A 120886-nucleotide genomic window follows, 5' to 3' on the forward strand; every position below is an offset into this window, starting at 1 on the left:
TTTCAATGTCCCTTTGGCTCCCGGTGCAGGATGGGAGCCAGTACCCAAAGACTCACCCATACTGCCTGTGCCCTCTGTGCTGGGGCACAGGAGCAGGCAGTGGGGAGGATGTTTGTGCCACTTGTGTCAAGAGCACTGCTCTTAGAGAGACTTCATTTCAAGTACAGCAGCAAAGTCCTTACTGACCCTGCTGCCCAGCCCTGCTTGCTCGGTGCCCGCTGCACCAGGCGGCTCACAGCATGGCATCACCCCTGCTGGCCAGGGCCCTGCTGTCCCGGGCACGGTGCTGATGGCAGCTGGAGGGGACTGCATCACGCTGCAGCTCTGGATCCAAATTTGGATTACAGGAGCTGCAATTTGAGGCTGTTGCTGAATCCCAGAAAACACCAATTTCTGGCTCAGGGCTTTGAGCCTTTCTGCTTTCCAGGATAATTTGATTTGAGAGTCCAGGCGCTGCCAAGCTCCCAGGTTTCAGAACAACTCAGCAGAGGAGATGCCCAGGCTCTGACTGAGTGACCTCTGGGGAAGCCACAATGATCCCTGCCTGCCTGGTGGCGCTGGCTGGAATCAGCTCCAGACCATCCCTGCTGGGTGGTTTGACAAACCACCAGACTCTACCCAGGACATACATGGGCTGAGCTTTCCCTCCAGTTAGGTCTAGTCTTAAACACACCAACATGCTGGGAGCTTTAAAACAGAAAAGGAGCTGGAGAAAGCACCACAGCAGGGACAGCCAGTGAAGGGAATGTGCTCAGCAGAGTGGCTCCAGTGGTATCATAGGAGTCATTTATCATCTGTCTTCCAGCAACACCCCCAGGCTTCAGTCAGGGATCTGCACTGTGTCCAACATCATCCAAATATAGAGCAGGACGGCAGTGGGCACAGCCACAGAGCTTCCCTCACTGGGCAGGCATCCCTCCCTCCCCTGCCCGGGAACAGCACGGGGCAGTCTCTGCCACCAGCGAGGAGCTGCTCCTGCTTTGACCAGGAATGGGATATTTTAAGGAATTTTTAAAGCAGTATGCAGTATGCCACAGATCCACCAGCATTAAAGGCAGGCAGATAATCATCTGCCAGAGCTGCCAGGGTGCAGGTCTGGGGGGGGGGTGTCCAAGCATTTGCTAAGCAGCCCTGGCCCTGGCTGAGTGCAGCGCGAGTTTGCACACTCTGCTGAGCAGAGGTGGACCTAAGGACATACCTGGCTCCAGGCATGTGCTTAACTACTTCATGAAATTAAACTGAAGATAATGAGGTGCTTGTGCTGACCCTGGCCTGCGTGCTCCTCCAGCCCCACTCCTCTCAAGCAAGGAGTCTTTCATCAACATTTCATTTGAAAACGTGCTCACAAAATACCATTAAAAAAAAGCTAAAGGGCCAGGAGCCTCTGGAGAATGGGAATAACCCCCACCCCCCCCCCAAAAAATATCTGAGGAAATAATTAAACTGCACAAACCAGCAATGGGCTTTAAAAACAGAACCTTTGCCTTGTGCTAGTTCAGCATTTGCATACCAATGTAAGAGACTTCAGCCCCAGGGACCTGACCCGGGATGGGTTTTTCCCCCAGCTAATGCTACCAACGCTGCCCCCAGGGTGGACAGGTTCAGCCCCACACGTTTGCCCTTCAGCCCAGCCCCAGAGTGGTGATTGTGCAAACCAGGGGGGGAGTCCTGCCAGCAACCGACGTGCCCCGGGGCAGGCTGTCCCTCGCCGCGGGGTTCCACCGCGGGGTGTCTCCGATCAAATGTTGCTGCCCTCAGCAGCCGGTGCCCTGCCTATAAATAACCCCAGATCCCCTTACTGGTGACCTTCCCTGATCAGCCCTGCCAAACCTACTCTCTGCAAAGCCAGACTCAGCCTATTCACACCTCAGGCCCAGACAAGCAGCCCTGTGGGGTCTGGGCTCCCATCCTGGCATGGGGTGATGGTGATGCCCCCCAGTAGGGACCAATCCCTCCCCTCCCCACCCCGAGCAGCCATGTGGCAGCATCATCTCCAGATGGGGATGGCTCAATCAGCTCCAGTGTCATGGGGGTGGTCTGCTGGGAGATGTGGCACCCCAGAGGGTTTTACCCCTGGAGCAGCTTTGCTCAGCAGGGTTTGTGTGTTCTGGGGGTCTCAGCACACAGCAGTAAAGGTTGGGGAGAGCTTACATGGAATAGAGCCAAATCTGTGAACCTCTGGGCTCTCTGTGAGTCTCCTGAGGGCTAAACTCACAGCAGAGAAAGTCACTGGCACACAGCACAGACAGTGCCCCTCTCCTCTCTCCCCACATTCATCAGGAGACTTCCTGGTCAGACTTTGCCTTTCAGCTCACAGGCCAGCTTGGCAGCACCTCATGTCACCTTGGGACGTTTTGGAGCCTGGATGTACAAACTCAGTGACCCAAACCAAGGGACTGTGGCTGCCTCTGTGTCAGCTCTGAACCTAAAGCTGCTGACCCTGCTGCCAGGTGAGTGTGGGGTGCCTGCGCCTGGGGAGAGAGCATCCCAAAAACCACCTAATGGCCAAACACCTGCTTGAGCACTGCCTGCTTATCACCCCTGGTCCCTGCAGTGCTCTTCAGGAGCTCAAGAGGAAGATACTCTTTCTTTGGCAGAGTTGCATCTCTTGCTGACTCGCATTGCCAGAACAAATTCTGAGTGCCAGTGCAGCTGATCTGGTTTCCTTTGCTTGCCATGAAGTGTCTGCCACCAGGCATTTCCCTCAAAATCTGCGCTGGAAATTGGATCAGGACAGTGATGAACATGAACAGCCTCTCCCTGCTTCCTGAGAAATCTTGGTAAATATTTAAAGGCCTTGAAAAAAAAAATGAAATAGCAGAGTTCCTGCTGGCTGCTGAGCCTCGCTCCTGCCCCATGCTGCAGTGGCAGAGTTCCATCCTTTTTCTATTTAGTTTTGTTTGTTTGCACAGATGCCTGGGGAAAGGCAAACTTGCAGAGGGCAAGTGAAAGGGAGCCCTGTTCTGGCCCTGGCTGGAGTGCTCCCAGGACTCAGTTATTGCTTACTGGCAGCACTGGGCAGCTGTAGGAGCAGCAGAGCAGAACTCTTGGGTACGTCTGCACTTTTGCTGCTGCAGGAAAATCCTGCTTGGAAGCCTCGGGGGGTGGGTGTCTGTCTCACAGGAGGGCTATTGGGATGCAAGAGCCATCTCCCACTGACCCTTTCCATACAGGACATTGGCTTTGACACCAGGCAAACCCTCCTGCTGCCAGCCCCTTACAGCCTCCAGACCCAATCACAACGGCTAGATAACGAACTTCTGAGCGTGTGAAAAAGTGAAATATCCAAAAACAAGATATGAAAAATTCATGGACTTGTGGGTTTGTGCCTTCAGACTCAGGCTGAGGTGGAAATGGCTCCAGATGGGCAGGGTGGGCTCGCAGGAGCTGCTCGGCAGCACTGAAGTTGAAGCCCTCACCCTCAGGACAGGAGTAGGAGCAGAAGGCAGCATCTCCTCCCTGCCAGCAGTTCTTGAAGGCTTAAAAGCTTGGCTTTGGTTTCAAAATGCTTCTTTCAGCACTCTCAATGCCCAGGCACTTTCCCTCCCCGCCCCCCCAATTAAACAAACAACCCAAACCATTCACTTTCAAACCTGGCTTTCAGTAGCTGAAAGCAAAGGGCAGAAGTTTCCTTCTCTGGTTTGAGCTCCCTGCTCCAGCAGCAATTCCTCAAGGAAGGAGCAATATCCACAACATTTTCATTGCTGTTTTCAATCAGGTGCTCTAAGCACACAGTGCAGGAGCTGCTTGTTCCCAGGCAGGGCTCAGGTGGCTCTGGGCTGCTCACCATTTATTTGGGTAAGCCCAAGGATTCCACAGCTCTTCATCCCCATCAGCCTGGCACTGCTGCTGGGCTGGTGTCACCTGTGCCTGCTGCTTGCAGGGCCATCAGCTGGGGCTGGGCAGACCCTGGCTGCATTTTGTGCACAAAGTGTTCTGTGTGGGGCTCTGAGTTTCTGTCACTGCAACCTCCAGTCCTGGCTATCAGCTGCTGCTGGAGCTGGATGGGCCGGAGCTGTGCTCTGGGGTCGCTGTAAATAGCCAGGCTGCTTGTGCTGTTTGGGATCTCAGAGGGAATCCCAGCTCATCCCAAAAATATTCCCATTGCCTGCTTGCCCTGACCACCCCCTGACCCGGGAGGCCTGGCAGGTCCAGCAGGGTTTGGAGCCGGTGCCAGAGCGGAGGGCAGCAGCGGTGCCCGCGCAGAGCTCGGGTGTCACACAGGGCTGCTTAGGGGAACTTTGACACTCAGATAAATAACCAAGGGTCTGCAAAATCAGCAGCCATGACCATGCTCTCCAGCCCAGCTGTCACCTTTCTAAATCAGCACCCTCACGTTGAAAGCCCAAGCCCAGCACCGTTCGGTGGGACCCTTTCTCTGGGAGCATTCACCACCTTATTCAAACCAGCAAAATACTGATTTTCTGATGCCAGCCCCATCAGTGCCTCCTGCTGCAGCTGATCATGGTGCTGTGCTCCCCAGGAGAGGGCTCTCTCCCACGGCTCACCCGGGTTTGTTGGTGGGTGGGCTGGAGCTCACTGCTCTCCCTGCCCCCTACACAGTCTGAACCCCCGCACTGCAAACCCTGCCTCCCAGCCTGGCACCGAGGGTCCAGAGCAGCGAGTTTGGCCTCTCCCACTGCCTTCAGACCTCTGCCTTCTGGCACCACCTGTTCATCCCATGCCTGCTGACATCACCACTGCCCCCCCACAGCCTGAGCTGGGTGCAGGGGACACCCCCCTGGGCTGGTAGGGGTGGGGCTCAGCTTGGGCTGTGGGAGGAAGCTGAGCACCCTCCGCAGAGCTCTCCCTGCAGCAGCCTTGTTGAGCTCTGGATGAAACTGCTCTGCAGTTTGTGTGGACGTGGGTTCTCCTCCTTGCAGCCTCGGGAGAAGCCAGCCCCTTCCCATCAGAGGAGGAAAACATGGAAATGGCAGAGCATGGCAAGTTGGTCAGGATGGAACCAGCCCAGATGGATTCTCCTGTTTCCCTTGCCAGCAGGAGTGACTCAGAGCCAGTGTTTGATGGCAAAGGCTCAGCATTCTGCCACAGCCCCAGTGACAGGACTAGGCCAGCAGGGTGCTGGCAGGGCTAGAAATCAGGCACTTGTCTGTCACAGGAGGCCAAAGAACAGACTGCAAAGCTGAAGGACCAGGGTGGCTTTTGTTGCTCATTACATGTCTGATTTCCCTTGAAATTGGCTCCTTGTTTCCTTAGTAACCCTCCTGGTAGAAGTGACTGCACCTGAGCATAGCTTATCCATGGGAAGTGCCTACCACAGACTGCTGCATCCTTCCCACCCGCTCCTGCTACCTCCATGAGCTTCCATCACAGTCCTGCCCCTACCTGGCTCACAAGCTGATTGCTGGGCTTGGAGCCCAAGAGGTCCCTTCACCAAAGCCCTTGCAGAGAATAAAAATACCCCTGAGCAGTCCCTGCTGCTCCCCAGGGACGGGCAGGATTGCACACTGCCAAGTGTGCCTGAGCCTGCCCACGCCTGTGTGGGATGGGGCTTAATAGAGAGCCCAGAAAGAGCCTGCACGGAGGAGGAGAAAAGAGCAGATGTTAGCAGTGCTTTTTGTTTTCCTGGGTGGCATGGCAGGCAGGGAAGATGGAAAGGAGAGCTCCCCTCCTGCAGGAGCAGAAGCTAACGGCACTGGCTGCAGCAGACAGCTCTGCTTTCCACTTGTCCACGCATGGCATCAGCCTTGCTCCCAGATGCCAGGCTTGGAAATGACTTCTCACTGTGCTAATGGAGCCTGGAGCAAGTCCTCTTTGCCCTTCCCCGGGGACTCTGGAGCTGGAGGCAGTCCCAGGCTGCCAGACCAATGGTTAGCAGCTCCGCTGCTGCATGTGCTGGGGGCTTGCAGCTCCTCTTCACAGTCTGTGGTGGCTTTGCAAAGCAGCATCCCTCTGCCCAGATCCATCCTGGGGGGTGAAGGAGCCTGCAGCTCAAGGGGCAAAGCTTGGAGCAGAAGGGGGCCAGAAGATTCACTGCCTCAGCTTGGCATGTCCTGATCCGGGGCCATCTTCAAAACCTTCAGTTTGTGCCAGGCTGCTCATGACCCACAGGGCACATCCCAGGTGGTTGGCAGCAGCCCATGATCTGCCAGGCACCCAAACCTTGCTCCTCCTGCCAGGCAAGAGGCTCCTCCTCAAGAGAAAGACCTGAAGGTCGGGCACAAAGTAAGTTAGAGCAGCAGTGAGCTGTGTCAGTGCAGAGCAGAGGACCTCAGAGTGGACTGGACTGGCCACAAATGCCCTCTGGTACCAAGGGTGCACTGCAGCAACTGCCAGGAGCCTTGGAGGTACCCCCAGCCTGCAGTGCATAGAAAGCCCTGCTGGGAAGGCAGGGTTGGGTTTGACTTGGAGGCAAAACTCCCAAGTGTTTCAGTTTGCTTCACTGTAGCTCAGAGAAGGGAACAAATCCTGCAGGAGTGCCTGAGCTCTGCACACAGAGGACACCTGGGTGCCAGCCTCCCTGCCCCAGCCATGGTTTCATGTGGGTACATTCAGCTGGCATGGGCTGGGCAGGCTGCTGGCCCCATCCTGCAGCGCTGTGGCTTTGCAGGGCACAGATACAGAGGCCCTTTAAAACTGCCATGAAAGAGGCTCTCACAAGTCTCATGGTGGAGGAGCTGGCTGCGTGCTTTGGTCATAAAATAAATTAAACCTGAATACAGCAGCCAGTGCCCTGCACTCCCCTGCACAGCCTCCTGCCAGCAGCCCCCAGGGCCTGCTGTACCTGCAGCTGCCTGACCCACAGAGAGAGAGAGAGAAGCAAACCCAAAGCAACACTCAGGCAAACACATTGCAAACAGCCCCTTGGAAGCCTGAAAGGCCACCAAAAGCCACCTGAGAAGCACACAGATTGCAGGGGGCTGGGCAAAGCTTTAAAGGGAGAGGAAAGCTCATTGCTTTCTTGCTCTATTGCAAGAGCAGAGCAAGCCCTGTAATGCACAGCAAATCCTCTGGCAGGGGTGTTGTGGTCATGGGGAGGGACAAGCTGCAGAGTCCCCCGAGGGTGGCAAGGAGGAAATGTGATTGTATGAGCCTGGGAAGCAGAACAAGACCCAAGCCTCAGCAGTGAAGTGTTTTTCCACCAGGAGTAACTCACAACAGTTCAGGGGTTCAGATTCTGTCTTGGCTAAAGACAAAGACCCACTCACTCCACCAGGATTATTGTTTGATGCCAGAATTTTAAAGAGTAACAGCTAAGCTTCTCATCCAGCTCCAAAGCAGACCTCAGGGGTAGCTGCTATTATCACCTGCCCCAGAGACCCAGAAAACACACTGCAGGGCTCTGTGGGTGTTCTACATTGCAGAATCTTCAGTAACAGGCACCAAAAAATTCAACCAAAACATCCCTCCTGCACCTCCCACGCTCTGTTTGCTGCCCAGCAGGGCTCACCCCCAGCGCCTGTGTGTGAGAACAGCACAAAGGCAGGTAGGGGACAGCAAAAGCACAGTGTAAATCCAGCTTGAAGCCTGTGCCAGCTTAGCTTGCTTCTGCCTCATTTCCCCCCTCTGTGACCAGTCAGTCTTTGACCAGCTCAAGCCCCTCAGTGCCCGAGCATCCCAGAAGCCACCCGAGCTGTGACCTGCATGGCTTTATGTGGTGCTTTGTGCAGACTTGCTGCACGCTGCCTTCCCCCCAGACAATGGATATTTTCTTTAGTAATAACAACAGCAACCTCCCCTCAGCTCCTCACCAGCACCCCCCAGAAGCACAGGGCAGCACCATGCCCCCACTGCTGCTAGAGTCCTGCAGTTCCCAGCGCCTCAGCGGAGGCTGGCACCGCAGCCAGGGAGTGCTGCTAAAAGAGCATCCAGTGCCTTCCTCATTGCCATTAACTGAGTGAAGAGAAAACAGATTCCACTGCTGTCACACCACGTCAAAATAATTAGCTGGACTATAAATAGCTCAGCTTACTCACTTTTTGCTTCTCCTCTTTTTTAAGGTCAAGACTGCAGGCAGAAGGAGCAGCAGCTGGTCCCAGGAGAGCATCCTTCCCCTGCCTGGATCCAGGCAAACCAGCGAACCAGGAAGTGCCTCTGTAATCAATGATCCCAAAGCCACACAAGCACATCCTAATTAGAGAAATAATTAGTCCCATTTAGGTAGGAAGAGGGAGAAAAGAGAGTTAGCAAGCCCACATCTATGCAAATTTCCATTAGCTTAATTAACAAGCATTTTCAAACCAATTTCAGCTGAACTGCCTTTGTTTTCCTTAGATGATGCTTCTGCATCAAGTCAGCTCATTCTTTAATCACCTCAGCATTAACTACAGCTCCAACATGAGTGAAATCAGTAGAAGCTGTGACCCCAAGCCATTTTCTTCACCTTAATTAGGGGGTTTCAGGTGGTGGGATCTCTGCCCTTGCGTTTGCTGCAGCTGCTCCTCATCCTCTGTCACTCACTGGAGCTGATCCCTGTGCATCACACCACATCCAGATCCCACTTCTACTCTCCTGCCTCATTTTTGAGTACAGGACTCAAAGTGCCTTTCCAAACACAGCTCCAGGCAGACCTATGTGATGCATGACTGCCTTGAAGGTTATGGGTAAGACCTCAAACCTGGAAGTGGTTACTCTTAATGTCAAGAAAGGGAATGTCTGAAGCTATCCATGAAAGGTCGATAAGGAATAATGGAGAATTGTTCTTTAAATTACAAAGAACAGCTCAGTCCCAGCAGGACTCGTGACAGATACATCAGGGCAGCTATCAGATGAGAGCCTGCATGCTAAATCTTGTTAATATTGAAGAGAAATGTAGCAATCTCCTGTCCAGGCTAAGCCCGGGCTAAGTGCATCCTGCTTCTGCTGCTCCACACCCCCCCTGCCTGCCTCTGTCTTTCAAACGCGTGCCACCACCCTGCAAGAGTTACTTCTGTCCTAGGAAGTCAGAGCAGTCCCTGGTGAAGGGAGCCCTGTGGATGCATGGAATATTTGGAGAGTAAACTCAAACCCTAGCAGTGAGCTGCTTCTGCTGGCTGTGATCCAGGTACCAACACCCCCATCCTCTCCTGTGGGCCCAGGGTGTGCAGCTTATCAGGGCAGTGCCTAGGGGAAAGAAAAACATCCGTGCAGAAGCACAGCACACTCCAAAGCTCCAATAGGAGCTAGTTCTGACCAGCTGGAAACCAGTATCTGACCTTCCTCATTGAAAGGCTGCTTTCTAGAGGGGCCCCTTGGAGCCCCCCCAGCTGAATTGCAGCAGAAGTAACCAGGGAGCTGTTTTCAGACCTCTTTAGGACCTATCCGAAGAGCCTTTGCCCTGCAGCAGGTTTGCAGTCGTCACTTCAGCAAACAAACTCGGCACAGAAGGGTGATTTGCATAGTGCCTGGTGGCTAAAATTAGCCTTGCTCGGCTCCGGAGGAAGTCTGCCTGCCGCTGCCGTCTCGGGTTCTTGGCTCTCAGAGGCATTCATAGCCCAGGAACACAGACGTGGCTACTGTGCAGTCCTGCTCCTCCTGGCTGCACTCTTCTCCAGAGCTACAGCTCAAAGCTGTCCTGCAGCAAAGGCCTCATTCTCCCTAGCATGGGGAAGCAGAGCCCAGTGAAAGCTGGGAGAGCCCTGGGTTTGGTCTGGAGATGTTCAGGAGATGGTTTATTAAGGTCACAAGGTGGTCAGTCCTGGGTATAGGAAGGATAAAGCTTCTCTGAGAGTTAACCTCCATGTGAGGCAGAGGTTTCCTGAAGCAGAGGTGTGCTGAAGGATGCTCTGCAGAAGACACAGGCAGTGTAAAGCTGGTTTAGGGTGGGTTACCCTTCATTAGCTATTAGGGTAACCAGAGATGCCCCAGCCTGGTTCTCAGTCCTTGCCCCACACCATCCTTGCATACCAGCTAGGGTTCCTGCAAGAGTCAGAGCTGTGCTGTGGCTCTCTGCTTCGTTTAGCCCTGCAGATGAATGGGAGGCCATGGGAGGCCACACAAGGCCACCATGGATGTCTCTGATGAATCTGAATTATTCACCAAGTCAGTCAGCAGCTAAGTGCTAAGCTGTTGGGTTTGCTTATTTCAGCTTGAGCTGTGGCTACAGCTTCTCTGCCTGAGAGGTATAAATAATTCACCTGGTTATGAAGCAGGATCTCAGGACCCATGCTGCAGAGCACTGCTTGTGCAGATCCCATCTCACCTGCAGCACCGACTCAAGTCAGCTCAGCCCTGTCCTCCACAGCTGACCTTTGGGGTCAGCCTGGGCCCTTGGACCATATTTCTCAGGGTGTTGGCTCCTTGATCCCTGTGAGGCTCCAGACAGCTTTGAGATCCCAGCTACCAGAGGTTCTCAGCTGAATGCCTGCGAGAAGAGCCTGTCTGCAGCCCCAGCCCTGTGAGCTGCTGGGGCTTGGGTTTCACATCAGCTTCAGCCAACTCCTGAGTCCCTTCGCTGCTGGGCGCCCATCACTCGCTCTCAAAAGCCTGTTCTGAACGAGAGTTACAGCTCTGGCTACAGCACAGAGCTCGTGGAAGGGGCCCAGAGCAACGGCCCATGGTGCGCAGAGGCTGCTCGCAGTTTGGAACAGGACAGCCTCCCAACATGAAACCTGATGATCCCTTGAACTTCTGACCTGCAGGAGAAACCCGATCCTCACAACCCAGATCCTTCTTCATTTCAGCTCTGCTCAGGAAAACAAAAGTCTTCATTCAACATTGGGTTTTCTCCACCCTTCACCACTGGAATTTTTATATGATCTGAATTAAATGTGCCAGACTCTGAAAGCAGAAGCTTCCAGTGCGACGCACGCTGGCTTTCTGCTTCTTTGGCTGGTGTCGTCAAGCCTTGTAGGCCAGCAGCCCTCAGAGCCTGCTGGGTGGGGGTTGCAGTCACTTCTCATGCCAAGGTTCACAAATTAATTAAGAAAATCTCGTTGCTTGGAAACCTCTCTTCACAGTCACATCAAATCACTCCAGCAGTAACTTACATGGAAAAATAACATTAGGGGTGTTTTTATTTTTAGCTGTCTTAATGAAACCTAGCAGATGAAAATGGAGAGGAGAAACCCATCCCGTGTGAGTAGCCATCTGGCTGCAGACCAGCAACAAGTACCTCATGGATCACAGCTAGGAAATTACTGGGTAATTAACGTCAGTCTCCCAGCTACTTTCTCCCAGTGCTTTCCCTCAGCCTTCTGCTCTAGAGAGTGGCTTCCAAATGCCACTCACAACTCACCTGGCCACCCAAGACATGCCCATAGCACCACCCTTGGCTGTAGAGTGATGAGCACCGTGGGTTCCTGCAATCCTTCCCTCCCGGAGCTGCAAAGGTGGCAGTGCTCACACAGCCATCCACTGTGTGATGGAGCTAAAGGACTCCTCCCAGCACCCTGAGGACTGTGGCAGCTAACCTGAATTTGCCTTTGAAGGCCTTCACATCCCACCCTTGGTTCTGTAGCACACCAAGCACTGGGACCAAGGGGGCTGGCACAGGACCATGCCCTGCACCGGGTATGTCATGGCAGTGAGCTCACACGCTGGAAGGTGAAGAGCTCTTAGCCCAACTAACTCTGTGCACTGGGTCCCTTACCCACGTGTGGCCTTTCCAAGTTCATTATCTACCCAGCCTGGAATTTCCCTCTTCAAACTGCTCCCAGTCCTTCCACATTCTGCTCAGCTGGGGGAAGCCTGTCTTGTTTCATGACATCCTAACCAGACACAGGGTCCTGCACTGTAAAGGTCACCAGCTCCAGCTTTGGGCATAAGATAGTTGCTCGGTGTTGTCACCCTCCCCCCTCAGTGCTCAGGCTGTGCCCCGGCTGCCTTTGCTCTGCCTTGCCTTTTTGGGGCAGGCAGAAGCCTTTCCCCAGCAGAGCTCTGGAGCCCCAGCAGCACAGGCCACAGCTTGTCCTCCTCCAGGAGCAGGATATTGCTATTGAGCTGCTTTAATTTTGTTTACTGCCTCCATTCTGCCAGCTCCTGCAATCCACTTGACGCTGCTTTGGTTATTTTTATGCTTTGACTTAAGAACAGGGAGCTCCAAGGCTGCCCTTCAAGAAATACCTCGAGGAACAGAGCCAGGGGAGCCATCACCTTATTGACTGGACTTTTCTGAGCCCTGTGTGATGCCTTAGGAAATAAACTCTCCTGGAAACCTGCAGCTGGCTGTAAGCTCTGCTGTACAGCAGAAGCAGAAATTCATCTTCAGCAAACCCCAGGCACACAACACAGAGCTGGACGTGGCAGGGGTGGGAATTGTGCTGTTCCTCAGGCAAGGAAAGTGCTTGAATCTGGGGAACTTGATTTCTAGACCTACAAAGTTCTTGGCTATGTCTTTTGTGGCTCTTTCCCTTCCTCCTGCACAGGTCAGCAGCCTCCCTTTGCTGACAAATGCCCAATGTCTGCAGGCAGTTTCAGCCCATCCCTTACCAGCTTGCAGCTGTGTTTGCAATCATGGCAACACCTCCTGATTCTGTGGTGATGACTTCACCCTCTCATCCCTCTTCTCTTCAGCCCATCTTAGGTCATCTGAAGGTGCTGTGCAGGGCAGAGGGCATCGTGACTGGGGCAGAGTTGGGATGCCTGGCAGAGGAAGGCCTCAGCCAGGAGCTGAGGGGGTGGCTGCCCAACCCAGCTGCACCATGGCTGATGGCTGGGCCAGAGATGGTTTGGGGCACACTCTTGGTCCCTGCAGTGTGCACATCCCCAACTTGCCCCCCAGGAACCATGGGGAGCCTTTGCCAGGTTCTTCTTTTACCTTCATTTTCCCCCCTCCCAGCCTGCTGTTGACTGCTGGTAGCAGCAGCCAGGCAGCTCCCAGCTCCTTGCCAAATCCACCTCTGCGGTGGCCAGATGAACCTCCCAGCTCTCCAGGAACCAGTAGCCAAACCTCCTGGCTTCCCGGGCTGATGGGCTGTTAATGACACACCGTAATGATCCTCTCCACTCTGCCATCCCACACACAAACCCAGGCCTCTTCCTGGTGTGTTTACCCTGCAGCTCTGCTCCCTGTAGAGACAGGGCTGGGATTTTTCAAATGAGGCCACTGGGAATTTGTTGCTCGATTCCAGCTGTTTCAGGGGATTTGGTGAAGCACTCATAACCTCCTTTAAAAGCTTCAAGAATGGCAATGGAGATAATTTGGTGAAGCACTCATAACCTCCTTTAAAAGCTCCAAGAATGGCAATGGAGATAATTTGGTGAAGCACTCATAACCTCCTTTAAAAGCTCCAAGAATGGCAATGGAGATAATTTGCAGGCTGTCCAGAGGCAGAGTGCTGGGGGTTCATTCCAAGAGCAGTTAAATGCTGTTTCTCTGTCATTGTCTCATGCTGGTTACTCACTTCCCTAGAGAAGCCAAGGAGCTGGACATAAGAGCTGGACAGGGTTCTCCTCTCAGCTGCCATTCCCTGGTCAGAAATCATACCTAGAAATATCTCTGCAGAGTCTTCAGCCAGCAGCCAAGACAAACAACTGCTTCTTGCAGGAGCTGGGATCTGGAGTTCACCACCATTCATGGGGAGCTGGATCCAAGGTTTTGGTTTGGCTGAGCAGAGCGGAGGGAGCCCAGCCCCCAGCTCCTCCCAGTGTCAGCAGCCAGGGCTGGGCTGCTTCCAGCTTATCTTCATGGGAGCCCCTGGCTGAGCTGCAGTCATCTGAGGCAGCAGAATTGCTGGGGACCAACACCCTGCTGCTACTGTGAGCAAAGGTGAGACCTGCTCTGCTAAAGCAACCTGCACCTGAGCTGCACCCCAGGACCTGCACCCCGCCTGGGCTGGGCAGCTGCCATGCCAGGGAGGCAGCTAGGACCTGTCCCAGGCTTCTCTGAATGCAGCAAGTGTTTCCCAGGGGGTTTGGTCCCTCCCTTAGGTGACACATGGCAGCTGCTGTGGCACTGGAGGCAGGAGCATGGCAGTAAGTGCCAGCAGGCATCGGTCTGCTGCTGCTGGGCAGGAGAGGGGCAGGGCAGGGCAAGGAACTGGGCAAGGCAGGAGATCACCCAGTACAGGGCTGCATGCTGCTCCAGGGGCACAGCAGCCTCGCAGGCCACGTTCCCTGCCTGCCCCCTCAGGTCACTGCCCAGACACAAGCAGGAGTTGGCCTTTGCAGCTGAAGGAAAGGGGCAGCTGGGGCTCCCTTCTCCACCAGCCCTGTCCTGACCATTCAGATGCTGAGTTGGACACCTCTGGCATTTCTGAAGCTGGAAAGCTGCTGAGGCACAGCCTGTTCCCTGCCACTGACCTTTGCATGGCAAGCCCAAGGACTGCTGGCATTACAGTGAGGGTAAGAAACCATAAAAGAGAAGAAGGCCTAAGCCCAGATGGGCAGAGCCAGAGGTGCCTGCAAGCCTTCACACAGGGCTAGATACACTGCAGAGCCCCAAGCCTGCTCTGCAGCGCTCAGATGCTCTTTCCGGGCAGAAGGAGGGGAGCTGGGGTGTTTCCCAAAGGAACACAAGTTCCTGAGCCCTGCTTTGGGATGCCATTCCAATGGGCACCTGCCTGGATGCTCTGCTGAAGTCCTGTCTGCCTGGGCACCTCTCAGCAGAACAGCTGCTAGCTGCTGGAGCTGCTGGCCCCTGAGGGTCCTTGTGGGACACCTCCTTCATAGCCCACTTCAAAATCTAAGTACAAGCAGGCCAGTTCCTGCTGGTGTTGGGTTTACCTGCCCTTGCTGAAACATCCTCAGTTCCCACACCCTCATTTCTGTGCCCTCAGCTGTGTTTGGAAACAGCTGAGAGGGACCCTCCAGGGTCCCTGTGTCCAGCAGGAGCAGCTGGCCCCATCCCTGTCCCATGGTGGCTGCTGTGCCAGGGCAACTGGAGGGGCTCTGAGGCCAAGGCTCAGGTTTGGGACTCAGCTGCTACATGTTTGAGAGTCAGCTGCTGGCTGAGCAGTGCCTGTCCCCTGTCCCCTCAGAGCCTCTGCTTGTGCCACATGCAGGGAAAAACACTTCAGCTGCTGCCCACCTGGTGCCTGAGACGAGCTCAGGAAACAGCAACAAGGAACTGAAAATAAAAGGCCAGAGGGAGAGAGACCAAACGACTGTGTGTCCAGCCCAACCCATCCCATGACTGTATGGCCTTAGACAACAGCACATCTCAGCTCCCTTGGGTACCCAGCCAGGTGCCACGGGGGCTGAGAGTTAGGAGAGTTCAGATTTCCTGGCACAGCCAGCACAGTCCTGGCCAGCATGAGCGCAGCACTGGGACTGGGGAGAGGGATGCTGGCTGCATGACTATGGCTACAGCTGCATCCCCCTGGAGGCATCCCCCGGGTGCCCAGGAGACCTGCTGGGGCTGCAGAGCCAGACTGGCTGCAGTCAGAAGAGCTTGAAAGCCATCGTTTTATTTTCTCTCATTCTCTCTATTTTTGGCTTTAGATTCTTGGATGTCTCCTGCCTACTCCCTGAATCTGTGACAGGGAGTAGGTTTGAGATAGTAACAATATTAAAATGAGTCAAAGCACAGCATGAGCTGAAAGTTAGCACAGCTGCAGAGCAACACCTCTCAGCAAAAATAACAGCCAAGGAGCAGTCAGGTGGGCAGAGAGCCTCAGGAGAGGAGCAGGGAGCGAGGGAAGATGGCAGGGTCAGTGGGGTCCCCTGTGCTGCACGGTTCAGGGAACCTCATGGGGACTGCCAGACATTGGATGTCTCTGAGTTCAGTTCAGGCTGAGCAATCGAGGAGGCGAAGCCCAGAGAGAGATGTAAATAGTCAGAAAGCAGGGGCTGGGAGGAGAGAGAAAGACATTTGTAGGCTGTGGGAGGAGACCAAGGGAGCTCTGGTGCTAGTCTCCAGAAGCTGCTGCACACCAAGAAGAGAACAACAAAGCTGCCACCCACACTGCCTGTGCGAGGAGGAGGATGGTGCTGACCTCCTGAACAGCCCCAGCTGCAGGGGTGCCCTGTCTGTGCCATCTCAGTCTGCTCCCAGGTCAGTGGTGAGAAAAGAGTCACCACCTCAGGCATGGCATGGATTCCTCCACAGCCTCTCTGGCTCCATCTTCCCGGCCAGCTCTCCTGCAGCAGACACCAAGGCCCTTCAGCTGCTGCTGCTTGTGTCCTGTCTTCTGCTGAAGCGACCCAAGCCCAGCCCAGCACCAGTGCCCAGGCAGAGCGAGCCAGGACCTGACTGCTGGGGAAAGCAACCAAATAAAGGAACCAACAAGCTGAGGAATGCTCATTTGCTTCGTGCTGGTCCCTCAGCAGGGATGGGGCTGGGCAGCAGGTGAACCATTTGCAGCTCCCAGATTGAAGTGCTAGCAGGCAGAGCCTGTCATGGTCTGCTGCAGGGCAGCTGTAGAGGATGAATGCTGAGCAACCTGTTAGAGGCTCTGTTCTTGAGCTGCCATGCTGCTGCTGGGGGCTGAGCTGCTCCCCAACCACCAGGTAACCAGCAGCAGAAAAATGGCTTTGAGGCCTTATGGACCCCCCTGGTGCTCCTGGAGGGGTGCCATGCTGAGGTATGGCTGGGCATGAGGAGCCAGCCGCAGCATCCTTCATCCTTGCCCAGAGGGAGGAGCTGCAGCCACACAGAGCTGGCTGCAAGGGACTCCACAGCAGCCACACAACTCTCCCTTCTGATCCTGGGGACTTTCATTACCTTTTGGCCAACTTTGACAAGAACTCAATTTTCTCTTCCCCCACCCCCACTCTGCTGCTCTCCTTGAACACATCAGTTAACAACCAAAATAGTCCTGTGCTGGATTCAGCCTCCTGCAGCAGCCCTTAGCACCATTCCCACCCTCTGGGGGGGGGAGCTGCTCTTTGACCGCTGTCACAACAGTTTCCCCTCGGAGAGCTGCCAGAGGAAAGGTGAACATGGAAAGGCGAACATGGAAAGGCGAACATGGAAAGGCAGGGAGAAGGCTCCAGTGCCTTCCCTCCAGGCCTCCACATGGTCTCTGAATTCCAAGAGCACCATCTTGTGTTCAACCACACCTTGGAGCCTGCCTGCTCCTGGTGCCCACCCTGCTCACCACCACAAGCAGACAACCACCAACCCACGGCACTTCTCAGCAGCTCCTGCCCACCACTACCTGTCAGAGTGCTTTGAGAGGCAGGGAAATGATTGGCATCCCTGTGAGGAGACTCCAGAAATGAACAAAAAGCTTTGGGTTTTGGTTTTTTTCCTGTTTAAGCATGAAGATGAGCACATTTCAGGCTGCTACAACCCTGGCAGCAGGACACTGTGGTTCCTCTGGCTGCAAGTGCAAACAGGGACAGCTGGCGTCTCAGAGGGGGCACAGCAACAGCTTCAGCTGGGCCCTTCACTGCAGCCTGGGAGGGAGGGCACAACACCATGGCCCCAGCAGGCAAGGGGTGCTCTCTAACAGCAGAGGTCACCCCAGCAGTTTCAGGGTCACAGCCACTCCCCACAGTCTGCTCAGGATAAATTGCTGGGACAAAAGTGGCAAGGAAGTGGCAGGGGAGTCAGGAAAGAACAAAGAGCCGGCTCCAGCCAAGGGTTCTGCTTCTGCAGGGGCAAAGAACTCATCCCCAAGTGCTCACCCTCTGCACTCTTAAGTGCCCCTCTACCTTTGCTGGGTAGCAGGGAGTAGTTCCAGGGCTCTTTGGGAAGGTGCTAAGCCTGACACTAAACTGGAGGGGCAGCCTCTGCTGAGCTAAGCAGCAGTTGTGAGATGTCCTCTGGACTCTTGGTGGGGTTTGTGGCCATGGGGGGGAGGGAGGAGGGCACGTGGGCATCAGGTAGGTAGAAGTTTGGCTTCAGGGCTTTTGTTCAGGCCCAGGCTGAGGCAGCAGGCACACTGTGAGCACCCCCAGACCCTTTGGAGCAGAGGCGAGAGCAGACAGACGACAGCAGGCAGGGCGTGTTTCATATACATATTTATATAGATTTCATGTACAAAGTTACATTCTGAACCCCATGGATTCAATAATAGAAATAAATACTGAGATAACTACACTGCTATCTGAGCTTTCTGCTCACAGAAAAGAAGCCTCAAGTTGTAACAGCAAGTCCAAGGCCGTGGGAATCCTTCTCGGATTACAGAGGCAAGTAAAACGCAGCGTAAAGTGTCCAACAGACAAACCTGTCCAGATACAGACATAAAATGTTTAAAATATGCTTAAAAGGTTGAGAAATGTGCAGCAACGAAATCAAGAAAGGAAACTTAACCTTGTTAGAGGGCAGGAGAGACATTTAGTGTACAGAGAAGTGCTCTGAGGTGCAGGACGGGCTGCGGCTGAACCCTGCTCAAGGAACCTTCCCTCTGCCCCCAGAACCATCTGGAGCTCACCCTGTGGCATCTGGCAGGGCAGGGCCTCCCCAGACCCTCTCACAGGAGTGCTCAGCCAGGCTGACTCCTTTGGTAATTTGTGTAATATTCAGCTGGAAAAATACTGAGCCAGGCAGCACCCCCAGGCACACTTCCCTCAGAGCAGCTCAGGCTCACAGCTGCCCATGGCCAAGGCAGCTGTGAGGGAAGTGTCTGTGCCCTGCCAGCACAGCAGGACCTGGACAAGAGAGAGAGATGCAGCAGCTCACAAGTGTCGCCTGGACCACGCAAAGGTCCTTACCCAGGCACAAGAGGTGCTGCAGTTTGTGCTCAGAACGTTCCTCAACCATGGACAAGCTGTGGATATCAAGAGAGCAGCTCCTGTGCAGATGCTTTAATCACACAAGTGGATGTGCAAGCATTCTTCAGAGGGGGCTGCAGGAGTGCTGGCATCTCAGTGCTGGGGGCAGGAGCCTCATTCAGCACCCAAAGGCAGCCTAAGCAGAGCTGGTGAGTCCCAGAGAACTGAGATGACACATTTACTGTGCTGCACCCTAGGACAGGGGAAACTTCTCACTGAGGGGGAAAGTGCCTCTGATCCGCACCCGTGGTGCGCAGCTGACTGCTGGCGTCTGCAAACCCTTCCACTCTGGGACTGAAACACTCTCTGAAGCCTCTGCAGGAGCTGGCCCCCTGAGGGCACTAAGATGGCACGGTGGGCCAGATCCATTTGGCAAAGAACAGGTACACAGGTGCCAGCTGGGGCTGCCGGGAGAGCAGAGCCCAGGCAGGGCGAGGACGGGACGGGGATTGTGCGCTTCTCTCTTGAGAGCATGAGAGGGGACAGCCAGCCAGGGGGAAGAGCTTTGCAGACTGCCTTTCCAAAACAAAACCAACAGAAAATGGCAGGAGAAGCAATGAAACTGCCCCACTCACAGTGAAGGTTCTGCACAGCAGCAGCAGGTTAGACAGCACCGTTCTGAGAGGGCCAAGGGGGTTGCTAGCCCAGCCGTGCCTCAGGCCTGGCTCAGCCCTGGGCAGGGCTCTCCAGCAGTGCTCACCCAGCTCCTTCCAAAGCTCCCAGACCTCGCAGCTAAGCCAAAACGCTTGGGGAGTGCCATTACAGATGGATTTGGAAAGCAAATGCTGAGGACCATGCTCCCATCGCTCCTGGCATCTGAAGAGAACAATACTCCCAAGGTGTCAGACATCTTTAATAAGGATTTTTACTACAGAAGGTCATGTCCTAGATACATATTTACCAGAGGAACAGCTGTGTACAAAATACGTCGCTTAAAAAGTCTTTATACATAGAAATCTAACTAATAGACCTGACTGGAGCTCTTCTGGTTTATCAGCTATGATATGCATCTGAGAAAGCTGCCTAAAGAGGTATTTACACAACAGACCTCAGCTCAATGTGTTCAGTTAAAAAAAAAAATTAAGAAAATATAGAACCAGCTGTTTGCCTGATAGACCAGAACTGCTCCTATTGCATAAAAATGGTTAGGCAGGTTTAAAAGTCTCTCTCTCCCCTCACTGCTCTCCAACTGCTCCCCTTCCTCCTGCCCCTCTCTGCTCTGAGCAGAGCAGTCTCACCCTTTGGGGGTCAAGTGCCAGCTGTTCCTGACAGCACCCCGAAGCTTCCGTCTTCCAGAGAGAAATGAGTGAGCAGATCTGGGGTTTAAAACCTCCTGAAGCACAGAAAGCAAGAAGTGCTTAGCGCTGTGTGATGCTGATGTAAACCCAAAAGGAAGACAGCCTCCAGCTCACACTCGTGGGTACAAAAATAGCTGGTGAGTAGAGATGGGCAGCCTGAGAGCAGAGCCTCCCCAGCTGCACCAAGGGACTCTGCTACCTGCTCACACTGCTGAAAAATGGTTTGTGTTTTTTCTTTTTACACTCAGTGGGGTATGGGGCTACAAAAAAATACATTTTGTACTTCATTCCCTGGCACTCAAGCTCCTCACAACCTCACTGGGGCAGAATGTGTTTCTCCTGTACACTCTCAGTCTTTTCTCATGCTCTAATCGAGGTCTCCAACCTTCACACGTGTAGTGCCTCATGAGTTTGACCAGCTAGGCAGAGAAGATCATTCTGGTGCTCAGGACAAAGGGAGTTCAGACAAGAACAGAACAAAAGGTATCCCCGATCAAGAATCTGACAGTTGGCTTCCATTTAAACCGTCCAAGAATAACCCTTGGGAACCAAGTTGCTCTGTGTCAGGGACATGTAAACCCACTGCTCAACATTGCTCAGTGCTGAGGGCAGCAGCTCCCAGGCTGCAAAGGTCCACAGTGAAAAATCTCTGGTTTTGTTTAAACATTGCCAGTCCTGTACAACTCCCTCTGCCCCCCAGCTGCTGCTGCTGGAACCAATTAGCCTGCAGACATTGGGCAAGCTGCAGCTCACAGCTCGCCTCGGCCCTCACCCAGCATCTGGATGAGCCTTAACAGTCCATCTCAGAACGTGCCCATTTCCTACTGCTCTGGGAACAACTTTGCTGTTTTACTCTAAGCACTGTCCAGTGGAATGCAGCTGCAACAAAGCTGGACTCAAGTGCACTCCACTGGCTGCTGTGGCACAGCACACCACAGGTCTCAGCTGCTCACCAAGGCGTGGGCCAGGTCTGACCTCCTGACACCGTCCATGGAACACAGGTGCAGTAAAACAGCACAAAGCTAATTCCTGCAGTTAAGGGTATGACAGGTTTGCAATAGAGAGTTAAACAGCAAAGAAAGGCTCCAACATCATGGAGTGAAACAGGGTTCACAAATTAAAAACATGCAGAAGCTTTTTTGTCTTTTCTAAGGTCTCCAGCTGCATCCTACAGGCTCACTCACTGCCACACAGGACTTGCCACACTATCAAGTGACTTCTCTCAGCTTTGGCTACAGAAGGTTCAATTTGTAGAGCTTCTCCAAGGAGTTCAGATTCTCCACCTTCATCACCTGCAAAACAATCAGGCAGACAATAAACCCCAGAAGGAACACCCAGCAGAGCCAGGCAGTGACACAGCCAGGCTGGGAAGCAGAGCTCTCTAAAGCTTGGTTGGTGACCTGGCAGCCTGAGAAGGTTACATCTGATTTCAAACGCCATTTCTTACCCATTCTGAAGTCGATGTACCCTTCTCCACCACTGATCACCAACATTGATTTTAAGGGACTCTGGTTGAAGGACTCTTGGGCTGGTTTATCAGCTGTCAGCTCTGTTCCACCACTACTTTGTGGGCAAACAACTTGACCTGGATTAGAAACAGAATACAGATTTATGCCACATCTCACAATGGTGTCCCCTGCTTCTGGCCACTGGATGACAGACAATGCCCAGGGATACAGCTAGCTGTGGATTCCAGCATCTCTTCAGCAAGGGGCAGAGCTGGCTTGGCTTGGATCTGCTCTCAAAACATCTGGTCAGGGCAGTTCAGTGAAATCAGGAGAATTCAGTGCCCCTTGGTGGATTCCCCAGTACAGACATGCAGACTGAGAATAACACTGGAACAGCCTTCAGGGTGATTCAGTGCACATCAGCCCTCAAGCACAGCCCTGCCTTTCACTTCCTGCATCTGAGCTGCATAGGAGCCCTTGGAGGGTGGCTCCAGCCAGCACAGCAGCTGGACTTGATGATCTTTTGAGGTTTTTTCCCAACCTTATTGATTCTATGATTCCAGGAAACTCAGCTTTCCCAACAGGGTCTTCGCTGTGGGGGCTTCTCCCTTTGTGCCTCACCCTTCCCGCAGGATATCTGACTCCCAGACTGGCCCTTCTGAACAAGTACTCACTGACTCCAGGAGGCTTTCCCATGGGGAAGCAAAGCACTTTGCGACATCCCTTTCCCTCACACTGACCAGCAGTGCCCTCAGAGCGGCCCTGGCAGTGGCACTGATCCCTCCTGCCTGTACCACTTGGTGCTTGCTCTGGCTGCCCAAAAGCTGCATCAGGCTGAGCGGAGGAAGGCGCAAGAGAAGCCTCCTGTGGGGAGCGGCAGGGGAGGCTCACCAGGCACTGCCACGAAGAACTTGACGGCGTCACGGTGCCCATGGAAGCAGAGCTGGGCATGTGCCATGGAGCAGTAGGGGATGAAGGTGCCAGGGGTGACCTTGTCACTGTTCTCGTCGCCGTAGACGCGGATGACGCTGCCGGGCCGCCCGCCGGCCGCCACCTTGTTGGCTGTGGGAGAGGGACAGGATGACGCTGCCTGCACACACAGCCACAGGCCTGGCCAGCTGTTAGGGAGCCTTATGGTACCATCTACAAGCTAAAGCCAACTTAGAGAACAATGAGACAGGAGGGCAGCAATGCCAGTTCAAGACAGAGCTGGAAAGGAAGAAGGTCGCATGCGTCGTTATTTGAAGTACGTCGGAAAATGGAGCAGGGCTCTTACCAGTCTAGCATCAACACCAGCTCCTCATCACCCTGCTCTGGCAGAACACAAGTTGTGCCAGGACTGCATCTTTCGCTGCAGAGGAGCACCTCTGATGCCCTTCAGCATCGGCAGATCATTGTACTTTGACCCAGAATTAAGGACACCTTCATTCCAACTCATCACAGGGTATGCCCTTGCCAGCCACCCGTGGGCACAAAGGAGCTACCCTCCTGTAACTCTGCAGCTGGGCTTTAGAGAGAGGTTTCAAAACCCACTAAAGCAGAGGAGTACTCATGCTAGACAGACAAGCCATCTCCATTCCAGAGACTACCAAGGAGTGACAGAAATGGTGATTGGTGACGAGACAGCAAATGGTGTGGATTAATGACACAGTTATAAGGGATGGGATCACACTGGCTGCAAGAAAAACAAAGTCTGGATGAAAATTCAGCTGCAACACAGGATGAAATACTAACTGCTGAGCAGATTGGTGGCCATTTAGCAAACATAAAACTGCTGCAATGCAGTAACTGCAAGTGGAAAAACATTTAGGAACATACAGAGGGTAAATCTATAAGGAGTGGGAAACAGCCTCAGAGTGGCTATTAGAAGCCTGGAAATAGATTTTGGTTCAGGATCTGCACTTACCCCTCAGCCCCAGTAAACGTCCCTGGTGGAGGATTACAGCTAAAGTGAGAAAGGAGGAAAGGGGAAATGGATAGGTGTGACAGCAGAGGAGAAGGATCAATGAGAACCCACCACTCGCCTAGGCTGGATTGAGAGCTCAACAGTGTGGCTCATAAGAACTGCAAACATCACAGGAGATCACAGGTCCCAAACCAGCATCTTGTTACCAAAGTTTCAGCACCAAATGGACATGGGAAGCACTGCCACGTCCCTGTGCTCTGTGGCTACCAGGTGGATTATTGATTAGCAACATTTCCCCTTTCTCTCTCTGCTTGGCAGGAAGCTCCCCAGAGCAGCTCCTGCCTCAGGTACCCCTCGAGCCATCACCTGCAGACCTGAGGCTGCCCTGCTGCTGAGACCCAGGGCACTGAGATGGGCAGCTGCTAATGCAAGGATGGCACTGGGTTTGAGAACTATGAATTTCTGCAACAAGGGTTCTCAAACCCACTGCCAGGCTACCCACAGAGCTCTTCTGGCTCATCAGCAGCTAGTAAAACTGAAATGGAAGCAAGCAGCTTTCAGAGGGATTTTTGCCTGTTCACTACTCTTTGAAACCAAACTCCTCTGGAAACATTAAGTTAAGCATTATGCAAATTAAGAGCTCTAATTTTTGAAAGCATGATTTACACCACCTCAAATTCATGACAGGAAGTCTGTCCTTCCTTAGGACACTCATGCAATGCAAAAAAAGACACTCACTGGATGGATGGAGAATGCAATGGAACAGCATGGGAACAGTGCACTGTGAGCTGCCCAACAAAGCAGGGACAACAGGAGGGCTTCACTCTGCAGTCATCCTAAGCCTTCACCTCTGGCACTGTGCTTTCCACACAGCACTGCAATGGGGACTGCCCAAGTGCTGCACTTCACACTCAGACTAACGCTCAAAGCCAAGGGCAGGAGTCTCAGGCACAAGTGTTGGGGTTTTTCTGTTGGTCCCAGTGCAGTCAATTTCCACACAGGTAAGATTTATTTTGCCCTTAACTGGGCTCTTCCCTTCTCCCTGGGTGCAAGTGCCCACGTCTGAATGCTTTCTCTGCCACCCCCAAGCAGCTCAGCCTAAGAGCCTGGGGTCTGTCACTAAGCAGAGCTGGATCACTGGAGCTGCCCCTAGCAGGCAGAGCCCTGTCTGCAGAGTGTTTACAGCTCCTGTAACTGTGAACATGCCCTTTAAAGCTGTCCCAGTCCTTTCTGCCAGCCTGGTGATGAATTCTCAAGAACTCAAGCCAGTCAAATGGTGTTAGCAGCAATACCAACCTGCTCAAATCAAACACAAACACATTTTGGTGATCATGTGGCAATCATAAAAAGAACATTAATTGGGAAACTGAAGTAATCTCCTGCAGCAACACTTCTGTGAATGCTGCCAGAGCTCTGGACACCTCTCAGGCTTCAGAGAGTCCTCTCCACTCCAGTCACAGCGACCCTGCTCAAACTGGAATGCAGAAGATTCTGAAGCTGTGGGGTCTGGCTGTAGCCATGTTCACAGATCAGGTGCTAAACACCACCCAAGGCCAATCTGTCACAACCCTGAACGACTCAGACCTAGGGGTGAAGCTTTCTACCCATCAGCAAGCACCTGCCCAGCGGGGGGGCAGCCTATGTGTGTTGACAGCATAGAGCACAGAGCTATTAATTGATATTTTACTTACTTTCTGTTAATGGAATGGAGATGATGACACCATTTCCTGTTCCTACCCATAAACGATTACAAGACACCATAAGAGCTGTGATTCTCACAAAAGAGAATCCCAGTTTACCAGTACCTAAAAACAAGAGATGCTTTTCATCAAAAATTATGAGCAAGGATCGTTTTCAGTTCCATTACAGAGAATCTTAACTCCAGCTCCCCAACCATGCAGACAAAACTCCCTCCCACTTCAAACAGAAACAAGGTAGAGGAGCACACTGAAGTTGTAAAGGTAACCCAAAAGGCTCTTAGGTACAAGTTGTGGACCTAAACAGGAGACTAAAATTGGCTGTGAGAAAGCACAGAAGCTATAATGGCTCCATTCTGAGGCTTGCAGCACCAGGGCAGCTTTTCAAACTAGAAGGTGATTTACAGGGGTAAGGCAATGGCTTCTCATCCATTTACATCAACTTCCCATCCATCAGCACTGTTGGGGGGAGTGAAGGCGGCTGCCAGCCAAGCAACAGCACAACAGCTGCCTAGGAAGGATTTCCCATGGCCCAGTGACCTCTGTGTTCTGTAGGTGGTCAGACTGCTCTCACATAAACATTAATGCATCATCAGAATGCTTGTTTAACCTCAAACCCAACCAGCATTTCCCATTCTGCATCTGCATTTGTTAGGAGGCATTTTTCCAGGCAAGCAAAGGATTCTTTTCACTCAGCTTTAAAGAAAGGCATCAGTGCAGCAAAAAAAGAGAGATTTTAGTGTCTCTTGCTGCCAGCCCAGCCCAACCATCCTTTTCCTCAGTTCTAAGCTTTCAGGGACACCTTAGGCATCAGGCAGGATCAGACTACAAGAAGGGCTGCCCTGCTCATCCTGTGTTAGATGGCCTTAGGCTGCTGCTAACAGACCTGATGCGAATGGCCTTCCACCCACCCTGTCCCTATCTGCAGGGAGAGTTCCTGATCCAGAACAGAAGAAGCAAGCTCTGGACAGCAAGAGGTGCAAGGACACAGCAGCTTTTCTCACCCTCTTACCTAGCATTTTGCTGACATAAGGCTCAATGTCCACGTCCTGCAGGTGCTGGTAGGTGTGTGCGTGATAGAGGCGCAGGGTGGAGTCCAGGCGAATGGACACCCACACCCCATCCCCCACCCAGGCCAGCTGCCTCACTTGGCTCTCTCTCCTTGGGTGTGCATCAAAGGACTTCTGTGGAAGAAGGGATTTGAAATTAGATAAGACAAAAGGAAGAGTAAGAAAGGCTTCTCTGTTCCTCTTGCACTGACAGGATTGGCAATTGTTCCCAGCCCTGTGCCTTGCAGCCCAGCAGCAGCCAGGGCTGTGCTTGGCTACAGCTGCCACAGGGAGCTGGTGAAGTACCAGTCCCAATGCTTACTGCCTCTCTGGGCTGGGATCTCAGCCACATTGTCATGCCCAGTCTCCATCTGCATACCACACCCCAGCCTGCTCTGCCTTCCACCTCCATTTACGCTCTCTGCTCCCAGCTCCTCCTGTCCCAGCACCAGGGGTTTGTACAAAGAGGTTTTCCTCCTGGCTGTGCCACCTCGCTCCTGCCTGCAAGCCCACAGTAGCTACCAGCAAAGCTGCACTGGTGGATGAGATCCTTCCTTTCAGAGCTCATATAGAGAGTCTCCTGCACAAGCCCAGGTGATTAGCTGCCTGCTTGGTATTTTCAGCAGGGCTGAGCTGTCACCCTCACCAGGTCTGCCCACGTCTCAGGCCAATTAGCAGAAGCTGAAGCATTAATGCTGCTAATGGCTTTCAGAAGCCCTGGCCACCCTCTGTGCTTGCCATGTCACGTAGACAATGCTTCAGAAACACCAGCTCACACCTTCTATAAACAAACTCTTCTGTAACTGCAGGAGGGCACCTTCAAGATTAACACTTACAAGCCTCTGAAGCATGCAGAGACAGATCAGAGAGGAGGTTACAGGTGGGAGGAGAACATAATGAGGTGTTCCCAGAGAGAATAAGCTGGGAGCCAGCCCTACAGGCTCTGCAGAAGGAGGCTTTCCAGTTCTTGGCCAGCTAGATGGGAACTAAAGCATTGTAACTTGCCTCTATCTTCATGGCCTTTGGTTGAACAACATAGATTTTGTTCCTGTAGCCACACCAGACCTTGTCGTGCACCACGGTCATGCAGCGTATGGAGTGATGTGGCCGGCCCAGGTCCAGCAGGTGGTAGTTGGTCAGATCCCACTGACCATCTTGGAAAGCAGAAGAAAGAGACACAAAGCAGGATGTGAGTTCCTCTGGGGTTAGAAACCATCCCAAAAGGCAGGTGAATACCTCAGCAGTGTAACTGCACTGTGGTAACCTGGGTAACTCAGTACAAATGCACGGCTGGGCTCCTTTCCCAAGGAAGCAGCCACTGGCTCTGAACTGCCAACAGCCTCAGTGCTGCTCTCCTGCTAACAGAGTCAGGCTGCAGTGACTCATGTTCAAAATACAGCAAAAGACTTTGAAGACAGAAGTTACTCAGTGCTCAAAGCTCTGCTTGGGGAGGCACCAGGCTACCTTACAAACAGCAGCTACCCCCAGAGCAGCAGGCGCTGGCTGCTTGACTGGGCAGATGCTGGCCAGCAGCAAGGCTGCTTTAAAATAGTGTGAGACCTTACCTGGGCACCTGAAACCTGCCCAAAGCAGCCTCAAGATCAAGTAAAATTTTTCTGTAGACTGAGCTAGGCCACAGATCATCACTGACATTCACCTGAGATTCTTAAGCCACTAGAATCCAGGTTTCAGAGCACCCAAAACCTCACCAAAGCCATAATGACTTCACCCCAGACGCATCTTCCCAGTATCTGCATTAGTGCCATGCTACCTCTTTAATGCTTCTAACTGCTGAGCAGAGGGGGTTAAATTCCACAAGAACAAATGAATAGGGAGTCTGTGGAAACAAGCCAGCAGTGAACTTCCAGGAGCTCACTGCAAAACCATCCCCTCCAAGGCTTTATCCTGGAGACTGAAGAATCAAGCTTGGCAACGAGTGGTTTGGGCAGGAATTCTAAAGGGAATGCTTACAAATTCTCCTTGAAAGGCTTGACCATGGACTAACAGCAGTAACAGAAGGCATGTCTACTAAGCATGATGAAATAGTAAGAGATGATGATCAAAGCAGACTTTATCACTGGCTTTTGACTGTTTAGCTCAGATATATCCCTTTCTCCTTCTCAGGACACAAAGTTCCAGGGATGCACCAGGCAGTGCATAAATGGCACCTGGAGCTGCAGGTGAAATACTAGAAAGATTTCTCAGGACAACCTGTAAAAGGCCCCTGGGGAATCCTTTCCAAACACCCTTCCCAACTAGCCATGTGCTCCCCAGTGCTGCTGCAGCTCCCCTGGCTCCCAGAGCTGACAGAATGCTTACCGACTCCACGGTGGAATATTGCTAGAGTTCCATCAGCTAGTGCAACTAAAACTATTCCTTTGACATGTCTGGGGAGAGAAGGAGGCACAAGAACACACACTGTTAGGCTGCACCTCTCACAGGGCAAAGCAAGCTATCAACATTCTCTGTTTCAGCACACAGTACTGGCCCTGCTGCTGGGGGTCCTGCGCTACAGCTCAGGAGAAGGGACAGCACCGAGGCATCAAAACCCAGCTCAGAAAGCTTCGACTGTATCTAGCCACAAGCCTGCAGAAAACACTAAGGCTAACAACCTGGGACTGCTTTGAGCACAGCTCAGCATCTGAGCTGATTTCCAACAGTTAGAGGATTCATCTTCCTTACTCCCCAAAGGTTCTCCACTGCCCCTCAGAGAACATGCATGCATTTATGGCAACTGCCATCCCCAGCAGCTGAGGAGGAAAGACCAAACTACTTTGCAAGTACTTTAAGAAAAGTTCATTATGATTTACATGACATTCTTTCAAGACTTACACAATACTGAGAATAGAATCTTTAAGTTTAATGGCATGAACACATTTCCTCCACTGGGCCACTGACGAATGAACATACAGGCTGCAAAGACAAATCAGGAGGGATTAAAAGCACTAGGAAAGGTCTAGCAGACAGGAAAAACACCCAAGCAAATCCCCTGTAACTGAAATCCCCCAAAGGGAGAAGGTAGTTTGCATCTTTCACTGCAAACTGTGTATGGACTGCAAGGAAGAACTCCCTGAGCAGCAGAGTGGTTTTTCAGAGGCCCAAACCAACTCCTTTGCAGATACATCTACAGGAAAAAGGACAATGGATTTTGTATCATAATAGTGAGAGTTATGGAATTATCAGACCAGAACAATTCCTGGGACTACAAAAGAACCCAAACCAACCAAAACCTTTCTGCATTAGGTGCTGCCTGCCAAGAAGAGCTTCCTGATCACCTACATCATGTGCAGTGAGTTCTGCAATGCTTAAGTGTAGCAAAGTGTGCAAGTTTAGGCTCTCCTGAGCTCTTCTTGCACTTAATCTTGACTCCAGTTTTCAGGCCTGCAGACACAAGAAGCAAGTTTAACATCTGCTTTCCAAAGGACCTGACCACGGTGAGCATTTCCTTACCATCCGTTCTGTGCCCCAAGCCACATGGTGGGCAGAAGGCTGCTCATCTTCTGTGCTTCTTCTCTCACCAGATCCTGCTCGTTTGGCAACACTGCAACATCTTTGTACAGCTCTGACTCAGTACTGAAAGCAAGCAAAACAGCAAAGCAGTTAAAACACAGAGAACAAAGTGCCCAGGCTGCTCTAATTAGAACCCAGGGGGTTGCTTCACTGCTGGCAGTTTCTACACTGCATGTTGAAGTACAAAAGGTATCTAAAACCCAGGGACTGTGCAGGAAATGAGAGAGATGAAAACATCTATAACAAAGAATTTCTTCAAGTGGACACTGACTTGTACAGAAACACCTGGGCTCCAGTCAATGGACTGGCAGGGGAGGGTCACATCATCAGGCACACGTTAAGAGAAGTACTTCTAAAAAAAGCTGTGTGACCCTTTTGTGCTTGGTGTGGAGAGCAAAGTGTCCTGAGGGTCTGAAACACTGATGACTTCCAAGCTACTTTCTCTCCAACTGCAGAGTGACTACTCTGAGAAAAGAAACTTCACCTGAGCTCCCAGCTGCCTGGAAGGCATCAGTGCAACCCTTGTTGCTTTGCCATCCAAACAGGGAACTTACACAGCCACCTGGTTTCATGTCTGAGAGAGGACTTGGTGCCAGGCAGGCAGACACTCACTGCTCCATTCTGGAGGTGTCTCTACTCCATGGAGAGAGCTCAGAGAAAAGGCTGCACACAGGTCACCAAAGCGTAGTGCCTTACAGAAAGGCTATATAAACCCCAATATTCTTCATAGGATAAGAGAGGAGTAATCTCACCCCCTGCTATGCTCCTACAAACATTCTGCTTTCACTGTCAGAGGTGTGAGGATGGAGACTCTCTACCTAGGCTGGTAGACTGGAGAGGCCTCAGCTGTGTGCTGTACTCCCAGAGGGTCTGTGAAGACATGCTCTGTGTAGACTCCAGTTTGTGCAATATCAGCTGCATCTTCTCCTGTTCCTGCACTGACCTCTGTTGCTTCTGTTGCCTCCTCTGCTGTTGGAATGTTCTCCTCTACTGCATTATTTTCAGTTGCAATATCTATGGGACAAGAATTGAAATAAGCTTTTAACAGCTGCAAAAGAACTCTCAGTTGTTCAGAGTATCAAGCCAGTGATTTGAGGGCATAGATTGCCCTTCAAGTAATCAGCAGGGAACAAATACACAATCCACAGCTCCAGCAGCAGCCACATTCCCACACAGCTGTGAAGTGACTGTGGCAGGAAGTGCTGAGAAGGCCTAGGAAGCAAACAGCTTCACTTCAACCTCTGGTAAGCCTTCACAAGATTTAAAGCCTGTATCCACATCCCCTCTAGTCATAGTAGCAACAGCTCCATATCAAATACTGAACCACTTCAAAGCTCTCTTCTGTCTGTGCAGAAGACAGAGCTCTCCCAAAGCAGCTGAGAGCAGTAGCTGCCCACAGAACCCCTCCACAACACTCTCACCTACAGGCACCCAGTGCAAGCACTTCAGCCTTCCAGGCATGCCTCACAGAGCACCCTCCCAGCCAGGCTGTCCATGAAGCACTCTCACCACTCACCTCTCAGTCACACCTGATGGGCTCTGCCTGCCCCTGGCAGAATGTCCTACCTGGCTGTTTGTCTGCCACTGGTGAGCCCCCGTCGGCCTCGTGAGCTGCAGGTGCTCCTGTGACACCCTCTGCAGTGCAGCCAACCACTGTGATCCCTCCCAGCAAGCTGTCTGTGTCTGCAGAGCTGTTGCTGGTCATGCTCCCACACAGAGAGGACTTGTCCACTTGACTGGGGTCTGCTTCTTGAGACCCCTCTTCTCCTGCAGGATAGTCTGTTTCCCTTGCCCCTGGAAGAGATCCAGCTGGGGTTTGTTGTGGGGGTAAAGGTGAATCCCTCTCCCATCCCACAACGAGCTGAGCGAACTCTGCATTCCCCCAGGTGGAACACAGATCTCAGCTACAAGCCTGCCTAGACATGGTCAGCAGACACTAAAGATGCTATCACAAAAAGCAACAGCAGCACCCCCACACCCTGCACCTCTGGCTGTCACAAACCATACTGCTACCACCTCCAACCACTCCATTTCCATTTCAGATGAATTCTCCACTAACAGCAGTTCTCTCCACTGCCTGTGTGCAGGGACACCCACCTACACCTTTGTGAAGAACTGAACTGCCACAGAGCCTTTGTTCTTGAAGAGAAGCTGTTGTTCACTTGTACAATGCTCCCAAATACTTTTCAGACTCAGAGTATTACCCTTGGTTTCTGAGAGTGTGGCTTGTATTTGACTCTCTTCTATGCTTGTTTGATTTTAAAAGTTACACAGAGATTCCATGGAGCAAAGGCTCCAGCTTCCCTGGAAAGACATTTCTGAGTGTACCCAAAACTGCTTCACTGGAACTGGTGCTACAGACTCCTGTAAGCCAAGAAAGAAGAATCCCAACAGCACACTTGGCTCCTCTTCAGAGCCATCCTGGCCTCTGCTGGTGTCCCTCAGCTCACTATCCTCAACACAAGGATTCCCTCTACAGGAAGCTCCAAGACCTGCTGCTTATCTTCAAGAGGCTGAAGAGGTCTAAAAACCCAACATATTTTCCTTCTGTGATTTTCAGTTCCACTAAACATTGGCACTGCTGCACATTCATATCCTCAGTGGTGGCTGCCGACATCTCTTGACCTGAGTTAATGTAGGCCTAATGTAGGCCCTAGAACCAAGCACTTCATGACTGTGCTGCAACAACATCTGGGCACACTGATCAACAAAGCCTGGGCTCTCCACTGCAGAAGAAAACCTGCACAGGATGTAGCTGAAAAAGCAGGAGCTAAAGCATGCCAGGTGCCTACCTGGGACACTGGCAATGCAAAGCACGTGAGAGTTGCAGACAATGAAACTGTCCAAGATGTTCCCTGGCTGGTTGGCATCAATGATGATCACTTTTGTGGCAGAATGTGTGCTAGTACAGATCCAAACCAGGCTAGATAACTCCTCCTGATTTTTCAGCTCCTTCTGCTGGTCCTGAGGGAGAATAAAGGCAGAAGAGAAATGAGTAACAACAGGAAGGTGGACGAGCATGGAGCCATCACCTTTGAACCTGGATGTTTTTACACCACTGACTACAGAATCAGAAACAAGTTAAGTACCTTCAGTGCCACTGTAACACTACAGTGACTGTTCTCTAGGCATTTGTGTCCTGGAACCCACTCATTAAACACTGGTGTAGAAAGTGGTGGAAAACAGTGACATTGCCCAGTTAGTCAGACAAATATGAAGCTGCAGAAGAACACTGCTTAGTGCCAGCCACCATGCCCAGTATCACCTGAGAGGAATGGGATATCCCAAAGCACTGTTAAAGCAGGCCCTTGGGTTTATGCCCTTAACACAAATTCCATTCAGTGCTGCTTCATGGAAACACAAAGACCAAGCCACATTTAACCAATGGCACAGACACCTAAACCTCTTCTCTGGAATGGCAGAACATGAACAGCTCTGTGGCAGATGCTCTCCAGAGCAGAGCAGTTTAGTAGGTGGATTCAACAACCCAAAGATCTGGGGTTGGTGACTACCCAGGAAAAGCCTTTGCTAGCAACCAGCCTGGTCACAAAGCATTTGATTAATCTACAGACACGTGGCAGATGCTCAGCTGCAGAAAGCATGCCCCAGAGGGCCCTCACCTTGAGCTCCTGGTCTAGTCTGTCTAAGCTGCTCTGCGATCCTGTTTGCTGCTTGCTCCCCTCCGCGTCAGCTCCAGTCACGTCGTTGTAGAACACACTGGCACCAACCACAGAGCCACCATCTCGTGTCTTCCCTCCTGAGAGATTCACCCCTACAGCACACCACAGCTTGAGAGAAAGAGAAAGAGATTAACTTAAATGTTCAGCTCAGAGAAAGGACAGCCTGACTGTTACGCCTGCTGAGACATCTATCTGTGGTGCCTTGTCAGGAATTCCTGAGCACCGGAGTCATGCACTCTACTGAAGCTTAAGTTCTGATCCCCCTGTGCCTCCAGGACTTCAGTGAAGCTTCATTTAAAAACTCAATTTCATGTGGAAAAGAAAAACCAATTAGAAAAAAATCTGAAATGAAACTACTGAAGCTAGAGGCTGTCCAGCACTGTAGATATCCTACCTTCATAGAAGTATCCTTCTCATCTAAAGGTCTCAGGTAAACAGGTACAGGCAAATTCTTCATCTTATTCTCACCCTGGCCACCATTTGCCACCTAGATAAAAAACAAAATCAAAGAGCAAGGCTTTCCCTGGTCACAGAGGTCTGCAGCTGTGGGGTGAGTGGATCACACTGTGCCAGCCACCACTGAGAGCTTTCCTCAGAACGACTCTTAACTGCCACAGCTCCAGTTAAGAACAGCACTGGAATCACTCAGACAAGCTGTGCTCAAACCCCCCAGAACATCACAGTATCACAGTATCGCTTAGGTTGGAAAGGACCTCGAGGATCATCGAGTCCAACCTATCAACACAGACCCCATGACTAGACCATGGCACCAAGTGCCACGTCCAATCTCCCCTTGAACGCCTCCAGGGTCGATGACTCAACCACCTCCCTGGGCAACCCGTTCCAATGCCGAATGACTCGCTCGGTGAAGAACTTCCTCCTCACCTCGAGTCTAAACCTCCCCTGGTGCAGCTTGAGACTGTGTCCCCTTGTTCTGGTGCTGGTTGCCTGGGAGAAGAGGCCAACCCCTTCCTGGCTACAACCACCCTTCAGGTAGTTGTAGAGGGCAATGAGGTCACCCCTGAGCCTCCTCTTCTCCAGGCTAAACAATCCCAGCTCCCTCAGCCTCTCCTCATAGGGCTTGTGTTCAAGGCCTCTCACCAGCCTTGTTGCCCTTCTCTGGACACGTTCAAGTGTTTCGATGTCCTTCTTAAACTGAGGGGCCCAGAACTGGACACAGTATTCAAGGTGCGGCCTAACCAAAGCAGAGTACAGGGGCACTATGACCTCCCTGCTCCTGCTGGCCACACTATTCCTAATGCAGGCCAGGATGCCACTGGCCCTCTTGGCCACCTGGGCCATGAAGCTGTCAGCACAACATCCGAGCACCCCATACCTGTTTGTACTTCTGAGGTAGACTCCAGCCAAATGCCTGCACCCTGCCATCCTCCTTCTGCACGTGAGCCTTCACCTGGCGGTACTGCTCCCGCTTCTGCTCCCGGCGTGACGCCAGGCTGGCTTCTGTCCTGGGGGAGAGCCAGCAGAGAGAACCCTTAATTGTGCCCCTCAGCAGGCTTGGTGGGGAGAGAGCTGCAACTGACTCAACTGGCATGGTCTCTGTGGAAGCACTGGCTCGCCACAGACATGACTAAATTTTCCACACATCACCTAGAGAGCAGCAGGTTTCTTGGGGGCTACTTCTAAGGCACCCAAGAAAGGCAGGCAAAGCCAGAGAGCGCTTCCAGCTTCCTTAGAGAACACTAACTTGGGCTGTGGACCTCCACTAGAAGCTCTAGAAGGTGTAAACCAAAAGGAGAGATTGCCAGAAAGAAGCACAGGAGGCAAAATAAAGCACAGGTACTTGTTAGCCTGGCTCAGGTTCTTCTGTTTTCCCACTGAATTATCTGCACAGCTCTTGTTAGCTACACCACCTGTGCAGCAGAGCTGCCTCCTTTGCCTGACTGCACTGCTGTGAGAGGCAGAACACTGCTGCCAGGCCCCCAGAGCACTTCTGCACAGCTGCCCTGCTCAGCCTGCACTATGCTGGTCCCTCAGACCCAGGCCAGCTCACCCAGCAGCATGCTGCTGAGCTCAAGGGAGCACTTGTTAGAGCAGACCTAGTGCTGCAAAGCCAAAATGTCTTACTCTTCACTGAGGAATTCAAAGGCTTTAGATTTGTCACTTGGGAGCTGAGATAAGGTGCTGCTTCTTTTCTTGACTGATGGAGTAATGTGTGAGGTTGGAGCATTGTATTTCACGTTGACAGGAGGCTCTGGTTTCTTAGCTGTATTGCTTGAGGAACTGAAGAGTCTGCTAAAACTAGGAGAGAAGGAAAGAAGCCGAGAGTTAAGATTTGTAAGAGATCCAAATGTGACTGCAGGCAAAACTGCACACACTGCTCAGGCCACAGCCAGACTACAACTGTGTAGCAGCAGCCACCACATGCTCAGCAACACTCTCAAGGCACAGAAACTCAGGTCAGAAAAGGGAATCCTAAAGAATTATCCCAGCTGCTTGTAAGATTTATTGTGATCTTCACCTTGAAGGGACATCTAGGGGAAACCCACAAACTTAGGATGTGGAGATCAGACCTGAAGGCAGCTTATGAAGTGTATTAATTCATGCACAGAGCACTTGAACACCACCACTTTCCAGGCTAAAAGATAGTTTTCAACAAACCACATCAAGAGGTTCTCTGACACACATCTTGCTGTGAACAATGCTGGTTTAGATCTAAAGAGCCTGAAGTTAGAAAAGAACATTTGGCCACCAGCAAGTCAGGCTGCAGGGAGGGAAAAGCAGCTGAAATACAGGCAACCCACAGGGGCTGTTCAGGTTTCTATTTCTCATCAGAAAGAAGAGTCTAGAAAAGTGCTCAGAGCAAGAGGCCTGATGCACTGAGCTAGAAACACCTGCAACACTTCAGCATGAAGCTGCCCAAGTGCGCAGCTCTGCACCACCGGCTGCAGCTTGCAAGACACTGGCAGCAGAGCAGCTTCCAGCACAGGCACAGCTGGGTGGGCAGAGGGCAGCAGGTGAGGCCCCATCTGCCAGCAGGTGAGGCCCCATCTGCCAGCAGGTGATCAGCCAACACATAAGGGTGCCAGCTAACTGCTTAGGGCTTGTCTTGATTTCTGCCACTCAGGTGTGTCTCAGTACTTACAACTGCCAGATGCTTGACCTCTTCTTTTCCTGCATGGCTGGGTTCTCTCTAGATGCTCTGCAAGACAGGAGTGCCAACCTTACTGAGTGGGCATTGAAGGGAAGCAATGGAGCTGGGGCTAGCTCACAAGACAGGAGTGCCAACCTTACTGAGTGGGCATTGAAGGGAAGCAATGGAGCTGGGGCTAGCTCACATTCTACCACCCAGGTTAGCATACTGCAGGTATCAAAGCTTGGCTGTTTGCACTGCCACTTCTCACCAGGGCACATGATAGAGCCTCTCACCTTATCATCTCTGTCCATCTGACAGCCTCCTGGAGCTCCATCAGCCTCTCCTTGTACTGGTTCCTCTCCATCAGGACCCTGGCCATCTCCACACGGGTGAAGCGCTTCCGCTGGGCCGTGGGCACATCGCTCTGGCACACAGGAGGGCAAACATGGCAGGAACAGTAGAGCACAGCCTCTGCCTCCACTAACAGCCAGTTTAGGGCACAGTTACAGATACCAAACCATTTGGGACTCTGTAAACCCACCTCAGTTTATCTTCCTCTCCTCCCACCCTTGACACCTAGCATAATCTGAACGCCAGCTCTCCACAGTGTGCCACACAACCATGGGCAGAGGGCACAGAACTAGACATGGGCAGGTTGCCCTCACTCGTGCTCCTTAGATCCTCTGCCCCTTCTGCACAAGGAGGAAGATTACCACTCCCTATCACACAGCACAACTGAGCAGCACACACTAAATGCATGTGGACTTCTAATGTCCCCTGTGAGTGACAGTGGCAGCACACACAGACCCCTGCAGTGACAGCAGCAGAGACACCTACATCATCATCCTCCTTGGCCTTCTGCCTTGCTTCCTCTGCTTCTGCACGAGCCCTGCACACAGAATAAAGCAGAGCTGCATTAGTGACCTCAGTGGGTTTCTGTCTCTCTTTTTAACAGCCAGGAAATTAAACTTACTTCCTCAACTCTTCTTCCAGCTCCTTGTTCTTCTCTTCAAGCTTCTGCTTTGCTTGTTTCACAGCCTCCAGCTCACCCTGCAGCACGTCCTTCTCACAGGTCAACTCATCCACCCTTGCTATCAGGTCATTCTTCACAACATTCAGAGCATTTCTAGACAGACATGGGAAGGACACCATCACAAGGGGCACTGTAGGCTCTGCTTGGCCTCAGCCTGATTTTATTCTTGAAGTCTACAAATTCCTTACACAGAGCTGCTGTGGGGAGATAAAGCTTTCTCAAGCAGGTCTGACCCTCTCTCCCCAAATGCCAGACCTCTGCATACTGATCAGTCAGAAGGGCTGGTTAGAGGCTGAGCTCCCCAGCAGTGCTCCAAGGGCTTGGCTCCTGCAGGCACAGCTGTGTTTCTAACAGGAAAGGCATGGAGCTGATCCTTCCTGGGGACCCAGCACCACACTCTTTGTGGCCTTACAAGGGAAAATGCAGCTTTGGCTCCTTAGTGTCTTAATTTCTAGAACACCACCACCTAAGCTATGTTTATCCAAACACCCCTAGGAATTCCAAACACACCACTGCTGCTCTTGGAAGTGGAAGCACATCTCTGTCATTTCAGATTTCTGTGGATGGAGAGCTAACAAAATATTTTTGACATCAACATCGTCACTTACTTTGTCTCCAGCAGCTGAGTGTTCTCCAAAATCAGGTTCTCAACCTCACGCCCCATTCCTTTCCAAAGCAAACAAACATATCCAGTTAGCAGATGAAATGGATGCTTTCACAACACCCAACTTATGCCATGGTCTAAGAACAGCTGAGTTTAAGGATGACAAACTCTGAGCTAGCTGAAGCTTCAGGACCAGCCTACCTTCTACATTTGGATTTCCCCTCCACCTTCTGCCCACACTGAGTGGAATTAAAGCCTAAAGGCAACCCTGACTAGGTCCTACCTCCACCTGCTCTGGAGAGGTTACAGCACCACTGAGACAGAATCCAAAGGCAGCCTACCAGGGAATGATTATTGCCCAAAGCTGAAACTGCTCCTGCACAGCAGGTTGGGTACAGAGGCACACAAGGCATGCTGTATGAAGAAGCTCAGCCTGCGAGCACCCTGCAGACCTCCCCAGAGCAAATGGTGCCTTACCAAAGAAATTATGGTCTGTAAAGCCCATGCACTCCATGTAGAGCAAAAACAAGAACAAGAACCAGTTCATGTGAGGTGTAATGAGTGAAGAGCATAAAAATATTTAGACTTATGAAGTTAAGAGTGAATTAAAACCAAGCCACCACCACCAGTCTGAAGTGGAATGTGAAGCCCTTAGGAGCAGGACTCCTGTGAAGGTCAGAGGTTTGGGAAGTTCAGTTTGTCACAACCACCTCTATTGGTCAGACCTCCTATGAAAATCACTGCCCTCACCTATCTCATCTGCTGTGGAATGATCCAGAAGAAATGCTTTCAGATGGATGTGCTGCTCTGGACCAAGGTGAAGTTAACTTTTCCTGTCACTGCTTCAACATTGTTTACATTTCTGGAAATCAATTTTGTCACCCTGTTGTTTGCATGCCTACAACAGTCTGATTGGTAGGGGTTGTGAGAGATCAATCTTCCAGGCAGAAAATAATTGCTTTTCATCTTGTACAGCAAGCTAGTTCCACACTGATAACGCCAGACCTGATGCTAATTCAGGGGTAGCACAACCAATTACTGAGATCTTAATGGTGGAGGCCTCTCAGAACAATCAATGAGCACAATCTTCCAAGCAACTTTGTAGCAGAAGACTTAAAAGATATCTGGACAGCAATTAAAAAAAGAGTATCTAAAACCAGACATGCAAGGCAATGCTCCCTGGCTTGGAGTTTCTCTCTGGGAGCTGGGTTAAAAGCAAAGGATGTTTGCTAGTGAGGGAACTCAGAGCAGCTCTTGTTCCACTGTCACTGTCTGGAGAAGCCCCTGCACTGCAGCCAGCAAGGTTTTACCCAAGGGGCTACTGCTTTTGACACCTTTCCAGGATTCACAGATACACTTCCAACAGGTTTCAGGATCCTTTGTAACACAAGAATGAAAAACCAGAAAGCCAAGAGTGCAGAGGCAACAAAAATGAACAAAACAAATGTTACCAAGCAGGGAAAAAATGCAGAGAATGTATTGATGTGAGCAGCAGCCAAGAACACCCAACTGCAGCAGCACCAGCTTTCAAAGCAGCGTTGGTAGAAGAGAAGCATACACACCAGAATACTCCCCTGGGTATGCAGCCCAAGAGAAAACAGATTAGAGAGTCCCAATTAACTGCTTTGCCAGAACTCCAGACTGAAGGTCAATCTTGCTGAGAACTGATCCCAAGGCTTCAAACACCCCAGCCACCCTGAATGCAGATGTAGCTTTCAAGTACCACAGAGCAACCTGGCCTGTGGTTGTGCTCAGTGAGATGATGATTGCCTGGTAAAGCCTCCAGCCCAGTACCTTCTGCACAGCAAAGGCAGTTCAGTTAGAGCAATGTGTTCCTCCTGCACACACCCTGTAGCAGTGAAGTCCCTGATGAGACCCTAAAGACACTGCAAAGTGGAAAACAAAGCAGCTGCTCCCAGGGACTGCTGGCAGTAACTGGATTGCTTTAACCAATGGATTGCACAGCTGAGAGATGGAGCTGTTAGGTATTGACACTTCTCCACTATCTGTTTGCATGCAGAATGTGTCACCAGCTGTCCCCGTGACGACAGCACGAAGGTTTGGGATGCAGTCTGCCCCAGCAGAGACGTGGTGGCCCTCACTGCTCAGGATTCACAGTAGCAAGGTGACAACAAAGAAACCACTTCCCAGACTGGAGCCTGTGAGCCCTGCTGAGGAACACTGGGCAGTGTCACCTGCTGGATATGAAGCAAGTCTCTGGTGGAACACTGACACTGAGCACATCAGAGCTGCAGACTGCACACACAACAGCTCTAACCAATCCTGCTGACAATCTGCACTTTTCCAGGCCAGACAGCAAACTGATGGCTTCTAGACACAAAACATTCCCAAGACATGCAGAGATGCAGCTGAATTTTACACATCCCACAGCACCAGCTTCCAGAACTCTGCTGTGTCCCCAAATGCTTTGTTGCAAACCAAGATATTCCTTGCTGACAGAAAGATCCTTCTTTCAACAACCTTTTTGCTCCTGGTAACTCATGTTCCCAAAGTCTACACTGTGCTCAGTCAGCACACCAAGAGCAAACTGCTCTGGGGAAAATGTGTCTGCCCCTTCCAGTTACTGATTTGATTCTGACATTACAACCACTGCATTCTGCTGCAATCCTCTCCTGCACGGGCAGCTGCACAGGGGTGACACAGCCAGGCTATCACAGACCAGGCACAGCTCAAGATAAAAACCCTTGTGTCAGAGAACATGCAGGGAAAACTGGAACAGGGAAGAGTGAAAGAAGGGCCCCAAATGATGAATGCTGATGTTGAAAGGAAGAGCAAACACTTCCTCCTGGGTTTTGCTTTCCAAGAAGCACCTCAGGATGACACTCAAAACATTTTAATGCAAATGAATCCTCACAGTAAATGCAGCAAGGATAATTAAGCACTCCACTAACAAGGAAAGTTCCTTTTAAAATAACCTTTCTTACCCAGTAAATCTGCACCTTCATCCACATCTCCAATTAGGCCAGAACCAGCAGATGACAGCTCCTCAAAGAGTGACTCTGTGTTACGGTCAAAGGCTTTGTTCTCTATGCCTTTGGTAGGAGTGCTAGGCAAGGAATTAAAACAGGGCATGAGAAAGCAGAAGGAAAACGTTCCCACACTGGAGAAAGTTCTCCATGGCTTTACCAGAGTTCATCTGTTACCAAAAAAAACCCCAGCAGTAAAAATTTCAGAAGCTTTGAGTTGACTTAGAGTCCTCAATTCTACCTTCAAATAATATTTTGGCTTCAAGATCTCAGCCCTGGGGGAGGTGCTGATGCTGACCTGAGCGGGATTTAAAGCAACAACAAAAGCACATCTAACCTTGGTGCTTAGAAACCAGCCCTGTCAGGACTCAGTCAGCCCAAAGGCCTGAAGAACAGAGAGCTCTGGAAGTCATTGAACAGGAGGAGAAGGCAGGAGAACCAACCAGTCAAAGATCCTCACACACCTCTGATGTTCACTATCCAGGGTCATCCTTTCCATCCCATCCCAAGAATGAAACACAAGACACAAATATATTTGAAGGACTTGTGGCTAGACCCTCAGTTGTTCAGGGCTTGTCTAAAAGATCAGGCACTCCTCCTGCTCCCAGAGCAGTTTTCTGTGGGGCTTTGGAGCTTCTGGAAGCAGAGGCCTGCAAGGAAGCAGACTCAGGCAAAAGCATTCTGCTAGCACTGAGATCCCACCAGCAGAGGCCAATAAAGAAATGCTGCAACACTTGCAAGCTCAGTCAGAAGTCCACATTTTAAAGACACAGATGAAAAAGCAAGGGCTGAGCTTGGAAAATGCTAACACCTTGAACCCCACTCTAGGGAGAAAAGGCCTCTGGGTACAGAGACATTTGCTTTAAACACAGGAAGAATATGTAAGCATTCCTGCATCTGCTGTAACAGGAAGTCCCCTGAACACAGAATGAAGACTGCTGCTGCACTCCAAGCCCCCTGAGCAAGCTGGAGGACACAGCAGTAGGAGGATCTATTACATAGTCCAAGAGCTCAGTCTGGTCAAATTCCTGAGCTCAAGCCTGGTACCTTCCAAAACCGCTCTGCCTACTCCAAGTATAACACCCAACTTACCTGGAGCCCTTATACCCACTGAGGTCTTTATCCATATCCAGCTCTGGAGTTGACTCAATGATTGCCTGAACTTCAGATTTTTCTTCATTTTCATTTCCACCTAGGGAAGAGCAGGTGACACATCTGCATAACCAGCACTGTGGGATAGGGCATCACCTACCCACACTTGGCTTAAACCAGCTCCCAGCTGCTCAGGCTGGGCAAGGCAAGGAGGAGACCAAGGAACTCATACTCTAGTGCAAGTCTCTCCTGCCTTTAACTGAAGTAACCCAACAGCAGTGATCCCCACTCCCAGCAGATGGTCCAGCTCCTCCTGTGATCTGTGGCACTTCTGTTCACAAGGAAGTGTCACAAACGCTGATTCCAGACAAGGCCAAGAGGCACTTCCAGACTTGCACCTCCTGGCAGTGCTCTGTACTCCCAAAGATCATCACAAAAGCTAAATGGTGCTTTGCATTTACTGCCCAACAATGAAAGAAACGGAGGTGTGTAGTGAGAAGGGAAAGCAGCTCACCCGTGGATACGTTTCTTGTCTCTTGAGCTACCTGCACCTCGATGTTCTTGCCTGCGTCCGGCCTCTCGTTCAGCACTTCTGTGTTCCTGGCAGGCCCTTCCACGTCCTCCCTGACAGGCGTCTCAGCAGGCAGCACAGGGATGTCTGCAGGGGCTGTGGATGCTGGAGTAGTAGACTTTGAGCCTGCTTGGCTAACGTCAGAGAGCTCATCCTAAGGTTGAACATTCCCATTAAGAACATCAGCAGGAACCGAAGCATCAGAAGAGCTCAGCACACGCCACAGACCCACCCCCAGCTGCTGCAAATGCAAACAGGCAGGACTGGAAATGGCACTCCTGGCCCCTGCCAACTTCAGCTTTAGACTGTGGTTGCTTCACTTCTCTTAAGGAGGTCCCAGCTACCCAAAACATGTCCTTATTTCTAATGCCAATGCCTGATCTCAGCTGATGATGACAGTGACAACCCCAGGGTGCTTTTCTGCATACCCTGGATAGCTCTAGGAGCAAGATACTGAACCTGGCCTAGAGCTCAGAGCAGCTACACAGCCAGCAGCTCCTGCACATCCCAGGGACACTACACCAAGAGCCCAGGGTTGGCTCCTAACAGGGCTGCTGGAGCCAGGGTGATGATCATTACTCAGGGCTGCAGCATGCAGTGTCTCAGAGGGCAGGGACTCTGTGTTTGATGAGGCTGCTACTGGGTAACCCTCCCAGGCTGTCACTGCACATCTGACCCCTCACTCCTGGTCAGTCATGCCAGCACTGACACCTTAACTGTGACTCACAGAGCAGGTAGCAGAGCACAAGAGCTCACTGAAGATCAAAAAAGCAAATGCTGACCCACTCAGACCAATGTTTTCTGGAGCAGAGGGGATACTCCTTAGGAAAAAATCAAGGTGAAACCGAGACCAGGCTGTGCCAAGTGAAGGCAGGAGGAGAAGTTTGGATTACAAGGTGAAAGCAAGGCTCCAGGCCAGCTCTGTGACATTTCAGAACAGGGCTCTGTTAGCTCAGGAAAGCCAAATCTGTCAGGGATGGAGCTGGCTTGGGTCTCATGAAGCACAAATTCATGGTACTGCTTAGCAGCCCCTCTAGAGAAGGGAGTGCAGGTGCCTGGTAAAGGGATTTGTGCAACACAAGAGGCCTGCACAGACATTTCCTCCTCTGTACCCACTTCAGAATTGTAGTTTCTGAATGTTTGGCACTTCCCAGGAAGTTAAGGTTTCCATTTGTGGGGGCAGGGAGGAAAACACACTTCTGTGCATCAGCATAAATATCAGGCTTGCATCCTACACTGACATCCCCACACGGAGTTTGCAAGCCCTGGAAACAAAACTCAGCACATTCAGCAGCTGCCTATCAATTATTTCCAGTTTTCACCCTGTCTTAGTAAATTCCAAAGGAATCAGTTACTAGTAGTTGATATTCTGGCAACATTATTCAGCAACACAGGCAACGAGCAGCCCCATCTCAGAGGAACAAGAGACCCAGCACAGCAGAGTGCTCCGTGGGAGAAGGAAGAACAAGGCCAAAGCAAAGCTGCCCAATTTACTCAACTGCCTTGTGAATCAGGGAGCCTCAGCCACTGGCTAAGGATTCATCCTTCAGTGAGCAGACACAGAAGGGAGGAAATGGCAGCCCTGCACCAGGGGAACCCAGGGGTCACACAAACAAGCAATAAAACCTCAGCAGAGCTGCTGGCCCTCTTCAAACACTTCTACAGCTTTGTATTCCAGCAGCATCCGCTGGCTGGTGCAGCACAGACTGGGCACCAACGTTCACACATGGAGCTCAGAGACACAGCTTGAGGGCAGGAAAGGGAATGGTCCCTGCCTTCAAGGAACTGCAAGCAATCCCATTTCTGACAGGATTATCTCCTGCACTGGCTGTAGGCAGCTCTTGGAGGCTATGCTGATTAAACTCTCAATGTTTGTTCTGGAGCTGCTGGAAATGAAATCAGTTCCATCAAGTGGCAATGAATTAACTGAGATCTCAGAGCTGAGCATTTCAAAGTCTGTGCCATGCTGACTTGGCAAACTGACTTTTTAGCAATGCTGCCAAAAGACTTTTCCTGAAAAAAGGCAAATCAGTCTGAAAATTAAACAACTAAACCTGAAGTAGCTGCTCATCTGCAATGCTTTGCAGAAATGGGAGGCAGAGAAGGAGTGGCAGATAGCTGTGTTGCAATGACACCCAACGTCACTACTGGGCAAGGTACACCATGGCCAGGCTCTCTACTCTGGGTCTCTCCCAGCACTTGCCCCTTGAGACCCTTGGAGAGGAAACACTGCCATCAATGTAATGTTCATGCCTGAAGGGACAGCAGATGCCTGAAAGCATCAGAGTCTTGCTTGTGCCTTGTATCTGATGCTAAAGGTATTTAAATGAACACACAGGGAGCTTAACCACTCCACAGCTCTGCACCCTGGGTCCCTTCTGCTGTCCTGGCAGTGCCCCCAGTCCCAGCTGCCAGAGGCACCACTCCCCCATTTTCCATCTCTGCAGTTTGCTTTCTGCCACCCTCACTGCTGGAGCACAGAACAATGGCAGGAGCTACAGCCAAGGGAAATCAATCCCAGGCTAATCTGGGCAGGCTGGGTCACTCTCAGCTCTGCTGTGTACCTACGCCCAGGAGCAGACAGGGGCTGTGTGCAGAGAACCACTCTCACTCAGTGCTAAACCAGTAGTTCTGCTGCACTCCCCAGTTACATATCCAGTGCATAAAGAACAGGTGACTGACCTTGCAAAGGGTCCTTAGTGAGAAAGGAAACCCCACTCCTGCCCTGGGCAGCACTCATCTGGAAAATGCAACCCAGATTCTGCCTCTGCCAGCCAGCAGCGTTCCTCAAGGCTCACCAGAGTCAGCACCACACTGGGCTCGCAGAGATGATTGAGGACTCTGCCTCCTCTCCTTTGCCTTTCCTCCCCATCGAGGAGGCCTGCTGTGGCCAGGGGAGCCTGCTCTGCACAGGCAGCCAGCTGGGTGCTCACCTTCAGGCTGGTGTGGGAGCGCGGCTGGCTCAGCTCCTGGAACTTCCAGTGCTCCGACCCGGGCGTCTCCCCCGCCTCGCGCTGGGCCTCAGGGGTCAGCAGGACATCTCCTGGAGGCAAGGGGAAGATGCCCAGAGATATGGGGCGCTCCTTTCTGCATGGGAGAGAGACAGGGCCCATCAGCCATGCCAGTTGCCACACTGTTTGTTTCCCTGTAGGCCTCTGAAGTCAGCAAGGAAGTGGCACAGCGGCAGCTCCACACATCTGTAGCTGTGCTCCACCAAACACACTGCAGCACAGAGTCTGGGGTACAGCACCTCATCATTTCCTCCTCTCACATCACTTACTGCAAACAGGCTACTCCATGGCTTTAGACAGCAGTTATTGATTGCCCTGGGGCTAATCTATTGAAAACAAAATGTTTACAGAAATAGAAGACAAACTGAAGGGCAAGATAAAAACATTTCCTCATTTCAGACCAAATCAGAGCCTTCAGCAGCCACTCCGTGAAGAGCATCTTGCGTGGTACAGCACCAAGTAACTCCCACAACAGCCACACCATTAACTGAGGCACTGAAACAACCAGCTTCGATCCAACTCTTCTCATGATGTATGGGATCCTCCCTCTGAAGATCCCAGGAACTACATGGGTTTGGAGAACTGCAAACAGCTGGCTGAAGGAATTACCCACATTAAAAGCAGCCCAGCCAAAACCTGGGAGGTTTAACCAAGAGCAGTTCAATGCTCTGCTTCCTTCACCAAAAAGCTGCACAGAGCTTGTGCCAGTGAGGTAAAATTTCTCCATCCCAGCTCCTCACCATCTCCCCTGTCTTTGGCACTTCCCTAAGGCAAACACAACACTTCAAAATTCCAGAGCTTCCTGTACTGACCCTCAAAAAACATCCAAAAAACCGACCCAACACAAAATCCCCAAGTCAACCTTGCCATCAGCTGTGATCAGGGAACAAAAGAGCAATTCTTCCTGCTAACTAGAGACAAAAAACCTCCTGCAGAATGCAACTCACAGGATGCTACAGCCAGCCCCGAAAAGGAAAAATATCAGCCAGGCATAGAACTGAGATAAAGCAAAGCATTTGTTCAGCCAGAACAATGAGAGGCAGCAAAGGGCCTGCAATCAAGCCCAGCTCGAGGGGTGCTGCAGGCAGGAGGGAAAAGTCTGCACAAGTGATGGCGGAAAGTGAGGCTCGGTGAGAGCAAAGGCTTCCTGCAAGCAGCCCTGCAGGGACAGCCCAGACAGGGCAGGAAGATTGGAGGGATGTCACATTCTGGCTTTACAGAAAGCCCAACCACATCTCCCTCCTTTTGCAAGGCTGTTCACTCAGCAGGAGCCAGGCGGAGTTCCGTGAGAACTGGCACCAGCATCTCAGCCACATGAGAAATGTGTCAGGGGGTGTTGACCAGCAAGAGACCAGCAAAGCACCTGTGTGGGTTTGGGTGGTGCTGGGTTTAGTTTGCTTAGAAGAAAAGGCAGTCAAGGAGGGGCTGTATTTAGCAATGAAGCAGTAAACTCTTTGAGGTAATTTTTACACGGCCAAACCCCAGGGCCTGAGCAGCAAACAGCTTTAGCTGGCAGGAGTCCTCCCAGCACAGGTGACGCAGCTGCTCCATCACAAACCCTCTGCAGCCAACCCACAGCACACAGCCTGGCCAGCCAGAAACCTTACAGGCAGGTCCTTACTTTGGACAGAGTTTTGCACTGCAAGGCAGGCATAGCAAAATCAGTCACAAAACAAAGAGCACCAGATCCTGCCCCAGCATCTGCAGCAAAGCCCTCCTGACAAACAGCCCCGGACTGAATGAGTCCCACAACTGCTGCTATTGTGCTGCCTGCTGCTCTGCTTTGGATTTCCCACCACTGTGTGGGGAACAAAGGGCTCCCCACGTCGGCTCAAACTATGTCAGAAGACAGACTGAACCTGTTTCATTGGTTAAGGAGTCCAGCAACAAAAAAGGCCAGGGAGGCTGCCCTGGGTGAAGGGGCAGTGGTAACAAAGCAGCTTTGTGAGGGGCCCCGCACCCCCGTGGTGCCGACTCACAGATCTGCTGCTTGCAGGAGGTGCCCAGAGCTGCTCTCTCCAGCCTTCAGGAGGGAGAACTTAAACCCAGTACTAAAAGCCGTTCACCTTTGCTTTGGGGATGGACCGTTCTAAAGACATTTTACCCTGAGCACGTTTGGATGTGCTAAACCCAGCTCAGGGCTCTGCGAGCCTGCACAGCCCCAGGTTTGGGCAGGGGCAGCTGGGGTGCCTGGCTGCAGCAGAAGTTATCCAATTAGACTGAAGCAACCTCAACTTGCCCCACTGGCTGTTGAGCAGAGCCCCCTGGGACTGCCCCAGATCCCAGGAAATAGCAGAGCAGAGTGAGCAAGGGGCAGGTGCATGCTCCAGCAGCCTGAACCAACATCCTGAGGTGCTGCAGAAGCATCCACGGCAACCATGAGGATGAGCAGCAGATGCTCTGCTCTAAATCCCAACTAGTGTGAGAAAACACAAACAACTCTCCTCCAATTAGATTGCTCCATCCTGTGTTTTTATCTTTTATAAAGGGATACAAGATTGAAGGACCCAAGCTCCAATTCCTGTAAATCCTAAACCAAATTACTACGGGAGGGAAAAAGCTTCTGACCCCCTCCCTGCAGCATTCTGGAGGGCAGCAAAAGCACATTACAAAAGAGCTGCTCTTCAGCCATCTGACTGCTTAAACAAACACCAAAATCTGTTACAAGTTCCTGAAGATGCTTTTGCTGTTCTGGAGTTGGGGGTTATTTGCCTGGGCTTGGTTCTTCCCCACCCTCTGGAGCAAGTGCAGCCTTACTGCCCAGCTCAGCCTACAGCTACACTTCAGGCTGCTCCTGTGCCTTTGTAACTACTCACATCTGCCATCAGCTCCTGAGAGCTGCTACTCCTTTCATCTGTGGATTGCCTTCTCTGCTCAGAGACCCAAGTTAAAAGCCCTACCAAGTCCTACCCAGAGTCTCCCAGCACCACGCATTAAGGAGATGTTGTCCCACAGCTTTTTCAGGGAACAGTTTTCCAGCCTTTTCCCCTTTTTGAATCCTTCACTATTCCATTTACAACCACAGCCAAACTGTGCCAAGTTTTCAGGTCAGAAAGCTACATTTCAGAACTTTTCCAGCTCTTTTCCACTCGTAATTATGGTACTAAAGTGTGTCAAGATTACTTTTGGTCACAAAATTTTAACGTCTCTGCTGCTGTTCCAGGCAAGTAGGACACACAGAAGGAGGGGGGACAGACAGGGCTGGCAGCTTGCCATACGAGCACAGCAAAAGGAGAGGACAACAGTGTGCTGAACAATGGTGAACAGGCTGGAACAGCTCTAATGCTGAAATCATGGAGGATTGTTTTTCCCCCACCAAACAATAATTGTAGCACCAACGCCGCTACAGCTAATGGCTGTGGCTGGGAGATGATCAATCCACTCATCCCACACAGCTCTACTGATTCAGGAAAGTGAAATCGAGTAGTGCAAGGCCTCAGACTGCACACACTCCTGGCCCCCAAGCTCAGGCAGGTGCCTGGCTATGCCCTGACCACCAGCTTTACCCATCCCGCCATCCCTGCAGCTCCTTTTGCAGCTCAGAATGCAGCAATGCAACAGCTTTCCAGACAAGCCTGGGCACAAGCCACAAGCTGCCTGGCACTTGCTAAACACCACAAACCCATTTTGCCATCTCCCACTCCACAGGCGCCAGGTCTGATGAATTTCTGACGCCCATCCCTAGCTCCCCCTCGCTCTGCCGGGAAGGGCAAGGCCGAGGCAGCGCAGCGGGGCAGGTCCGGGAGGTACCTGAGAATCCTGGGGAGGTTCTGCGTCAGCGCCGGCACCCCGGCGGAGATGGAGAAGTGGACCAGCAGCAGCACCGAGAGCGACACCAGGATGGCCGAGTTCACCACCACGGCGCCGCCCACGAAGCCGAAGACGAAAAGCAGCATGCAGCCGGGGCTCATGGCGCTGCGCGGGCATGGTGGCGCCGGGGCCGCGGCGGCTACGCGGGGGCCCAGCCTGGCGCTGCCGAGGCACTGCCTGGCATCCGGCCGCTGCCACAAACACAATGCCGGCAGCGGCAGCCTGCCGCGCTCCTGCAGCAGCTCCGGAGCAATGACATCACCGCTCTCCTCCCCCTCGCCGGAGCTCCTCGCAGCATCTATGCAGCAAGGCAGGGACTCGGCCAGCCCCGGAGTTATCCTCCCTCCTCCTGCACCGTTCATAGGCTGGGAAGCTTCACGATCTGCATAATTACTCACAGCAGCCTGAGCACAAACGGGGACCAGCCACACACCTTCCACGAGCCCTGCATAAAGCCACTGCAAGGTAGCCCTGCTCTGGGGCCAGCTGCTGGCATATCCCTATCCAGCCCAAAGCCAAGGCTCAGAGAAGCTGAGACCCTGCCAGGATGGAGCTGAGACCCTGCCAGGCTGCCACACCAAGTCTGCCTCAGCACAGCACAGCCTCTCTCTGCTGATTCCCACTCTGCTCCCCACCACATTCCAACCACACAGCAAATGGTTGGGATTCAGCCGAGCCGTTGTTGTGGGATTAAAGCACAAAGTCTTGCACACACAAACCAGTGGATTTGTCCTTTCTTTCCTTTCAGGGTGAGAGGATAATGCACAGCTTACCTAATCCTGCTGTGTGTGGTGGATTCTAGCTGATCACCCCCCGACAGCTGATGAAGTTTGGTTCTTTCCAAGTGCTCCATGTAATTGTGAATCATCTGTTTAGAGGACAGAGAAACAGAAGCAGGATTTAGTAACGTTTGCTTCTACTACAACTGCACCATTCTTATCCAGTACATTACAATTTTTCCCTGGAATGCTAAAAATAGCCAAAGCCTGCAGAAATACTCAAGAAATAGATGAAGAGAGACACAATCACACCATCTGTAAACCCAGCACCCAGGTGAGGAGCCCACACCAAACAGAACTGGAGACCTTGTGCATTCCTGCACTGGGAGCATCCCAAGGGCACACAAGCTGCACCTGATGCTACAGAGGTCTGGCCTCAGGAGCCAGGTTCAAGGCCATTTGGGAGGCTGTCTCAGACCTGCATGTCCAGTAGCTGTTGGAGTTTCTCTTGTATGTCAACCCCTGTCCCTGCAGCCCGGGGGGAAGGGCAGTGAAGGTCAGGCTGTGTGCACTGTGAATGTACAACACAAACCAGATCCTGCTGCAGACAGAGCAAGGCAACATCTCTCTGCTGTGCCTTCGAACACACTCAAGCTTTCTGTATTTTGCAGGAATGGAGCTTGGGTTTTAAGTTACCCAGACTGCCACCTCTGGAAGGCCTGAGTGTCCTGTGGATTCCAGTGCTCAGGAGGAGCTCTGTTGCCCTGTCCTGTGCCTCTGAAGACAGCCAGGCACAGGCCAAGGCACAGACTCCTGCACTCATGACTTATTTAATGCATCCTGACTTCACCTGGCAAGGGATGGTGCTGCTTAGCATATAACTGATTGAGGACAGGCGTGGAAAAAAGGAACAGGGCTCACTGTACTCCAAAAGGTTCCGTTGGCAATGAAACCCAAGAAAGCCTGAGGAGAAGGCTGCAGGACACTGGGTACTGTTAGCACTTCCCCTGTGTGCACAGAGGAGTGGGGTACTGGGAACAAAGCAAGGGAAGGGGAAGAACCACAGGCGTGCTGCAGAAGCATTTAGTGCACTTCGCTCCTCAGACACATTCAGGTCACATCTCAAAGGCTTCCTCTAGGCAAAAGTCCCTGTTCTGTGAAGCTGCCATTGCTGCTGCTGAGTCTCTAGAAAGGGCACAGGCACCTGTGGAGTGCTGCTAACAGGCACTGCAGGGCCTTGTGCTCTGTGGCAGCTGCACACAACAGGACTGGAGTCAGGAATTCTGCACCTGTGTGGCACTGCCAAGCCAGGGCTGTGTGTCCCAGGCTGGTACACTGGGATGCACTGAGTTAGTGCCAGCCTCAGCACAGACACTACCTGCCAGCACCAGCTGGACATCAGTGCATGTCCTTCGCCTGAGCTTCTTCTGCTGGGGCAGCCTGGCTTCAGACCCCCTGCCAGCTGCATCTTCCAGGCACTGCCCACTGCTGTGGGGAGCACTGGTTCTGTACAGACCCTGCTTTTCCCAGCATTCACCTGAGCTAATTAGCAGAATTCAGACCAGAAAGAAACCAAACCAGGCTATTTTTAGAGCAACATTACATAATACCCTTTAACTGCTGCCTAAAGCTTACAAAATCCATCCTCCACCAAGCTGACAAATGCAGAGCTCTACCAGGACCAGGGCATTTGCCTCCTGAAGTTTCTTAATGCTTGCTCATACACAGAAGCAACCAAAGAAATGGAAAGCTCCACCTTCAACCATCCACACTTCTTGGGTGTTGTTTCCACCAAGCAGCCAAGATTCGGTGTCCCAACAGCTCCTGTGCTTCACTTTGCACAGCAAGCTTATTGCAATCAAAATGAAAGCAGAAATCCCAGGAAAAGGACAATTCACAGCTTTGAAATGCACACTGGAACACTCTTTATCCTGTCCATACCCTCATCATGGGAGGGAGACACTGCTGAGCAGAAGCTGAGCTACCTGCAAGCACCCCAGCTTGCAGCACCCCAATCGGCTCCTTAAAGGAAGATTTTGAATACACATATGGAGCTGTTCAGCTGAACAAGCAATACCTTCCCAGGGAGCACCTGACACATGGGATGAAGAGAGCAGGGTTAGGAAAACCCCCACACAACCAGCAGCTCTCACCACTCCTACTCCTACCCTTACAAGAGGAGCACTGCCAAGGGACACAAGCCTGACCCTTTCTCTGTCACACACCAATGGGTATGCAACACGTGTGGGTACTGCTACCCAACCTGTTCCTCAACCAGGCTGGGATCACCTCCCTCACACCTCCTCCCCTTCTCTGCTGCTCCTCCTCCCTGTCTGTGCCCTCCCCAAGCCAGGTGCAGAGCAGGCTCAGCACCACAGCCCTCAGCGCTCATCCCCAGATCCCTTCTGTCTGGCACGAGGGGCTGTTCCCCTTGGGAACATGTGACCAGCTGGGTATATATAGATCCTCCTATGTCCCACATCAGTGAGATTTATTAACCCAAATGACACTTCCTGAATCTCCTTGATTCAGTCCAGAAGTCCCCCCCCCCCCTTCCCTGTAAACACCTTTCACATTTAAGGATTCACTGTGAGCCCTATGGGACAGCAGCATTTTCCCTGCTGGGCTTGATGCCTCCTTGCCCCCATGCAAGGTGCTGTTGCTGCTGGCTCTCTACCCCCATGCAAGGTGCTGTTGCTGCTGGCTCTCTACCCCCATGCAAGGTGCTGTTGCTGCTGGCTCTCTACCCCCATGCAAGGTGCTGTTGCTGGTGGCTCTCTACCCCCATGCAAGGTGCTGTTGCTGCTGGCTCTCTACCCCCATGCAAGGTGCTGTTGCTGGTGGCTCTCTACCCCCATGCAAGGTGCTGTTGCTGGTGGCTCTCTACCCCCATGCAAGGTGCTGTTGCTGCTGGCTCTCTACCCCCATGCAAGGTGCTGTTGCTGGTGGCTCTCTACCCCCATGCAAGGTGCTGTTGCTGGTGGCTCTCTACCCCCATGCAAGGTGCTGTTGCTGCTGGCTCTCTACCCCCATGCAAGGTGCTGTTGCTGCTGGCTCTCTACCCCCATGCAAGGTGCTGTTGCTGCTGGCTCTCTACCCCCATGCAAGGTGCTGTTGCTGCTGGCTCTCTACCCCCATGCAAGGTGCTGTTGCTGCTGGCTCTCTACCCCCATGCAAGGTGCTGTTGCTGGTGGCTCTCTACCCCCATGCAAGGTGCTGTTGCTGGTGGCTCTCTACCTCCATGCAAGGTGCTGTTGCTGCTGGCTCTCTACCCCCATGCAAGGTGCTGTTGCTGCCAGACACAGCAGCAGGTAAGGATTCAACCCAGGCCTCACACACCAAGCTGTCACTGTGTGGCACAAGGCTGTAGAAGAACTCTTGGCTGGAACATTATCTGAAGTCTAACCTCAAAGTCACTGTGCCTGCTGCCCATGCTGGACCAAGACCTCTCCACCAGGACAGCTTCACCCAGGCACTTCCACCTTGCCCTCTGTGGCCCTGTCCCTGCTGGGGCCGTGCTGGGGGTGCCTGTTTCTCTCAAGCGGCCAAAGCACCCTGCCAGTGCCAGAGCTCTGCTGTCACATCCCATCAGTGCACAGTGCTGAGGAGCTGCCAGGGCCCAATTATGTTTCATTAAACTGAGCCCATATTCAGTATGTCAGGGAAAGATCTCCAACACCTTGCCCTGGTGTTTCCCAGAACACAGAATCACTCCCTTGAACAGAAACCAGCGACCTGGGAGGTCTGTGCAGAGCAGATGCTGATGCTCTAGTGCTTGGTAACAAATGCAAAACAGCCTTCACCAGGCCTCTCAAAACCTGTGCCATGGGTATGACTCCTGCATCTGGTCCTTTACAGCCAGAGAAAGGTGGAAACAAGACCTGGCATAGTGAGATTCCAGAAGCTCAGCTTCAGGAACTCCAGCAGAGTCCTTAACTCTGCTCTGGGCATCAGAGGCAGAGCAAGACCAGAAGTGGCTGCAAGTGGAAGAAGACAAGGGTGCAGGGATGAGGACATGGATGTAAGGACACTTTCAGGCTGCACTCACACACTGTTCTACTGAACACTTTATTCTCTTCACTACCTGCTACCAATGTCCAGGCACACTCCACCTCCCAGCCTCCCAGCTCAGCTGCTCAGGTTACCATGCCCTAATCCAGTTAAAATCACACCAGTTAGCTGGAGCACAGCTCCACTGGGGCAGGAAGCTTGAGGGCACACATTCCACTGCAACCAGGAGCTCATCTGCCACCCTGCAGAGAGCAGCACCACAGAATTCCTCAGAAGGGTGAAGCCTGCTCCCAGCACTGCACACAGCCAGGGCAGCCCTGCTGCTGCAGCTGCAGGCACCTCGTTGCTAGGGCAGGCTGGAGCTGCAATGCAGAGCCCTGGCTCCAGCAGGCTGAACTCCAAGGAGACTCCAGGGCTCAGCACAACACACACTGGGTCAGGATTTGGTTCTCTGCTGTAACTATCCAAGACTGAGCAATTTAAATAGGGCTTGCTCCACTCTGGCAGTTTAAATAGGCCTTCATCCTGGCTGCAAATGGTCAGGTGCAATGCCCATGAGCTGCTGGGAAGGGATCTCTGCAGAGGCAGCCAGGGCAGGAAGGGAGGTACTCAGAGGGGACACAGTTACACAGCCTCAGTGAAGTCAAGAGCTAGAAGAGAGACACCAAAGTCTGAAACACAGGCTGTGCATTAAGGAACGAAGGGGGAAGGCTTTTATGTTGTGCAGCTATGTAGCCTAAAGTGAGAGAGGTGAAATGCTCCTAAGGGAGAAAAATAAAACTGCTGAGCCTGGGAAACAAAGAAAGCAAAAGCCTGCTGAAAAGAAAGGGGCCAGAAGAGCTGAGTTGCTGTATGGAGCAAGGACACAGCCACCTCAGCAACAAGCAAGCCCAAGGAAGCACCTCTCCCTACACCAAAGAAAGGGAATTTAGGTGCAAAAAGATGTAATAAATTGGAACCAAACCAGCAGAGGCTGTTGTCCATTTTGGAGCAAAACCTAAGCAAAAAGACATTGAGAACATCAGCAGGGCAGTGGGGAGTGCTGCCCACCACAGAACCACCTGTGGCAGCACCCAGAGCTCCTGACCAGCACTGCCTACAGCTCTGCAAGCACACAGCACTCTGGAGCACTTCAGCAGCGTTAACCTTTGTCACTTCTCACTTTACTACCATTTCCAGTTTGCAACAGTGCAGCATTCTCCAGTTAACTACCGAGTGCCAAACAGGACCTTAAAGACAGGATTTCAGCAAGCACAGCAACATTCCTCTGCAGGAGCTGCAGCAATCTGGTCATGCAGTGCTCCAGAGCTCCATGCTGCTTGTGCTTCCAGGCTGCTTTCAGCTGTGGGCAGTGTCCCCCTCACCTCCAGACAGCTAAGGAAGCACAGCAGGTAACCAAACCCAGCATCTGTATTTGCTCTTCCCTTCCCACATGTGGTCTGTTGAAGAGCAGTCAGCACTGCATCCCCTCTATCAGAGGTGAGCTGCAAGGAGCTGTCTGACCTTTCAAACAAGGGCAGAGCAATCAGAAGAAGGAGGATTGTGCTCAGTGATGGGAGTCGAGGTGAATCAGAGCCAACGATTTCCTCAGCAGCCCAAGCACAGTGCCCAGGAGAGAGCTGCTGCTGAGAAGCCAAAGCCTGGCAAGGCCCTCCAGCCTTCAGAACCAGCTGTACAAGTGGGGCTTTTATTTCCTTTAGCAAAGTCAAACGTGGTTCCTCTTCACCAGCCCATGCTGGTTTCAGTAGCTATCAGTAGGTGTGGCAGGACTTCTTTTAATCATCAGTCTCAGTAATTTGTTCCTTCAGTGGGACAAGTAAAACCAACAGACAACTGCTGGAAAGAGTCTGAGATTGCAATGCCATTTCTGGGGCCTTGAAAGTTTGTTGGTGTGCTCTGAAGAGATGTCTTTGAAAGAACAAAAAGCAAATTCCTCCTCTTTCAGAGCTCACAAAGATCTGGCAAAGCTGTCCTCTTGACAAATGCATCAGCAAACCGAGCTGGGCACAGACCCCAGCCAAAGCCTGGCTGCAGCTAGCATTAGCCATGCAACCCCCAGCCAGCAGTCACCAGCCCAAAATCTCCCAGATTTCCCCAGCTGCTCACAAGACTTTTCCATAGAGCTCCCTCCTGACAGCTTGGCATCAGGACCTACCTCTGTGTGTCTTGAATGAAGTGCATTGTATTCTTTCTTCAGCTCTGCTTCCCTCTCCTCAAGTCTGCTAACTGGAAAAAGAAAAATGTTACAAAAATAATGAAGCTACCACACAAGTGGTACCACACAGCCTGAAGAGCCAAGGCCTGGACAGCAGCAGCACAGTGGTTTGTAAAGCAAGGGACCAGCTCAGCTCCTCGGCACAGCAGACACCTTTGGGCCCAGTGCTCAGGTAAGGAGTGGGGCACTGAGCTGTGCAGGCAATTCAGCTGCCAAGGATGCTCTGCTCATAGCACACAGCTGCATGGCCTCAGCCTTGGCACTCCTGCACTGGTGGAGTATGCACTGTCTCAGCCCCACAAACCCAAAGCTCTGAGAGAGAGCATAAAGAATCTCCTTCAGCCTTGTGCCACTTCTGTTGTGCACAGACAGCCACATGCCAGGAGAGACCCCACCAGGGCCCTGCTCCAGGTGATGCTGCTCTGCAGTGGGCTGGACTGGACAATCTTTGGAGGTCCCCTCCAGCCTCTAACACGCTGTGATCCTGTACAGATTGGCCTCCAAACTACCATGGTCATTTACAGCCAGCTTCTACCCAGTACCCAGCTGAAAATCCTTTGGGCCCAGCATCAACTTCTCACCCTGAGGCTGGCCCTAGCAGTGTGCTACCAAGAGAAGCTCTGATGGAAGGATGCTGGGATGCTTCCTTCAGCCACCTGGCTACTGAGGCAAGGATCCTCCTGAGAAAACCCAGCCCAAACAGTGAAGCTACAGCAGACTGGATTTGGTTTTCAAGGCAGCCACCCAGAGACAACTCAAGACTGTAAGATTCCAAGAGCCATTTCAAGCTATTTTCTCCATCACTGCAACATCCACAGCAAGAGAATTGCTCTAACCACCAACTCCAGCCCCTAAACACCAGCACAACACTGCCTCAGAGAGCTGCAGGAGCACTTAGTGACGTGCTGGTGGATCCCAACCTCCTCTCCACTTCTGCTCAGCTCTATTAAAAGACAAGTTTGAAGCAGGCCAGTGGCTGCTCTCCTTTTCTACTCCATTTTACTGATCCCTGCAGCAGGATCACTCTGCAGAGCTACTGTGCCCTTTGCTCCCTCTAGTGGCACCGAGTCCCACCGCCAGCTGCTCCTGAACTCCACAGCACAGCCAGGAGAAGAACAGAGATGCTCTACCAGACACAAACACTCCCTCTCCAGGGTACACTGATGCTCCTGCTGCCTTTGGAGGAGGGTGCTTTGGATTCAGTGAGAGCCAAGGGCTGCAAACAAAGCAGCAGAGAGGACAAACACCCAGAGAGAGGTGGCAGCAGTGAGCTCCATATCTGCTCAGCAAGAAGTTGGGCTGCACTGTTCCTTTGCTTGACACCAGATTCATGCTGCTGCACTTGCACTCCCACTGAGCATGCCTTGACTTCACTACTTGTGCCAGGGATGCACTGCAAAGCTCCCTGTATCCCTTGGAATGAACAGGACAGTCGAGCCCTGCCCAGGAAAAGCTTCATGAACAGACCAACTGCACACCAGTTTGGTTATTCACATCCTCATGTGCACACAGACAACTTACAAGTCAGATCTCAAACCCATTTGCAGCTTCCCAGCTGAAAGTTCCCACCAGAGGCTCCCTGTTCACCAGCCAGGTCCATGCTGCTGCAGCTCTGCGCAGGTGGCTCTCAGTGCTGGGTGCCTCCAGGGGTTGTCTCCCTGGCTGCACAGGGCAGCAGTGCTGCTGTCTGCAGAGCTGAGGTGACATCAAGGAACATCTGCAGAAGCTTCACAACAGAGCCTGCTCTGGCACCTTCTCTTGAGGCCAGTGACAGCTCTGCTGGCTTCCAGGGAAATCAGACCTGGATGTTTTCAGGTCAGCTGCCAAAGTGTTTGTCTCATACCCCAGATACAACCCAGGGTGCTGCAGATGGCATCTGACAGGGGAAACCCGAGCAGGCCAGCAGCTGTGGCACAGCCTTTGCAGCTCTGGAGACCAGGAGCTGTTTGTTGGTTTGTTTGGGGTTTCTTGGTGGCTGTAGTTCAGGGTGGGAGCTGTTTGGGTTCTTGTCGATTTCCATGTGCAGTCCTCTCTAAACATCATCTGACTGGAGCATAAGTGACGCAGCTGAGGTTTGATAACCCGAGGTGTGGAGCTCCTGTGCCTGGCTGGCCTGCCAGAGTTGGCTGTTACCTTGGCTGCATGCTAGCACCAGGCAGACCCAGAAAAGCAACCAAGCTCTCCAGCTCCCACAGCTGGCCACCTCCACCCGGGAGCACTGCACCCAGACAGGGTTGCTTCGAGACTCTGCTGAAACAGTTACCCTGAGAATGGCTGCTCCAGAGAGCACCCTCCCAAGCTGCTCCACTCCCCTCCTAAGCCAGAACACCCCACAGCTGCCTTTTGCTCCCAAACAACTGAACTAGCAGCCTGTAGTGCACAAAAAGAATGGACACTGCCAAAAAGGGAGAAGGGCAACAAATGGACCCTCCAGAGGGGACATCACTCCAGCACCAGAGGTAACTGCAGAGCAGGCAGTGCCCAGAGCAGCACTGTGCACCCTCCTGCAGCTCTGCTGGACAAGTGAGCTGCAGACTGCTGCTACAGGTTTCACAGCTGCAGGTGTTTGGTGGTCCACATTCGAGGCTGAGATCTGAAACCCTCTCCCTGGTGCTGCAAATCACTGACAAGCAGTGGCTGGGGTCACACCACAGCCAAGCCCTGCAGCAGTGAGATGCATCCCAGCTCTTGTCAGGCATGTCTGCATGTCTGATGGCACCAAAACTGGGGTCTGCCTCAGACATCACTGAAGTAGGAGGGAAGGAGAAGACAAGAACTGAAGTGCCAAATGTGTCTGCTCTGGAGCTGGCATGGCCATGCTTGGTGCATCCAGAGGTGCCCTCTGCTGTCGAGCAAAGCAAGGAACCATCCAGCAAAGCGCAGTCAAGCCAGGAAACCACACAACAACGTTTGCTCACTCACTAAGGGTTTGCTAAGACCCACAGCAAGAGCTTCTGAAACCTCTACCTGTGCCAACATCAGCCCTAAACAGCCCTGCAGGAGCTCTGTGACATTTCCCTTGCCTGGAGCTCCCCAGCCCAGACAGTGTGAGCACAGGCACTGCCAAGCCTCTGATGGGAGGGACAGGCAGTGACAGCAGCAGTACAAAGGGAGATTGGGAGATGCGCCAGGGCCAGAAGAGCCACACCACTGCAGCATGGTCCTGCACCCAGACACAAGTCCTGCACCCCAGGACACAACACTGCCATGTTTGGGGCACGAGCCACCAAGAACCAGGGCTGAGTGCTGGGCATGATGCAGGAATGGAAACTCAGCCTGCATCTGTCCAGCTGCTGAGGATTTCACCATCTCCTGTGGCTCACAACGGCCCCGGAACTGGAGCACTCAACAGCTCACTTGCATAATTCCTTAGGTGTTCAGCAGCTGTGCCTCTGGCCTTTGATGTTGCTCTGCATCAGCAGTGTGTCACTTCTCTCTTAGTCTTTCATGTTGCCCCAGACAAATTCACCCACCCAGATCAGCACAACTCAGTCTCCAACACAGCCTTTTTTCTCCAGTTTCATTTTTGCCATCACAAGAGGTTTTCCTCCAACCAAAAGGTTTTGGAGCTGCTCAGAAGTTGCTGGTCCAACACCACAACTCCTCCGACACCAACCACTGCTTACAGGAGCTCCAGACAACGCTCAGTGGTGCTCCTGCAACAACTGAGTTTCTCATGCAAACACTTCTCATTTTCTATCTACAGACACACAATGGGACTGAAAGTTTACAGCAGTACCTGTGTTGGAAACCTTACTCTCCAGGGCAAAGCCCTGGTCACCCAGGAGCAGAACCACAGGCAGCACCAAGGATGGCATGCCCAGAGGATGTGGTGGGTGCAGCCTCTGTGGAAAAGCTCCAGTGATGCCATCAGGGCTCCTTTGTGGGCTGCTCCTTGGTACTCTGCACTGAACAAGCAATGGCAACTCTGGTGCCATGCCCTTGGTGCCAGCTGTTTGGGCTGTGGGCTCAGAGCAGAGGCACTCTGCAAGCAGTGCCCCTCATGACCAAAGCCGAGCACCCAGCTCTTGCTGCAGTGTTTTCTTTCCCCTCTCCTGCTGTTTTTCAACACATTTCCACTCACAAGAATCAAAGCACTTCTGATGCCAGTCCCTACAATGTGCTCTGTGATTATCCATTACAGCTTGCCCCCATCTATGAAGATGGACTCCTGGGGAGCAGTGAGCCTGGTTCTCACTAGGTGCCTGGTTGGGGAGTTCCTCCATCACTGTGCAGAGCCTGCAACGGGCCCAAGGTAGTCCCTGCCCCCAAGATTTGCCAGCAGCATTCCAAACCTTCATTGTTTCAGCACTGCATGTATTTATGTCCATCTTGCCAGCAGTGCACTGCACTTCTGCCCTGCACTCACCTGTGCCACTAAAAATCACACCTGACAGATTATTACACAGCAAGCTGAAGAAGAGAGCCCTAACTTGTGCTATGGGCAGGAGAAGCAAAGGGAGAAAGAGTGAAAAGGACCTGTCTGACAACTGGCATTCTGCTTTGAGAGCCTGATCTTATCTCAGCCTTATCAGGCTGGGGACAGTCTCACTTTACACAGCTGCATGGCCCAGCAACAAAAACTGTATACTCACTGGCAGAGACAGCAGCCTGTGGCAAAGCAGGGAGCCCAGGAGCTCGGCAAAACATCCACATTCATTCATATTTAGCATCACTTCTGCACTCTGCTAAAAAGGTTCAATGTAAGCAGGAACCACAACCTTCATTCACAGGCAAACCCCCACTGATGCTTCACCAGCAGCAGGGGTCTTCAGCTGAGGACTGCAGGGCAGGGGGGGGTGATTCTGTGGGTTTCAGGATTTTGTTTCCTCTACCCTTTGTTCCACCAGAAGCAGAAACACTGGAGCTGGTGTTCCTCTCCATGAGGACACAGCTGGGGAGGAGAGGCCAGCAGAAGGGCTGTCACTGTCAGCAGTGCAGGAAAACTGAGCCTCCTCCTTTCCCCAGAACTCACCCAAGTGTTCAGGAACTACACACAACATCTCTGGAAGCAGAAGGGCTCTTCCTGAACTCTTCCTGTAAAAACTAAATGCCTCATAAATAATGCAGCAAGAACTACCCAGGAGCTAATGAGCAGCAGCACCAAAGGCATTCCCATCCCAGCAGTGCTCCTAACCCCAGAGGTGACATTTATTTTTAGCACAGACAACAGTTTAATGAGAAGAAAATTCCCTTCTTTTATGACTGCTAACAAGGGAATAAGTCCTAACCACCTCCTGAAGCAGCTGCTGAGCACAAGGACAGCCTGGGCTGAGAGCAGTCCAACCCAGGAAGACACCAGAGGACCCAGGCTCTGAGTCCCAAGCTTGTCTCTAACTTGTCTGCCTGAATTCCAAAGGAAACAAAGCTGCACAGGAGTTCAACCCAGTTGTCTGCCAAAGCACAGCAAGCTGCTGCCAGAGCTGTGCTGGTCCCTGGCAGCATGGCACTCGGGAGGCTCTGGTGTCACCCCAGGGACACGTGGCACTTACTTTGGTCAGCGTAGTTCTTGGCTTTCAGCTCAAGCTGCCGAGTCTGAGATTCCAAAGCTTCCACTCTGGTCTGCAAGTCCTTCTTCTCTTGCTCTTGGGAATCTTCAAACTCGATGAATTTCTGCACAGAAAAGTGAAGTTAGACTCAGCAATGGCTTACAGATCACTCTCTCTGGGCAAGATCCACAGCCACTGCCAGGGCTGCTGCTAAAAGGCTCTCAGCTCAAGCAGCAGGCAGGACACAGCGGTCCCTCACAGCATGGAGAGGTGCAGGCAGTTCCCAAAGCTCAGAGCAGATCCACAGCCCACACTTGGACATGTAGCCTGGTGTCCAGCAGCTCACTGTCCCACCTGGGCTGCTGCAGTGATTCTCCACTGGGTGCCACCTTCAGAGCAACCTGCCTGGGACTGATTGAACTCTCCCTGAGCTTACACACTGCCCTGCCCCATGAGCCATGGGGCTACAGACTCTGCAGCAGTGCTAAGCAGAGCTCCACACTACCTTCTCATTCCCATCCCATCACTGTGATCATCTGGTAGGCCATCAGATGCTCTGGAGTCCTCCTCCAACAACCACCTCCTGCAAGCTGCCCCCTGCACAGACAGCTCACTATGGGCACTCTGACCCTGCTGACCATATCTGCTGCCCTGCTTGACCAGCTCACAGTGCTCTGGGGTTCAGCTCTCAGTGATTCCATTTCATGACAATGAAGTCACCAATTCAGCATCACAGCAGTTCCAAAAGCTTGGGTTTTGCTTTTTGTCTTAACCAAACCCTTCAGAACTGTAGTGTGTGCTGGCAGCAGGAGGGACAGCTCTGACAGCCACAGATGTCTCTGGTCACATAGCTATCTGCTGTGGACAAGGCCACCAGCACAAGCTCCAGAGGGCTCATCCTACAGCCAGGAACCACCAGAAGCCTCTGCAGATCAAACACTAAAAGACAACTCAAGGGCCAGGAAGGGAGCTGCAGCTGGGCACCATGGGGAAGAGGGACAGAGGGTTAGAGATGAAGGAACATGACTGCACCCTAGGTACTGCTGGGCAGCTCAGGGGGAAGCACTGCAGATACTCACACAGCAGCTTCTAGTAAGCTGCTGCCAGCTTTGGTCACTGTTTCAGAGCTCTTCCAAGACCAGCACCTCCTAACCCTACACAAAGAGCTTCAGTTTCACAGGGGCATCAGAAGCAGATTTACTAAAAATCACTTCAGATGTAGAAGCATCAAAATCTATGAAGTGGAACAAGAGCTCCTTTCAGCCAGGCTCTCCATGGCTATCACAGGACTAGGCACGGTGCTCACATGACTGTGCTTGGAGCTACACCACAGAACAACTGGGAAGCAGCTGACACCAGCCCAGGTAGCACTGCTACCCTTTGAAATGAGTTCTGCTGCTCCAGAGGCAGATGTGTGAATCCTCCCCTCAGCCTCTGGGAACCTTCCCTGGGCAGTGTAATGCTGAGAAACTCAAGCTCCAAACTTGTGTCATGTCTCCTCTAGTAAATGATCACAGAGCCTTGCCCCTTGGAAAGACTCAAGTCATGTCCTGCTTGCTCTTGGCAGGCTCCCTTCTCTAGAGGGGCTGCCAAACCAGACACAGATTTGGCACTGGGGCTAAAGACCACCGTGGTTTGTCACATGCAACATGGCAGCACAGGAGGGAGGAATTGCAAGACTGGAACATCTTTGTTTAGTTGCTCCTCTGATGATTTCCCCAAGTCAGAGGTGTCTGACAACTTGCAAGGGGCCAGGGACAATCCTGCTTCTGCACAGACAGCCGTCCAGAGCCATCAATGTCATTGGTACTCATCAGCCTAAAGATAGACATCACCCTCTGCTCCCTCCCAGGTTCTGCCACTGCACAGGCACTGCAGTTGGGCTTGGATTACAAGGCTGTGCTACCTTCACCGATCAGCCCTCACTTTGGTGAGGTCAGAATTGAAGTTTCATCCTTCAGAGCATTTCTGTAATTAGAGCTGGGCCATTGTTTCCCCCTGATGAAAATGACACCTATCAAACCATGGCCTAAGTACTTTGGACTTGGGATCTTCCTGTTTGGGTGCAGCTCTCCTGCTGACGACACAGGCAAAGCTGGAGCAGCTGATGGCCTTGCCCTAACTAAGCCTGCACAGCTCTGGTGGGAGGCCTGGCCAGATCAGCTCCCCCAGCAGCACTCAGACCAAAACACCTTTCAGTTGTCAAACTGACTGGCAACAGCCAAACACTGCACATCCCTGTGTGTTCTAAACCTCAGTGCAGCTGCAAGAGGAGGGATGTGGTGCCCACTGACTGCATGGACAACAGACAGCCTCTGGTTTCAACCTGAGCTGCTGAGGCAGATCACAGGCGAGCCTTCCTCCCCTGAAGTGACAGCCTGCCCGGGCCACAGAGCCCTCACACCCCCCAGCAAGCAGTGAGACTTCTCTGCTTCTTTTCCCAGAGCAAGCTGAAGGACACCAACAGGTCTGTGCCCAAGATCAGAGATGCAATGTCATCTAGACATGGCCAGAGTGGTCCTTAAAAGGCCACCTTGTTTCAAGGCCCTGGTGCTGCTGTCTGGCTGCCAGTGCTGCTGAGGACACAAGGAGCTGTGAGCACAGGATGTGATGCACACCTCCAGCCCGTGCCTCCTGCTGAAACCCAAGCCTGTGATACCTCCACAAACTATGTTTGGCAACTCCCATTTAATCCTTCCACGTTCTCCAGGCAGTATCACCTGTGTCATTTCAACAGCCATCTGTCCAACCTGTTGTTAAAGCCCTTCAATGGGAAGTATGAAAAGGCACCTCACAAGTAACACCCAGAAGCCTTCATGGAACCAGCTCTTCATGGAATCCACCCAAAGCTTACAGCTATCAACCTGATCTCAGCCCAGCCAAGGCAGGAGCAGGGCAGGCAGGTCTGGGCCCTCTCTCACACACAGAACAATCCCAGCCCTTGGCAGCACAGAGCCAGCCAAACATCTTCTCCTATTTATGCCATCCTCTGTTTGCTTGTATCCCAACTTGTTTTCTGTCACACAATCCAGGTGCAACCCTGAGCGTATCTGATGTCAGGGTTCCTCCCACTTGGCAGCCTGTGGCACCCCGTGACAGGCCCTCACTACCTTGATTGCAGTGAGCCAGGTCCTCAGCCAACAGCTGCTGCTTCCTGGGGCAGGCAGAGACAATTAGCAACCAAGCCAGCTCTGCTGGACTGGGGGGCAGAAGAACGCATGGGAGTGAGAACAGCCCAGGACCTGGCACACTACTCCAGCAAGGGTCTCTAGCATGGAGCCTAGTTCTGCTCTCATCAAGCAGGAACACCTGAGCTTGGACTGCAGAGTGTTTGCTCAATGTACAGACCCAAGGGAGAAAGAGAACCCTGAGGGCAGCAGGAGAAGGCAGGCATCAAGCTCATGCTGCTGCTTAAACTAATTCTCATGGTGGCAAAGCCCTTTTCATGGTGGCACAAGTAGCAACCATGCACTGAACAGAGTGCAAGAACAGCTTAATCCCATCAGCAGCAGAAAAGCTGAAAGATTCACCAGACATCTGGACAGGGTTAAAAGGAGCAGACTCTGTCCTCTTTCCAAGTCCCCTCCAGCCCCTTCTGCTAGGCACAGAGCCCAGGTATGGGAACTGTGTACTTCTGTGGGAGTGAAACTCAGCAGTGCACCCCAAACCCCTCCTCCTCTCCCACTTCTCTGTGGCAGGACAGGTTCCCAGCACCATAAGCAGGCAGCTAAGCTATGCAGAACTGCAAGCAGCACAACAGAAGAGCTGGTTCCTGTGTCTGTGCCACAGAACACACCATGTCAGTAGCCACACAAGGGCCTTCACAGTCACCTCAAGGACTGAGGAGGCCCAGAACTTCTGGAAGCAGCTAGCTTATTTTCAAAGTCACCTTAACAGAAGTCCACAGGCAAGACCTTTCCTGAGGTTCCTTCAGTTACACTTTTTAAGCACAGGAAACGACAGAGATGAATGAGCACAACAATGCAGGGAGATTGCCATTCTAATAGCAAACTGTCACATTCATCAGCTTACCACTGCCAACAGCTGCTCCTAAAAGAAGCCTGCTAGTTGTTTGGGACAGCCAGAAGAGGGGACATGGACTACTGAACTTTACAACTCCCCATTCTGCTATCAGCTGACACCAGTTGAACCTCCACAAGGAAAGGGAAGGAACACAGCACACCAATAACTGGTCCAAGGCAGTGCTCTGCTCATGTTCCCTTTCATTTCAACCACACTGCGCTCGTCAGACTCTCTCAGCAGTGGCAAAGTCAGCTGTCTCAGCAGCTCTGAGCACAACGTGTGCCTCTGGTGAAGGTCCCAAGCTGCAGCTCTGAGACACCCTCACCTATGTCCAGCACACCACAACATGCTGCCCTTTGCCCTTCCAAAGCAGACCACAGCCTGAAGTCCCCCTGCCTTCTGGAAAGCACCAGCAGAGCTGCCTGCCAGCATGGGCACTGCTGTTCAGACTGCACAATGCTCAGCCTCTCCAGGGAGCTCAGCATGGCACCAAGGAGATGGCAGTGAAGTACCCTACCCACAGCAGCTCCTGGAGCCACAGCCCTTCCTGTGTCACCACTTGGTTATGGTTTCTGTTCTGCTGCCCAGGGCCTGCTGCTCCCAGCCTGACAAACACTGGCTTCAAGCCTGACTTTCTCATCAGTCAGTTCACCAAACACTAATCACTCCTTTCCTCTCAGTCTCTTAAGGAAAATAAAATCTGCTTTCCAAAGACACCCTCTACATCCAGCTCGTGTCAGGAGTGACTGAGTCCTTCCAGCAGCAGTCCCCTGGCCAAAGTCCACTGTAAAACAAGGACACGTCTGACAGGCAGGATGACTGCTCTGAGAGCTGGGGGACACCTCCCACACCACAGCACTTTGTGACAAACATATCCAGTCCTGGAACACCTTTGAGACAACATTTTGCAGTCATTTATAACCACAGCATACAAATATTTGTAGAGAGCTACTATTTCCCAGCAGGTGTTCCTGGTCAGTGTTGTCCCCACACTCAGGGCTGTCATTCTGGTTTGGGGAAAATTCAGAAGGTAAAGCACCACCCCAAACATAAGCAGAGGACACAAAGTCTGGAAATAGCCCTGTAAGATGGCTTGTCCCATTACAGATAATGCTGGCAATCCAATTTCCTACAGCACTTTGGCCAGCCACAGAGCTGGAGGAAGCTTCCCCACACAGCTGCTCTCTGTTGCCCTGCTTTCTAACCTCGCAGGGAACCAGGCTCCAACCAGATGAGTTGTGCTGAAGCCACTCTTGGATGTTTTTATTGCAATTTTTGTAACAACATCCAAAGCCAGAGCCTGTGTCACAGATGGTCAGCCCCACCTGTTGCTGAGTGCAGCTTTTATGAACCAGTCTGAGGAACCTCAGCCTCACAGCTCCTATTTCCGTGTTTTTCACCAAGCATTCCCGTTTGTAACCGCCCTCTATAACCGAGCCCAGGTGGGCAAGGCCCCTCCCGACACGGCGACACTCCGGAGGGGCAGCAACAGCGCGAAGCCGGCAGTGCCCGGGTCCGGATTTGCAGCGCCGCTTTTCCTCCACGGGGCCGGTGCCTGGGAGACCTGAGCTCTGGGGAGCGACGAGGGAGCTCTCCGGGAAGCGCCGTGCTGAGCAGCGGGCTGGCGGGCACCGGCGCCAGGGCTCTGCCACCACACAGCGCTGCCCAGAGCGGCGCGCACCGGCCCCTCCGAGGCGCTGGAGACCGAGAGCGGAGCCGGCAGGGGGGGAGCGCTCCCCGCCTCCCGGGCACACGTCGCGGCCCGAGCTCGTCACTGGCTGGCTCCCTTCAGATAGGGCCACTCGCCGGAGCCTCTCTGCGTGGGAGCCGGCAGCGAACGCCGCCGGGCACCCCGGGCCCAGGTTCCGCAAGCACCCCGCCCCTGGCGGCTCCGCTGGAGGTGGACCGGCCGCCACCTCGGCCAGGAAGTCCCCCCGCCTCCACGGGAGGAAGCCCGGAGCCGCCGCCCGCCTCGGGAACGGGCCTCCGCCCTTCACCGGCTCCGCCGCAGCCCCAGGGCCCGGCGCCCGGCCTCACCTCCTCGGCCTGCTTGCGCAGCGCCTTCTCCCGCTCGTACTGCGTGAGGAGCTGCTCGTTGTCGTCCCGCAGCAGCTCCAGCTCTACGCTGGTCTCCTGGCTGTGTGCGCACACCGAGTCCAGGTTCTCCAGGACGGCCACCACCAGCGGCATTAGCTCGGCCACCACCTCCTCGTCGTAGCGCCCGATGAGCCGCTCGAACTCGCGGTAGATGGAGCCTGCCAGCCCGGACACCCGCTCCGACATCATGGCGGGGCCGGGGCCGCCCGGGTCCTCCTGGTACACCACGCCGTCCGCCAGCTCCATGGCTGCCGGCGAGCGTCTTCCCTCGGGGGCCCGGCGGGGCGGCAGCGGCTCAGGGCGCTCCCGGCGCCTCCTCCTCGCTCTGCGGCGAGGCCTCGGCTGCGGCGCGGGCAGCGGCAGCGGGGGCGGAGCGCGGCGCTGGCGCACGGCACTGACGTCACCGCCGCGCCGGGGCGGGGCCGCGCGTCACGCGGCAGGGGCGGGGCGGTGGCGCGACGGGCGGGGCCGGGCGGTGGCCGGGTGCCCCCTGCCGGTGTGTCTGGGAAGCGTGGGGCCGCCGCTTCGGGCGGGTCCTAGTGGAGTACCGGGGACGGGCGGCTGCCAGGGGCTCCCTCACGGGGCTGGGCCAAGGCCAGGGCCAGGCAGCGGCCGCGTCGGTACCGGGCAGGGCCGGAGAAGAGCAGGCCCCGGCGCTGAAGCACCCAGAGAGTCGCAGGTCTGAAGGCCGCGGCCAGGGGCCAGCCGAGCGGCCAGGGCGGGAGGCCGAGGCCGCGCTGCGTTACTCTGAGCGGGCGGCGGCAGGAAGGGCGCCGCGAGGGAGCCGCAGGCGGCTCCTGCTCCCGGACCGGCGCAGGCGGAGCAGGGCCGTGCTGGGATGAGTGGCGGAGCCAAAGCTGGAGCCGGGGGCTTGGCGAGTGCGGCGCTGGCTGATCGCCGCCAGCCCAAAGACGATGGGCTTCCCATCCGCTCTCCAGACACACTGACAGCGGCACCGGGGCTGCAGCAGCCTCGGGAAGCAGCCCTCACACGGGCGGGGATCCGGAGCCCCGAGACCCGGAGCAGCGAATCCCTTCTGGATCAGGGGTTTGTCACCGCAATAACTCGAGCTGCTGTGGGGAATCCGAACACAGCTGAGACCGAACAGCTTCCGAGCTGCCACCCTCCGTGGGTCTGACCCATAACCACATCAGGGGAAATCGCTGTCTGTGACAAGGCAGCCAAGGAGCCCCCAGCCTGCGGCAGCGCAGCAACAGACACGAGTGTGCCGAAAGGACGGGAAGGGGCTGCGGGCTCCCCGGGGGACTGCAGTGGTCTCTCCCTGAGAGCAGCACAGGGGTGCACTGCGCTGGTTCCGAGAGCCTCTGCTGGGGTCTGTGTGCGAAGGGATGACAGGAAGAGACTTCAGCCCCGAGCAGTGGATTTGGATTTCGTGTGAGTTCTCTTCAGCTCATCGTCCTAAGTTAATTAGTGTGGCCAGGGCACAGTTAAAGTACAAATTGAATTACAAACACAGCAAGAGGAAATATAAGCTGTTTGCTTTTTAATTATGGCCCAAAAAAAGGACTAAAAACTACTTTGTGAAAGCCCACAACATGTACATTCCTGCTCACAACTCCTCAGGTGGAGCTTTAGTTTAGGTTACTGCAGATGATCCCCATGAAAAGATTATTTTTCCATATTTCTTGTTAGCAGTTGGCCACTGAGCAGAACTGTAGCCCCTGTGTTTGCCTGGTGCTGGCCATGGAGGAGAATCCTCAGGGGATGCAGGTTGCTGAGGGAAGCTGGAAGCTGTCCTCCAGAACTTCTCCCTCCCCTCAGCTCACTCATTGGCCTCAGTTGCTGGCGTGGCAGAGGCCACTGAGAGCCTGTGGGGTGGGAGTGGTGAATTGGGGGGGGGCTCTGAGCCTGAACAGATGCAGTAGGGAGGCTTGGAGCAGCCAGGGGGTGAGATAGCTGCTGCTGCCAGGCCATGGCTGCTTGCAGTGCACTTTTAACCCCCAGCTCAGCAGGTAATCCCTCTGTGACTCTGTGTGTGTGGGCTCAGCTCTGAGGGGCTGCAGATTGTGGGGGTAAACTCAGCCATCCTGAGCTGCAGCAGAGCCCTTCCTCTGCCCAGGGTTTGGTGGTTCTGCCTTTGTGCTGGGCCAGGTGCACAGAGGGAATAGCTCAAGAGGCAGACGTTCTGCAGACAGCAAAAGTGGGTCAAGGTGTCTGCTGACAGCTGCTCAGGGCAGGGGTCTCTGAGGACAGGCTGTTCTTGCCCCATTGCTGTTGGCACAATGGAGAGATGGAGCTTCTGAGCTGGAGCTGGGCCAGCAGTGAGCAGGCAGGCTGGCAGGTACAGGTAGAAGAGGCCATTCGTGCTCCTGCTTTGTGTCTGGTTGCTTTGTCAGGGTTCTGACATTGAAGAATGGAGCATTTAAAAAGGCAAACAACAGAAAAACTACCTGGGAGCCAAGTCTGAGTGGTATAAAAATGCATCTTACTGACAGCCTTTCCACTGTGCTCACATGTGTGCACCTCACAGTCTGCATGAGATGAGAAATTCAGAGGTGGATTAAAAGTAGAACACATTATGGAATTATTTCCTAGTTGCTTGCCAGGGGATTAGGGGACCTTGATAGCTTGTCAATTTAGCAGACCAATCGAGCACATGAAACAGCACCAGGAGCCCTGACACTGTTGTCTGTGTAGCTGGAAAGCAGTGGCTGTCTGTGCTTTTAACTGCTGGAGTAAGATGCACTTCACCCTCCTGGGGAAGGAACTGCCTGAAACAAGAAATCACCAGTCTGGATAATAAGAAAAGCCTAGAAATAGGTTTCTTTGGAAGGAAATCAATTTGCAGTTTACCAGGGAAGAAAGTTAGCCCTGGAATAGGTATGGGGTGAGAAGAGCCTAACTGGGGCTTTAGCCAGAGGAAGAAATCATTGTAAAGGCTTAATTCTGTGGTGCTTGATATCTTGAAGCACAACAGAAATTGAGGCAAAAGCAGAGGAGTGATAGCAGTACCTGGCTAGGTGAGGAACAAAGTAACCAGTAACCGAACCAGTAACAAAACATCTCAGCCTTAGGATCCTGGCTCTAAGGAGCAGGAAGTGCACAGCACAAATGTGAGTCCTGATGAGAACCCCACCAGTTTCTGTGTGGTACAGACACAGGCTGGGGCCAAAGCAGCCCAGCTGGGAGCTGTATTCAAATTCTCCTGAAGGTTGGAGACATTTACTGTCAAGCTTTTGCCTCAGGACTGGGTTTAAACTCTGCTGGGTTTAAGGAATGTGCAGATGGTTTGGGCTCAGTAGTCAGCCTTGGTTCACTCACTGAAGGCTTTGGAGACCTTGACTTCCTCTTCCCGTGATAGCTTGTTTTTAGGGAATTGTTTGTCTGGACTCTGCTTCTGTGCACTTCAGGTAGCTCTGCAATTTTCAGCACAACTTAGTGATTCTGGTAGTTTTCAGCCAGCAGAAAAGGCTCTGATGCAGTAAAAATAAAGAGGAAGCAGGCTGCTGTGGTTTGTCATGGGCTCCATCAGGCACAAGGTGCTCTGCTGGCCGTGGATTAGTGCCCAAAGTGACACAGGTGACCCTTATTTAATAAGGTTAAAAGACTTGGCAAAGATCACAGAGCTGTGGCAAAGCTGCAGACAGGGCTTGCCCACCTTCTGGTGTATCCTAAGCCTAATCATTAAATGCCAGCCTTAGCAGGGCTGTAAATAGCTCTCCTGTGCCTGCTTTTAAGCATTTTCCTAAACATCCTGTTTCTAGAGATGTTTTTGCTATTTTTAAATGTTATTTTGCCTTAGTGGGGATTACAGCATCACAGCATGAAGCCTTCTGTCTTAAATGTGCATTGAAACAGCAGAGTGTAGGGGACTGACCTCATTGGGAGAGAGCTCAGAGATTCCACATCTGTAATAACTTCAAGGGGGGCTCACAGCAGCCTGCAGTGCTCTGTGGTTACTGAGACAGAGCCCCTGGGAAATCACATCACAGTGTGATCCCCCCCTGAACACTAGTGCAGGGGGTGGCTGAAGAGATGCTTGCATCCCATCCAGATTCTCCCCACAGAACATTGGGTGTGATGGATTGTAGTGGAAAAAAGGGATCCCAAGTAAGGAAACCCGTGGCATCAAACAGCTGGATTTGGCCCTGTTACACAGCAGCCAAATCCTGCCCTGAGGAAAGGGAAAGCCACGGTGCTTTGCTTGCAGGAGGAGTCAAGGAGTAGAGCCTTGGGAAATTCATCCTGGTTTGGGAAACAAAAGTGGGACGCTGAGAATGCAGGAGCCTGGGCATGCAGATGTGTTGTTGGACAGATGTGTTAGCTGGGGAGATGTGTTATTATCTGGAGAAATGCGTTATCCTTAGCTCTCTAAAGGAATAAAATGTTCAAGGGCAAACGGATCTACAGCTGTATAGCCAGGAAAAGACAGAAGGAAATTGCCTCCGGTAAGGAGGAGACTGAACCAGTACAGAATGATGATGAGATTCTTGTTAAATACAAAATGAGCTTCAGCAGCTAAGACTGAAACGCTTAGCAAAGGCAAGGCGCCCGAGGCCAGGCCGGGGGGCGGCGGCAGATGGACCGGGCAGACGGAGCCGGGTATCGGGTCCGTACCGGGACCGGCAGCACAGCGCAGCGGCAGAGCGCCCCGCGGGGCCGGGCGCCCCCTGCCGGCCCGGAGGCTCCGCCGTCGCCATGGCAACCCCCGCCCCGAGGGGGCGGCCCAGGCTAAGCCGAGGCTCGGCCGGCCGCCTCTGCCCGGGTCGCAGAGCAGCGGGGGCCGGTAGCAGGTGAGACGGACGGTGAGGAGCGGGCGGCTCGGTGCTCCCCGGGCGGGGCGGCGAGAGTGGGGCTCGGGGCGGGCCAGGGATCCCGAAGCGGGCCTGTGAGGGGCAGCGGGGCGCTGTTGGGCGGGGAATCACCCCAGCTCGGCGGGACACGGGGTGGCGGGAGGGGACCCCGGCCCGGTTAAGCGCTTCTCTGCCACACCGAAACGGCCCCGGGCGGGCTTCCGCTGGCGTCTTCTCGCGGCTGTGCGCTACCTGCAGCCCCCTGTCCCTGTACACCGCCGCGGAGCGCGGCCGGAGCCCGGGCGGCGCTGCCGGCTGCTGACAGCAGCGATCCACAGGGATCTGTTCTGCCTGCTTTGCCCCGAACTGCGGCAGCGGCCACCCGTGCGGCGCCTGGAGCCGCACCCGGGGCAGTGCTCACCTCCTGCTCCTGTTCAGCTTCTCCGATTGAAGCATTCGCCGGGGGCTCAGTTCTGGTTCTGGCACAGTCACTGCTGCAAACTCTGCAGCAGCTGCGGAGCCTGCGATCGAGCAGCGCTCAGGCGGAGCCGCTTCGGTGGCAGCAGCAGCCGGCACGGCAGGTGACACAGGGTGACAGCGCTGTCCGCTCCGCGGTAACGGCTTTGCTCCCCAGCAGACCATGGCCTCGATTGCCGAGCGCACCTTCATCGCCATCAAACCCGACGGCGTGCAGCGGGGGTTGGTGGGGGACATCATCAAGCGCTTTGAGCAGAAGGGCTTCAAGCTGGTGGCCATGAAATTAATTCAGGTGAGCTGTCCTTCCTTGCACTTCTTATATGCTGCAGCCCCAGAGCAGCGTGCTGTGAGCATGGTTGCAGCCTCCAGACAATTAAACCTGAGCTTCTGATAAACCTTGGAGTGTTTCTGGCCATTTCTGGAGAAGTTCCAATTCTGGCTCTGGCTAACTGCTTTAGACATGCTAAGCCTGCTAAGTTTAGTAACCTGATGTCCTTAGTCTGAAGGGAATATTCATTTGGGTGCATCTTATACCTAACGGGTATTTCTAAATACCTGGTAGGAAGCCCAGCTGGCACCAGCTGGCAGCGTGGCAAAAGGCAGCTCTTCAGGTCAGCTCAGGTGAGAGCCAGGGGTTCAAAGTCCCATCCAGCAGAAGTGCTCCGAGGGAGGCCCTGGAAATGCTGAATTTCCAAGCGTGTGCAAGTTCCAGGGTGAACAGCTCTGTGCTCAAGCTGTGCAGTTGCAGCATGCTCTCAAGTTCTCACAGTAAGATTTTTGGGGTTGTTTTTTGTTGCAGGCCTCTGAAGACCTGCTGAGAGAGCACTACATTGACCTCCAGGACCGGCCTTTCTATGAGGGCCTGGTGCAGTACATGCACTCGGGGCCGGTTGTGGCCATGGTGAGTTCTCACCTAAGAATTCATTGTTTTGGCTGCAGCAGGAGTTTCTTCCTCACTGAACTCCAGCTTGCTTTTAAAAGGCCTTAAAGTCCCAGTCTGGAATATTGTCACAGGGAGATGTGCTGGTCACAACCTGGACTTTCAACTTTTCCCATAATCAGGATGCTGAGAGTAATGGGGGAACCAAAGCTGTGATCTGGGGAAGCAGTAGAGCTGCACAACCCCCCACTATGCAGTGCCATTCACTAAGCAAGCTGGAAGGCGGTGCTGGGAATGTGTTTGCTGTGCTTCAAGCTATAGTCACTGCAAACCTCTCTGCCTTCAGTAGAAGGGATTTGCTCTTTCCCCTGGCAGTGCATCTGTACCAAACAGCTGGCTGCAGGTAGAGCTCCTCAGCCAGCAGACAGCTCAGCAGGGCTGGTCACATCCTGTGATGTTGGTATCCCTGGTGAGGAGAGGGGAGAACTCCAGCAGACACTTCCAGGAGCCGGCAGAAACTGGAGCTCAAACCTGCTCTTGCAACTGCTTGGGTGGTGATGGGTGCCAGGATGCACTGTGCCCCCTGGAAGGTGTGGTCAGTGCTCACTCCTTCATCGACCAGTAACAGGTTTTTTGTTTCCAGGTGTGGGAGGGTCTCAACGTGGTGAAGACTGGAAGAGTGATGCTGGGGGAAACAAATCCATTTGACTCCAAGCCTGGCACGATCCGTGGGGACTTCTGTGTTCAAGTGGGAAGGTAGTGATGCCATCTAATGACAGCCAGTGCCCAGAGCTGTGGTACAGTAGATGTCAGGACATGGGAGCTGTGCTCCATCCTTCCCTGCCTTGCGCAGGAAGCTGCCATTTGCTGTGCCCATGCCACCTGCAGATGGAAATCCAGCTGTGGGCTCCCACTGACAGAACCATGAGCAGAGCTGGGGCTGCCTGCTCCATGCCCATCACTGCTGCACAGCTGCTTAGAGCCTCTCTCCATAAGGAGAGCACTCAAAAGGAGCAGCCAGCCTTGCTTTCACTCTGAGGCTTGTATGCCTTCTGTGTCTGCTTTTTCTTTTCCCAGGAACATCATCCATGGAAGTGACTCTGTAGAAAGTGCTGAGACAGAGATCAATTTGTGGTTCACTCCTGAAGAACTGGTGGATTACAGAAGCTGTGCTCATGAATGGATCTATGACTAAAGCTTCCCTGTACCTTCTGGTATCTCCTGCCTGTAGACAGCTGCTAGGCTCTAGCTGTGGCAAAGCCCTCCCTACACACTGGTAGAAACCTGCCCCAGGAAGCTGAGATGGCTCTGGTGTGAATGTTAAATGCAGTCAGCCTCTGCTGCTGCCTTGGGTGAAGAGCTGCCAGGTTAGAGGTGGAATCACACTTCTGGAGGTGAGGGAGAGAAGACTGAACACAGAGCAGAGAATGCAGATAGTTTCCTGAAACACTCTGTAGTCAAAGAGGTTATTTTGGTAACTAGGGAAAAAAAGGTAAGAATATATTTGGTAAACAGCTGCAAGTGGCCCAGTGTCCAAGGCTGATTCTGTCCAAAGGTGAGGGCATGACTGGTGGTTTGTGACCGTGTGCCCAAGTGTGGGGGCCTGAGCCTGCTGCCAGCCCCAGATAGCTGCAGCAGAGCTTCATTGTTCCCCTGTGCACAGCTTCCAGCCCAACCAGCACTTCCTCCAGACTGACACTGTTTCAGCTTGCTTTTTTTCCCCCCCACAGGATTTATTTAGCATTTTAAGGAAGGATTAATAGGGCAGGCTTTCTGAAATGCCCTTTTATGTGAAAAGAAGATTAATGTGAGGATGGATGAGGGAGATCCACCCTCAGCCACTTGGTTGTTGCAGTCCTGACACTGCAGAGAGCAGCAACTCAGCGATGTTTGCTGAGCAACTGGGAATTCAGCTGGGTCCTTGTTTCTGCCCTTCCCTGGACAGCTCCAAAGCAAGCTGCTCTGGGGTAAGGTGGTTCAGAAGTGACTTAAGCTCTGGCTTTTAAATGGATTTAGTGATGTAAGGAAATAAAGAATAATGCTAAGTGTCAGCACCAGCAGAGGTGTCTACTGCTGTCAGAGAAAACTGTACTGGAGGGGGAACAAGAAAGGTGTTGGGGTCTGTTCTGTGCTTGTTTACCTGCAGTGCCGAATCCATTAAAAACAAGAGTTGTGTGAAGTTGGGTGTTCAAACTCCTGGGTTGCTTTCCTGCAGCGAGTTCGTTTCACACAGGAAGCTGTGCAATGAATGCCGAGCTCAGCTTATGGTGCTGCGTGAAGGTATCAGGCTCCTGAAGAGGTGGAACAAACCAGACAGCTCTTGCTGTTGCCTGAATGAAGCAAAACCCCTGCGTTGAGGGCTGCGCGCCGCGGCTGTCCCGGACCGGCCGTGAGAGCCCTCCCGGGCGGCTGTCGAGGGAGCCAGGGCGACAGGTGCCGCTGGGCACGGCCCGGCCGACAGCTGCCCCGGGCCGGCTGCCAGCGCCGAGGGGTCCAGGGACAGCCGGCCCGCGCTTGCCGGGCCCTGAGGAGCGCAGCCGCCGCCGGGCCCAGCAGCAGCAGCGGCGTGGCCCGCCCTGGCCGGTGTGGGTGGGCGGGCGCCGCGGCGAGCCCCCAGCCCCGCGGGGCCCGCCCCCAAGCGCCGCAGGCCGAGCGGCAGCTCCTCCTCTGCGCAGGGCGGATCCGGCGGCCGCCTGCCTGCTCCTCCTTTCTCTTCGGCGGCTGCGGTGCGGGTGGCAGCGGCAACTCCGGCGAGGTGAGGCTAGGCCCGGGCCCGCTGCGCTCCGGTTCGCTCCGTGAGAGGAGGCCGGGGGCCGCGCCAGGTTCTTCGCGGCGGAGGGAACAATGCAGCCCCGGGCGCGGCGGCGGCTGCGGGCTGCGGTGCTCGGCGCGGCGAGCGGCGGCGGGGCGGGAGCGGGGTCCCGCGGGCTGGGCGCGGCCGCGCCGGTGGCGCCGGGCCCGGGGCGGGGGCGCCGAGCGGGAGCCCCGCGCCACGTGTGCCCGCGCGGGCCGCGGCCGCCATGGCGGGGCGGGCTCCGGCTCCCGCCGACCTTGAGGGGGCGGCGGCCGAGCCTGACCCCTGCGCCTGTGTCTGCCCCGCAGCGCGATGGCTGCCAACTGCGAGCGCACCTTCATCGCCATCAAGCCCGACGGCGTGCAGCGCGGGCTGGTGGGGGACATCATCAAGCGCTTCGAGCAGAAGGGCTTCAGACTGGTGGCCATGAAGTTCCTGCATGTAAGTGCCCGCCCGGGCAGCGCCTACTCGCTTCCGCCACCCCCGGGTCCAGAGATCTGCAGACCCCTCCCCATGCGGCGTTCGCGCAGCGTGGGGGCCTCAGGCGCGGAGGTTTCCCGGTGGCTGGCAGCGCGGAGTCGCGCCGCAGGCCTCGCCGGTTCCCTAGGGAGGCGTTGGCTCGGGTGGCTCCGTGCAGCCCGAAGGGTTCTACCCGGTAATGTCGCCCAGCCGAGCTGTGCCCCCGTGCTGCTGGGGATGGCTGCTGCAAGGAAGGAGCTGTGGCAGCTCACTGAGCACCGCACAGCGCTGCTGTGCCCTGCGCGCTGGGAGCTTCCCCCGAAACCCGGAACGCTCCCAGCAGCTGCTGCAGTGCTGTGTCCAGTCGGCCATGCTCCCGCTGCACAGTGACAGCCTTTGGGGTAGGGTGGTTTGAAGGTGCTATCTCTTGTCCCATCCTTTCAAAGGCCTCTGAAGACCTTCTCAAACAACATTACATTGACCTCAAGGACCGACCATTCTACCCTGGGCTGGTTAAATACATGAACTCTGGACCTGTTGTGGCCATGGTAAGTGGCTTGATTTTACCCCAAGACTTTCCTGACTGTTTGTCTTGCTCTGGAAGTTATTTTAAATACTCAGATTAACAGAACCTTTTTTTTTTTTTCCTTCTAACTACCCAGTTGTGAGTGGCAAAATGAAACTCAAATCAAGGGTGCATCTGTGGAGTGCAGATAAAAATGCTTGGCCTGGATTAAGCAGTACTTCTGAGAGCCAAAGAATCTTATGAGCAGAGCTGGGTCAGGGCTGTCCCACAGGAGCCCTTCTCTGTGTCATTCTTGTTTTGCACCCCTCCAAACCACTAACTTGCCTGAGTAGCCTCTCCCCTGTTTCTGCAGCAGCTGGGTGTGCCCCCAGCTGTCACAGCAGACGAGATATGAGGTTAACCTCATTCATCAGTGGACTCCAAGGCCTGGTAAAGCATCTCCTTGACTGGAGTGACCTTAAGGCCCTCTTCCTAACAATTTTCCATTCACATGCCAGTCCCTACACTTTGCTCCAGGCCTAGGAGAATCTGGGCTGCACAAAGCTCTGTGCTGGAGCCCTCTTATTTTCAGAGTCTGTTCCTGGCCAAGCTTAACCCTTAATTTCTAGGCACAGCCTAACAGGATTTGTCTTTTTTTCTTTAAGGTATGGGAAGGACTCAATGTGGTTAAAACTGGGAGAGTCATGCTGGGGGAAACGAACCCTGCAGACTCCAAGCCTGGCACCATTCGCGGTGACTTCTGCATTCAAGTAGGAAGGTTTGTGCTCAGTTTGTGATGAAGTCCCTCAGTGTTGGTGTTTTACTCTAGAGGGTCAGAACTGGTGGTAGAGCCCCAAGCCTGATAGCATTTTGTTTGCAGGTCACAGTCCCCAAGTGCTGCTTAAGCAAATGGTTTGGTCCAGAGATGAGCTGTTTTGAAATGCAGCTCCTCTGGCACCATGTAAGGTCAGCTGGTGGCAGTGACCTCCTCAGCCCCTGTGGGGGGGAAACGCGGCAGAGTCTGCAGTTGTAGGTGCTTCTGCTTGTGTCTGCCCCTGCAGCAGTGTGGCCTTTGCTCCCCACAGGAACATCATCCATGGCAGCGACTCGGTGGAGAGTGCACAGAAGGAGATCAGCCTCTGGTTCAAGCCTGCAGAGCTGGTTGACTACAAGTCCTGTGCACACGACTGGATCTATGAGTGAAAGGAGCCTCCACAAGGAATTGTGCCTTCTCCACACATCTCATTCCAGCTGCTGCCCTGGGAGAAGCCCTCCCCAGGGTCCTTTCAGCTCTGTTAAATAAATGGATGTGAACTGATCTGTTGTGGTGCCTTCACTGTAGAGCAGCTGTGCAGAGGGAAGGCATCATCCCCAGTCCACCTTCTGCCATAGTTCACACAATACCTCTGGTCTCTTCCAACCAAAGCAATTCTGTGATACACCTCCATGTGCAGGCAGAGCTGAATGAACAGTTGGGGACTTCTGGTCATGGCAGAGCTGCCTTGAAGACCACAGAAGTGCTACAGCTGCAGAGCCACTTGCAGAGGGAGAGCTGAGCTTGAGCTCCTTCCCCCATAGACCTGAAGGTATCCTGCCCCATGCTAAAACTCTGCCCAGTACCAACTGACACAGCCCCGAGCTTGCTCAGAACACTTCAACTGATCTGCTCAGGTGCGTGGCAGAGCTGCAAGAGTTAGGAAAGGTTGAGGAGTATCAGGGAGTGAAAGAGTGGTGGAGGCAAAGGCAGCAGGCAGGAGGTTGTCAAGCAGCAGAGCCCCTCCCCTGTTACCAGGCAGTAGGGGTAGGCACCCCTAAGAGGGGGCACCAGCGGTGACTCAGCCAGCCCCATGAATTGGGGCTCCTTGTATTCAAAGCTTTTGTCACCATCCCTGGGGGTGTTCAAGAAGCTGGAGCTGTGTCACTTCAGTACACAGCTTGGTGGCCTTAATGATTTCATGATTCCCTAAAGCTCCTTTCCACCCAAGTCCTGCTCAGAGCTCCTGCTGTGGTCATGCTCAGCCCAACAGCCCCAGCTGCCTCCCCCTGGGGTTTATACATTGGAGTTTTAATCTGTTTTAGCAAATCTGGAGCCTCTGTGAGAGGCAGAGGAGCACCTAACCAAAGCACCCACTGCTCAGACAGACTTTTTCTCATTTTTATTTTGTGTAAAAAAAGGCAGATTTAGTGAATTATCTTCATCTTGTACACAAAGTTATAATTTTAATGCTTTCCACATCCATGCTGAAAATCTGCAGTCTCGTAAAAAGGAAAGGAACATTAATTTCTCCAAAAGCATTTTGCACTTGGTTATGTACATTGCATGAGAGAGCTCTGACCGCTCTCTCACCCAGCACACCAATTACCAAGAAAATAAAAGACTCCATTTGTACAGATGCTGATCTCTATCAAATACAGACAGAAATGATGTAAAAACCCTTTTTGTTTTGTTTTGTTTTGTTTCACCTTGATTCCCGCCCCCACGCTTCCCCAGGGGCCAGAGCTGATGCCTCCTCTGTATAAATGGCTGTGGCTTTTTCTTTTAAATATGAAAAATCAAAAGGAAGAAAAAATTCATTGAAATCACAGTTTTTCCAAGATCCCTTCCCAGTAGAGGATTGTTACCAAATGTATTAGCACCATGGTACAGAGACCGACGGGAGAGGGCATTCACATCACAGACAACAGAAACAAACACACACTGAGACCCGTGTTAGTAGCCGTAGGGCAAGGAACTGGTCACTGCTGTCGCTTCCCTCAGGCGGCAAGGAAAGGGTTAAAGGGTTGTAGTTAAAAGCCCGAGGCCAGGGAAGGGCTCTGAGCAGTAAGCAGGGTGCAGAACCCGCGCTCCCCGCAGCTACAAACCTGCTGTGCCACTGCTGCAGGGAGCCTGGCCCCGGGGGAGGTTTCAGGTGTCCAACAAACACTTTGCTGCTCTCTAGCCAAGTCACAGAGTTTGGAGTGAAGATGAAGCTCTCTAGAGCTGTGCCAAGCACACGGGAGCCCACCCTGTGGGTACCACAGCCAGCAGCCTGCCTGCTCTGGAGACCACTGGCAGTGCCTGCTGGTGTGGCTCAGGTGTTCCTGCAGCCTCTCCTGAGCAGGAGCCATCCCCAGGCTGCTGCTGTGCTTTGCACCGGCATGGCCCCTGCCCTTGGCAGACACTTCAGGGGTTCTGGATTCAGAGGCAGGTGTGTGCCAGTGGCACCTGACACAGCTTAGTGTTTCATGAGTGAAAGAGCTGCTTTGACAACATCCAGGACTGACAGACCTCAAACAGATCTCCCTGCACTGGAGAAAGGGAGGAGTTCAGAGCCCATCTGCCCCTCCTGACACCACAAGACTAACTCAGACTGCAGGGAGGAGGGCTCAGAGATGTGCTGGTTACCAGCCCCAGCCTCCACATCACAGAACACAACTCAATACAACAGCTTCCCTGCTGGAGCCAGGGCTGTGGAGGAGAGAGGAGAGCAAACTTGTGCCAGCCCTGCTCCAGCTGCCTGGTACAACCTGCAAGTGGCTGCATTAAGAACAAACCAAGGAGAGGTACTTACCAAACCCAGCCAAAGCTTCCAGAGCTGCAATTTTCAGCAGGTTGAGAACAGAGAACAAAGAATACTCAAGGCTCAAAGTGCCATTGCAATGGCCTCTACTCCTACTTCTCCAATCCAGGCTGTTCAAAAGAAACATCATGGGTGGGTCAGAATCCCAGAGGAAGTATCTGAAGTCTCCCAAGCCTGACAGAGTCCTTTTTATGGCTATTCCAGAGAGCTACAATGTCTTTGCCACCTGAAGTTACAGATCCTTACAGTCTGAGAACCAGAAGCTTTTGTTAACAAGGGGCCACTGTCTAAGGAACTTGAGCAGTAAGGGAGAAGAGAGTTGCAGACATTCCTACACTACACAGGACACTGCTGACTTCCAGTAGCAAATACAAAACCTTACACAACGAACCCCTCTTGCATAGAATGAGGTAAACCTGTGCATATCACCCACACCATGTACCCAAAGGTAGAGCAGGAGTTAGAAAAGACTCAAGTTGCTGGTTTTCAACTTTCTATGCACTGTTTGAAGCTCAGACAATGTACAAAAAAGGTCTCCTGGGGCCCTGGGGGTGGTGTCCTTAAAGTATGTCTTAGGCTGCAGGAACACAGAAGGTCACAGCTGTGATGAAGCCCTAACTGACGGTCAGGAGTCACTGCTCATTGTACTGCTCTGCAGGGGACCTGCTGACCCCAGAAACACTTCTAGAACACATGTGGTGAATTCCTGAGAGTTTAGTAAATGAACCTCACTGGGAAAAGCTGAAGCTCTTGGTGCAGTTGTTCCAGTCACAGCTCTGCAGGGCTGCTTCACCCTCTGCTGAGCGATTCCACAGCTCAGACCATTCACACACCTACAGAGATCTCAAGTTTAGAAAGAGAACATCCAGGTGGCTATGAGCTGACACCAAATCTTTCCCACTTCCCTGGCAGTCACTGCACCCTTCCACACAACCTGGCCTTCCAAAATCTGGACAGTGAAGCAGGTGCTAATGGGCTGCTGAGACTTGAAGGATTCCAGGCCAAGGAGCAAATCTGGTTCAGGAATCCTCTAGTGTGTGACTTACAGGCTGGTTTGAGTCTCAGCCTCCACACGTGGCACCACTGCAGCTGTGCAGAACTGAACTCAGTGTTAACCCTCCATCTATGGCTCCTTTTGGCTCACCTGCAACCATGGAACATCAGCTCTGAACCTTCACAAGTAAGTCATTCAGATGGGAAGGGAACAGCTGGGTCCTTACAAACGGAACAAAAATCAATCAGAACAACACTAAGAAGCTCCTCCCACTCCCAGGGCTTGAGTTACTGTCTAAGCTTCCTCTTCAGTCAAAACCCATAGCTGAGACACTCCAAAGGAGGATGTATCTGAAGTTCCAGTTTGGCAGAGGGCTCTGTAAACATCTGCTGAAGTGCTCCAAGACTACGGACATGGATGTACAGACAAGAGCTTTACAGTCCCAGTCCACTGCCTGCTGTGGTCAATTGATACAAGGCTACTGATGTTGATGGGCACTGAATCAGACCCTAAGGAACCTTTTAAAAAAAAATTAATTAATTAAAATCGTCTATAAACCCAAAAGAGTTGAAACTAAAGAACACCTCAAGGACATCTCCCGAAGTCCCAACGTTCCCCAGGCGATGGCTCCACTGCCTACTGGGGCTACTCACTGAGTAGCTGGTCCAGGACTACCTGCCACAAACAACTGCTGCCTGCAAATTAGGGCTTGAAAGCCTTCTTCTGCCAATAAAAAAAAACCAAAACCACCCCAAGAGACGTGACCAGTGCAGCTGACAAGAGTCTAGAAGTCTCCCAACTTGTACCCAAAAAGGTTCACTTGGAGTTGCAGCCCTGCCTTCCCTCCAGCCGCTTCCCACCACCATGCGGATTAAACTTTAATCTTACCAAAAAATTAGAATTTCAGTTCTAGTTAACAATGCACAATAAATCTGAACTGGAAAATATTACAAAATTCTTTCAAAAGCTTCAAATACAACACAAAAGTGTCCTTTTTTTTTTTTTTGTCTGTAATAAATTGAAAAAAATCTTTTTCTTTTTCTTTCTTTTTTTTTTGTGTTTTTTGTTTTTTCACTAAAATTGTTTCCCCTCCCCTTCCATAAAAAGTCTGAACCGAGCCTGCCCTGGCTGCAGTCAGCAGAGTGCCCCAGGGACAGCAGCACAACTGCCCTGTCTGGGGGAGGGGGGACGACAGACAGAGCCAGCCAGTCCTGGAGAGAGGCTCTGCTCCCATCACCAACACTCTGCCCCTGCTCCTCCCTGCTGCCTCAGGGCTCCTGCTTGATGTAGTAACTGGCAGAGCCGTTGCTCTCCTGGTCGGATGCTCCCTGGAGGAAGCCATACTCCTCCCCGTCCAGCAACTCCTCCTTCAGCTGCAGGGACGTCACTGGAAGGGAAAGATCAACATTGAAGAGCTGCAAAATCCCAAGCAGGGACTCCACCACTACCCTGGACAGCCTTGAGAACCCTTCTGGGGAAGGCTATTTCCTCTTGTCCTATCGCTTGTTCCAGAAGAGACTGACCCCAGCTGGCTCTGCTGCTAAGAACCCACCAGGACTGGGTGCAGCGCTTAGGAAGCTGCCACCAGCCAGTGCTCCCTGCTGGTTCTGCTGCTGGAGGAGTTTGTGTGGCACAGGGAGCCTGACTGTCTCCCCTTGACCTGACCCCATCACAGCAGAGCTCACTCTGCTCAGTTCTGCTGCTGGCTTCTCAACAGAGCCAGCCAGGAGGTGAAGCACCATGTTAGGGATCTGCACCCTGACAGCAGGAGAATGACTCCAAGGCATTTGGAGTGTGCTGTGGGAACACAGGGAGCCAAGATCCCTCTGTGCTGAAAAGACTCCAGGAGAAGACATGCACAGAGGTTCCTGTAACTAAGCTGTGGTGACCTTACCATGGGAGACCTGCACTGCCTAGCTCTGACTGAACCCTTCTCCAAGGCTCTGTTTATTTGGGAGTGCCAAACAATGAAAGGCTCCAGAAGGCAGTTCCTTACCAGCATTTCCTGTGCCTCAGCACTTATGCTGCCACCATCTATGACAAATAAGCACATTGGAGGCAGCCAGCTCTAACTTTTCCTGACCTTGTTCCCTCATCCCCTTTGGATGATGAAATGGATTTCTTAGCACTGAGTTAACAGAAGAACCCAGCAGAGGATCCTGCTTGTTTCCACAGCTCTGTGCCCTTCAGGGCAGTGAGCAGAACAAACTCCACCAGAACCAATCTTCTCCTTATGGCACTAGGTAAGGGGAATTTCCTCTCCAGGGTCTGTCACATCTCCAACTAGAAATGGGGCTTAGGAAGAGGCCACAAACTCAAACCAACAGGACAAGTGCAAGCACCACTTTGTCACCCACTTTTCTTGTGTCCTTTGTACTGCTGTGATTTAGCTTTTTTCTTCTGTTTGGATGAACTTGATTGGCTGTCTCTTGAGGCTGCAAAAGCAAACAAAATCAAATCAGGATTCAAACCTGAAGCTTAGTCCTTTGAAGAAAGCCTTCAGGATGTGTCAGAGCAGCTGCACAGCCAGAGGATTCCCCCTCAGTGAGTGGATGAAGGCAGAGCACCTCTCCTGGGGAAAGCCTCCCACTGAACTGCCAACAGCAGCTACTAACCCTGCCACTGCACAACCAACAGCTCTGCAAACACAGCTGGAAGTGGAGATAGATTTGTCTGGCAGTGACTCAGTGCACTGAGGTCATCTCACAGAAGCCCTCCTGCACAAGACCAGCAATGCACAGGCTGAGCTCCCTCGGCTCCAGCTGGCAGTGCCAGCTCTCAGTGATCCCATCCAGAACCAACAGCCAAGCACCAGGCTCTCCTTGGATCAAACCAGCATCCTCTGGCACTACAATAGCTAAACAGCCTCAGAAACGCCCAGAAGTGCTTCAGAAGTCGAGGTGGAAGAGAGCAGAACTGCATCCTTCTGAGCATGGGCAAGAATTTGGTCTGGTAGTTGAACACGGAGAGCATGGAGAGAAAAATCAGCCCCAGGAGCCAGTACCGAGCAGTGAGCAAGGACTCACAGAGCAGGACTCACACTGTGGTGCTGGAGGCTGCAGCTGGTACCCAGTTAGCTGGCACCAGCCCACCGGGTAGAGGTCTGGGGACTCACAGTCCACCCACTGGTCGTACTCCTCCTCCCAGCCGTCGAAGTGGATGCGCAGCAGGCGGTGGATGATCCGCGTCACCGTGGCCACACACACCAGCCGCGGCTCCATCAGGTCCACGGCCTCCAGCTTCATCCCCACGTGGAACCCGTGGTTGGGAACCTCCTGCAGAAGCAGCCAGCAGGCAGCCAGCAGAGGGGAAGTGTTCATCAGGAAGGTTGCAAAGAGTGCTTGGGTCAGTGCGAGGCAGGCAGACACCAGAGAGCATTTCTGAAGCTTCCTGCAGCCCTGCAGCTTTGGCACCTCAGAAGCACTCCAATGGTTCTCATTCCTGACAGCCTCTGCTCTCCCAGCTCTGCACAGCTGTTTCATGACATCACTGAACTGTCTGGGTTGGAAAAGACCTCTAAGATTGAGTCCAGCTGTCAGCCTAAGGTCACCATGGCCACTAAACCACATCTCAAAGGGCCATGGCCACACCTCTCCTGAACACCTCCCCCTCCCTGGGCAGCCTGTGCCAAGCCCCAGCCTCTCTCAGTGCAGAAATGGCTCACCCCATGGGGCATGCAGGCAGAGAGGCAGAGGAAGGCCCAGCCCCAGCTGGAACAAACACCTGCATGTTCCTTACCTTGTTGAAGAGCTTGACAGGCGCTGCTATGGAGTCAGTTTCCCTGAGGTAGTCAAACCATTTAAAAGGGAGTTTTGCATAACCTGTGAAGTTTAAATAACATTTTCATACATGGACTGCAGGCCTCAGGCTAACAACAACAATCTCCTGGCACTGAGCTATGGCCAAGAGGAGAACAAAGGGGCAAAACATTAACATCAGAAACTTCCTGAGCTTTGGTCTAAGGGGGCAGCCAGCCACCTGGACACTGCCCACTTGCACCAGGGGAGGTGAATGAAGCTCTGGACAACACAGCAAGAGCCACTGCATGCCAAGATCAATCATTCATGCTTGAAGCTCTGCCCACACAGATCCTTTGTCTCTACAATACCCCAGAACAGATCATGGCATTGAGTACAAGCAGTGTCTGTCCCGTGGGGAAGAGCTCCACTGCTGCAACACTCCAGGTGGTAGGAGCAAGCAGGGATGTTTCATCAGGCTAAAATTAGCAAGAATATGGAAAATGAGGGCATTTTTCTTTTTTCAGTTTCAAAAGCCATTATAGAAAAGGCAAAAGTCCTCTCCAATGTATTTAGCTGTTGGTCATCCACTGAATATTCATAAACCACACAGGACTGTTATGGGCACCTTCTCCAGCTGCTTTACCAGCAAGCCTCAAATTCTAGCTGGAGCAGTAACAGCTCAGAAGATGTCCATGTAGTGGCCCACAGTGCTGGGGAGCTATGGGAACTGCTGGATCTCATCTCAGCAGGCTTAGAGAACTCCCAGGAGCCAGGACTGCAGGGCCAGCCTCAGGTGACTACCACAGCCCAGAAGGCAATCTCCAATCAGAGCATCATCATCATCATCTTCTGCTGACTTCAGCAAGAGGTGAAGATGTTGAGAAGGGATGGGTATGTGAACACAAAATCCAATGACTTCACAACAGCTGAAAGCTCTCCACAAGGCTCAGTGTACTTTGGAAGAATGCTCAGGCCAGGTACATCACAGCTGCACCAACAGCTGGGGCTGGACACCTAATAGCTCATGAAGACAGCAGCTCTGCCACACCACTGCACCTGCAGCCAGCTCCCTTGGTTAGCTCAGCACACATGGGGCAGATACCTGGGCCCTGCTGCAGCAGGCAGAACAAAGAAAGTGCCCACTTTGAAGCCCCCAGTTTGGAAAGTAAACCCCCACCCCTCTACCCCCTCCCCAAGAGCTCTGATCCCATTGGATATGTTAATGCACATCATGCTCTGTGTGGTACTCCTGATAATTCCTCTCTCAAATGGCTTTTGGATCACTGCAGGAGGCATTTGTGACCTGAGTGATGATACAAGGGAGGAACTGCCATCAGGGGGAGAACACACAGAGAGTGAGAGTGTCAAAGGAACACAGAGCATCACCAGTGTGTTCCCAGAACTCACACGCTGCTGTGGAAGTGATCTCTGAAGAGCCAAAAGGAAAAGTTTCCTCCCAGCAGGGAGGTTTTCCCCATTCTGTCTCACCACTTCCACATTCCCATGGGCAGTGGACTGCTGTACACTCATCTGTATGCTGCTTCCTCCCACAAAACCCTTCCCATTGCAAGCACTCTTGCACTGCACCTTTGAGGGCTGATCATGCTCATGAGTTTCTAGGCAATAAATGGACTACATGAACTGACTGCAGACACCACTGAGCCTGCCCAGCTGCACTGCCTGCAGGCTCATTAGTGTGCAACAGTGGCAGTGGTAGGAAATGGTTTTCTTCATGTGGCATAACACTGCCTTTGTGGTTCTCACACAAGAAAACAGTTCAATAAATACAAACAGAAGCCTGCAAGAATGAGAGTGGAGGAAAATCCATAGCAAGCCCTGGTTGGCCACCGGGACACAGCTGGCTGCAGCCCAGCAGTGTGCTGTGGGAAGGTGAAGGCAGCACAGGCTGCTGCAGCTCAGGGGCTTCTCCTCACAAGGCCTGAGCAGCCCCCAGGGCAAAGCTCCTGCTCTCTGTGCACATTCCTCACAAAATCAGCTGGCACTGCTGTGACCTAGCCCAGCCTGAGCCCCTTCAACAGTGTTTGTTGACCCTTTAGGTGGCAATGCCACCCTCTCAGCCGGCCTTTGGGCGACTACCGCAGCTCCCACACATCCCAGCTTGGTGCCTATCCTCAGTTCTCACAGCAAAAGCAAGCTTTAGCCAGAGAATCACTCAGATGGTCCATTTGACTTTTTAAAGTGAGAATTTGTTGTGGTTTAGATTATTTTGAAGTTATGCTGCTGTCTTTGCTTCAGACTTGGGACTCAAGTGCTAAAAAGATGACTTTTGCAGCCTGAGCTAAGAAACAAAGCACATGGCACATACAATATCACTGAAAATACTGAAAGCAAAAGGTGGTCAGAATGCTTTATGTACCTCTGGGTGGAGTTAGTTCAATCATGTTAATTTCACAGAAACCAACAGGGAAAATAGAAGGGGAAGTGGCATGGTAACAAAACCAATCAGACCCATCTGCTGCTTCTGAGCCATCAATCCCAATCATAAGATAGCCATCTGCTAAAACCTTTGTAAAGAAAAACAAAATTGGACATTAAGTACCTTCAGCTGGGTGAGGAGGCTAGAGAGAAAGCATGCCAGGTTGGAAAGTGACAGTGACTCAACAACAATGGAAGCACAGAGAAAGGACATTCAGTTATCACAACAAGTCCCAGATCACAGCTCTCTCCAGGTGTGCACTGCTGGCACACAGCCCCTTGCAGGCTGCAGTCAGGAGATGAGAAGTTCCTGCCTCTGAGCCCTGCTTGAGTTCTCATGAACACCAGCTCCACTTCTACAGCTCTATGTTCAGGCTGCTCTTTGGCTTGCAGGGACATTCTGCACATCATGAGTAAGAGGAGACTCAAACTCATCACCAACCTGCTCACTGCCAGGGTGAGCAATTCCCCTAAGCTCCTCTGCACATTTTCTTCCTCTGTTAAAAGGGGTTTTACACGGATGGGCTCCCTTCCAGCCAAGCCAGGAAAGAAGCACAGCCTTAAAATCTCTTCACAGGCTTCTGCAAGGAAGCAAGAGAAGCTCTGAACAGCCTCTGAATAGCTGTGTAATTAGCACAAATTAATCTACCAACATATTATATCCCAATTAAAAGCAGGGCTGAATTTCCAGAGACTGAAGCCTGAACAAAACCTGACCTGAGTACACTGCTGCCCACAGATGTGAGCAGTTAATGCTCCCCAACAGCTCTCCCTGGCCTTTAGTTTGGTTCTGAGCCTGCATAAAGGGGGGGGGACAGGAGGATTCCCAGCTATCTTCCCAGACATAGGTTTGTTTTCTTACCTTTCTAATGGTTGCCACACATATTGCTGAAAGGTTTAAGGGGTCTATAGCTTCCAACTTCATTCCTTCTTTAAACCACTCTCCAGCTGAGTCGACCTCTTTTACCTACAGAACAGCACCAGGAGCTCAGACTCTAACAAGCCTGGAGGAAAACAGCCCCACACTGCCAGAGCACCAGACCAGAGCACCTGTCAGCTCTGCTTGTGCCAGGGAGGCCAAATCAGCTAAGTGCTTCAGTAGGAAAAGTAAAATGCTTGTGCTGGGCTTAGCACAGTTTCCACACACCAGAAACGGAGACCACAACTGCTGCTGCCAGCACACTCACCTTCAGAAACAAGTGGGGGGGAGCATCAAAATGTCCATCCTGTTTCTTTGTCAGGTCTGCAAGGGATCATGGCACAAGTTACTCACAGGTGCAACAGAACAGCCACTGCAAGCAGAACTGTGGGAAGCCCAAGACCACCACACACAACTGGAGGGCACTACCTATCCCTTCTCCTCATTGACTTCTGCCTGACATACCTCTGCCACTTCACCTTCTCTGCCCATCTCCCAATGCCCCCTGAAAGGAGGAAATCTGGTACTACAAAAATACTCAGCTTGCAAGTTAGACATAAAGTGCAGACTCCACTGGTCCCTGCTGTACTGTGCAAGAGACTGACAGGGAGAAATGAGGAGCTGGTGCAGCAGGGCTGTGCCACTCCAGGCACCAGCAGGAGAAGTGCCATACTTGGGTGTTGCAGCTCAAGGTTTTCCTGCTTAGGCAGCTTGTTAGCCTCTGCTCATCAGTGATTCTTTCCAAGTACTGACACACTGCAGATTAATCTAGAATTGATTTTAGCTTCTCCACTGCTGCAAAATACACAAATTGCACTGGTAGCAAACTGGATGCTGCAGAATTGGTATAACTGAGTCACAGATTGCATTGGTTGAAAGGGACCCTCATAGGGCAGCTGGTCCAACCTCCCTGCAGGCAGCAGGGACACCTCCAACTACAGCATGCTGCCCAGAGACACACCCAGTCTGATCCTGAATGCCTGCACCTCCTCACTACCTCCCTGGGCAGCCTGTTCCAGTCTCTCCTCAGCCTCACGGTGCAGAACTTCCTCCTGATGTCCAACCTAAACCCACACTGCCCAGTTCCAAACCACTGCCCCTCGTCCTACTGCTGGAGAACCGTCTCAAGCCCGAGCTCCTCTCCATGCGTCCTACAGCTCAGTTCATCGGCTGCCCCCCGGGCCCGCAGGGCTGCCCCCCGGGCCGGCGCAGCGCCCCCTGCAGGCCGCGGCTCACCGGCGCGCTTGAAGCGGTGCCCGATGGCGCGGGACCAGCCGACGTGGTGGATCAGAGGGCTGTACATGTGGCACCAGAAGTCGTCGCTCTTGTCCTCGCTTTCCTCGTATACCAGCCGCAGCCGGCCCCCGATCACGCTGTCCACCACGGCCACCCTGGTGCGGCACAGGTGCGTCTTGTCCACCACCTCCACCCTCATGGACGTCTTGAAGGGGTACTGCATGCTCTCAGACACCTTGAAGCGACAGGGGAAAGCCTCCTGTGAGCACTCGCTGCCCTCCCTCGGGCACCTGCCGGCTGCTGTAATGCAGCTCACTGCGCTCTGAACTCAGGCTCTGCCTAACCAACCTGCAAAGCACAGCAGGGGAGAGTGAAGGGGTCCAGAGAACCATGCAGAAGGGGTCCTGCAGTGCTTTAGAACCACAGAATTGTCAGGGTTGGAAGAGCCCTCAAGGATCATCCAGTTCCAACCTCCCTGCCATGGGCAGGAGCACCTCACACTAGATCAGGTTGCTGAGAGCCACATCCAGCTTGCCTTTAAAAACCTCCAGGGATGAGGCTTCCACCACCTCCCTGGGCAAACTGATGCTCTAATTGCATCAAGCAGAGCCCCTCACAAGTCTCACAGAGCTCACAGGAGCTTCCCATAGACTTAATGAACATTTCTTCAGTTGGATAAAGTTACCTCGAGAAACAACTTCAGCCAAAACCCCACCAAGATTGGTTTGTTCTTTGCCATTCATTCAAAACACAGCACTTGAGGAACAGGATGACAACAGCTTATCATAAAAAGCATGGGGAAAAAACCACCTTCAAGACAATTAAAGCTGGCTACTCACAACCATTTCTTCATAACATCCCCAAAAGAAAGGAAGAGAATGGGAAGAGCTGTGCCTCTGCCTGGTGACAGCACACTGTTCAACCACCACTGCCTCTCACTTGACATTCCCACTAGGAACTCCCCAAAGAGCTGAGGTCTTGCCAGGTTGTTTAATTTGGCTCCCATCTGAGCTAGATTTGTAGACGGAAGTGACTGATTGCAGAAACTCTGTTGTCAGTTGTTTCTCTACCCCTGGCTGCAGGGCAAGCCAATAAGCAAGCCTCAGGTTCCTGCTGGAAGCCAGGTACCGTGGCACAGCAGCTGGAAGCACACTCGCAGCACACTGCAGGGGCAGCTGCCACCAAGACAAGGCTCAAACCCAGCACAAGCACCTAGTGCAGCAGGAATGCACAACAGCAACACTCCCTCTTTGCTGTGCCTGTGTTTGTGCTACAGTAACACCTCTGTGTCAGTGTCCTGAACTAGAGCACGACAAAAACCTTTCCCGCAGTAGGAGAATCAGATTTCGTTTTTCTTTCACACCACAGGGCAGCTTATTGGGGTGCTTCAGAATTAACACAGATTAGCTAGATGTAAAGAAAATGCCTCCCTGCTGGAGGAAAGAGTCTGTCACAGACACTGGCAAACATGGACAGCCATGGAGAAGAGACTCCAAGAGAAACGATTTTGGAGGAGAAACCACGGTACCACGGCCAGGGCAGGAGGAGCTAATGTGCCACTGCAAGGTACTTCAGCCCTGCACACTGCTGCAACCTGCTGTAAAGAATATGATTGACATTGCATCAGCCTTACCTTCTGGGAAAAGTCAGGAGGAAGTGTTTTGGCACCAGTGAGTCGTTTCACTAGAAAAGCTTTCCAGTTTGTGTATTTGTGTTGGATGGCTGTTGCAAATGAAGGGGAAAAAATCAGCCTCTGATTTGTAATTGTGTCCATTAGAGACAGTATGAGAGTCTGGAACACGTAAAGAAGAGATCCCAGGTGACTGCTAAAAATCCTGGATGACAACAATGACAAAAAGCTCTTTAGAGAATGAATGCTACCCGGGGCTAAGGCCAGGGGTTTGCCAGGGCAGAGGGCACTGACAAGCTACTAACCAAAGCAGTGCATGTCCACAGCACTGACCAGCCACCTGCCTCCACCTCGCCTCACAGCTACATCAGCTGGGCTACTCCAAAAGCACTTTCAGCATCAGTCAAGTCCTTATCCTTCCAAAAGCTAAAAGGATTTACTCCTAACTGCTGACAGAGTTGCTATGGTAAAAACCACTTTGCTCTCTGGGCCAGGATCAGATGCAGTTCAATACAGACAGACTTTGATAGCAATCAGCAAGGCCACCAGTTACATACTTCGAGGAGGGACCAGGGGCTTGCCACTGGTTGCACACCAACCAACTGGGTGGATGTCAGACCCACAAACGTTGCACCAGAAGTCAAGACTTGAATCATTTTCAAAGCCTTCGTATCTCAGCAGGGCATTGTAGCCTGAAAGAAAGCAATCCAGGGGGAGAAAGACAAACATTAAACAAGATTGTAACCCACAGATGCCCATTTCTTCAGCAGGCAGGTTCCACTGGGCTTTCAAGACCATCACTTTCCACAGGCCATTATTCTCAGGGCACATTTGCAGGTGGTTACAGCACAGAGCACTCAGCTAAAGGTCTGTGTGCTCTCAGGTAGGTCACACTGCCACTGAAATTCCTGAACTACAACCCCTTGCAGGCTCTGGGGAGGAGGTTACCACTGATTACCCACAGCAGCTGCTTTGCATATCTTGGCACTGTGACCTCGGCATTTTCACTTTGACCCAGAAGCAGTGATGTGGCCGAGGCACCCTCGGCTGTCACTGAAGTGCTACAACATTGCCTCTGTGCACAGCTCTGACAACATCACACTGCCCAGGTGCCCACTGCCTAAGTGACCAGCTCCCTTCAGTCCCTTGGTTGTTTCCAGGACTTGCCACTCAGCTCTCTTTACCTGCTAGTTTCACAATCCCAGCTATCCAGAAGACTTTGGTGGGCAGGCTGCAGTCAGTGTTTGGAACCTCCACTCGCACTCCTTCCGAGATGTCACCCCAGCAGGTCCCCATGGGTGCCTGGCATTTAAAGTGGGGGAAAAGTCACCAGTTCACCACAGGCAAGAATTATTTTTGTCCTACCAGGGGGTTGTGAGTGACTGAGACAAACCCATCACTACCCACGACAAGACATCAGCCTGGCTTTGGCCTGAGGCAGCAGTGGGGGGCTCCAGCTGCTGTCATTACTCTCTAGCCCCAGTCCTTACTCTGTCTCCCACAGGCTGCAGGATACACAGCCCCATGCTCTGGGAAGCACAAGCACAAGTCACACACACTCACAGGCCAGCTTTGCTCTGCTGGCTTTCAGCTGGCTGCAGGCTCCTGATTTTAGTGGGAATGCTGCTATTCCTCTGTGACTCCCCTTGCAAGAGGATTAATTGTGGGCCTGGAAATCCAGCCCTGTACCACAGACACCAAAACCTCTCAACTCTGTCAACTAGGAACACTCCTGAAAAATGCCCAAGGTCTGCCTTGGATCTACTCCTGTGACTTAGGAAGGGGTCTGTCACCCCCTGGCTCAGATCCCCTCGGAGGAACAGGCTTGCACATCACCTGCAAGGGAGCACTCCCTCAAGCAAGCAGGAGGAACAGGAGCTGAGAGGCACCTTCTCCAAGGCTGTCAGAGGGAGGTGAACAGTGAGGTGCCCCACACTGTCCTGAGGCTCAGACTCCTGTCTCAGTAACCAAAGCTACGCTTGTTGAACTGCTAAGGACCTGGGGAAGCTGGAGGTACAAATGACTCTCAGTTTGCTGTCTCAAGAACACTTTGTTGAACAGAGCACCAGGAACAGGCAGGCAAGGCTGGTGCTGCAGACCACCAGAAATGCACAGTGCTGAAGAAGGTAAAGCCTCACAAGTCACTCAGCTGAAGTTACACTGCTAACAAAATAAAAGGCACTCAGCCTACACTAAGCTTTGGCCTACCAAGAAGGGGAGGATTCAGCTTTGGGGTGTTTTAGAACACCACTATAGCAATCCTAAGGTGTTCTGAGAAAAAGGAATTCTTAGTTCAGAGAGCATCCAGAGATACCACAGGGACAGCTGAAGGGATCCTCCAGACCTGTCTTGCAGTGGGCAGCTGTTGTTCTAAGCTGTCTCCCACTTACCAAGCTCTCTGCACAGCCTCCAGCTTCACAGAATCCTGACTGAGAGCCACAAGGGAAGAAATCTGGATGAATCCTGGGTGACTGCAAGTCACAGTACTGGAATTCTGCTGGCCACTGGCTAGCAGCAGTAAAAGCCAAACTCATCTTAACAGGGGACACCCTCCACCAGCAGAAATCTTGGAGGCCAGGCATGCAGAACTTAAAACTAGTTTTAACTATTAAGGGAAAACCCAAGCTGCTGCAGGGCTGTCAGCTTGCTGCTCCTGAAGCCTGCTTTGCATGTTCTCCTCTGTCCCATCTACACACAACCAGCCTCAAAGCTTTTTGCTACCATCTGGCAGACAGAGAACACAACTTGAAATATGCTGGCTTAGTTTCACCCACAGAACATGCAGCTACAGCTCCTCAGTCAAGTCCTACTCCACCTTCACTGTCACCTCCACACTGACACCTGCAGCTTTGGGAGCTGACTGGAGAAATCAACCTTCCCAAGTGCACACTGGAGTGAACCTTGTTGCCTTGCACAGAGACACAGATGAGAGACAAGCAGCACTGAATCATTCCATAACTCAGCTGCACCCCGTTGCAGTGCTTTACTGCCTGCTCATCTCAGTGGATTCAGAGACAAAAGTACATCCCAACAGCTCTCCTCACAGCAAGGAGCAGAAATGTTCCAAATCTGCATTCCAGATGTGGATTGGTATAGAGGGAAATAGCAGAAAGGTAAATTTGTCCTTGTCTGTGGAAAGATTGGCTCTGCTAGTTCTCCTACACCAATCCAGATGGCTCACCCTCCAGAAGGAGGCCATCCTGTGCAGCATCACTAATGCAGTGCCAGAGCAGGTGGCTGTCCTGAGGGCTCCCAGCACACCTGAGCAATGAGCCATCTCCTTGTACCCTCCCTGGGAATGTTCTGAGCTGAGCAGGGCTGTAACAGCCACCTGCCTTCAGCTCTTCTCAATCTGCTGCACCACCCAATGTTTGCACAGTGCTCTGGGAAACCCCAAGAGCACTCTGCAAGCATTAGGCCTGGCTTGGCTGCTGGCTGAAGGGTAACTGGAGCCTGGACTGGCACGGTGAGAACTAGCAGAACCATCATGGACAGGTAAGAACAAATGTACCTCTCGGGTCTGGGGCGGAGAGATCCACTTCATGTCACTCCCCAACAAGGAAGAGCTGGTTCACTGCTTCCTGCTCCAGGAGATGGCTAGGGAGGGTTATCTGTGAGCAGCAGCTGCTTCTCTGCAAGGTAAGGTTCAGTCAGGAAGGTCCTGTTGGACAGCAGCCCCTGCAAGCTAAGTGTTCCCACAGTGAGCTGAGCACAGGCCTCCTGCGTTAGTGGAGCTCATGGCTCTCCTGGCTTCTGCAGCTCCCACAGCTTTGGGATGGCAGCCACACTGCCAGGGCCTCAGACCTGCAGCTGGAGTCAGGACTTTGATGGCAGAGTGATGCTACCAGCTCCTATGCTGAGCCCTTGTGCATGGGCAGTCCCCCCGCAAAAGGTAACGCCAGAGAAGCCAATGTCCAGAAGGGGCTAAAATGAGCAGTTCCAAGGCAAGCACTGCCACCTCCTGTGACATCCTGGGAATGCTCCTTGTAGCCAAGCAGCCAACGACAAAAGAGGCCAAGAGAATGAAAATAGTTCAGCTCAGGACAAAAACTCAACTGGAAGACAGAGAAAATCACATCAGACCTGAAATACTGAAGTGTGCCAGGTTACAAAAACACAATCCAAGAGCTAAATCCTAGACCCTGTGGTTCCCTCAGTTTCTTTGTGATTGGTCCCACTGCTCCCTGTCAGATACCCACACAGACCCACCTGGCACAGCCAGATGCAGATTTTCTCTGGTGACAACCCTAAGGGCAGATGTCTCATGATTTTGCTGTCAGTGCAATACTTCTGTTTGGCCAGAACAAGCCTTAAATGTTCCCTCTCACAGGTGTGTGTGGAAGCCAGACTAGGGATAATGGACAGACATCAGCCAGCACAAACTGCTGCACACCAAAGCAGTGCAGTACCCAGGGGCAGTAACCTCTCCAGACAGACACAGAGTGCTGCTCTTAGTTAGAGTGGCAGAGGAGGGAGCACCTAGCAGGGCCACTAAGATCTTTTCAGACCAGGACTGCTTTAAGCAATGGATTTTCCAGAAATAACTACAGCACACTAACTGCAGATCACACTCCTGTAACAATGACACCCACCAGGAGCAGAAGTCTCCCCAGGAGACTGCAGGAATTGCATTTTACCTCTATGAACAAGGAAAAGGGGGGAGAGAGGAAGCAACATTCAGGCTTAGCAGAGCTGTTGCCATGCAGCCTGTGGGAGTGCTTGAGGTGAAGGATGAAGGTTGGGATGGTGCCTGGGATACAGTGTCTGTTCCCATCCCCAGGGTCCAGTGTCTGCTCCCACCCCTGGGGTACAGTACAGCCTTAGGAATGAAGCAGCAAGAAGGAAGATGCAGCTCTTCTTGGCATGGGAAGTTCCAGCAGAGCTCCCAAGTGAGCTGGCTGCTGCAGCTGCTTCCTAGCCAAGGATGCTGTGCAACACAGCTTGTGCTCTCAGAGCAGCACAGCCACCCTATCAGCCAGCAGCTCTGGTATGCACTCCTGAAATCCCTTCTTCCAGCACCTACAGAACTGACAGCAGAGTGCCAGCTTGCTCCCTTAGCTTGTGGAATCCCACATAGAGCCACAACGTTGTGCTGATGCAAGGCTCTATCTGGGCAGCACTCAAGGCCTGTGAGCATGAAGGATGCTATTCAGAGAGTGCCAACTGCCAACAGCCCTCAGCTCCTGCTGATTTATGAGCTGACAGGGCTCAGCATGAATCCCAGAGCTGGACAGAAAAGAGCTCTCTCCTCCCCCTTGGGGAGGACTCCCACCAAACAAAATGTTTGTTTTGATTGCAATTTTCATCAGATAACTCTGAGCAAAAGAAAGCTTTTGTAAGGTGATGGAACGCTTCCCACGTGTCCAGAGCCAGCTGAGAAAGCACTTTCTGTCACAGAGTTTGTGCTTAAGAGACAGAGAGCACTGACAGGATCTTACACAAGACCTAGTGATGGGAATTTACCCAGAGCTAAGGACTGGAACTGAACAAGCACATTAAAGACATGCTGGTAAATATTTCTCTGACTCTAATTACATTGCAGTGACTGAGGACTTTGAAAGCTTTGTAACCCTGCTACAAAGAAAGACAACCTCTTGAGGTGAAGAGCAAGCCTTCCTTTTCCACTATTTCTGCACTACTGACAGGGAGAATCTGACTGAACACTAAGAAGAAGAATCCTCAGTCCAGTCCAAACATGTAACCTAGAGACAGGTTCAGCACCACTGAGCAAGCCTGGCTCAGTCTAGACAGCCTCTCAGAGCTCTTTCTCATACTGAGCTGCTTGGTTTGGTGCTTTTGCTGATCCTGCCCCTTGAATGTGAGAAAGGGAACTTCTCAAGTGCTGCAGAGCCTTCCTTGTACCTTGCTGATTGTTTGGCAGCAGGCATGGTGAGAGGAACTGAGTGTCCTGAAGGGCTTACAGGGCAGATAATCCCAAGCACAGCCAGCTGACAGCAGTCACACTCACACAGCTGACAAGTTTATAGGCCCAGACCACAAACCAGATTTGGATTGGAACTCTTGGCCAAACTGAGCTGAGGCAGCAGCATGGCACTCTCTCTGTCCTGCACACACAGAGGAGAGCAGGTCCTGGGCAGTACTCACATGTCTAAAGCAGGTGACAGGAGCTGCTGTGAAGCTATTGCTGTTGATGTAGTTACCCCAGCTGAAACCTTCCACAGGGACAGCTGCTAAGAGAAAGTGATTTGGTTTAGGAAGCTGCTGGTGAGCCCCAAGTCTTGAATACCAAAGAGCTCAGTCCTCTTGCTGTGCCATTACCTGCTTTAGTCTTTGCCTGGTTTTGCAGAGTTGCTTGGTACTGAGCATAAGCTGCTAACTTGGCCACCAGTGGTTGTTTCTGCAGGACTTTAGCCTTCTTGGTCGGAGGTTTCCCCTACAATACAAACACCCCAGTAAATAAAGTCATCCCAAACTCCCACCAGGAGAGTTCCATAGGTCTGCAGCATGTCTCTGCCACATTTGACTGAAATCAGACCACCACAGCACTAAGGGTGACTAAGTTTCACAAACCCACAAGTGATATTAAATAAAGTCAAAAACCAACAGCAAAGCATGTCCAAAGGATGCCTTTTGTGCTGGCATTTCACCCGGAGCAGCACCACAGACTCTTTGTGCTTTACCTGCAAAACAGATAGCTTTTAACAGCAGCTCACAGCTTGTGGCTCCACTCACACCACTGCAATCCCCTGGCATTTGCTGCAGTCCACCTCAGCCAGGTGTGATGATGCTTGTGCAGTTCTCTGTACTTCTGCTTGGATGGCACAAATGCCCCTTTGTGATTTGGGGGCTGACATTGAAGGAGAACAGACCAAGCCCCACCTTGTCTCTCTAATTAGGAAACCCCTCCAAACCAAGCCACACCACAGCAGTTCTAACCTTTGACAGGCTCTAAAGCCAGGAAGCACCGTGCCAGGAGGGCCCATGCAATTTCAGGTCCCTACGGATGGAGACTGGACATTTCCCCTGATCTGCTTCTTGCAGAGGCCACTGCATCAGAACTGAAACCAGGAGGCTGCATGCTCTGTGATTTGCTCTCTGAGCAAGGCAGTTTGGTCATTACTGATGCAGTCTGGAGTTGTGGCTTACAAAGTCCCTTAGGTGAAAGGTTCCTTCACACGTTACCTGGAGGCATCATGCAAGGTGGACACACAGAGACAAGAAGTAGATCAAGAAACTGGTGTCTGTACCGCTACCTGAAGCCTGGCCAGAATGCTGGCCTTCTTGGAGTTGGAGGAGTAGCTCCTGGAGCAGGAGACGCTGCAGAAGCGTTTGGTTTTGGAGTAGAAGGCGTCCCGGACACCAACCATTCCACACATCTCACAGGTGGCTGCAGGAGAGAGGGAAAGCCCAGGCTCAGGAGGGCAACAAAGACCTTGGGGAAGCTGCAGAACCTACGTAAGGAAGCTCCCACATGTGGCACCACCAAACAGCTTCTTGGGGCTTGACCCTGGAGACAAATATCAGCACCAATGGCAGTGAGAGGCCAAGAGCCTCCAATTCATGGCTGAAGAGGGTTCCCCTCTCTGCTCCCCGCTCATGTCACCCCTGGAGGAAGTGAAGGAGGCAGCTAAAGCAGCTAACACCGAGCTGTGTGTGCTCCTGGCTCTCAGGGGAACCTGCTCTGACTCTGGGCCTGCCTGTCTGTATTTTCCCTAGGTGTGGAATGCTTCTGACCTAACGCCAGATCCCATTTGGAATCACAGATCAGCACACCCAAAGGACTCCAGCCCACCAATATGCTCTTCTAGCTGGAACCAGGTGCTTCAGAGGCTGACAGCATCACCCACTGAACTGTTCCATGAGGAATAAGGGTTTGCAACCAACTCATGTCAATGAGAAAATACCAAGATTCTACTCAGAGAGCTCTGTACACTTCACACAGCAGCACCCACAAAGCTTTCTTAGGAGAGGCAGAAACATCTCAATATATTTTCTGTGTAATCCAGGGAAGGAAGAGCACATGCCCAGGCATAGAGCACACACTGCATGTCCCTCAGGGGACAAGAACCATGTCTGTGAGAACACGGACAGACACCTGCACAGCTACCCACACAGCACACAGCTGAAGGGAGGGTGGATGCTCCCACACAATCCTTACAGCAGGATTCAAACCTTTTGCATTTCAGTTTAGCAAAACCCAAACAGCTGCTCCCTCCCAAACACACCAAGCCCTGCCCTTCAGCACTTCTGGTCCAGCTTTGGGACTGGACCCTCTAGAACCACAGCACAGGCTAAAGCCTATCAGTACCCAACCCCTGCTCCATGAACTTACCCATGCCAGACTTGCCATCTGGATACGTATAGACCTGTCCATTGTTCTTTATAATGGGGAGGCTGGATGGCAAAGGAGCAACCTCCTCTTCACTCTCATCTGAGCTGGAGCTGCTGCTGGTGTCCTCACTACAACTATCATAGCCGTCAAACATCCCGGACGAGTCGCAGCTTCTCCTTCCTGCTCGCAAAGTTTGCTCTGTCTGAAAGCAAGAGCACCACCCCCAGCCCCCCGGGAGAGCAGCTCAGCATCCTGAACCCAAGGATTTCAGGGTCAAGCTTCAAAAGTTTCAAAGTCAGCCTTCCAAAGCGGATGCACTGACAGCCTGCTCCATCGGCAGGCAGGCACGAGCCAGATAGTGCCAAGGGCTCTTGCTGCAGCCACGAGCAGCCAGGTTTTGGTACTGGGGTGCACAGGAGTTCAAAATCTCTCCTGACCCACTGAATGCATAGTAGCAGCCCATGCACTGCTTTGCTCGGTACCTCCAGAGTTCATTAAACCTGACGTGCTGAGTAATGACAGCCACAGATCTTAGATGCAAATGAGCACATTCCAGATGGCTGCAGTCAGCTGCACTGAGATTCATTCAGCTGAGGAAGCTGGGCAGAGAAGAGCCAGTTCAGCCAAGAGGGCACTGCTGGCAGAGCAGCAGAGCTGACAACATCCCTCTGCTCTCCTTGGCTCCTGGGGCTATCAATAAAGCCCCTGGCTTGCTGGGATTCAGAGCCCCATGTGTGCGTCAGGAACACCTCTCCACCTCCAAGGGATGCTCTGAGGATTAATCCATTAGCAGTGATGAGGAGCTCAGTTACTATGGCAATGGGGGCTGTGTGAATGCTGAAAGATAGAAAGGTGACTAATTTGCCACTGTCACACACAAACTTGTTACATAAGTTTTCCTAGAACCAAAGCCCTGAGGTCAGGTTACTGCAGTCTGGGGACAGTTTCCAAAGCCACTACACATCCAGCACAGATGCAGTGCTGGCTGCTGGCTGACTGACACCCAGTGCATGGCTTTAGCACTGACAACTTCCACTTCACTAATGACTTGCTCAGCTCTGCTGAAACAAGGCTACTCCCACGTGAGCTGCCTTCATTGAACTACAACAAAAATTAAACCATTTCCAAGTGTTTCCATTTCCCTTAACAGTCTCTGCTGTTTGAGAGGAAAAGCAGATAGAAAGAGGACAAAGGAAACCCTCCAGCAGAAGTTAGGAGAAGGGAGTACAGCCAAAAGCACAGAGAAAGCATTAACAAAGCCTTTGCCTCTACTTCCTCTTCCAAGAGCTATTTTTACAGCAGTCATTGCAGACTGAAAACCAATAATAAATAATAATAACAAGACACAATCAGATTTCCTTCTGAAGTTGCATTTGGAGTTGTGGCTTTAAGATTTCATCACACTAATTCCCCAAATCCCTTTCCTAGAGAGTGTGTGCCTGAACATCTTCCCTGCTGGCTCTCCTCCGAGCCTTTTCCTGCCGTGCTACCCCTTTATTAAAATATCCTCTGATCCCCTCTGCAGTCTGACTAAAGCCTATTGTGGAAGGGTTTCCTTACAGTTACAAGGGAAAACTGCTTTCCACACTGACCCCATCCTAGCATCCAACAGAAAAAGCCCAACAAACAAAAGGCAGTCGGCACAAGAGGGAATGCAGGAAGGTAAACAGATGGGAATGCCTTAAAGCAGCTCTGACAGAAAGCAGCCCCAAAGCCAGGCTGATGCTCATCAGGCACTCATTCCTCAGCCAGCAACCTGAAATTATCTCAAAGCCCATCAAAACTCAGGACAGGGCAGAACTTGCAGCTCCCTGAAGGAACTGCCATCTGCCTGCAGCAGCCAGGGTAACAGCACAGCCCTCAGAGATGCCTGAGCCCTGGCTGCACTGCTGAGCCTTACCTGTGTGACACCCCCGGTGCCAGCAGGCAGGAGGGCCCTGAGCAGTGCTTGTTTGTGTGTGCACGTGTGTGCAGAGCCAGGCAGGAGCTGAGCACAACGTTGCCATGGATACAGGGCTCTGCCAACACTGCCAGCAAGCTACAGAACACCCAGAGCAGTCATCTCCTCGGCATCTCAGCAGCTCCTCACTGCCTCCCCAGCTCTGCCTGCCCCTGACAGTCTCTGCTATGACAAAATGCAGTACTGGGCTGACCACTGCCACCAGTGTCACCAGAACACTGGGCAGGTCTCAGGGGTGCTGCAGAGCACATGGGCAGATCTCCTTCCTCATTCTCTCATCCTCCCTAAGTCAGCTGATCTGGTTTCCCCAGGAGATCAGGGCCTGTGGGAAGAGGACTTCCTGTGGGAAGAGGACTCAAGCCTTTAGTGGAGGCCAAGAGAAGGTGGCCCTGGGTGAGCTCTGCTTTGCCCAGGCTTTGCTGGCTGAGGGCTGAAGTGCTGTGGCACTCAGAGGGCAGACATGCAGCCCACTGCCAGTTCCTGCATCTCCCAGTGCTAGGGCAGAGCAAGCCTACAGCCAGCACTGCCCCCAGCACCGCCCCTGCTGCGAGGGAAGGTGGAGGCAAGCTGAAGGCCCAGTGGCACAGAAAGGAAGCCAGGCTGCTCCAGGCAGGCTGAAGCATGGTGCAAGATCACAATCACAGCTCCCACAATAGCACAGTTGGCTCTTGTTCTTCTTTTGCATCACATATATTTAGAACCTCAATATTACTGCCAAGCCCTCTTTGCCAAAATATCCACAGCTGAGAAAGAAAACATTTTTACTTCCTGGATGAAAAGGTGGGCCCTCCACTATGAAAATCTTTCTTCAGCACAGTGCAAGTTCCCAAGAAGCAAACTTGCTGCTAAGTCGAACTGCACTGTCAAAATGAGTCTTGGGGCTCACCTTTGCATTTACTTCATCTTGGGCCAAGCAGTCCCAGTTCAGGTTATGTTTTGCTTCTGGTTTTCAAAGCATGTGGAGGTTTGGTAACATTTTTATCCAGCCTTTTGCCAGATAGTTGCCAGGACTTCCTGTAATTTGTAGTTGTTATTATCTGGCTCAAAATATGTTTTGTGAGACGTGGAAAAGATAAGAGTAGGGCAACAAAAGTCCTACCAAGTGCTTTGTGTCAGAAGGGAGTGGAATTAGGGAAGATGCTATGCAAATACCTATGCTGGAATTCTGCTGGAGCAGATCAAAACATTTCTGTTTTGATAATAAACACCAGGAAGGTTCTTTTGAACCCATGTTGAAACACAGCACTTGTAGAAAGCAGTGAACAACACAGGGAGTCTCCAACAACCCTTCCTGCAGAGCTTGGATGGAGTTTGCAGAAGAGCAGAACCTCCAACATCTGAGACAGACAAAACCCAGGGCACAGCTCTGCACTCAAAGGTCAAAACTGGCATCCTTACAAAAAGGACAAGACATGCCTGAAGCAGAGCCACAACCAAGATGAAGCAGCTGCCTCAGTTACAGCAGCAGCTTGCAACTCCTGCCAGGCTCCTGCCAGCCGTGAGCAGTGCTGTGCCATGAGCTGACCAGCAAACCTTGTCTGACAGAGCAGCACCCAACCGTGGCAGCTATGGGATGGGAGCCTCAAAGAGCAGCTTATCACCAGGCACAGTGTCTCCACTGCACTGAGGCACTGTTCATGAGAGCTCAGTCCTTCCCTCCAAAGGGCTTTCAGGCTCCCAGCAGTAGTGACTCAGTCTAACAATGCCAGCCCTGGTAAAACCAATCCATGTTTTGTAACACAAGCACACAGGGAAACAAAAGTTGCCTACCCTTAGAAGATGGATTTAGCACTAAAAGTCATGCTGAGGAGGTTGCCTTGTCCTCAAAGCTGAACCAGATTAGTGCTCTTCACCTGATAACAAATGAGGGAACTGCATCCTGCCTCTCTGCAAAGCATGCTTTGAGCAGGAGCCTGCTCACTACAAAGGGCAGAGCTTTGCAGCTGCCTCATACCAAAAGAGCAGCAGCTTAAGTAACTCCAGCACTAACAGGGAGTCTGCTAACACATGAAGCAAGAGCAATGCACAAACAAAAGGACAGGACAAACTTTCAGGCTTATTTTCCTAATGAGATTACTGGTTCCTGACAGGGAAGATCTTCAGAGCAATCCCAAGCCTGTGGGAAGCACGGCTGGCAAAGAAGCCCCTGCACCGGTTTGCTTGGGGCTTTTTTTGCATACTTTTCTTTATTGAAGGGATGGGTGGGGAAAGGAACTCTTAAGAACTGCTTTCTTACTCTGCCCAGCTTCCCATTTTCCTGTTCTCCCTCCCTCCTCCCTGCAAATACTTGGCAACAATGTGTTTTGAAGAAATACTCCTAATTAACCATTACAGAAGGCAAATGGTAGGACAGAAGAATAGGCTTAAGGAAACCGGTGAGAGCAGGAAGGCAACTGAACAAAGATGGAGAGGAGCTCATTTATCACTCCCAACACAGCCCCATAAACACATCTGCTTGAACTTGGTCAGCACATGACAGCATGCAGTCTGGGAGCACCAGGAACTCCTCTTGCAGCATAAAAAAATTGGTCCTGAAGGGAGAACAATGCAGGGCCAAAACACAAAAGAGAACCATTTTGTGTTAATTAGACATCAAATACTCACTCAGGAAATTGCTTTAGTGTCTTGATGAGGGCTGTGCTCAAGTGTTGGCCAAACTCAGGAGAAAGCATTTTGAAGGTGAAAACTTGCTACAGAAAATATCCCATTAAGTAACAAAACTGCAACAAAGTGCCCCCAAGTAAGTGCACCCCGGGCAAAGCAGGAAGGTTCAAAACAGTCACAGAAAGGTTTCTAGACGCTGCTGTCGCTACTGAGCCAATCGAATTTCCAAAGGCAGCAACTCAGAGCTGAGAGTGCAAGAGCTGTGGCTTAACAAAGCCTGAGCAGCACCTCTGCAGACAGGCTGGAACACCCCCCCCCCCCCCCCCCAAAACAGGACAGAAGGACAGGCAGATGGTGTTGGGGGCCAAGATCACCAAGGAGGTCAGCACAACCTCCAAGCCAAGGGTCCGTGAGAGCTTGAATCACATCTCCTCACAGCCTGTGCATTTCCAAGTGGTATTCAATGTGAGGCACAGCTTTTGTTTTCAAAAGCTCATTAATGTTTAATGCTTCGAGCTCAGTTTTAGCTCTGGATGTCAGCATTAAGGAAATGAGAGGATGGGACTAATTTATTGCAACTCCTCTGAATGTAAGCTGGCCAAAAGAATGTGGTGCAGCAACGCCTGCTTGCCTCTGTGGGGCTGCAGTCTAATTGTGCCTCAGAGCAAGACAAAAAGGGAAACTCAAAGGTGGTACCAATTTAAAGAAAACATGCTTTCAGCTTTCATTAGAAACAAACAAACAGGGAAACCCCAAAGCCAAACATCTCGGGATTCCTGGAAATCAGAACCAGCCACACTTACTTTTGTACAGGAGCAACTCACCTCTCTCTGGGAATGTGCCTTCCACTCCTATTAGAAGCAAAATCTCTGCTGGAAAATTACAGAAATGTGTTTTCCTGTCTCTTCATTTGCTATGTCTGACAGCATTTTGTCTGAAGCCAGTTTCTGCTGTTTGCCAATGGTTTTGTCCATAGCCTCTTTCCCAGGGGGTTTCACACAAGAGGGGAGACTCTTTCACAAAAAAATATATCAGATTAGCAGGCAGCTCTGGACAGGGCTGTGATGATTAACACCTGAAACAGCAAAGTTCCCAGCAAAACCAACATCTGCTACAAACTCCATTGTGCTTCTACAAAACCCCTACAGGAGCATCTGCAAGAGGCAAACACCCCCACAAGTTCGACATGATCCCCCCCCCCCAAAACACACCACCAAACTCAGGTCTCCAACACCTGAATTCCTTCCACGTGCTCAGAGCCAAACTCAGCAAACATCACCCAGGACCCAGTGCTGACTTACCTGAGGAATGGTGGCAGGCAGCAGTGGGGTGCAGAAGGGAGCAAAAGCCTTGCAAAAGTCAGTCAAATTTTAGGAGGTGAGAGAAATGAAAGCAAATGGAGAGGGAACTTGTGTACACCTTATCATTACTGCCAGTCATCCAGCTCTTTAGGGAACAGCAATGAAGAGAACTCACTTTACTCTACAATCCTTTTGCATGTGCACCAGCCTGCACACTCTGCAGAACACCTGAACTGCTCCTGTAGCACCAACACCTTCCACACAGGACAGCAGAGACATCTGCAGTGCTCCCCTATAGCTTACATTAGACACTACCTTAACAGGATCCCTAGGGAAAAGCAACGAGTAAAGGCTACTGACCTAGCAGGGTAGATTGCTTTTTTAAAGGAATAGATTGCTTTAGTTCCCATTTAATGGTCCAGATCTGACCCTCTCACAGCCTTTTCACTCCATTCCTTACAAGTCGAAACCATACTGCAACAGACAAATACAACAAAGAAATCAGTCAGTGCAGGTTCTCAGACCTGCACAGTAACTTTCATTTTAAAACACAGAAGATTGCCCTGCAGCCCTCAGTTTTAGTTGGTGCTGGATGCAAAAAATCACAGGGGCTGCCACCCACGTTCTCAATCTTTAATGGGAATCGTTTTCACATGCTTCTAGGTTCTGCCATAATCAGCATACACTTTGTAGCAGGGGTTTAGAAATTTCTTTTCTTTTTTAAAGCCGCGGTGGACAGAAATTGCTACACTTTAAAACATTTCCAGCGACAGCCTGAAAGCGAAACTGGTTTCACAGGTTTACTGTTCCTCCCATGAAGAACAAAGTCACAGCAGCAACAGTCATAAAAACTACACAAAAGGGGGAACTGGATGCAGCGAACCCACAACTTTTTGAAGTGCTAATATTAAGGAAAGCAGCACTTTAAACGTGCGCGACTGGAAAATGCAACCTTGGAGGCTTTAGCTGCAAGAGAATCCAGCTGCAAACCGGCACTCGAGCGAAGCCGGAGAGGCGCAGCCGAGCGCGCCGGACTCGCTCGGAGCGAGATCAGCTCGAACTGCGCCGCGCCGATCCCGGCTGCCGGCAGGAAGGAGGAGGGGGTGGAGGAAGGGAAAAGACCCAGCCCAGGCCGGGGGGAGCGCGGGGCTCAGCCGGCACCGGGGAACACAACAAAGGGGCCCCGCCGCTGCCTGCTCCACGTGCCCGCCGCTCCTCCGCCGGTGACAGGCTCCGCGGCGCTTCCAGCGCCGGCCCGCGGCTCGGCCCGCGGCTCTCCCCGCGCCCCCCGGGGCCCCTCCGCTTCAGGAACGGCTCAGCTCCGCGGGGTTACCGGCAAGAAACTTTTCGTAGCAACGCTCCGCAGAAAACCGGCCCGAAGCCAGCCCCGCTCCTCATCCCAAGGGGGGCCGCCACAGCGGAGACCCCCGCCCCGGGCTGCCGCCCCCTGCACTCAGCAGCGCCCCGCGACGCCCCTCCGCACACCCCCAAAATCCGGGGGTGCCCCGGCTGCTGCCCTCCCACAGCGGTGCGGCGGCCGGCCTCCCCCGGCACAGGCATCGAGGGGAGAATCGCTCAGCCTCCCGCCCCTCAAGCCTGCTGTCTATCCCCTCACACCCCCGGGCTGCCTCCTGCGCCCTGCCGCGGGCTCCCGCCGCTCCCCTCAGGCGCCGGGGGGCCCGCCTGCCCCCTCAGCGGGGCAGCCCCCGTTGCGGCTGCTCCCTCTCCGGGGCTGTGGAGGGACTCACCAGGTCCTTTGTGTTTTCCATCAGGCCCTCATGGGCAGGAGACGCCCGCTGCCTCTGCCCCCTCCCCTCGGCTCGGCCCCCTCCGCCTGCCGCCTCCCCCTGCGAGGGGCCGGGCCCGGCGGGGCAGGAGGCGGCCTGCGAAGTTCAGCCTCCACTCGGCGGAGAAAGGAACCCAACTCCCTGCGCCGGAATATCAACAACATTAGCATACGGCCCCCGCGCATGCGCAGCGCCCGGCCCACCGCGCGCCCCCATTGGCCTCCCGCCTGTTTGGGGCTTCCTCGCTCGCCGTACCCCCTCTGGGCCAAACCATTCGGAATCGGGGGTGCTCAGAGGTACTGCAGAGGCTGGGGGGTAAAAACTGCCCCAACACGGCTCTTTTCGTCTTTTTATAGATAAAGAAAGGCATAGAACAACAGCTGGGCCGTCAGTGAGGGGCTTTTGTTGTCAGGAGGGTCTAGGAGACCCCCTCCGGGTACTTCGTGGAGCGGCCCAGCCGTGGGCAGTGTCACGTGGAACGCGGGCCAGGGGGAAAGGACAGCAAAGAAAGGAGTCACGTGACACTATCCGGAGGCCGGGGCAGTCGTCGGGTCACGTGAGCGGGGCGGGGCAGCGCTCGCAGCATATCACGGCGCGGGGCGGTCGCGTGGCCCGCGCGCACGTGCTCCTGCTTCATTTCCGCTTCCGGCGGGCGGGAGGCGGTGAGGAGCGATGCAGCCTGCGGCGGATGGCGCGCCGCGGAGGGAGAAGAAAATGAGGAAAACGAGGGATACCAAGAAAATGAAGAAAGCAGCGAAGCAGATGCAGCTGCGTGCGGAGGCAGCGGCCGCTGAGCGGGCGGCGGCTAAGCAGGCGGCGGAGGAGGCGGCTCGGGAGGCGGCTCGCCGCGCCAGGCACTTAAAGGTTCTCGGCCGCAAGTCGGGTGCCGAGAAGGAGCTGGAGGAACTGGTGTTCGGCGACAGCCTCAACGTGGAGGAGAACGAGCTGCTGCACCGCCTGACAGGCTCCACGCGGGTAGGCTTCGGGGCCCGGCGAGCAGCTGCCGCCTCAGTCTACGCTAAGGCCCGGCCCCGCCAGCGGGAGTGCGGGGAGGCGGCGATTTTTGCGGCCCTGGACAGAGGCTGGCTTCGGCTCTTTTCCCTAGCCTGCTCTACGCCACTGTGTCTGTTATCTTTCAGTACCGGACCGTGGCTGGGCTGAAATGGTCTGTCTGGTTGCTTTCAGCTTAATGCCACAGGGAGTAGTCTGCAGGAAGACTCCAGTGATTCAGAGGTAGAAAATGAAGCAAAAGGTAAAATTTCATCCAGAAAACCAGCCTGGGTGGATGAAGATGACGAGGCTGAGGAAAAGTAAGCTCGTGTTTGCAGGAAGGAGTTTGGTGTCACACTTGGGAGTGACTCTGAATGGGTTCAGTTGGAGTCATCTTCATGTTCTGTGTGCTTTTTTCCCTCTAGTGTTGATATGACCCATAAGTATAGGAAAGACTTAATGAAAAGTGATGCTGAGAAGATACTTACTAAGAAAAAACTGAAAAGAAGACTTGAAGAACAGTGAGTTTCATGGATGTTTTTGTGCCATTCAGTGTCACTTCCCCCTTTACCCAGTGCACTCAAGTGGGCTCTCTAGAGCTGGTGCTTCCTACAGTGTTTGTGGATTCAAAACAGTAAATTCCTTGCTGTGCAAGGAGGATGGTGCAGCCTGCTGACAGGGTGTGGCCTGTAGGAATGAGCTGGGGTGTGAGTGCAGCCAGACAGCTAAGCAGAGCCCCAGCTGGGTTTGGGTTGCCTTGGTGTCCTTCCAAAGAGCAGCCCTGGGGGGTCAGTTTTGCTGTAGTCAGTAAGTTAGCACAACACCGAAAGCATATGCTGAGAGTCAGGTGTAAGTGGGCTTGGGGAATGATGACTGTAGAGGGTCACAGAGGCATTGGGATGGAGAAGACCTGCAATGGGGAGAAGGAAATCAGTTTCTCTAAGGATCTGTTGTTTTTTCCTCTTTCCCCCCTTGCCCCTCTTTGCAAGGTTTCAACGAGCTATGGGAGGAGTTCCTGCCTGGGCTGATTTAGACAACAGGAAGAAATCCAAAAAGACTACAAGTGGTAGTAAGTAAATCCATGACTGTTCTGGGGGGTGCCTCTGTGGTTCTCTGTTCAGCTCCCTCCCTTCCTGCTCCTTTTTCAATGGGCTTTGTCTCAATTAGGTGACAGCGATGAAGATGATGATCTGCTCCGTAGGACTGGCAATTTCATAGCAAGCTCAGAGTCCCTGCCAAGAGGTATTCTGAAGGTAAAGGCAAGCCAGTGTCCAGCTCAGTTTGACCTGTGTCCATGCTTCTGTGTTGTTCTTGGGCTGTAAAATTAGTGAATGGATTAATTTCTTCTTTGTTTCTGTAACTGGAAACTCAGAGTCAACAGCTGGAGAGATGAGGTAGTTCACATCATGAAAGCATGAAACAAACTGAGAGGGATTGTTTGACATAAGAACCACTTTATGTACTCCAGAGTGGCACTTTGTGGTAGGATTGTAGTTCAGCAGGGGAAGGATGGAATTCTCCTAGAACTCTGAGGTTGCTGAAGTGGCTTCAGAAGCGACATCCTTAAATGAGTTTGTTGCACTGTCTGTTCTACAGCTGTCTCTGATGGGCCAGAATACAGCTGGTTGTACCTAAAGTGGTAACTCTGGAGCCACAGGGGGACTGGTTGGGGCTGCCTGGTTTCTCCTATCTTGCCACTGCTCTGGAAGAGCAACTCCCAGAGCCACCTGGGTGTACATCCTGCTTATGGCAGCATGGGCTTTGGGGTCCTGTAAAGAGCAATTAAACTGGCTGCTCATCCTCATGAGCAGGAGGATCCATGCTGCTGTGTGTCTGTTGCAGCTGAAGACCTGCCTGCCTGCCAACCAGGAGCGCTTCGCTAGCGGCAAGCTGGCCACGGTGCAGTTCCATCCCTCTGCCCAGGTGGTCATGACTGCTGGGCATGATCGCTCTGTGTCCCTCTTCCAGGTGAGCAGCCTCAGTCTCTGCTAAGTGTGTGATTTGTGAGCACACCTGAGAGCCTGCAGAGGCTTTCTTTGCTCTCTCCTTGCGGTGCTGGGGGTCATGCTGGGATTTCCTTGGCAGCTTGTTGGAAGACACTGCCGTCTGTGGCTCCCTGCCAGCCACCTGCAGAGTGCAGGCAAACTGAGCTGTGTCAGAAGGTTTTCTTGAAGATGTTCTAAATATTTGAGTTTCAGGTTGCATGGGGGAGGGACTAAGGAGATTTGACTGAAGTCAAAGCCTGTAGCACAGGGAGCAGTCCACCTGCATTCACAAGTAATATTGATGTGAAGTCAGCTTGGAGGTGGAGAGACTGCTGCAGCAGGAAGCTGCCCAGTTGGGGATGCTTCTGCCCTGCTCCTCTGAGGATAAAAGATCATCACTGCTCAGGAGCTACAGGAAAGAGCAGTGCACAGCAAATGTCTTTGGGGAAGGCACAACAGAAGTGGTTGCATGAAGCCTGGGAAAGGCAGGGAAGAGTAAGAGTTGTGGAGTATATCTGGGGGGCTGGGATGGAGGAGCCAGGAGCCAGAAGGGAACATTTCAGACTAGTGTGCCTCCTGCCATTTATGTCTCCAGAGCAAGGAGCAACAGATATGATCTTGAACCTAGAAAGTTGCATCTAAACATGAGGAGGAACTTCTTTACTTTGAAGGTGGTGGAGCACTGGAGCAGGCTGCTCAGACAGGTGGTGGAGTGTCTCTCTGGGGTCATTCAAAACCTGCCTGGATGCTGTCCTGTGCAGCCTGTTCTGGATGAACCTGCTCTGGCAGGGGGGTTGGGCTTGATCTGCAGAGGTCCCTTCCTACTCTTCAGTGGTTCTGGGTGCTGCTGTGTGCTGTGGATTTTCTGTGCCAGTCTGGTGTCTTCCTTGATGTGGTGATCTGTGGTTTTTTGAAGGTGGATGGTGTAAGGAATCCAAAAATCCAGAGCATCTATTTGGAGAGCTTCCCAATTTACAAGGCTTGCTTCAGTGTTGATGGAGAGCAAGTTATAGCCACTGGTACTCACCACAGGATGTTCTTCGTGTATGACATGATGAGTGGAAGCATCATTCCCATACAGAAAGTAAGAGGTAGGCTTTACAGTGCTGAGTGCCTGGCCAGGCTTGAGGCTGTCCCAGATGCAGATGGCAGCTGAATGTACTTTGAAAGGAGGTGCCCTGAGCTGTTGGAGTTTGCATTTTTAACTTGTCCTCAGGGATCTCTACTTGAGTAGCTCTGGTTTGGCTGGGATGTGAATGGCCACACCTAGACAAGGCTGGGTTGTAGCTTTGCTGTGAGAGGATGCTTCAGAAATGAGAAGCTGAGGTGGGGGTCAGGACATGCTCTGAATGTTGAGGGAAAAGGGCAAATGATGCCAGTGTGAAGCTCTGAATCTGCTTTCCAGGTGTGGATGAAAGGTTCCTCAGAAGCTTTGAGCTCTCTCCAGATGGATCATTCATGCTTGTAACAGGAACTTCAGGGTACCTTTACCTGCTGTCAATGAAGGTAGCTTCAGTTGCTTGGTGCCTTTCCCTTGGGTTCTGCTTGCCCTCTTTTCATCAGCAAAGCAAGTTGCCCCTCAGCTGAAGCAGGGCTGTGGTGCATGCTGTGACAGCCCTCACAGAGGAGCTGCTGAACTGGCTAAGTTGTTCTTTTGGGGGAGGCTGAGAACTATTTCTTGCCTGTGCAGTTCCCTCTGGGGCTGGGGGAGTTCACCCAGGGTCTGGTGAGGTCTTTGCAGCTGTCACTGCTGAGAGCCATAGGTCCTGGCTGTGTCTCAGCCTGTTGCATGAACACTGCTGGCAGCAGGAGAGGTCTCAGCATGGGAGCAGGCACCTGGGGGAGGGGGCACTGCAGGCCTGCTTTTTTGGGCATGGTGCTGGTGCACCCTGCTAGTGAATCATGCCATCCACTGAGTCATGCTGCAGGCAGAATTATTTCAGTTACCTTTGAAAATGCCATCTGCTGGCAGCTGGCCTTGGTTTAAACCTCTGCTTGGGAAAATGCCTCTTAAGAAAGTCCAGTTCCATTGCACCATGAAAACCCCTTAGGGAGGGAGCAAAGGAGCTGAAGTGGTGCAGTGACACAGTGCCCCTGCACTGCTGAGTGCTGCTCTGTGGGAACTGGAAATGCTAAGGCTGTTCTGTGAATGGCAGGGTGGCTAACTTGAGATTTCTGTGGGACAGGAGGATGGAAACAACTCTGCAGAGCTCTGGTAGAATCATTGTCACCATTGTTGTTCATCCTGTAGACAAAGGAGCTGGTCAGCACCATGAAGATCAATGGGAGGTGTGCTGCATCTGCTTTCACTCCAGACAGCAGGCAGGTCTACAGCTACTCAAGTAAGTGTTCTCTGGCAGCACTCAGCCCAAACCCAGTTACCTCATTTAAGCTTCTCTCAGTCACTTATTGTTTTACAGAGATAATTAAAAGACTTTATGCCCTAAAAATCCAGCTAAGTGATTGAGGAATGGAGTGAATGATTATAGTATGCCCTTAGCTGGTTGTGAAAGTGCCCTAGCCCTGACAGCTGTAAATCAGACAGCAGCTGTCATGATGAAAGCTAGCAGGACAGACAGTCCATGTGCTCTATGAATGTTGTTTCTATCATCCCCTTGATTCTGCAACCAGAGGAAGGTGAAGTTTTCATCTGGGATGTGAGAAGCAGGAAGTGTCTGCACAAGTTTGAAGATGAAGGGTCCTTGGAAGGAAAGTGCATTGCTGTTTCAAGAAATAACCAATATGTGGCCTGTGGGTGAGTGGCTGCTTCCCCTCTCTGGAGCTCCTTTTGGGGGCTGGTTAGGGGAAAGGGGTATGCAAGAGCTTGGTTTCAATGAGGTGAGGAGGTGAGTGTTGCCTGTTTCTGATGGTAGCTGAGTTTGTTCTGTGGGTGTCTTAAGGCACTGACACTGAGCACCAGCCTCATTCTTCCTGTGTTGCTGTTGGCCAGCCATGGAGTTTGCAGTTAATTCTGAGCTCATCCTGACTCAAACTGCTACTTCTGTGGCACAAACCCTGAATCAGGCTTGTGGCTCTTGTCTGGTCCTCATTTGTATGCTTGAATGTGGCTCCTGCAAGATGCCCTCTGAGCTGTGGCTCTGTTAGGTGTGAACTGTCTGTGTGTTACAAGAAGCCCTAGAACAGCTCTCTCCACTAAATGCTGTCACAAACACCAAAGCAAAATCAGGCCCCAAGCAGGATGTCATTATAAACCCTCATGATATATGAAGGCACCATTATAAAGCTCCAGAAATAATTGGCAATGACCTTTTTAGTTGTGTGGTGGCTGCAGATCAGTGCTGTCAGTTCCTGCATGGTGTCACCTCTGCTCATTTCTTTTTTTCAGCTCAGCTTCTGGAGTTGTAAATCTCTACACTACTGATGCCTGCCTCAAGGCAAGCCATCCTAAACCAGTGAAAGCCATCATGAACCTGGTGACCTCTGCCACCTGTGTGACCTTCAACCCCACCACAGAGATCCTGGCAGTGGCTTCCTGTGAAGCAGATGAGGCTGTCAAGTTGGTATGTCCTGAGTCTTCAGGGCCAGTGGCTTTGTGCCTTGGTCAGAAGTGTTTCTGGGGACATCCCAGAGCTGATCTTGAGCAGATCTGTGCTCTGCAAGCTTGGCTGGAGCAGGCAGCTCAGGAGGTGCCCAGGTGCTGTACAGCTCTAAGGAAACAGATTTATTTTCAGGGTGGTTGTGTGACATTAGCACCTGAGGGGCTGGGTCAGCTCTGTTTGCCCCTTTGGTAGTGCCCTGATTTCAGTGCTGTAGAGGTGACCTTCCAGCAGCTGGGAGCTGTAGCACTCTCGCTCAGTGGAGTTCTGCCTGGCTCCCTCACACTGTTGCCAGCTTTGGCAGAGCTGTGGCCAGCAGTGGAGCTGCTGAATGAACCTGGGGAGCTGCAAGCTGCTCTTACTGCTTAGGTGTAGCTGAAAAGAAATGAGTGGCAGTCACTGGCTTCTTGCAGTGCTCCCTGCCCCTTTTCTGCACTACAGCTCTCAAGTGCTGTGGGACAGGAATGAGCTGAACACTGAACTTGACACTGAGCTTCAGCTTCCCATTTGTGCTTCAGCTGGAATGTTGGTGCCAGCACTAATGAGCTGCTTCCCCACAGGTGCACATTCCTTCCTACACTGTGTTCTCCAACTTCCCTGTCTTCAGAAGAAAACAGATTTACCTTGCTCAGTCTATGGACTTCTCTCCCAGAAGTGGCTTTTTCTCTGTAGGAAACAACAAAGGCAAAGCTTTGCTCTTCAGGTAAGCACTGAGTCAGGTTCACTAAGCCCAGGGAGCATGTTTGGATGCTGTAGGAGGGGGCAGACAGCTGGCACACAGCTTGGCTTTGTGTTTGGGCGGTTGGACCTCCAGAAGAGGTCCCTTCCAGCCTCAGCCAGTCTGTGGTTAGTGCTGAGGTTTGGAGACTGCAGGTGCTGGATGGTGCTTGTGGTTTGTTGGAAGGACACGGGAAAGTGTTGGCTTAGCAGCTTCACAATTAGACTAAATCCTGATTTTTTTTTAATGTGGAATTTGGGCTCTGGGGGTGATGCCTGACCAGCATAAGCTCCACCTGAGCCTCCTGTGAGAAGGGAGGTGGTGTTTTTCTGCTGGTCTGGCCAGAGGTAAGGGCTGGTGACAGAGCAGGAGTCTCTGTGGTTTTTAATTAACTTTATGTGGTACTTGAAAAACTTTGTGCTTTTCATGTGAGGTTTTAGAGACTACAGAGTCTGGCAGAGAGAACTTAGGAGAAGCCTCCCAAGCAAGTCTGTTGCCATGGGCACAAATGTGGTTGATTTGTGCTTGGTTTGGGCTGGGTCTGCCTTTTGTGGTGGCACTCCAGGGCCACCAGCATGTGGTGCTCCCTCTCTGGGTTACCCCTTGCCTTCAGCTTAGGGAGAACAAAGTAACGCTGCAGAAAATTGTTGCAGCTTTGTGGTGGTCCCTCAACAGGCTCCTGAGGAGTTTTAAATGTTTCAACTGTTCTGTGGTGGCTTTTTTTTTTCAGGCTGAAACATTATGCAGATTTTTAAAAGAAGATACAGGAGGAGGTGGAGCAGGAACTGAGGTAAAAGTAGCACCACAACTCATGACAGTGTTGCCTTGAGCCTTGTTTTCATTTTCATTCAGAAATGGCAACAAGAAGCTCTTGATACTCTGATCTGAAACTCTCTGGGTCACTCATGTGGTAGGCTCCACAGTGGGCAAGAGTCAGGATTGGCCTTTCTAATTCTCTCACCTGCAGCGGGCAGTTAACTGACCCCTTGGTCCTGCTGGCTGTATCTGAGTCCAGCTCAGGCACTGTTGTTGATAAGAGCTGCAGGCTTGAGCCTGTTGTGAAGCCATGCAAGGGAGCCCACCCCAGCCTGCATGGCAGCACTTTTAGACTGGTCAAGGGCTGAAGTTTGAAGCGTGGCCTGTTCACAACTAAGGTTTTATTGTACCCTTCAACTTCTTCCTGGGAGACTGCAGAGACCCAGAGCCTTGGCAGTAATGCAGTGATTGTTTGACCCCAGAGGTGCTAATGGGTGGAAGCTGAACTTGTTCAGGCTGGCAGTGGGTCCAACCTGCATGAAACTCTGGTGGAGAGAACTGACAAAGATCCTGTGTGCTGCTCTTTCCCCAGGTGCTGTAACCTGCACATCCAGGGATGCTGACCAAACCCAACAAGCCTTTTATTTTATGTGGAAGTCCCCAAAAGACTCCTCCAGCATTGGTGGTTTATAATAAATATCCATGACAGGTTTTCTGTCAAGTTTTCAGCTGTTTGTGGTGGTTTGTAGAAGCAACTGGCTGGGGAGATCGTTGGTGTCTGCTGCTGTCTTCAAAACATGCTTAAATGCCTTCAGTTATTCCAAGCGTGCGAGGCACTGCAGTGCCCAAAGCCTGGGTTGGGGACGCGGGGCTGTGCTGCTGCTAGAGGGCAGCGTGGGGCCGGGTTGGGGACGCGGGGCGGTGCTGCTGCTAGAGGGCGGCCCGGGGCCGGGTTGGGGACGCGGGGCGATGCTGCCGCTAGAGGGCGGCCCGGGGCCGCGTTGGGGACGCGGGGCGATGCTGCTGCTAGAGGGCAGCCCGGGGCCGCGTTGGGGACGCGGGGCGATGCTGCTGCTAGAGGGCAGCCCGGGGCCGGGTTGGGGACGCGGGGCGATGCTGCCGCTAGAGGGCAGCCCAGGGCCGGGTTGGGGACGCGGGGCTGTGCTGCTGCTAGAGGGCAGCCCGGGGCCGGGTTGGGGACGCGGGGCGGTGCTGCCGCTAGAGGGCAGCCCAGGGCCGGGTTGGGGACGCGGGGCGATGCTGCTGCTAGAGGGCAGCCCAGGGCCGGGTTGGGGACGCGGGGCGATGCTGCCGCTAGAGGGCAGCCCAGGGCCGGGTTGGGGACGCGGGGCTGTGCTGCTGCTAGAGGGCAGCCCGGGGCCGGGTTGGGGACGCGGGGCGGTGCTGCCGCTAGAGGGCAGCCCAGGGCCGGGTTGGGGACGCGGGGCGGTGCTGCCGCCAGAGGGCAGCCCGGGGCCGCTGCTGGGTGCTGGCTCGCAGTGCTTCGTGCTGTCGGGCTGCGGCTTTACCTTCTTTGACCATCTGTGTTTGGTGACGTCACCACTAAGCTATTGCATCATTTTAACCCAAAGGCTTCTAAAAAGAGTAGTTTCAATGTGCTCCTTTTACTGAAGCTCCCCGAGGCAGCTGGGAAGTGTTTTAGCAGCCCTGGGGCTGTGTGGTTGAGGCTGTGCCCCCTGCTCAGGGTGTGCACATCACCCCAAACCCAGCCCTGGAGCAGGGCAGGGGCAGATCCAGGAGCAGGACTGGAGAATTAAGGGATGAGTTGGCATAAGCACAGTGGGGTTGGTGCTCAGCCTTACCCATCCTGCTGGCTTGTGGTTGTGAGAGGGGTGGTTTGGATGGGGCATGGAAATGTCAGGACCTGCAGAGCAGCTGGAGACTCACTGCAAGCGATCTGGGAGTGATGAAACCATTCTTTTTGTGCATTCCATGGTGCATGTGGCACATGTTGAGCTCTGCTCTGGGTTCTGGGGAGCACAGCAGGGCAAGAAGTTTTGTATTCAATACCTTCATTGTTGGCTCTAGAAAACGTCCTGCCCCATCCAGTATCAAGTGGGGAAGCCTTTTGCCTTGAGAAACAGAGCTGGAGGTGCTTGTTGCATTTCTTGGTGTGACACTTGGTGTGCTGAACGGGTCCTAGAGGGTGGATGATGGGAAGCACTGCTCCCAGGGTGTCCAGGGATGTGTCTGTGCAGTGGGATGAGTCAGGAGCACATAGCTGTATACTCTTGCTCTGAGAACTCAGCCCTGTCAGCCTGCCACGTGCTAAGAGCACAGAAGTTAAGAGCTCCTGACCTATTTTAAACCTCTTTGTGCTTAATTCCTTTTTTTTCCCCTAGCATTGCTTATTTTCTGGCATTGCCAAGCTGATGTTCTTTTAATGAATTATTTCTCTGCCTGCCTTCTCCTTCCATTCTCCTTGGCAAAATAAATTTTATTGATGTAGTCCATTAAATATTTATCATGGCAGCCTTTCCCCTCCAGGCTGTGATCTTGTCTGGTTTTGCAAGCTGAAGAGAATTAGTCTGGTTAGTGCTTAGAAAGGGAAGCTCCAAGGGGAGGAAGCCCTGGCTGGCTGTTAGAGGAACATTGGTTATTTAGGAGATTATTGGCTCTGCTGCCAGCCCTGCCTTGGATCTGCTGCTGCTGGAGAGCTCCTTGTGTTGCAGGTGGTTGAGCAAACTCCTGAAGGGAAGGAAGGGTTTTTTCCCTCCTCCTGTGTCTTGCTCAACATCCAGGATTGCTGCTCTCAGAATTGCTTGGAAAGCTATGGTTCTGGAGGTCCCTGCCATGTGGAACTGTTTCAACTGCTACCTGAATTTCCCAGATGATCAGACAAGAAATTGGATCCTCCTCTCTGGCTGGAGTGCTGAACCCAGCCCCTGGATGAAGCAGTCACAGCACACCTTGACAAGAGGCTGGGTTCTCACCCAAAGATGTTTCTTCAAGTGTCTGAAGGCCTCTGGTGATCCTCTAAAGCCCTTTTCGGGCTATAGTTTGTAGGATCTAGGGGAGGATACAGAGCTCTTCTGGAGGGTACCTGAAATAGGTCTGTAGAGGATAAACTCAAGTCAATGCTGTCCAGTTCCTGTAGCAGCCTGGCAACCACCAGTTCCTCCTGCTCTGGCTGCTGCTGCATTTGTGCTGTACTTCCTTTCACATGGCATGGCAAGCAGCCTCTTTTCACCTCAGGGCAGTTAAAGCACTGGAACCCAGCTTCACTCGAGTGCCTTTAATGCTTTTGTCATGTGCTGATTACTCCCAGAGGGAGAAAATCTGAGTGCCCTGGAAGAGTTTCCACACAGAATAACAAACAGGTGGGTGTCAGAGCTCTGGAGAGGAGCTGAATCTCTGAAGCTGACTCTGCTGCTTTAGCTGCACAGAACAAACACAAACCCAACATTTCCAGGAGTCTGCACCTCAGCAACCTGTCTGTGCTTGTGCAAAACATCACCAAGAACAGCTGAAAGTGAGGCTCAGGATCAATTAATGAACAGATTCAGGCTCTAGTGCCCTGCTTCCCAGTTCTGGAACATCTGACTCACTTCATGCTCTAGGACAGGTTGGTGCTGAAAGGGCTCTGAGATGAGCCAGCCCTGCCTCAGCCTGAGGCTTCAGCCAGGCAGGTACCAGCTGGCTCTCAGGAGCTCCTGGATGGGTCTTTGTGGGTCAGACTGCAGACTCATCTGATTTGAGATGCTGAACACCTGAGCTCTGGCTGGAGCCCTCAGCACAAATGAGGCTCACCTGTGCTTCTAGAAGCCTGGGGCTCAGCCCTCCAGTCCTGAGCTCCCCCAGGGGAGCTGAAGATTCCAGAGCTGCTCCCTTCAGTCAGTGCCCTGCAGACCTTGCCAGCCCACCAGGGATTCAGCCAGGCCTGGCAGAGTGGAACAAACCTTGGGAGGGCCCAGGCTGGGTCCTGTTCCCACGCACAGGAAGAGCAGATACCCCTTTCTGCAGTTCAGTTTTGTCCTTACAGCTCTGTCACCTCACTGCAGCTGCTGGCCCCTGAGGCCTCCTAGGAGCCAGAGAGCTTCAGAAATGGGCCTGGAGCTGGGGCTGTGCCAGGCTGCCAGGGTGTGTGGTGCCTGGGCTGTGCTGGTGCCACTGCCCAGGGCAGGGAAACTGCCTCAGCCCAGGTTGGTGCTGGGCAGCAGTATCTCTTCATGTCAGTGCTGGCCACATAGGGCTGCTCCCCAAAGATGCCCAAGTCAGTGAAGCTCAGAGTGTGTCTGCTTACACCTTGGCCATCCCCAGCAGGGCTCAGCATTTCATAGCAGTCCAGGCAATTCCTTAGTTTGTAAATCTCTCCTAGGCTCATTGTGTACTATGGGGGTACTGTGGGGCTGGTTTGGGGTCTCCATGGTCTTTATCCTTAGGGCCTTCAGCTGCACTTCTTTGCTCATGCTCTCCAGGCTCTCTGGCATGGCTGATGGGAGGCTGATTCCAGAGCTGGTCTAAAGCAGTTTGCTCTTCTTCAGGACTTCTTTCCCAAGCCCCCAGTTTATTGCTCATGCAGTTGGTGATTCTCAGTTACACAGCAGCTACTTTCTGTGAGGATTGCAGTGTCAGTTTAGTGCCCAAGGTGGTAGGTCAATGGTTGGATTCAACCTTCCCCAGCCCAAACAGTTGTGTGGTTCTGT

General features: G+C 52.6%; 5 protein-coding genes across 16 annotated transcripts; 3 read left to right on the forward strand and 2 right to left on the reverse strand.

The window, feature by feature from the left end:
- Window positions 1-17771: 17771 nt before the first annotated feature.
- Window positions 17772-68221, reverse strand: SPAG9 (sperm associated antigen 9). Of its 5 annotated transcripts, XM_068150987.1 has the most exons (30): window positions 67825-68221; window positions 61768-61888; window positions 56216-56286; window positions 50104-50198; window positions 45443-45596; window positions 42453-42663; window positions 41939-42038; window positions 40805-40926; window positions 37864-37921; window positions 37196-37348; window positions 37060-37111; window positions 36516-36646; window positions 36232-36288; window positions 35214-35387; window positions 34465-34594; window positions 33523-33615; window positions 33069-33236; window positions 32241-32412; window positions 31015-31242; window positions 30267-30462; window positions 29389-29511; window positions 28771-28851; window positions 28258-28325; window positions 26944-27092; window positions 25902-26073; window positions 24884-24997; window positions 23193-23231; window positions 22178-22348; window positions 21286-21423; window positions 17772-21130 (listed from the first exon to the last, which is right to left on the reverse strand). In XM_068150987.1, exons 1-30 carry the CDS (start codon window positions 68128-68130, stop codon window positions 21015-21017), a joined length of 3963 nt encoding a protein of 1320 aa, XP_068007088.1. In that variant the 5' UTR covers window positions 68131-68221; the 3' UTR covers window positions 17772-21014. The 5 variants fall into 5 exon arrangements, with proteins under 5 accessions (XP_068007088.1, XP_068007089.1, XP_068007092.1 ...); XM_068150988.1 differs by lacking the exon at window positions 23193-23231; XM_068150991.1 differs by lacking the exons at window positions 56216-56286; window positions 67825-68221 and having other exon boundaries at window positions 61768-61847.
- Window positions 68222-72551: 4330 nt separating this feature from the next.
- Window positions 72552-76174, forward strand: LOC137447483 (nucleoside diphosphate kinase A-like). 3 transcript variants are annotated; one of them, XM_068150998.1, is made up of 5 exons: window positions 72552-72650; window positions 73276-73407; window positions 73915-74016; window positions 74639-74751; window positions 75073-76174. In XM_068150998.1, the coding sequence occupies exons 2-5, from the start codon at window positions 73279-73281 to the stop codon at window positions 75188-75190; spliced, it is 462 nt and encodes a 153-aa protein (XP_068007099.1). In that variant the 5' UTR covers window positions 72552-72650; window positions 73276-73278; the 3' UTR covers window positions 75191-76174. The 3 variants fall into 3 exon arrangements, with proteins under 3 accessions (XP_068007099.1, XP_068007100.1, XP_068007101.1); XM_068150999.1 differs by having other exon boundaries at window positions 72552-72638; XM_068151000.1 differs by having other exon boundaries at window positions 72642-72650; window positions 73273-73407.
- Window positions 76175-76642: 468 nt separating this feature from the next.
- Window positions 76643-79071, forward strand: LOC137447484 (nucleoside diphosphate kinase). The gene is made up of 5 exons (XM_068151002.1): window positions 76643-76750; window positions 77098-77230; window positions 77695-77796; window positions 78419-78531; window positions 78839-79071. Exons 2-5 carry the CDS (start codon window positions 77102-77104, stop codon window positions 78954-78956), a joined length of 462 nt encoding a protein of 153 aa, XP_068007103.1. The 5' UTR covers window positions 76643-76750; window positions 77098-77101; the 3' UTR covers window positions 78957-79071.
- An 806-nt stretch (window positions 79072-79877) lies between these two features.
- Window positions 79878-108371, reverse strand: MBTD1 (mbt domain containing 1). Of its 6 annotated transcripts, none has more exons than XM_068150996.1 (18): window positions 108175-108371; window positions 106787-106900; window positions 105950-106138; window positions 100562-100763; window positions 99483-99616; window positions 98548-98662; window positions 98374-98459; window positions 93453-93570; window positions 92826-92960; window positions 92272-92360; window positions 90639-90873; window positions 89671-89726; window positions 89346-89450; window positions 88425-88572; window positions 86046-86128; window positions 85348-85582; window positions 84665-84742; window positions 79878-83694 (listed from the first exon to the last, which is right to left on the reverse strand). In XM_068150996.1, the coding sequence occupies exons 4-18, from the start codon at window positions 100713-100715 to the stop codon at window positions 83576-83578; spliced, it is 1890 nt and encodes a 629-aa protein (XP_068007097.1). In that variant the 5' UTR covers window positions 100716-100763; window positions 105950-106138; window positions 106787-106900; window positions 108175-108371; the 3' UTR covers window positions 79878-83575. The 6 variants fall into 6 exon arrangements, with proteins under 6 accessions (XP_068007097.1, XP_068007093.1, XP_068007094.1 ...); XM_068150992.1 differs by having other exon boundaries at window positions 99477-99616; XM_068150993.1 differs by having other exon boundaries at window positions 99477-99616; window positions 106427-106900.
- A 455-nt stretch (window positions 108372-108826) lies between these two features.
- UTP18 (UTP18 small subunit processome component) lies at window positions 108827-116947 on the forward strand. Its single transcript, XM_068151003.1, has 14 exons — window positions 108827-109188; window positions 109399-109523; window positions 109629-109724; window positions 110193-110272; window positions 110371-110456; window positions 111046-111171; window positions 112105-112279; window positions 112594-112694; window positions 113440-113530; window positions 113820-113943; window positions 114535-114709; window positions 115306-115448; window positions 116194-116253; window positions 116812-116947. The coding sequence occupies exons 1-13, from the start codon at window positions 108886-108888 to the stop codon at window positions 116216-116218; spliced, it is 1650 nt and encodes a 549-aa protein (XP_068007104.1). The 5' UTR covers window positions 108827-108885; the 3' UTR covers window positions 116219-116253; window positions 116812-116947.
- Window positions 116948-120886: the final 3939 nt, after the last annotated feature.

The sequence above is a fragment of the Melanerpes formicivorus genome, unplaced genomic scaffold (genome assembly GCF_026170545.1).
Source record: "Melanerpes formicivorus ecotype bairdi unplaced genomic scaffold, bMelFor1.0.p_v2 SCAF_21, whole genome shotgun sequence".
NCBI lineage: Eukaryota > Metazoa > Chordata > Aves > Piciformes > Picidae > Melanerpes > Melanerpes formicivorus.

Coding starts and splice junctions, on each gene's coding strand:
- SPAG9 (XM_068150987.1), bottom strand. CDS start 68,130: ATGGAGCTGGCGGACGGCGTGGTGTACCAGGAGGACCCGGGCGGCCCC. Junction 33,237..33,522: donor AGAAGGATACTTCTATGAAG/GTAGGATATCTA, acceptor CTTTCTCTCAAG/CTGTGGTGTGCTGTAGGGGT. Junction 26,074..26,943: donor CAAAGGCCATGAAGATAGAG/GCAAGTTACAAT, acceptor CTTCTTCCACAG/AAGTCCTTTGATGCACACCC.
- LOC137447483 (XM_068150998.1), top strand. CDS start 73,279: ATGGCCTCGATTGCCGAGCGCACCTTCATCGCCATCAAACCCGACGGC. Junction 74,017..74,638: donor CGGGGCCGGTTGTGGCCATG/GTGAGTTCTCAC, acceptor TTTTGTTTCCAG/GTGTGGGAGGGTCTCAACGT. Junction 74,752..75,072: donor TTCTGTGTTCAAGTGGGAAG/GTAGTGATGCCA, acceptor TTCTTTTCCCAG/GAACATCATCCATGGAAGTG.
- LOC137447484 (XM_068151002.1), top strand. CDS start 77,102: ATGGCTGCCAACTGCGAGCGCACCTTCATCGCCATCAAGCCCGACGGC. Junction 77,231..77,694: donor TGGCCATGAAGTTCCTGCAT/GTAAGTGCCCGC, acceptor ATCCTTTCAAAG/GCCTCTGAAGACCTTCTCAA. Junction 77,797..78,418: donor CTGGACCTGTTGTGGCCATG/GTAAGTGGCTTG, acceptor TTTTTCTTTAAG/GTATGGGAAGGACTCAATGT.
- MBTD1 (XM_068150992.1), bottom strand. CDS start 100,715: ATGTTTGACGGCTATGATAGTTGTAGTGAGGACACCAGCAGCAGCTCC. Junction 89,727..90,638: donor GCACCGCTTCAAGCGCGCCG/GTGAGCCGCGGC, acceptor GATCCCTTGCAG/ACCTGACAAAGAAACAGGAT. Junction 84,743..85,347: donor GCAGCCTCCAGCACCACAGT/GTGAGTCCTGCT, acceptor TTGCTTTTGCAG/CCTCAAGAGACAGCCAATCA.
- UTP18 (XM_068151003.1), top strand. CDS start 108,886: ATGCAGCCTGCGGCGGATGGCGCGCCGCGGAGGGAGAAGAAAATGAGG. Junction 110,273..110,370: donor CAAAAAGACTACAAGTGGTA/GTAAGTAAATCC, acceptor TGTCTCAATTAG/GTGACAGCGATGAAGATGAT. Junction 112,695..113,439: donor TTTACCTGCTGTCAATGAAG/GTAGCTTCAGTT, acceptor TTCATCCTGTAG/ACAAAGGAGCTGGTCAGCAC.